At 45.5% G+C, this 108,192-nt stretch overlaps 20 protein-coding genes across 22 annotated transcripts; 12 read left to right on the top strand and 8 right to left on the bottom strand.

Moving 5' to 3' along the window:
• The first annotated feature begins 3,795 nt into the window (after positions 1-3,795).
• On the top strand, positions 3,796-4,965 carry LOC131259041 (keratin, type I cytoskeletal 9-like). Its single transcript, XM_058260454.1, has one exon. The coding sequence runs from the start codon at positions 3,861-3,863 to the stop codon at positions 4,890-4,892; it is 1,032 nt and encodes a 343-aa protein (XP_058116437.1). The 5' UTR covers positions 3,796-3,860; the 3' UTR covers positions 4,893-4,965.
• Positions 4,966-5,012: 47 nt separating this feature from the next.
• Positions 5,013-6,267, top strand: LOC131259372 (keratin, type I cytoskeletal 9-like). Its single transcript, XM_058260852.1, has 2 exons — positions 5,013-5,029; positions 5,556-6,267. The coding sequence occupies exons 1-2, from the start codon at positions 5,013-5,015 to the stop codon at positions 6,265-6,267; spliced, it is 729 nt and encodes a 242-aa protein (XP_058116835.1).
• A 612-nt stretch (positions 6,268-6,879) lies between these two features.
• On the top strand, positions 6,880-9,482 carry LOC131259363 (uncharacterized). The gene is made up of 2 exons (XM_058260841.1): positions 6,880-7,324; positions 8,645-9,482. The coding sequence occupies exons 1-2, from the start codon at positions 6,880-6,882 to the stop codon at positions 9,478-9,480; spliced, it is 1,281 nt and encodes a 426-aa protein (XP_058116824.1). The 3' UTR covers positions 9,481-9,482.
• Positions 9,483-11,805: 2,323 nt separating this feature from the next.
• Positions 11,806-13,907, top strand: LOC131259353 (pupal cuticle protein 36-like). Its single transcript, XM_058260828.1, has 3 exons — positions 11,806-11,815; positions 13,385-13,510; positions 13,588-13,907. Exons 1-3 carry the CDS (start codon positions 11,806-11,808, stop codon positions 13,905-13,907), a joined length of 456 nt encoding a protein of 151 aa, XP_058116811.1.
• A 10,184-nt stretch (positions 13,908-24,091) lies between these two features.
• LOC131259494 (uncharacterized) lies at positions 24,092-24,864 on the top strand. The gene is made up of 2 exons (XM_058260999.1): positions 24,092-24,155; positions 24,251-24,864. Exons 1-2 carry the CDS (start codon positions 24,092-24,094, stop codon positions 24,862-24,864), a joined length of 678 nt encoding a protein of 225 aa, XP_058116982.1.
• A 1,271-nt stretch (positions 24,865-26,135) lies between these two features.
• Positions 26,136-26,638, top strand: LOC131259344 (uncharacterized). The gene is made up of 2 exons (XM_058260816.1): positions 26,136-26,240; positions 26,331-26,638. The coding sequence occupies exons 1-2, from the start codon at positions 26,171-26,173 to the stop codon at positions 26,636-26,638; spliced, it is 378 nt and encodes a 125-aa protein (XP_058116799.1). The 5' UTR covers positions 26,136-26,170.
• Positions 26,639-28,212: 1,574 nt separating this feature from the next.
• LOC131271753 (procollagen-lysine,2-oxoglutarate 5-dioxygenase) lies at positions 28,213-32,606 on the top strand. Of its 2 annotated transcripts, XM_058273278.1 has the most exons (4): positions 28,213-28,470; positions 28,606-28,843; positions 30,109-31,928; positions 32,008-32,606. In XM_058273278.1, the coding sequence occupies exons 2-4, from the start codon at positions 28,750-28,752 to the stop codon at positions 32,290-32,292; spliced, it is 2,199 nt and encodes a 732-aa protein (XP_058129261.1). In that variant the 5' UTR covers positions 28,213-28,470; positions 28,606-28,749; the 3' UTR covers positions 32,293-32,606. The 2 variants fall into 2 exon arrangements, with proteins under 2 accessions (XP_058129261.1, XP_058129262.1); XM_058273279.1 differs by lacking the exon at positions 28,213-28,470 and having other exon boundaries at positions 28,567-28,843.
• Positions 32,607-33,668: 1,062 nt separating this feature from the next.
• LOC131260489 (guanine nucleotide-binding protein subunit beta-2) lies at positions 33,669-35,837 on the top strand. Its single transcript, XM_058262227.1, has 6 exons — positions 33,669-33,859; positions 34,354-34,799; positions 34,875-35,076; positions 35,145-35,274; positions 35,333-35,419; positions 35,493-35,837. Exons 1-6 carry the CDS (start codon positions 33,788-33,790, stop codon positions 35,597-35,599), a joined length of 1,044 nt encoding a protein of 347 aa, XP_058118210.1. The 5' UTR covers positions 33,669-33,787; the 3' UTR covers positions 35,600-35,837.
• On the bottom strand, positions 35,836-38,727 carry LOC131260491 (immunoglobulin domain-containing protein oig-4-like). Its single transcript, XM_058262231.1, has 5 exons — positions 38,623-38,727; positions 36,586-36,733; positions 36,442-36,513; positions 36,221-36,370; positions 35,836-36,148 (listed from the first exon to the last, which is right to left on the bottom strand). The coding sequence occupies exons 2-5, from the start codon at positions 36,721-36,723 to the stop codon at positions 35,990-35,992; spliced, it is 519 nt and encodes a 172-aa protein (XP_058118214.1). The 5' UTR covers positions 36,724-36,733; positions 38,623-38,727; the 3' UTR covers positions 35,836-35,989.
• LOC131260490 (transmembrane emp24 domain-containing protein 5-like) lies at positions 36,905-38,638 on the bottom strand. 2 transcript variants are annotated; one of them, XM_058262230.1, is made up of 3 exons: positions 38,623-38,638; positions 37,975-38,084; positions 36,905-37,911 (listed from the first exon to the last, which is right to left on the bottom strand). In XM_058262230.1, exons 2-3 carry the CDS (start codon positions 37,975-37,977, stop codon positions 37,183-37,185), a joined length of 732 nt encoding a protein of 243 aa, XP_058118213.1. In that variant the 5' UTR covers positions 37,978-38,084; positions 38,623-38,638; the 3' UTR covers positions 36,905-37,182. The 2 variants fall into 2 exon arrangements, with proteins under 2 accessions (XP_058118213.1, XP_058118211.1); XM_058262228.1 differs by lacking the exon at positions 38,623-38,638 and having other exon boundaries at positions 37,975-38,193.
• A 411-nt stretch (positions 38,728-39,138) lies between the features above and the next one.
• Positions 39,139-41,352, bottom strand: LOC131258459 (uncharacterized). Its single transcript, XM_058259785.1, has 6 exons — positions 41,277-41,352; positions 41,087-41,221; positions 40,067-41,023; positions 39,865-40,000; positions 39,464-39,789; positions 39,139-39,405 (listed from the first exon to the last, which is right to left on the bottom strand). Exons 1-6 carry the CDS (start codon positions 41,317-41,319, stop codon positions 39,242-39,244), a joined length of 1,761 nt encoding a protein of 586 aa, XP_058115768.1. The 5' UTR covers positions 41,320-41,352; the 3' UTR covers positions 39,139-39,241.
• Positions 41,353-41,734: 382 nt separating this feature from the next.
• Positions 41,735-43,118, top strand: LOC131261470 (10 kDa heat shock protein, mitochondrial). Its single transcript, XM_058263512.1, has 2 exons — positions 41,735-41,902; positions 42,255-43,118. The coding sequence occupies exons 1-2, from the start codon at positions 41,900-41,902 to the stop codon at positions 42,552-42,554; spliced, it is 303 nt and encodes a 100-aa protein (XP_058119495.1). The 5' UTR covers positions 41,735-41,899; the 3' UTR covers positions 42,555-43,118.
• A 67-nt stretch (positions 43,119-43,185) lies between these two features.
• On the bottom strand, positions 43,186-44,417 carry LOC131258785 (regucalcin-like). Its single transcript, XM_058260164.1, has 3 exons — positions 44,127-44,417; positions 43,495-44,059; positions 43,186-43,427 (listed from the first exon to the last, which is right to left on the bottom strand). The coding sequence occupies exons 1-3, from the start codon at positions 44,284-44,286 to the stop codon at positions 43,235-43,237; spliced, it is 918 nt and encodes a 305-aa protein (XP_058116147.1). The 5' UTR covers positions 44,287-44,417; the 3' UTR covers positions 43,186-43,234.
• A 198-nt stretch (positions 44,418-44,615) lies between these two features.
• Positions 44,616-45,750, bottom strand: LOC131258598 (regucalcin-like). Its single transcript, XM_058259951.1, has 3 exons — positions 45,573-45,750; positions 44,930-45,494; positions 44,616-44,862 (listed from the first exon to the last, which is right to left on the bottom strand). The coding sequence occupies exons 1-3, from the start codon at positions 45,730-45,732 to the stop codon at positions 44,670-44,672; spliced, it is 918 nt and encodes a 305-aa protein (XP_058115934.1). The 5' UTR covers positions 45,733-45,750; the 3' UTR covers positions 44,616-44,669.
• Positions 45,751-47,150: 1,400 nt separating this feature from the next.
• Positions 47,151-51,093, top strand: LOC131271394 (uncharacterized). The gene is made up of 6 exons (XM_058272810.1): positions 47,151-47,703; positions 47,778-48,006; positions 48,098-48,259; positions 48,327-49,922; positions 50,004-50,153; positions 50,218-51,093. Exons 1-6 carry the CDS (start codon positions 47,592-47,594, stop codon positions 50,336-50,338), a joined length of 2,370 nt encoding a protein of 789 aa, XP_058128793.1. The 5' UTR covers positions 47,151-47,591; the 3' UTR covers positions 50,339-51,093.
• Positions 51,094-51,201: 108 nt separating this feature from the next.
• LOC131268180 (G-protein coupled receptor moody) lies at positions 51,202-64,269 on the bottom strand. Its single transcript, XM_058272791.1, has 11 exons — positions 64,237-64,269; positions 62,894-63,134; positions 59,412-59,600; positions 55,081-55,221; positions 54,647-54,823; positions 54,450-54,577; positions 54,211-54,364; positions 53,787-54,127; positions 53,532-53,693; positions 52,635-52,746; positions 51,202-52,036 (listed from the first exon to the last, which is right to left on the bottom strand). Exons 3-11 carry the CDS (start codon positions 59,564-59,566, stop codon positions 51,997-51,999), a joined length of 1,410 nt encoding a protein of 469 aa, XP_058128774.1. The 5' UTR covers positions 59,567-59,600; positions 62,894-63,134; positions 64,237-64,269; the 3' UTR covers positions 51,202-51,996.
• Positions 64,270-67,752: 3,483 nt separating this feature from the next.
• Positions 67,753-69,958, top strand: LOC131259336 (G-protein coupled receptor moody). The gene is made up of 6 exons (XM_058260804.1): positions 67,753-67,834; positions 67,962-68,101; positions 68,400-68,638; positions 68,740-68,888; positions 68,953-69,407; positions 69,482-69,958. Exons 1-6 carry the CDS (start codon positions 67,753-67,755, stop codon positions 69,956-69,958), a joined length of 1,542 nt encoding a protein of 513 aa, XP_058116787.1.
• Positions 69,959-78,033: 8,075 nt separating this feature from the next.
• LOC131261516 (alpha-actinin, sarcomeric) lies at positions 78,034-95,826 on the top strand. The gene is made up of 11 exons (XM_058263572.1): positions 78,034-78,160; positions 78,576-78,995; positions 83,994-84,155; positions 90,334-90,588; positions 90,664-90,817; positions 91,025-91,110; positions 93,198-93,290; positions 93,363-93,892; positions 93,961-94,765; positions 94,837-95,166; positions 95,243-95,826. The coding sequence occupies exons 2-11, from the start codon at positions 78,876-78,878 to the stop codon at positions 95,399-95,401; spliced, it is 2,694 nt and encodes an 897-aa protein (XP_058119555.1). The 5' UTR covers positions 78,034-78,160; positions 78,576-78,875; the 3' UTR covers positions 95,402-95,826.
• Positions 95,827-96,858: 1,032 nt separating this feature from the next.
• Positions 96,859-97,425, bottom strand: LOC131259326 (uncharacterized). The gene is made up of 2 exons (XM_058260794.1): positions 97,114-97,425; positions 96,859-97,019 (listed from the first exon to the last, which is right to left on the bottom strand). Exons 1-2 carry the CDS (start codon positions 97,423-97,425, stop codon positions 96,903-96,905), a joined length of 429 nt encoding a protein of 142 aa, XP_058116777.1. The 3' UTR covers positions 96,859-96,902.
• Positions 97,426-99,278: 1,853 nt separating this feature from the next.
• Positions 99,279-103,793, bottom strand: LOC131272405 (uncharacterized). The gene is made up of 5 exons (XM_058274129.1): positions 103,157-103,793; positions 102,994-103,070; positions 101,671-102,830; positions 101,154-101,598; positions 99,279-100,710 (listed from the first exon to the last, which is right to left on the bottom strand). The coding sequence occupies exons 1-5, from the start codon at positions 103,791-103,793 to the stop codon at positions 99,520-99,522; spliced, it is 3,510 nt and encodes a 1,169-aa protein (XP_058130112.1). The 3' UTR covers positions 99,279-99,519.
• Positions 103,794-108,192: the final 4,399 nt, after the last annotated feature.

Below are 108,192 nucleotides of genomic sequence, written 5' to 3'. Positions count from 1 at the left end.
GTATTTACACTTTCGCCCCAGTAACTATCATCCATACCGGCATCAATCAGCATACACCTGGCCATTTCAACTAAAGACCGATTTTTCCTTTCAGCTACTCCATTTTGTTCAGGAGAATACGGAGCTGTTAACTGTTGCGCAATGCCATTTTGTGCTAGAAATTCTTTAAAGCTTTTTCCTGTGTATTCACCTCCACGATCTGAACGCAATGCTTTTGGTTTCCTTCCAAACTGCGTCTTTACCATTTCAACGTACTCCTTTAGTTTATGCAACGCTTCCGATTTTTCATGTAGCAAATAGATAACTGTATATCTGCTGTAATCATCTATGAATGTGAGCATGTATTTTCTACCTCCTATAGTAGCAGTTCGCATCGGTCCGCAAATGTCCGTATGGACCAACTCTAATACACTCACACTCTTATGCTCAGACACTTTTGGAAATGAGCTTCTTTGCATTTTTCCTCTTAAGCAAACCTCACAGGTGAATGAACATTTACAACCTTTAAGAGTGATTCCAGTTGCTAAATCTGCTAATTTGGGTATAACGCTACAATCTCTATGTCCTAGCCGACGATGCCATGCATGAACACATTCTGCATCGGATGTAACTAATGCAACTGTATTTTCCGCGCTTAGCTTCATAATGAACTGATTTTCACAAAGTGTTGCAACAGCACCAACAAATCCATCCCGATGAATTTGTGCTCCTGATCCGTTGAAAGTAATAGTGTATCCGTTTTGTACAAGACGCTTCACTGATAGCAAATTTGACTTTATATCAGGCACAAATAGTACTTCCTTTAGGATTACGGAATGACGATTTCCTTTACCATCCTTAACTAACAATGTTCCTGATCCTTTACCTTTCGAGCAAGTTTTCATGCCGTTGGCTACCCATACATCTTCTCTTATGGTTTCATTAAGTGTTTCGAAAAAATTACGATCATTCGAAATATGACACGTAGCACCAGAATCCAATATCCACTTATTGAACGATGATGAGTAATCTTTTGTTGTGAACGCCCAGTGCCTTGAATCTTTTCGCTCTTTGTCTTGCAAAACTGTGTTAACATTTTGTTTAACCTCGTTTTTATCCTTCCATCTTTTATACTTTAAGCAGTTGACCTTTTGATGACCCGGTTGCTTACAAAAGAAACATTTGAAAACGCGACCATTTTGTTTTGAGCCTACTTGCAAAATGGCTTCTGTACAATCACTATCACTTCGATTCTTTCGTTTTTGCCATTCGTCCAGTAATTTTCCTTTCACTAAATTCAGTGTTAAATCTTCATCCGGCCTTGCTTCTAAAGCAGTTACGAGTACGTCATACTCTTCCGGTAAACTACTGAATAAGATAGCGATAATCCACTGATCGTCTAGCACTTTTTCCGGTGATAAATCATTAAGCTTCTCGAACAGTTCCGATAGCTTGTTGATGTGATTTTCCATATCGCCGCCCTTTTCCAAACGTGTGCTGCATATTTTCCGCATAACCGACACTTTAGTGGTCATCGTCCTTTTCACATAGAACGCCTCCAATGCTTTCCATGCTTCCGCCGATGAACCTGCTTTCCTTATGTGCACAAGTTGGCTGTCTTCCACAGCGAGCCCAATGTGAGCCATGGCCAGCTCATCTTGCTTCATCCAGACTGGTGTGGAAGGTTCCGGCTTCGCTTCATGCACTACGTTCCAACATCCTTCCTTTACGAGCAGCAGCCGCATCCGAAAACTCCAGTTTTCATAATTTGCTCCATTCAATTTATAGAACGACACTAGTTTTTCTGCCATTATTACACTTTTTTTTTTTTTTTCACGTAATTGAGCTGGGCCGATAACCTGTTGAATGTTCTCGTAGCAGAGCGTAGTTGAAAGAAAAACGTGCTCACTGGATGATGGTTGTGACAAGAAGAAGGATATTTTATTCCACTATCCTTTTGACACTACAGCCTCCGTCGCTACGGCCTCCGTCGCATGTTTACATTACAGCGTTGTATTCTATATTCAACAATTCTTAGAACTGACCTATTATTACATTTGAGCAAAGAATAAACAAATACAATTTTGCTATTTTGCAGAAAACAAACATGATATTTGACTTCAAAAATGGTTGAGATTCCTACCTCGTTGTCTATATAAAAAATAAACAATCTATATATAAATAATAGCTGTTTTTACATATAAGCCATTTTAGATAACCAATTGTGTCACATAAACTAACATGCATGATGATTGTGAGCCGAAAACATGGTACCAAAGAACAGGTTATATTGCTTCAAGTTCGTAGCACGTATTTGCTTTGCTGGATATATACCCGCGGGTGGACAAGAATTCTCGAAGAAGGTGGACATCTGCCTTCCGCGAGTTAATAAAGAATACCCCCACTTCTGCTGTATTTGTTTTTTGTGTTAAATATTCATAAAAAAACGCAGACACCATCACAGCATCAAGGATGTCATTCTTCAGAGACTTTAGTGTCGTTTCTACTTCGAACGATCGTAACATCAAACGAACCGTTTCAGAGAACCGCAGGTTTTGTTCTCAAAATGCAATTAAAACAGTACTTTTTGTTGCTGCTAAGCGCGTTGTTGGTATTTGCTGACTTGGTTCATGGAGCTACTGTCTGGAACTCCCATCGATTGGGTAGAGGTTAGTTTAATGTCCAGGTCTCATTGATTGCGATACCTTATAAAGAATACGGCTCTAAGCGTGTGTTCTATGACAATATTGACAATATTCGTTACATGTTAACATATGCCAAAACCGTTAGTCATTGCGTCCCTTTTTCGATTTTCTAGCACTTCAAGAACGTGAGCAACCGCCAACGTTTACTGTAGTGCAGCCAGAGGTGTTTTTCGTATCCTACGGTGATGGAAGATCTCAAATCGATAGCTCCGTAAAAGTGGTACCTCAAACGGGTCACCAACAAGCTGTTGTCTTTTAGGAAAAGACACAATATCTCTCTCTACTGATCCCTCTCATTTGGCTCAGGTGTATTCATTTTAATGGCATTGATTGTGAAATTCAATATCGCTACTTTTGACAAATAAAATGCATGAACACACATGGTAAGCTAAAGTTCTTAAACCGGATGTTGTGTCGGATACGAAAGAAAATGTATATGAGATGAACATTACTCTGATAACCTTTTCATCGAGTTACTGTAAGATGATTACTTTCTGTTCTTAGTAAGAATATTTCAAATTTCCATTAAAATAAAATCAATTTACAATACTTTGCACTCGACGGTGGAAACATGTGAAACGAATGCAAAGAAATCAACAAAATTTCGAAATCACAACTGCAGTAACAATACGCTCTTACTTCCGATCCCCAACTGGTCCAGGTCATTAGCTGGCGCTGGGACCGGTTTCTAACAACCCGCCTTCCCGGCTTCAACGCACCATCGTCCACCGGGTGACATTCGCCGTCGGTCAGCCAAGTGAAAACAAGTTTCTCCAGACGAGCACCGTAAACAGATGGGCAGTAGATCATCGATCGCGTTTGGGAGGGTTTTTCCCTACGGGGGTCTCCATGCAGATCGAACTCATGACGCCCGAGCAAGGGAATTTCCTTGCCTTGGTCTTGCGGTGGCATTGAACGTGAGGCAAAGCGGACGAAGGGTACACGGTAATGGGACGGCATTATCAGCTGTTTTCGGTCAGTAAGTCAGTCCGTCCCGAAGCTGAGCACTGGACGTATATAAGCATAGAACATACTCTAGACCAGTTAGTCAACGTACTATCGTCTCATCAAGAAGTCTTACAATACACTGCAATTCCCGTGAGACCTTTCGACAACCCGGCAGCTCTATCACTATCGTATCTGTTGTTTGTAAACAATTGTTCCCCACAGTAGAAGATGAAGCAGCTCGTGTGCAGTGTTTTACTATTCGCCTCCAGTGCCCTCGTGGCACATGGCTACCCGACCGATCTCGGAGCGCATGGTGGTAGTGGAAGTGTCAGTGGTAGTTCCGCCGGTAGTTCTTCACAGGCGGGCAGCTTCGGAGCGGGCTTTCCCACTTTGCCAGGGTTCCCTGGTTTCGGTGCTGTTCCATTTTCCTCACCATTGCTAGCGAGTCCGGCACAGGGAGTGGCCGGATGGAGTCCGGAGTCTCATTCCGGAGGGCTAGTAGGAGGCTTCCCTTTTCCCCAAATCGGCAGCAGCTCCTCTAGCTCTGCATCCTCCAGCTCGTTCTCGTCTTCCCACGGTGGCAAGATGACCGGCTCGCAGTCGCATTCGTCCAGCCAGACCGTTGCACATGGCGGTGCGTCCAGTTCCGGAAGCAGTGCTGGCTCACAATCGATCGCCCACGATCATCACGGCGGTGGCAGTGTTAGCGGAAGCTCGGCCGGATCACAGTCGTCTTCGCAGAATCTCCACGGACACCATGGTGGTGCGGTCGGATCGTCTTCCGGGGCGCAGGCACACTCCGTTGGACAGGAACAGCATGGACATCATGGACACGGCGCTGCCGTCGGTAGTTCGGCCGGTGCCCAATCACAGTCGACCTCCGCCGACCACGGTCATCATGGCGCTGGAGTATCGGGCAGCTCGTCCGGCGCACAATCGCAGTCCGTCCAGCAGGCGCACGGCCACCAGGCGTCGGGAAGCTCGGCTGGTGCGCAATCACACTCCGTCAACGAGGCTCACGGTCACGGACATGGACACGCACCGGTGAGCTCTGGAAGCAACGCCGGGGCACAGTCTCAGTCTCAGTCTGCCCATGCACCAGCACACCACGGTCATGAGGGAACGGGTGGACAACATCAGCAGTTCCACCACCGACAGTCCCAGGATGGCGAAGGATTTGGCGTGCGGCTGAGCACGGATGAATCGAAGGATGGAACCGTGAAAAAGACCGCCAGTGAAGCCTGGGTTTGGAAGGACTAAGTTTAGCAACGCGTAGTATTAGTGACGTTTAAATAAGAGTTTTAAACCTAAAATAAATTGAAAACAAAATTGTTTTACATTCAAATTTTACTAAACATCGCCCACTTATTATGAATAGAAATGACTACTATTATGATGTAAGTTATTCAACTTTATATAGGTATTATTTAAGAAATCTCGGTAGAGAGATCTCTGGTGTACCACAATAATGATGCAATTCGTGCAATATACTTCCTCATGGACCTTCTTATTGCTTTTTCGGTAGACATAATCCTAGAATAAACTCCCCAATGTAGAAACAAACGTTAAGAACATGTTATGACAAACTTCTCTTCCTTATCGACTGAGCCGGCCCCGTCAACCAGATTCACGTACACGAATCCTCTTATCGTCTCGACCCAAGCATGAAAACCAAAACGCCGATAACACAAGAACAAATAAAAACAAGACATACTAGAATCTAGCTGTAATCGCAAATGCTTGAGACTATAGGAACGTGTTTCGGAAAGGTTCAGTCTACTTTGTGCATTGTATGGATTTGTTTGTCTAGTGGGTTATTTCATAGCTTTAGTTTTTGACCGACCGACTTCGAGAAATAAGAATGCGCGCCTTGCTTTTGAGTGCCCTTGCAGTGGGTTTTCTTGGTGTTCTGCCTACCGAAAGCTACCCGGTAGCACAAGGACCACAGCAAGCAACCGGAGGTGGTAGTGGTGCTTCCGCTGGAGGTGCCGGCTTCGGATTCCCTGGATTCAATGGCTTTCAAATGCCTGGTTTCGGCGCTGGATTCCCTGGACAGTTTCCCTTCCCTCAAACCGGAGCTGGTTTCGGCCAAGGCTTTCCAACATTCGCGGGATTCCCTGCAATGGGCAACAACTTCGGTACAGTGAGTGGATCCACCTCGAATGCTGGTTCACATGCCGGCAGCGGCGGTGTGTCGTCTGGAAGCAGCGCGACAAGTTCATCTTGGTCCAGCTCCTCCTCGTCAGGCCAGCAACACCAACCACACGGTGGCATCAGTACGGGCAGCTCTGGAACATCCCATGCAGAGCAAGAGCCAGCCCAAGGTCACATTGGCACATCTAGCGGCGCCGGAAGCTCAAGCCAAGGTCAGTCGAATCACGGCGCCGGTCACGGTACCCACAGTGCAAGCGGTGCTGGTGCTCAATCGCAAAGCGCTGGAGGACACGGTACAACCGGTAGCGCCAGTGGCGCCCAAGCCGCGGGATCATCGTTCGGAGAAGGTGGACGCCACACGGAAGCTAATCTGTCCGGTGGAGGAGCTGGTGAAGTTTTCGGTGTGCGCATCAGCACCGACGAATCGGAAGATGGTACAGTGAAGAAAACCCAATCTGGAGCCTGGGTATGGAAATCGTAAACAGCTCGATCTTTATATGCATTGTAAAGTTATGTTCGGTGTGCAATAAATAGTTTTTCATAAATGTCGAACGATTTTGTATCTTAGCGATTCGCAGTCAATCGTGGATTGTTTCGATCTCAACTAGATGCGTAAGAATAACATTGAACTTATCTCTACCCGATTGTTCACATGGTGCATCCTAATCTCACATGGGTCATAATGATGCTTCGTGGATGTGTTAGCGCTAAGTTGATCACATGAAAAATAAATCATTACTGACAAAACACAAACAACATGATGAACGGCGAAAACATGTTACGACAAACGACATTTACTTATGGTTGCGGCTATGGTCAACACTTTTCATTGAGTCTTATCTCTTACGAAACTTGAAAACCCCAAACGATGATAATCGAGACCGCTAACTTTAGCGAATGCGAATAAGCCACGCAAATCAAACGGTAATCGCCAAATAAAAGGCCTTTAGGAACCTTCCGCGGTACAGTTCAGTCTGCCTAGTGAATTGTATACTTTCGTTTGTCCCAAGGAGTAGTTCATAACTCAGTTCATCAGCGAGCCAAGATGCGTGTTTTACTTTTCAGTGCACTTACGGTGGGTCTTCTTGGAATTATGCCCACCGAAAGCCACCCGGTTGCACAAGGACCACAAGGTGGGCCACCCGCTGGAGGTAGCGGTTTCGGATTCCCTGGATTCAACGGCTTTCAAATGCCTGGATTTGGCACTGGATTTTCTGGACAGTTCCCCGGATTCCCTCAACCAGGATCCGGTTTCGGCCAAGGCTTTGCTCCGTTCCCTGTGTTTTACAATCCAGCGCCAGGAGGACAACAACAACAACAACCACAACAACCAGAACCTTCTGTAGGCGGTACAGGTGGTTCTGGACCGACCGCCACGCAGCAGCCCGGACAAGGTCAAATCGGTCAAGAATCTAGCGGCACAGGAAGTCCAAGCCAGAACCAGCCGATCCCTGGTCTATCGCAAGGCTCGGGAGGGCAAGGATTCGGACCTGGCGTTGGCGGGCAACAAACCGGATCATCTGTCGGAGAAGGTGGACGTCAGTTTTAAAATTATTAGGTTTTCCAAAGAGTCGTTTCGGTGAAAAGGACCCAAAGTGAAACAAGGGTATAAAAGACGGAAACATTCCACATTGAACGGTGTATGTAGTGAATTATAAAATAAATTTCTTGTTAGAATTATGTTCCAAGTATCAATTCAATTAAACAATTCAAATGATTGGAAGGGGCGGAAGTTCAATGTTTGGGGCGTTATTCTACCCTTTTTCAGCTCACGCACCACGAAGCTGACCCCGCGCTGAAAACATAATAAAGCAATTTCTGACGTGCCATCAAACGGTCGTGATGGATCGGGGAAATCCATCGACATTCGTACACGGGCTTATTCGTTTCGATTTGCTGTTTTTGCGGCGAGCCGCCAACTCGTACTGTTTGGAACATTACGCTTCGGAAATTTTGGAGTAACTTCATATTCCTCAATAAAACACGTCAGGTTTCAGCATTCGCCGACCCCTGCCGGTGGTTCCGTTCCTCCGTGACCGTTGATTGGAAAAACGCGAAACCAAGAGTCATAATACGATGACTTTTAATTCTCATTCAATCGCCGGCCAATTCATGCCATCCAAACCTGTTGTCCCCGGTCAGGTTGAAGCCTACGCACCACAGAAAAAGGCTTACAACCCGGGAATCGGACGCTCGTCTCTCAATTCTGCACCAATATCGGTTGAATTTAGCTACATGATCAATATGTAATTCCGCTCGTTTCCAACTAAGCCTCCTCCTCCCGGTGGGGGTCGATTCCCTGCGGGAAGTCGTGAAGTTGCGCCGGTTTGGGTTGATCCGGGTATATATAAAAAAAAAACATTTAAAAAACCCACCACCCTGTGCCCTCGGACTATCGATAAGACCGAGAGGAGTTGCTGCGGCGATGACGCCGATGGCATACGGGATCGACGATGCTAAAAAGGCGAGCGCACACGAACGAACGTACGAACGGTACGTTCGATTGCCAGCATCCGCCATGACGGTCGGTTAAAAGCAGGACGCAAACAGTGTAATTGACTCACATCGGATGGAATAAGCTGGTGTACGGAAGTTTTCACGTGAGATTTCAGCTCCCTATAAATAGAGAAGGGGATTCTTCGATTTCGTTAGTGAGAAAACGATCCGAACAACGCCGTTTGAGCCGCAGATAATCGATTTGCAGGGAATTGCCGAGTCCACAGATAAGGACCGTCATCATGTTGGTGCTGCTGTGTTTAACCACGGTGGTACTTTTCGGAGGAGATGTTGGTAAATATACAACCAGATGGTCCACGATGCCGGTCGTTTCTAATACAACCGTTGTTTTTGTTCCGCAGCTGCAAACGGCTTCAACTATAACCAATATCCGCAGGCGCAAGTGAATGCCTGGAGTCAGGCATGCCGAGGTTTCCAGGCTCAGGCTCTGGCCACGCAGGCTGCACAGAATCAGTTCTTCACCAACACCTTCCCGCATATACAGCTCCCTCCCCTGCCGTTCATGGACCTGTGCTCACAGCCCGGATTCAGCAATGTTGGCGCGGCAGCCGGTGCCGGTTCCTTCAGCCACGGTGGAGCTGGAGCTACGGTTGGTGGGACTTCGTTTAACAATCGGTTCGGTGGTGACGATGGTGGATACGGTGGAGGTGTGCAGGGGGTGAGCATTAGCAGCTCATCGAACGGCCTCGGCCAGGGCGGCACTACGGTGACGCACTTCGGAGGTGGTGGCGCCTCGACGAACTACATTCCCCACAATCAGCCACACGGAGGCAACAATGGTGGTGGTTTCTCGACGGCGAACCGCTTCGGTGGAAGTTCCGGCGGGGGAGTTAGCGTTTCTTCAACGTACGGCACGAATGGAGGCGGCGGTGGTGGTGGATTCGTTACGGCCAACCGCTTTGGAGGCGCTTCGGGTGGAGGCGGTGGTGGCACCACGCACTACGTCTCGACCGGAAATGGTGGTGGCTCTGTCAGTTCGTTTGGACCGAATGGTGGAAGCTTTGCCTCGGCCAGCCGATTCGGTGGCTCCAATGGCGGTGGATATGGTGGGGGAGGCGGTTATGGAGGAAACTATGGCGGTGGAAATGGCGTCGCTGTGGGTAGCAGCGTCTCCTCGACCAGCCACGGCAATGGTGGCGGATCGGTGCAGACAAGCGTCTACAAACAACACTACTAAGAACGACAAACAGTACCGAGTCGAGTTGTAGCGGTATAGTCCTTTCTGTACCCGTCTATAGGATCGATTAGATTAGGTCATCTCTAAAAACCACAAATGTTTACATGAGTCAATAAAGTTTGGTAAAAATAATACACAATGTTTACAGACAAAACCGAGATCAAACGTTGCAGAGCTGTCTGTATTGACCGTTCGAGTGCTCGTGTTTGTATTACGCTTTTTTTAAACTATTAAGTAAATTAATGGATGTTTGTTTCACGTTACAGCGAATTTACATGACGTTCGCACACATTTCAACAAAAATACATCGCAAGAAATAAACAAAAATTTACATTTTTTCCCGATCCAACACCCGGGGGCATAGTTTTGCATGTTTATCACCAAATCGATAAGCGAGCATGTAACATTCGGGCCAGGTTAAAATGTCAAATGTCCTCCAAATTATATAAATTCGAGCAGGTAGAACGTCCCTCGGCTCCATTCGCACTGATCAACATGGATGTAGCGGCGAAAACTGGAGTAGAAGCAACATATTCGACGCAAAAGTATACAAACGTGAAGAGAAAAAAAGAGAAGGAAAAGAAGAAGACGAAAAAAAACATCCGAAACGATAATAACAAAACTTGAAACTCGCGCCGAGATGGACACAACGCGAAGCGAATTGTCTGCGGATCGGCACGACGCCAGAACCGGTTCCCGTAAGAGCTACGTGTGTATGTGACTACAGAAGAAGATGAAACCGCGAAGTTGGATCGCGAGCCCCATAAGAAAGGAACTTCGATGAATTTCTGCCAATAATAGTAAAACGAACCTGGCGGCCAAGAAGATGAAATATCGTAAAACGGCAACCCAGGAAGCATCTGCACGAGAGTGAAAAATAAGACCGTCCTGCAAATACAAAGAGGTTATGCTCATAACCGGTCAAGCTGGTGCTTATTTTGTGTGGACTAAAACGATACTCTGCCTCGGTATCAACTGCACCGATATACTAAAAAGGAAATTTGTGGCGATGATAAATGGAACAGTTTTTGTGTTTCGACTACAACAACATTTCAGTATCTCCCAAACGGTCTTGAGAGACACGCGCCTCAATGCCTATTTGTTTGACCGGCGGCGTTGACCAGCTCGCCCGAGATTGCCGGAAAATCCCGGACCACGAAGTGTGCAGTCCGGTTCCATTAGAGCAGTAACCGTGACTTTGTTTACGCTAGTGTTTAGCCCGACGAAGGTTGCAATAAATTGGGCCAACCCGGTTTGAGCTGCAGATTGTCCCGGGGAATCCCCGAAGAAACTAGTTTAACTGTGATGGTCCGTTGCTGGTCCACTCTGACGGTTGTGTGCAGCATCAGCAGCCAAATGAGAATGGTCAGGGATGTTTTTCTAGTTGAATCTCTTCTTACACATATAAAACGTTTCGTTTTTTCTCCCATCGAACCTTTTTTGGAAATTTAATTATCTATACCATTGGGATTTATTAAACCTTCCCGCAGATTTTAATCACTTCCGCGCGTTGAATAAATGACTTCCGGTTATATAACAGGTTTCTTGCGCCACCCGTTCAAGCCAATAACAATGGCAAATACACACACAAATGATCGATATGTTGAATTCGAACATGAAATTAACCACCAGCGCACCTCAGCTTTTTCTCTACGAATCCGGTTTATTTCTTTCCCAGTCAGTTTTGCTTGATAAGGTAATTTCTAATCAAAGGTACTTGAAATGACAAATTTTACAAGTCAATATTAAATAGTATTTAAGATTCCTACTAACAACAAACGACACAACGTGGCCGATGTGGGATGATGAGTGTAATACAACATCCAAAGACTAGCCCCACAACCTTGGCAAAGGTTATGTTTACATACGCCATCGTGATACTCAACGGGGCTAGAAAAATGTGTAAACAGCTGTGACCGGCGTCGACATCATCGGCAATCATGTGCGAGAGAACACCGATGCTTTTTGAACCTCGACCTTGCCTTATGAATGAGACGGGATTTTTTTCATAAAAGGGTTTTCATTTTTTATTCCCTCATGTAGGAAGTAGAGGTTATTGATAAGTAGAATAAAAACACTATTTCAAAACAAATCGTCCGCTACATTAAAGTATTAATTTTGTTTAGCTTTATGCTGCGAGTAGGAAGCAAAATTTATTGAATAGAAGTAAATAAATCTACCAAAATACTATATCAAGAGAGGTTTGAGTCCGCTTTGTTGCAAGATGCATGACTTAGAGGGCATTAGAATAGGGCTCAATAATGTAATAATTGAAACGACAACACTGCGAATAAGAAACAATACCTGGAATTTGTTTTGAGATACATGTATGGATGTACGTGGGTGACAATCGTCACGGGTATTTAAAATTAGGATTAATTTTTCGAATTCATAGTTTTACTCTATAATACATGACTTGTTAAACCCTTCCGTACTCCTTTGCTTATCCAAATAAAAGTCCTAGCGTCGTTTCTAGGAAGAGGTTTTAGGGAACCGTGTTCAGTTGCTGATTATACAACCGTTCACAAAAAAACTCTTTGGCTTGAAAAGCAAACGAACGCTTTCTCCCCAAATGTCTGCGCCGGCCCTATGATGCAGACAAAAAAGGGGAAAAAACCAGCTAGTTTATACCAGTTCTTTTGATTTCCGAAATCGGGCAACTCACCCAAAATAAAAAATTACATCAAAAACAAAATTATGGCGACCGTGTTCGAAGCTTCTGTCCTGTAGCTTTGTGCCTTCTGCAGATTACCATTTTCACCTTCGTTCCCATCCGGTTGACTCCGCAACGCAGTTCGCGGGTCTGCAAACATTTTATCGGCCAGCTCCCAAAAATTCGCGCGATGGGTCACACACATGGGTAAATAAAACTCGGTCTGCACGCGTCGCTTCGGCCTGCCGGATGGATTGGAAATGGGAAAGCGTTGATGTTGGTTTTAACGATTCTTTTTTTTTATTTTAGAAAAAGGGGAAGTCCACCCCGTCCAACATCCGACATCAACCGAAAAGCCGGTTTTTCAAGACCAATGTTGAGATAACAAATTAAATATACTGGAAGGAGGCAGAACAGCGCTGAAGGGAAAAATAAAACTCCATCAAAATCGTTAAACATATTTATTTACGAACGAGCCGCTTCACGGCACATTGTCACCACACTAAATGGCCAATGATCTGCACCGCGACACCCGCCCGCCCCACACTTCCCTCAAAACATTGTTCCCCCTTTTTTTTGTTTGGCACCCACACCAACAGGTAATGATAACAAACAAAATCTCGCGATCTACGCCTGTAAGATCTTACTCGAGCTAAGCATCGTCTTCGAGGAAGAGACCGTGTGTGTGTGTTCGGTGTCTTTGGTATGTGGTCCTTCCGGGAGTTGGGCATGTGCGGGGCGGGAGAGGGGGGGGGGGGGGGGGGATGGAACGATTTTTGGACTAAATTTACATTTGCAACGTTTGCGCGAAGACGACGGCTCGCCAGGGCAAACTGTCCGGAATTGGAACGAGAGGTAAAACGTGTCTGCCATCGTGGGAACGTGGCAAGACAGAGGAAGGACGTCTAGGAGCGCCTGTCGTGTGACAGTGCGTAGCTGTGTGCGTTCGGCTGTGATAGCCGGGTCGCGAGCTTGCGCACGGCGGAAAACTGGTCTTGGGACGATTTGATCGTTTCTTACCCAAAAACGACAAGGCCCCGGAGGAGTTGGTGGCTAGGTTCATCTTCAACCGGTGGTGGTGGTGGTTTTTTTTATGAGGTGGTGGGAGAATCTCGGGGGGTATGCCGAAGAGGACAAGACCGGTGTGCGGGTTGAGTGTGGGGACAGTCTTGATACAATATATAAAGCACGCAGTGTCCCATGGGGACGATATCAGTAACTCCATTCCAGTTCGCCAGTAAGCATCCCCAGTGTTTCTCGCCGTTCTTCTTTTTTGTCGTGTTGTACGTGACCGAACCGAATTCAAGATGAAAGCTATGGTGTGTGCTCTTGCCCTGGCCGCCGTCCTGGCCGTCGCCAACTGTGCCCCGTACGAAAGTGAGTCATCGGTTGTGCTCCGTGTGGCGCCCGGCGATGGGATCGAACGTTCTCTCAACCCTCCCGCTTTTCCACAGTTGCCTACCTGATCCCGGAGGATGCCACGGTGGTGCGTGTCGCCCGCTCGCCCCAGTTCAGCGGTAGCGCGGCCAACGCCGGCGCCCAGTCGTTCAACGCCGGCGGCTTCCCCGGCTTCGGTGGATTCTCCGGCTCGTCGGCCAACGCTGCCTCGCAGTCGTTCTCGCAGGGCGGTGGCCATGGAGGCTTCGGTGGACTGTCTGGCTCGGCTGCCTCGGCCGGCGCCCAATCGTTCTCCGGCGGTGCCGGTGGATTCCCTGGCTTCGGTGGATTCTCCGGATCGGCCGCCAACGCTGGCGCCCAGTCGTTCAGCGGTTAAGTTGAATGCCTCCCCCCCGAATGGTGACTAGGTCCCGATCGCTCGGGTCCGTCGTTTCCTTGACAGAATTCGCACACGGAGAACCAACACGAGCACGAAAAAACCAACTGCAACGCAAACAACATCCGCGTCGCAGTTAAGCGCCGAACAGGAGAGGAAGGAAAAACATAACCTCAACACCTTTTTACTTTACTGACGGCCAGGATTACGTTCTAGAAATCGGTAGTCTGTACAAAATACACTCAGAAACACGCGAGAAACACATAACACGTTGTTGAAAACAGCAAAACAACGATTCATAAATTTAATGTTACGGAAGAAAAAAAACATTGAAATTTCCCATGGCACTCATGAGACTTTGAGGACGTTGTCCGTTCCGAATGGCATTACTTAGCGACGGGACGACAACTGCCACACAATTTACACGTACAACAGTAAGTCAGCAAACTGACGGTGGTTGATTGTGATACGTTTGGATAAATAATAATTTCATTGCTTTATCTTATTTGAAACACAAAAATCACGTGCGTTTTATTATTATTCTCCACCGTTGGTTCTGCCGTGGGTCATCTGAATCGAAAACAATCGGACCATAACCGTTTTGGGTGTTTGATCCGAATGGCGTGAGCTTGATGGCGCTTGCGAGGTATCGTTGATCACATCGCAACAGTCTGGAAGGTGAACATGAAGGTCGCCATCGGGGGTTCGTCGCTTGCTGATCGTCCAAGTCTTTCTCATACCAAAGGTTTGTCGCATACGGAATGACGAAATCTTTCTCACGGCGAAATAAAAAATCTGTTGTTTTTCGGGTAAGTAATGGAACAGACTTTCGGCTGACAAAATTTCAATTTCTGTAACAATATAATCACATCTATTCATAATAGAAAGACTCAGTACATATGCTGTTCAACAACACAATTACAACAATCGCCCTCTTAAATTACAGTTAGAGGTGACGTTGTTATTAGATGGCAATAGCATGGAAAGCGAGCGTAGGGAGGGCGAAAGTGAGATGCACTCTGCTAACGCGTTAGTTTCCCCTATAACGCTATACTGTGTTGCTAAGGATACCAAGGATGCAGGATGGAAGGGGAAATTTTCCTTGCGCTCTGATTTTTGGTAATCGATGGTTACTTTGATTATCGATGATTACTTTGCCGGAAAATAAAACAAAGCAAATCGGAAATCTGCTACACAATTTCATTCATAGTTTGTAATAGACTTTTTTTTCGAAATTTTCGAATTTTTTCGAAAATTGCAGTTACTCATGGGAAAGGTGGTGCTGCAACGTGATGAAAATAACCAACGCAGAATAAAATCAACAATAAAACTACATCCATAAGGTTGAGCCCAGTAAACGGGCCTTTTACCGGGCCCTGCAAACGGGCCGTGTTACCGGGCCACGTAAGCGGGTCCTGTTAACGGGTCGTGTCACCGGGCCATGTAAACGGGTCCTGTAAACGGGTCCTGTAAATGGGCAATGTAACCGGGCCCTGTAAACGGGCCATGTAAACGGGCCGTGTTACCGGGCCCTGTAACCGGGCCGTGTTACCGGGCCCTGTAAACGGGCCGTGTTACTGGGCCCTGTAAACGGGCCATGTTACCGCCGTTTACCGGGCCCTGTAAACGGGCCGTGTTACCGGGCCCTGTAAACGGGCCGTGTTACCGGGCCCTGTAAACGGGCACTGTAGCCGAGTCCTGTAACTGGGTCCTGTAACAGGGCCGTGTAACCGGGCCGTTTTACCTAGTCCACTCTAAAATTGCGCTTAAACGTAACGTTGGCATTAGATAGCAATAGCGAGAAGTGAGCGAGCGATGGGAGGGCGAAAGTGAGATGGACTGTGCTGACGCGTTAGGTTCCCCTTTACAGCGTAGAAATTTCCCCTTAACCGCTAGGCGGTTGCTAAGGGAAACCAAATACCGTATGCGTAAAAATGTTTGCACCACCGTGTACCCCATGTACCGTATGCGTAATACTGTTTGCACCATCTTACTAAAATAGTTTCCGTTTTCTTTGGGCATACAAAAGGAAATGAAACGTTTTCGTGATTTTGAGGACAATTTCGAATCGAACATTGCATTTACTCTTGGGAAAGGTGGCAACGAGATGAAAATAACCAACGCAGAATAAAATTAATCATAAAACTACTTCCATAAGGTTGGGCCCAGTAAACGGGACTTTAACCGGGCCCTGTAAACGGGCCGTATTACCGGGCCCTGCAAACGGGCCGTGTTACCGGACCCTGAAAACGGGCCGTGTTACCAGGCCATGTAACGGTGTCCTGTAAATTGGCCGGGTTACCTGGCTCTGTAAGCGGGTCCTGTAAACGGGTCCTGTAAATGGGCAATGTAACCGGGCCATGTAAAAGGGCCGTGTTACCGGGCCCTGCAAACGGGCCATGTTACCGGGCCCTGTAACCGGGCCGTTTTACCGGGCCCTGTAACCGGGCCATGTAAACGGGACGTGTTACCGGGCCCTGTAACCGGGCCATGTAAACGGGCCCTGTAACTGGGACCTGTAAACGGGCACTGTAACCTGGCCCTGTAAACGGGCCCTGTAACTGGGCCGTGTAACCGGGCCGTTTTACCTAGTCTTATTATAAAAAATCCTTAACGTCACGCTGCAAATCCTAACGCTGCTCCTACTTGGATAAAGTGACGCACTAAAATCGATGCAAAACCACATCTTTGTATGGAAATTCTCTAAACGCTCATCCCATTGCATTGCATTGATCGCCATAGCAATCAGTTTGCTTGGGGAAAATGAAAGGATCGCTATAGCAACCACAGTTGACCTGGGGAAACGTGCTCGATTGGAGAAATGGAAAACTGGTTTTTCAAAATGTTTCTAAATTTTGTAAAATGAAAAGAATAATGACGCCGTTTCCGGGCATTATGCGTTCGATTGATCAGATATATAAAGGAAATACCGGATGAATCTTTCAACATGGTTCCAAAAAATGTGCATCAAATCCGTGTTCAACATGCACGGGCAAGCTCAATTGAATCACTTTGCTGTATCTTTTCTAATACTGGTAATGCACGAACAATTCTTCGAAAGGTTTAAACAAGTTCGAAATGTCACAAAAAAGTAGAAAAATACTTAAAAACAAGTACATATGACAGAAGTGGAATTTTTAATCGCGATCAATTGAACAGGCGTTCACAGTGGCCTAGAACTTCACACGAACGAACGAAAGAATGAAGGTATTGAGTAGACACTTTGAAGCAAATATATTTTTAAATTGATTTGGTTTGTTATGGGACAGTGGGACAACCATTAAGTACCTATGGTTTGGTAAGTACCATTTTGTTAACAACGGGATTCAGAAAATCATCATTCTCACGTGATTTTAAAGTTGAGCATATTTTTCCTTGAAAATACTGTACATACATTTTTTTTCAAACAAAATTAGACACGGTTTTTAAATATGCAATGGCCTGCAGATTATCTTTCTCATACCGGGATTTGGATTTTGCCTCTCTCAGTTTGATACAGGTTCAATCTTTTAACTGGACTGAGGCTTTACCACAACTTTAGTAGATTCTAATGCAAATTCCCCTTTCATCAACATGGGCCCGTGTAACCGGGCCGTTATACCTAGTGTAATAAAAACAATTGTGTGCAATAACTAAATAGTTTGATGGGTCATTTATGGCACCTCGATTCATCTTTCTATGGTATCGTCGGTGATTGCATCAAAATTATAATGCTGAAAATGCGGTAAATGTGACAGGATACAGGCTGGCCCCGGTTTTCGTCGAACTCGGTTTTCGTCGTTAGACACATCGTTCGAAGCTGGTTTATAGTAGCGTGCTTTGTTCTTTGCTCATACGAGTCAATACATTTTGTATGACAGAAGATTCGAACATGGACTCATAAACGAGTGGTGCAGAATTTCCGCTCTTTTGCTCAATCAGAAATATATTTCAATTGCAGTACTGAATGTATTATTGTAAACCTACACGGCATGGACACCCAGGAAGTAAAACGGAGTATAAAACGTTTGATGGCCATTGATTTGATGGCAAGACTCTATCATATCCCCTGCCGAGAATTGAGATGAGGTGTATGTACATCTGATGATCGCACTCTTTCGTTGACACTAAAAATCTCACGTTTGTTTATACTTCACTGATTCCTGAAGCTGAAACGGAAATAGTAGAAACATGATTTCTAAACATCATAACATAATCTTTTAGTTTTTCTTAAATTTAAATACTATTACAATCCCAAGCAAATCTAGTTACACCAAAAACCGGTTTACCACTGAGCAAGTTTATTTCGTTTGCTATGAAGCAGCTTGCGGAAGACTTTTTAAATGATTTTGAGTGGTTGTTGAACAAACGGGGTAAAAACCTTGTTTGTCCAGAAATTATTTTATTTGCAGCGTGTTGGTCAATCTTAACCATAAGCCCCAAGTCAAAAGAAGAAGACGGACGCTCAGGATCTGTCAATGGTTTTAGTTCTTTCTTTTATCGACAAATACTGATTAAGTACATGGAAGGAGGTAAAAAAAAATCATAAAATGAGTGACAACGATTCTTATGATGTTCTTCCTTCCTCTGAGACGAACAATGTATTCTGTGCATTCAAATGAGAAGATGGTTTTTCCGAAAACTTCGAAAAAAGGTAGATCATCCGGTTCTAACAAGGAACTGATTTGTGTGAAAAAACTCGTTAAGCGTTCGTTAAGGGCAAGAAAGAGAAGATGATACAGAAATTATAAAATCATTCTACTACATTCGATTCTAAGAAAATCTGGCCATCTATGAAACCGGTTAAACGTAGAGGAATTTTAACACGTGTTAATCCCGCATCTATACCAGAAGTCCTTTTATTCCTACCAGTTTGCTCAAATATAGGCATTCGTCGATTGACTAAATAAGAAGACGGACGCAAGTTAGCTGTTCTTTAACCGTAAAGTACGTACAGTAAGTGCAAGGTGATCAACATTTTTTTTTAAATGAGTGACGAGGATTGTGAAGAATGTGGGTGCTCGTGAGTATTCCCAGATTCAGATTACACTACACCTTGAATTCTATCGTTCCGATCTGATAATCGCCTTTCTCACTTTGATAGGAACATCTTGTGTTTTTTCGAGTGCGATGATCTGCCGACGTGCAACAAGTGGATGGCGATTACAATCGTGGGGGTATTCTTAATGATCACCGTTGTTGTGGTTTGCTTCTTGTATCTCCATAAATAGAGCAAAGACGTCTGTTAAAGACAGATGGTCTTTAACAGCGCTCTAATTGACGGAATTAAAGGAAAGACAATCAGCTTTCTTTGCCTTATATTTAACAACTTTATTTTACACTAAATCTTCGTATTGTGTTTTCGTTGTGCCAAAAAATCGTCTGGCTTTTCCGTTTTCCGTATTGAAAAAGAGACCGAAGGCGCATCCTTCGATCCTTTTTATATTTCCTAAAAACATCGCCGTCGCGGCGACGTTTCTGTTCGGCTAGCTTCGTTGGACCGAAACGTTTCCAACAACGTCAATTGTTAGTTTAACACATTCGTCCTAAAAATGTGAAGTAAGGTTCAAACAATAAACCGTTCTTCTTTTATACATCCAGGTGTTTACCCATGATTATGTGAATTGAAAAAGAAAATGAACCATTAACCGTTGTTTGTATCACAATGAATGATCGATAATCGATACATCTTTTTCAGTCTTCAGCCATCAACTCCGGGTACAAACTAGATTTGTTTTTAACTCATCACGTTGTTTTATATCTGGATCTTTTTTCAATCGGGAGCAAAAATATTACATCTTACTTTACCTTATCGGTTGTTTAGCTGAATTGATTTTGGGTTACGGGATTCTAGGTAGTTTACGTTACCAAAATACCAGGCCATGGTACCTTGGTCACAGGTGACCCAACAACAGGGATTATAAACTATTAATACTCGTTTCGTTTATTTATACACAAAATCAATTATTCGAATGGTTTCTTTCTTGCGAGGCGAGGGATGCGAGATTCGAAACAACTAACGTCTTATATACCATTGATTTGTACGTTTCTTTGTAATAATTTATGAAACAACACGAGCTGAAGACGTTTATCAAGCGCTAGATAGTGTACCATAGTTAATGAGTGATTTATTTGAATTACTACATGGATCGCTTTCAATCAATAAAACTTGTGCAACAAATACTGGTCATCAATTGACAACAACTACAACATACTCTTTTTTTTATCACACTATGCCGTTGTACATCTGGATTTCTATGTGACAATCTTGCCATAAATATCCAATCAAATGCGATATTATCGCGTCTCGGCGACAGGAAGGGGATAACAGAACACCCCACTACAATCTTGACAAGGCCCGTGGCCAAGCAAGGTCTGAAGACCGAACTGGTTTTGTATTAGCACACGGAAATCCCTTAAAGACGATCTTGCTCTATTTACGAACCTGCTACCGAACTGCAGTCGGAAAAACCATTTCATACGAAGGGCATTGAAGGCAAAAAGATGTTGGCTCGAATTTTAGTGGAGAATAGTGAACTACAATTCATGTAATACGGATATTCTACATTGTTCATACGATTGGATTCAGTTGACTGCTGGGTCAATTTCTGTAATTGTAATTGTGTTCATTTGAAAGGGTATATACCAAAGTATGATAAATAATTAAAAATAGAAATTAATTTAGCAAGTAAAGTTAATAACTTCTCAGCCCAGAATCGACCTTAAAGTGATTTGATGGATTAAGTTGTGATGTGTATACAGTTTTTCAAATGCTCGCAATAGCCAAAAATGAGGCGTCGATCACCGTTATGTAATTTTTCATAAACTTGACCCAAACGATTATTCTTGCGTAGCGTGGGCTCAGCGTGAAAGATACTTCACTTTCATACTTCTTTATCACAGAGCAACAACTGTCAGCAGTAATCGGTCTAAGGAAGAAAGGAGCAAATACGGGGTGCCGTGATGTCGGTCTCACCGTGCCAATGGATTAAAATGCAACATTATGAGTTTAGCTGAATTATGCAATTTAAAAATGTATGAAATGATGGAATATTTTCTTTTAGTTTAGTAAATCTTTGATATAGGATTTCAAGATTTGACAAAGAAACGAGCCAAAACTAATTGAGTGTGAACTGATATCTTGCAAGCGAACCAGCATTCATCAAGTGCAAACAAAATTGTGTTCATTGTTCTTGATGAGGAGACAAAATCTAACACAGCTTCATTTAGGGTTATATTCCACGTTGCTCCCAAATTATCAATGTTGCACATGTGACACTGAACTACATGACGAAAAACATTGCAACAAAAAGGAATATTAAATGTGGGAAACAAATTTAAACAGTTTTCTAGGTACAGATAAAAGAAAATATGTTAGTGAATCGTAAATTTGGTAAATGGTAATTTTTTTAAAGGATTATGGGAAAGTAACGTGTATTGTTGAGGGGTGCATATTCCCTGATCTTACCTTACGTCGATCGTCTTTCGTCGTAATCCCATCAAGTAGGTGTCAGCTGAAATGATGGTTCTGATCTTGTTCTCTTTCCGACAGACAGTGACCGGCAGGAAAAAGTGCCCACTTCGAATTTTGTTGATTTTCGCTCAATATTTTTTTCTCAATCCATTTAAATATACTGAAAGTATTTTTCGTATATTGATTTACATATTTCATATAAGATCCACTAATGAGTAAGCGAAAACAAACGTATTTTGATTTTGAGAAAAAAATAATAAAAAAAAGTATCTAAAAAAACCGTGACAAGAAAAAGTGCCCACTTCAGTCATCCATTATTATACATAAAAATAAGAAATAATAAATGCATTTTGATATTTTATGTGTTCTCTTTCAGCTTTTAGAACCTGCTGAAGGCGCTTTGGCATGCTTTCTACTAGGATTTTTAGTTTTTGGGGATTTTATTCTTCTCAAGCGCGCATTAGAGCTTCAAACTTGTCGTTTTTATTCGATATATCAGTTTTGTCCACCCTGGCATCGAGAACTGCCCACAAATTCTTAATCTCCGGGCTCTGAGGAGGCCATTTCAACAGTTTTGTCCGACAAGACGGGAAGAAAGACTTCGTCTTCTTGGCAGTATGTCGAACTTGGCCCCGCCGGGCTGCGTGGAACTTGCCCACGCCGGGAGAACGAACTTCTCTTCAAGGCCCGTCTGGATCAGTGAAATCTCCAGATTTTGTTGCAGGATGTTTATGTTTATGTTGTAATCTGCAGTTTTAACACCGTTAATGTTCCCAAGGCTCCCCACTCCACTGGACGAAAAACAACACCAGACCACCATATTGCCTCCTTCATGGCATACCTGCAGCATTGCCTTCTTCGATCTGCGCTGTATACGTTCATGCCATCTTCGATTAAAAAGTTCAAATTTTGATTGGTTAGACCACAGAACAGTTTACCAGGATTCCAGAGGCATAGCAGCATGTTCCTCAGCGAGCTTAAGACGCTTGGCCTTATTGGTCATGCTCATATAAAGAAGTTTCCTAGCTAGTCTGCTCTGTAACCCGTATGCAACAAGCCGACGACGGATAGTTCTTTCGAAAGCTGATGAGTGAAGTGTTACCATGACCTCTCTGACAGTTACTTTTGGATTTTTTTGATCTCACGAATGATCTTAGTGTCCATGCGTGCATCTGTTTTGCACATGTCTCCCCTACCAGGGCGATCCGCCTACGTTTAAAATTTCATTGTGATTTTTCCTACCGCTGCCTTGTGGATTTCGTGCTTTGAATGAATTACTTCAATGCAATGTGTCATAAAACATATTTTATGCAAGGTAATTTCTTGTAACACTCAAATTAATGAGATACCAAAACCTGATATTAACAAATTGTATATCTACAACCAAATATGAATTAAACAGGTGATCTTTCATGTATAAATATCAGAAATGGTGCTAACAAACCTAAAAAATATTAAAACGCAATAAATTGGTTAGCCCTCAATGGAAAAGTTTATGCAAAGCTCTAATTTTAAAAGTGGGCACTTTTTCTTGTCACTGTTTTTTTAGATTCTTTTTTTTTATTATTTTTTTCTCAAAATCAAAATATGTTTGTTTTCGCTTACTCATTAGTGGATTTTATGTGAAATATGTAATTCAATATACGAAAAATACTTTCAGTATATTTAAATGGATTGAGAAAAAATTATTGAGCGAAAATCAACAAAATTCGAAGTGGGCACTTTTTCCTGCCGGTCACTGTAAGCCGTCAACAAAGACGCAGAAAGCGGGCTCCCTCGAAAGCCCCTAATCCGTCCATCGGTTGGTTGGTTGGCACAAGCGCAGAAAATCTTCCTGTCCGAGCCCAGAAGGGAACACCAGAATTTTGGTACATCAATCATCGTACGTGACCGAGCGCTCGCCACACAGGTCAGAAGAGGTTCGACCTCCTGTCCCGGTGGAGAATTCAGAAATCCGAATCATTGTGGCCGCACGCCATGGATCGGGCTTTATTTTGGATTCGCTAGGTTGGGAGCAGCCCTCCCATTGCGCGTCCATCATTGCCTACGGCCAGCTCCTCCCTCTCCCTTTCCTACCCTTTTTATTGCGTATTGCTTCGTGTCCAACGACAACGAAGATCTCCACGATGGTCACGGGGACGGGTTTTGAGAACTGGATTTCATCTGACCGGGACGGCTTGGGCAGGAAGCAACGACGTGTGCTCCGCAGTACTACAGCTATTACATGGCTGGAATTAGCTGCTGACTCACCAACTCCTAGCCACTTCCCGCGCGAAGATATGGGGCAAACATCGTTAGCCTCCAAGGAAGGTACCCCAAGGTACAAACGGTCTCGACGATCATCATGATGATGATGGTCTTGAATATCCAAGAGTCCGTCTCTTGTAGTCCCTCCATCGGGTAACACCTCCGCTGCACTCCCTCACCGTTTGGCTGATGGGACTCCTCACAAAGAGGATTTGATTCTCTGTACTTCTGACCCTGCCCCCTTCCTCCCACGCTACCGGTTCTTAGGGCCTTCCCGAAACGGTGGGGGCACTCTGTCGTTGCGTTACAATTGATTGCTGCGTACGATGAGGTTCGACGACGATAATATCCCGGTATAAATACGGCTAGGATGCGCCTAGTGGAGTATCATTGCGCAATCGCAAGCCCAATCGAACCGACGTTCGTGTGTGCTCCGCTTCTTTTTGTTTCGTCGTCTGTTCCGTTCCGTCGTGCTTCGTGCAGAATGAAGGCGTTTGTGGTGTTTGCCGTTGCCATGCTGGCCACCGTTTCCGCTGCCCCGTATCAGCGTAAGTCATTCCTCCCAGAGTGCTTCGGTGCAGAAGAACTCTACCCAGATGAGACTGACCGGAGTGGTTTGGTTTCTGTGATTCTGTCGTTACAGTGATTCTGATCGACGAGGCCGACCTTCCGTTGGTGCGAGTAGTGCGCAACGCTCCGGGTGGTGGACTGAGTGGCAGTGCGGCCAACGCGGGTGCTCAGTCGTTTAACCAGGGCTTCGGAGGTGGCTTCCCTGGACACGGCGGTGGCTTGGGAGGACTGTCCGCTTCGGCGGCAAACGCTGGTGCCCAGTCGTTCACGCAGGGAGGTTCAGGAGGCCACGGTGGATTCCCCGGATTCGGTGGACTGTCCGGATCGGCGGCTAACGCTGGTGCTCAGTCGTTCAACCAGGGCGGCGGTGGCCATGGAGGATTCGGTGGACTTTCCGGCTCAGCTGCCAACGCCGGCACGCAGTCGTTCACGCAAGGTGGTGGTGGTGGCCATGGAGGCTTCGGTGGACTGGCTGGATCGGCGGCTAACGCTGGTGCGCAGTCGTTCACCCAGGGCGGCGGTGGTCACGGAGGACATGGTGGCTTCCCCGGCTTCGGCGGTTTCTCGGGCTCGGCCGCCAACGCAGCCTCTCAGTCGTTCACCCAGGGTGGTGGCCATGGAGGATTCGGTGGTGGACTGGCCGGATCGGCCGCCAACGCTGGCGCTCAGTCGATTGTCGCACACTAAAAATGGGCTAATCCCCGCGAAGATTTCAGCATTTAGTAAGCCAGCGACCGGAGTGACTTCGTTCGAGACAGAGCATACTATCGAGCACAAATGCAAAAAGAAAAATGTTAAAAACACAGTACAAAAGCAAAAAGAACGACAAGCCTTTTCAACAACATGTGTCTGCTCTACAACCGTCGACACACACTCCGGTATTATTTGTGATATTTAATAGCTTCATAAACCGTTCAGAAAACCGACTGACGGAAGTCAGCGAAAAGTTGTTGCAAAAGAAACGATAGCAAGTACACAAAACATAAATATACGATGAAAAAAAAATCAAATCAAATTTTGCCGGTCTTTCACTCCAACGCTACGGTCACGTACGGATGATTGATTGCATTGGTTCGATCGCGAACCAAATGCGGACCAGCGGCTGCTCGAATCTTTCAGTAAATTAAGAGCTCAAGACGTAATCTCTTTCCCGGATGGCCAACTGACCGTAACCGTGACTTTCGAGTGCCCTTTCCCCTCGGCATGTCGTGATGGCTGTGTGTGACCCGCTTTCGTTGCTGCGAGTTTGGCAGTTGGGTCGTCTTTTATCAGCTGATTTAACCCGAGGACTGCTCCAGAATCAGCCGGTAGTAGCTGGAACACTGGCTGAGAGAAGAATAATTCTTTACGGAAACGAAAAACCCGTGCCGATAGATGAAACTCAATCCTTCCTTCAAATGTTCAATTAAGCACACATATGAGCTCGAGCAGACGAGCGAGGTTTTTAAAGAACAGTTTGATAGGAGTTACATCAGCTTTGCGAATTTATCCCTGACACTGAGCTACTTCTGCAAATATCTAGAAGAATGGATTCAGCTACAAATGCTAAAATAAATGGGATAGTGATCATTTGACTTGCGACTTTTGACTAAGGATTTAAACAGTTTCGTGGACCGGAATCGTTCGCTTTTCTTGTGGAACATATTTCAGGAAAATTTGATAAATAAAGTGTGTTTCACGATTCTCGATAACGTGATGCTATGACTCCTGGGGATTTCCTGAATACTATATATGCAACGGGTAAATTCCCAATGTAAAATCCACGACCAAAACATCACACAGGAACTGTGTACATCTGCAGTAACGCAACAGAGGGAGTTTTGTTTTTTTGCAATATCAGTCGGCGAGTGATAACGATGCCGGTAGACAGGCCCATCCTCGAACATTTGACCCCGGTGTGGCAACTATAAAACCGAATCGAAACCTCGCTGAACATACCAGTACGATTGTGGCGCTCTCTTTGAAACCAAACGCAGTTCTAATCATTTCCAAAATGAAGTCCTTCTCGTGTGTGCTGTTGCTGGCAGCCCTTGTGGCCATGGTTGCATCGGCTCCAGTGCAGGGTAAGTGTTTGGTTCCGTAATGATCTATCGGAAGGTGTCCTTTCGGTCTTGCAAGAACTAACATCGGAACATCGATTTTCTCTAATACAGAGGGTGAAAGCCGTGTCGCACGGCAGGTGTCCGGCTCTGCGGCCAACGCCGGTGCGCAGTCCTTCAACCAAGGATTCGGATTCCCGGGACACGGCGGACACGGTGGACACGGTGGATTCACCGGATCGGCCGCTTCGGCAGGTAGCCAGTCGTTCAGTCAGGGTGCAGGCCATGGCTTCGGTGGATTCACCGGTTCGGCCTCCTCCGCCGGTGCTCAGTCGTTCTCGCAGGGTGCTGGTGGCTTCCCGGGCTTCGGTGGCGCAACTGGATCGGCCGCCGGCGCCGGCAGCCAGTCGTTCGGAGGATAAATCGTTCTCGCGGTGTCACATCTGACCGGTTTTCGGTCAACAGTGACCTAGTATTACATGCCCAGACAACAGCCAACGGTGAGCAAGTTACCGTTTGGCATCGCTTTTGATATTGGACCACGCACAACCAGCTTTATCGCCATAAAACCAGCTTCGTTTAAAATGTCTTCCATCAGGGGAAAAAAATAAAAAATTTGTAAAAAACTTCCTTCCTGCGATTGGCAATTTTCTTCACGATGACAACGTAATTACGTAGCTTCGGAAGGGAAACATGTGCGAAGCGACATCTGACCCAACAATAGCCGTGTGAGTGATAAGCGGAATGTAGTATGGGAATGGCACATCATCCGTTGCACAAGAGCTCCGAACGAATTGGTATGAAAAAATCACCCTAGAGAAAAGAACTGTAAAAGGATCCCAAATCTAGTTTGGCTTTCCAAAACGATGTCTCTCCACCTTTTCATCAGCCAGAAAATTAAACAGTTGTATGTTGTCAACCCTACGTTTGCATGAATAAGAAAAGTATTGCATGTAGAAAAAAGTTTCCTTTCTTGATGTAGCATTTCCAAAAGCGATACGTGGGGTCATTAAATTCCAATAAAGGGATAACCTAGCCCTGGGTGTTTACATCATGCGAATAAGTAATCTTCCCAGATTGCACAACCGAATCACAGCACAGGTTGGGTTGACTGCAGTCATATGACTGCATAAGCCAGCCGACTTGCCCCATAATCAGAGTGTCCACTGCAACAATGGAATAATAAAAATAAAGAAACATTGAGTAGGTATGTTGCAACAAAAGATGGTTAAAGCAGTTGTGAATATGCTAGTAGAACAAAAGAAAAGTTAAGTTTTAACAAGTTAACAAGTTAAAGGTGAGCACGTGCATCATCATTCTCGATGTTACTTACACAATTTTAACACATTTTAAAGTTTGTTTGTAATTACAATAAAATAAAAAGAAAGCCTAAATAAATAATATAGAAGATAAACAAGGGGAAAAAAGTTAAATTAGAACATCTCGAAAATAATGGGTAACCATTGCGAATCATATATGTTATCACTGTTGGGAGTGCAATATCTTGAAAGACTACTTTGTTATCACATACAATGGTAACTAAATAATATATACTAATAGGTAAAGATGCTGATAAACAAACAGACAATGTGAACACTCAATTTATGCTAATGATCATTATTCGAATAGGGATTTTTATGCTTCAAATGTTGTGCACAACATCAGGTTGCAAGGAAAGTTGCATGGTAGACTGAATACAAGTTGCTTACTACACAGAGTTTTTTTATCCAATAATATATCAGGATTACCTAAAAGATTCGTTTTTCGTTTCAAGAATTCAACAACGCATTTCAGAACATTTTTTTAAATTTGAACGAAATTTAGAGAATTTTTTTTTTATTATTGCAGAACAATTTTATTTAGAAAAAAAGTTTTTGTAATACGAGTTAGTCTGAAAAATACTGTACTTTTTTGACAGCTCTACATTGCAATGTTTACATACAAATTCGACCGCGACCGACAATCTTCTCCTTTTCTTACACAATTCATCCAACACACGAGTTCGTGCCTCTGGCAAGAACCTTTAGCATATTCTCATCTTCAGCTCTGTGTACCGCCTCGCACTACATTCGTTCCGGAAATAGACATCAACCGAAGTTCATATCAACATCTGGCGTCGCTACCCGATTCATCCCGCATCGTACACTCCGGGAACCGCGATCGTCACGCAAACACACACGCAAACGCTTCATTTTAAAGCACCACAAGCTGGAATCTCTCGATCAATCTGCGCCGGCCGCGAAGAGTGAGGATTGTACGTCGCGGACAAAACCGCCGACTGATGCATTTTTTACTTTGCTACACGACCGCTCGTACCAGCGGTGACTATTTCATTCCGTCATGAACTGTCCACCCGGTCGGTTCTCGCGGTAATTGAAGTGTCGGTTAGATCTTGGCTTTAGAGAATATTGTTTGAAAACGTGTTTCCGGAGTCCAGCATATTGTGTAGGAAGTTCTTGTGAAAATTGTCGAGAACTAAAGAAGTTTGGTCAGGAATTTGACGGTGTACGGAAAAAAGTTAAATAAGTGCAGGATGGTACCATCAATTTGGAGAAGTTCTAGCCGAAGTTGGCTACCAATTTTGGCGATAGTTTCTCTGGTTTGCCTCAGCGCTGCGACGGACGATGGTAAGTAGTTTTGAAATTAGACAAATTCTAACCACTAACCCTCGCGGCCAACAACTTACAAAGATGCGTCGCCGAAGCATCCGTGCCGTGGGGTCAACTGATAAGCGCGGAAGCAGATACGAAGAAGTTGGGGCTCGTGGAACGACAAATACAATCTTGCACAAGCATTTACTCCTGTAACTAACCCGCGTACTTCCGGACCCACGCACCCGGCAGCTGTGGTCGTATTGCTTCTGGAAGAAGATAACTATTTGTGATGCCGGAGCAACCATGGAAAGCAATGCTGTTTTCAGACACACAAAAAATCCTCACACGCGCTTGGTGGAGGAAATCCGTTTTTCTTCTTTTCCCCATTGACCGTTCGGCGGTTCCGCTGCACACCAAGCAAAACAGAGCAGTCACGTAGACCATGCCGCGTCTGACCGATCGTTTTGTGACCCCTCCACGAGGGATGAGATCATATGCACACCAACGCCTACTGCTACAAGGCCCGTTCGAAAGCGTGAAATAATAAACGTACGTCCACATTTCCATCAGCATGCCGCCGCCAGAGGGTTGCCGGTCTTCACATCCCTCGTGTAGCGGTTGCGAGTTGAATTACACACCATATGCACAGTGATGGTATGGCAGGGTTCATTCCCTTCCTCATATTCCTGCGGTTGTGACGGAGATGCAGTACAATGTTTATGCTATGATGTGAAAACCGGCAGCCCCAGAAATACAGCACCAGCTTTCATTAGCTACGTCTGCTCAATGAATTAAGACTGCGTGTATCATTCTACATGGTTTTGCTTGCTCAATGAGGATCGCGATTTCGCGATCGCGATCGCGAGTTGATGTCGGGGCAATTTCGAGATCACTTTTTCTCTAAAAAAAACCAGGAAGCGAATAAGTTTTATAGTTCAGCTCTTTTCAGAACCTTAAGGTACATTATAAAAAATGGTATAATTTTACCATAACGACCACAACTTACTGGTTTGTCTTAATCAGAGTTGGGAAAATTAAATTTGATGTAATTTTTATATTTTACCGCGAAGTTGATGGCTAAATAAGTATGAGTAATGGGAATATAATGTAAATTTGATTTATGGAATATAAATGTGCCTAGATTTTTTAATTTTTTTTTTTTTTTTTTTGGTTTGTCGACCTAGAACTATTATCATTAATTCGGGCTCAACCAAATTATGGATTGTTTTGTGTTTTTTTTTGTGATATGTTGATATATAAGTATCTATATGATTGTTTTTCAATTGATGCTTTTCCAGTAACCGCAAAGGAACCCCTCATTTTTACCGTGGCCAGCAATGAAACGGAAGGATACGTACGCTTCCTCCGGTCGGCGAAACATTACGAGCTGGCGGTAACGACCCTTGGCATGGGTAAACCGTGGCTGGGAGGAAACATGAAATCGGTTGGTGGTGGCTACAAAATAAATCTCCTACGGGAAGCTCTCAAACCGTACCGTGACGAACAGGATCGCGTGGTACTGTTCACCGACAGCTACGACGTGGTGTTCCTTGCCTCGTGGGAACGAATCCTGGAGAAATTTACAAGCTTCGAGGCGTCTATTGTGTTCGGTGCAGAGCCATTCTGCTGGCCGGACGAATCGCTCAAGACTAAGTATCCGCCACTGGAGGGCCGCGGAATGCGCTTTTTGAACTCTGGCTTGTTCATGGGCTACGCTGATAAGGTGTACAAAATGTTGAAAACACCCTCGAAGGATACGGAAGACGACCAGCTGTACTACACCAAGGTGTACTTGGACAAGGAGTTGCGCGAGGAGCTGAACATCAAGCTCGACCATATGGCTTCGTTGTTTCAGAATCTGAATGGGGTCGAGGAGCAGGTAGTACTGTCGCTGGAACCGACGGAGAAGGAAGCCACGCTAGCGAATACCGAGTATAGCACCAAGCCTGCGATCGTGCACGGTAACGGTCCGAGCAAGCTGGCCCTGAATAGCTATGCAAACTATCTTGCCGGTGCCTTCGTCGATGGAGAATGTAAGACGGTACATGAGAACCGCTTGACCCTTCCGGAGGATGCGGCAAAGCTCCCGCTGGTGACGATGGCCCTATTTGTAGAGAAGCCTACCCCATTCTTGGAGGAGTGGTTCGATAGGATCACCAAGCTAAATTATCCTGGCGATCGGTTGGATGTGCTCGTACACTCGAGTGTGGCCTATCATGCGGCAACGGTGAAAGCTTTCCTCGATCGACAGGAGGGACAGTACCGGTCACTGAAAGCGATTCATCCTGCGGACGACTTTACCGAGCCTGCTGCACGAACCCTAGCTGCCAAGCACTGCGAGCAGCGCGGCTGTGACTACCTGTTCGTCGTCGACTCCGAGGGCCACCTGGACAATCCGGATGTACTGCGGGCGCTACTGGAAGCGAATCGAAACGTAATTTCACCGGTCCTCACGCGTCCCGAGAAGATATGGAGCAACTTTTGGGGTGCCCTAAGCAACCAAGGATTTTACGCGCGCTCGAATGACTATATGGACATTGTGTCACGGAAACTGCTCGGCCTGTGGAATGTACCGTTTATTTCGATTGCGTACCTGGTGAAGCGGGCGATCATACCAGACGTTAGCTACGAACTGCAGGAAACCGATCCGGACATGGCCATGTGCTGGCACTTCCGCTCGAAGGGTATCTTCATGCACGTGATCAACGTCGAGCAGTACGGGCATTTGGTAGACACCGAGTACTTCGACATGACCCGTACGCATCCGGACTTTTACCAGCTGTTCAACAACCGACACGACTGGGAGCAGCGCTACCTAGCGGCGGAGTACAAGCAACAGCTGGAGGCCGACTTCGTGCCCAAGCAACCGTGCCCGGACGTGTACTGGCTTGCGATCGGTACCGAGCGATTTTGTGATGATTTACGAGAAATCGTAGAGGCCTTCGGTGAGTGGTCCGATGGTTCGCATTCGGACAAACGACTCCAGGGTGGCTACGAGGCCGTGCCCACGCGCGATATACACATGAACCAGGTTGGGCTGGAGCAAGTTTGGCTGAAGTTTTTGCAACTTTACGTGCGCCCTTTGCAGGAGAAAGTGTTCATAGGGTACTTCCACGATGTAAGTTTCTTGTACTTACGAATTCATAACCATTGCTTCGAGTTAATTTCTGGCTTCTTGTCCAAATTCCTTTTTCTAGCCACCGAGATCACTGATGAACTTTGTCGTACGCTACCGCCCGGATGAGCAACCGTCACTGCGGCCCCATCACGACTCGTCCACCTACACGATCAACATCGCCCTAAACTCGCTCGGTACCGATTACGAAGGCGGCGGCTGTCGCTTCCTGCGGTACAACTGTTCTGTGGTTGAAACACGCAAAGGCTGGATGCTGCTACATCCGGGCCGACTGACGCACTTCCACGAGGGTCTGGTAACGACGAAGGGAACCCGCTATATTATGATTTCTTTTGTGGACCCGTAAGCAGGGAGTAAGAAGATGATCGCAGTGTGACAACGCTGGCTCCATCAAGTGACTCGCCGGCCGTTTGCCCATCTCCTAAACATTCATTCGTTGTGCATTGCAAGCAGGCCATACCCTTTTCCAGTATAATCTTTTCTAGGCGGAAGAGAGCAGCATTGACTGTAGGTATTGTATAGCGTTAAGGAAGTGTGTTCATTATGTGTCTGTTTTGTTTTTGGATATTTAGCTGTGCCATGAGATTTATTTTTTTTCTCTCATCCTCTATGGAGTCAAGTGTCGATCAAACTAGGTTACAGAATAAATAAATATAATCATTTCTATTGGTATTTTGTTGCTCAACTGTTCTGAAAGAATCATCATAAAATGTTGTGAGGCTGGAAAAAATAGCTTTAGGTAATTGACAACCATATATCTTCGATTCCCTAGCTTTAAAAAAAACAACAGATCGTGTTCACAAAGTGAAGAAAAAATAGACAAATCAATTGGCATTTTCTTCATTGATTGCATAAATACATTTTTACATTATTTTAGAACATCATAAGCGTTAAAAATTGACCAATATTACATTAAACTCTAAGCAATTCCTTTTTAATAAAACTACACTTTTAATATGTAAATGCTTTGGTTATTCATATGTTATATTTTTCTTTAAATTCTCTGCTGCTTCTAAAATATTGATCGAAACGTACCATCATGGTTACAACCTTCATTGCCTTGATGAAGGATATCTGCTCGTCTGTAACTAACTCCCCGAGCCAACACTACTCCAACGTCGGTTGCGTAATGCTCCCACAGGAATGCCCTCCCACCAGCAGCTTCCTTCAGTCTCCAGACAAAACAGGATTGGTGGGAAAACGTGTCGCCTTTGCCTTTACATACATTGGCTCCGAGTAAAGTGGACGGAAATAGCTGCGTTCGAAAAATCTCATTTCTACTATGAGAATATTGACCATGTTTTCATGTTGATTCGAAAAAATGTGTCAAACATGTGTGCCCAAGGTGGTCGACTAAACCCATGGGCTATGGGCCCCAGTTACAGCCGTTCCTTGCCATTGCCGTTGGTCGAAACCTATCAAATGCATCTTCCCAGAGTGAATGCGCCAGTAGGACACAGCCGAAGGAAACCGTCGAACTAATCCTTCACAATGCACGGATACACACGCAACTATAGTATTGGCGCTGGCCGATGTGGTCTACACAGCGCGAAAACACCGAACGCGGTCCAGGTGGAGAAAGCCGGACCGATGAAATTCAATTAGTGTATAGTCGCGTTTACGTGCCCCCTCAGGGGCCAGTCCGACTCGCGACCGTTTATTGGCGGTTGGCACTGGCCAGGAAAGTTAGTTCTCGTTGGTACATCGCTGAGGGTAGTAGCCTAGAAGCAAAACGGGGCCTCACACCGGCGCGTAAAGATCGTGAAAAACTGCATGTGCTAAGTGTTGTAAGTGGTGCGAGGAACGTGTGCAACTGATCGGTGCAGTTCAAGTTCATCATCATGCCACCCAAAGATGATCCAGAGGTTTCGGCATTGAAGAAGGAAATCAATGATATGATAGCCAAGTTCCAGGTACTCCACACTCCAGATACGGTTATTCGTCACAACGGTTTAAAGATGATCAGAAGATCGATTCGTTCAAGTTTGAGGAAATTGCATTTAAAAATTTATGAGTTTTTTTTTTTTTGCTTTGCCTATACTGTGAGAGGAACATTCTTTTTATTTGCACAGAGATAGGAAATAGATGAAGTTAGTACAGATTGAACACCGTAAATATAAAGACTTTAAAAGCCTGAGAGAAACATTATGCAATTTCATAAGTTCCGATCTACTTTGCTTGATTGGTAAGGAAATGAGTGTATCTTAGTTTTTTTTTTTTAATTAGAGCTCGCTTTATTCAATTAGTCTCGAATAGTTTCTCTTTCTCTCTGTGATTCGATACTGGATAACTGACAACACGTGCACCTTGGCTAGAAACTGAATCGTACTGTCAATCTAATTAGTACCAGCCAAGGTTGAACTTTTTGGAGCAAAAAAATGTAACCAATTTTCTTCGCCCTAAACAGGAGGAACAGAAAAAGGCGGCCGACTGCACGCTGTTCGAGAAATGCGCTGACCTAGGTGACGCCCCGAAGGTACGCATCAGCACGAAAAAGTTCCTCAAGGGTCACATCAACAAGGTGAACTCGGTGCACTTTGCCGGCGACTCGCGTCACTGCGTGACCGGCTCGCTCGACGGCAAGCTGATCATATGGGACACGTGGACCGGCAACAAGGTGCAGGTCATCCCGCTCCGGTCGGCCTGGGTGATGAGCGTAGCGTACGCCGACTCCGGGAACTTCGTAGCCTGCGGCGGCATGGACAACATGTGCACCGTGTACGATCTGAACAATCGTGACGCGCAGGGTAACGCGAAGATCGTCCGCGAGCTGATGGGATACGAGGGCTTCCTGAGTTCGTGCCGCTTCCTGGACGATACTCACATTCTCACCGGTTCGGGTGATATGAAAATGTAATACCACTTATTCACACCCCCGCAGAGTGGCCTGGTAGAGTGACGACGAGTCTCGTTCTTTCGTTGGCACAGATGCATCTGGGATCTGCAGGTCGGTAAGAAGACGTCGGAATTCGATGCTCACGCTGGCGATGTCGTCTCTATCTCGATGAGCCCGGACAAAAACACCTACGTTACCGGTTCGGTAGATCGCACCTGTAAGCTGTGGGACGTCCGAGAGGACTCCCCTAAACAGACATTCTTCGGACATGAGGCGGACGTGAACAGTGTTTGCGTATGTTCGCTATCCTACCAGGATGGGGTTTTGTTCACTATCGTTATAGCCTTCTGTTTCCCTTTCAGTACCATCCGAGTGGATTCGGTTTTGCTACAGGATCGGAGGATAAGACGGCGCGCTTGTTCGACTTCCGATCGGACCAACAGATCGGACACTACGTGCCACCGAACAAAAACAGTGGTTTCACATCATGCGGTAAGATTTCGCACATCATTTTAGAGAACCCATATCGAATTTATTTACAATCTTGCAGCACTGTCGCTGAGTGGCCGATACATACTTTGTGGTTCGGACGATAACAACATTCACATTTGGGATACGATGAAAGGACAACACAATGGTAAGCTGGCAACTCGATTAAGACGATAGCAGGATCAAATATACTCAGCGTCTACTATCGTCTTCCCGTACAGGTACTCTGAGTGGCCACGAAAATCGTATAACTTCGCTCAGCATGGCACCGAACGGAATGGCGCTGGCTTCTTGCAGCTGGGATCAACACGTTCGCATTTGGGTTTAGATGAGATGAACATTTCAAAATATGCCCCCGAGTATTCTATTTGGCTCCGAAAAAAGTGATCTTGTTCGAGTTCCACAGAAGGACACCCAATCAGCGACGATTTCATACCAGAATTTCTTCCTTCCAACATTATGGCTCGTTTAAGACGTTCGACCTACCGTGTTATTCTTGTAAACTTATCTAATGGCCACGAAACACGTTATCGAAAATACACAGCTTGCTCTGTTATAAATATGTATACACGATTTAGGGTATTATTTATTCTACAATCAGCCGAAATTGTTAACTTTACTTGTTCCCACGCATAAAAGTATGATAAAAAAAATCATACATCACGTGAAACTCAAACGGTCACTATGAAGGATAATAAAGGTGCCAATGGGTAGTAATCTAATCGAAAGCGATAGAAAAATCGGTCTTAAAACTTCGCCGATCGATCGAGTACATGTTATCGGCTGTACACTCGTACACACCAGCGTCCATCTGGGTGGCCGGATCGATTTCAATCTTCGATTTTACCTTGTCCTTTCCAATGTTCCACTCGTGGACCTACAAAATCGATATACGTTTAGTAAAACCACATATAAGAAAAAATAAACGAGCAATCGCGCGACTACTTACATGCAGGTACAGGTGGCTGAAAATCTCGACGCCATCCTTGAACCAGGTTATCGTTGGCCGCGGTGTACCACGTGCTACGCATAGAAAAGCAATTTTGTGCCCAAGTACGTATTCATAGTCGAAGTGTGAGGCGAGGGTAATTTTTGCGCCCTAAAAGTTATCCACAAGAGTATGCAACGCAAGTTAGTTCTTGACAAGGGAAAAAATATTGGTTTTCTTACATTGTTGTTGTTGTAGTACTGATCTGACTCTGGATCACGGTATTTGCCAGTTATTGGGAGACCAATTTGCATCTGAAAACAAAGAAAAATTATCAGTTTTAGATGGCGCATACCCTAGTAAATGTATCTTTCGTACGACCTTACCCTGGATTTGGTACGACCTCTGGCACGACCACGTCTGGCTGCAGCGTCATCAATTGCGATGGACACCAGAATGAGAATCATGAGGCAGACACATGCTGAAGTATTTGCTGACTGACTTTTGCGATACATTTTTACCATTTCTCGAACCCTTAAAGAGAGGAAACATAGTAAATAATAAAGCTTGAGGCGTGTTTCATGAATGAACAGACATTTACCTTCTTTCTATACATCGAAAGATGTTTTATGATATAAAATATGATACAATTTTCGATTAACAATTGTCTCTTCCTCTTTCTTTCATCTTAAAGAAAACTAGGAATTTAATAAAATTACTATTTTCTATTTCGATAAATGGCATATGAAGTAAAACGATCTCACTATTGCCCGTTCGAGTTCATGGCACAGTGTTAGGTTCGGTTCTTTCTCTTAAACAAGAACATTGTTTTTGTGCTCGATGTTTCTGATTATCACTATTCGCGCATGTCGTGTATTCGAGAGTCAATCATTGTGGAGCGACAAGTTGATACTTTGGTATGGTAAGCAAAACCTTGCTTGAGTATTAAAGCGCACAAAAGGCCCACCAGTGGCGGACGCTCGTTATAGCTTAGTGAGCAGCTTGTACGCCCGGGAATCGTTGTTGAACAACGATTTCACCATAAACACCTGCAGCATGCCGACGCCGATCATAACCAGTATCTGGAAAAACGACCACACGTTCACTTTGAAGTAATTTTCCTCGGCTACATTACGATCGCGGGCCTCGTGCGAACGCAGTACGTCCTGCAGCTGGCGCGCCTTGGTGAGGTGATTGCGTACACGCTTGATCGCATCCTCCATATCCTGCACCTTCATCTCGTAGAACTCTTCCGGCGTAAGGCCCTCGAGGAGATCGATATCCGCCCACCCTGCGTCCTCCTGTTCGCCCTCCCGCTCGATAATGAGCTCGAAGAACACCGTCTTGCTGTTGGCCCGGCTAAAGCCATTGTCGAAACAAAACTTGTACTCCCCATCGTACGGCACCGGGAACCGGTGAATGTTGTCAGACTTTTTGTAATCGGCAAAAATCGTCCGGCCCGTCAGTTCAGCCAGCTCGAAGCTAATGTCTAGATCGCCATGACCACCGTCGATCACTTGATACTCGATGTCGATTATTTGCCCGGCTTTGGCTTCCTCGAAGAAACAATCCACCTTCCCCGGTGCGACACTGATGGTCATTTCTTTTTGTAGTGCCGCAACGGGTACCAATAGTTGTTGGCAGAGACAAAGGAATACTGCCGGGAACACGGCCGATGCGAGCGGAACTTTAAGATGTTTTCCAAATAGTCCCTAAAAAGTTTTGCATACGATAAATCTTCCCCGAAACAAACAACCATTCCTTTGTTTACTAACCATGGTCAAAATGGGAGTCGATGTACAGCTTCTAACTAAACAAACACTCAAACGCCGGATTCAAAAATCTATATCGCACTTTAAATATATAGCCACTTTTTCAGACGATTCTAATAAAACAAGGTGGCTTGGTTATTCTATTTTACGCTACGGAACACTTTTTTTCGTTTCTCGCAAACTGTCATCGGAAGTGGTTCTTTCATGCGTTCTAGCTACTCTTGCATCCTGCCTTCCACTAGCTCTTCAACCCCTTTCACAAGCAAAACACAGAACTGTCAAACCGTCGGAACCGCAATCACAACCTCACTTTTGGTAACGAAATTTGAACCCCAACACGCGCCGAGATTCGATGGGCATCAAGGACACGATTTAACGAACGATTTAAATTGAGCTGATGGTTGGGAATTTAAAAAAAAAAAACAGCCAAAGCCCAACACTTGAAAAGCTGCTCAATTTTGTGTATATTGTGAATTATATCCTGATTTAGAAAAAACATCCCAAATCATGAATTTAATAAATTGTTTAAAAAAAAGTTACTGCTATTTAGCGATGGAACACATATATAGTATATTCATAATAGTAGAACATTGTTCACTCCAGTCCTTGTTTCAAGTAAGTTGCTAACAAAATTGAAATAATATTCAATACCTTTCACCACATAAACACAAACGATGACTTTATCTGTTCCCAAAATCGGTTTTGAACGTAGTCCTCAGAATGGTCAACTGCAGAAATTGTGGATATCCAGCGCGTCCAACAGTTGTCTGTAAACTAAACGAACGGACACAAGAATTCTAGACCCTTAAGGCAGAAATGTTACGTTTCTGTTCAAACTTTCCACTCTACTCGCTCCATGGTCGATAACAAATTGAATCAGTGTGGGATTATTTTCATTCCATTATCCAATTGACGGTAATCGAATGCGCCACAACCAGTGTTTGGTGCCGGCGTCAACCTAAAAATCGTCGGCGTAGTGCTACTCGCAGCCATATATTACGGGCTAGTGCACTGGCGAACGATCCCGACTCTCTGCGATCAAGCGCGATCTCATTGAGGTAGGAATCGATTTGGTTTATTTTAGACCGGATGATAAGGAACACGCGTGTTAAATCGATTCTTAACTGAAATAGAATGACCTCACATAATCGTGGCGATATATAAGCTTGGGGAAATTCGTTTATTAAACTCTTCCTTATCGTTTACAACTTGCCGAAATAAATATCCCAATTCATTACAAAAAAAAAAAAAATCTAAAAGCCACCAAAAACTAAAGTTTTTGTAAAAGTTTGTTTACAACTGGTAAACCTCGACAAACTATTGCACACCTAATCCTTTGTGGTAACTGCGCGTAAAGTCTACAATCGCCCATCAGTTTTAACAGGTTGGAATGACTTTTGATTGTAAATCTTCTTGAAGACGGTTTATTAAATTCTAAAAAAAAAGACCATTAGTGGATAGTGGACACACACAAAACAACTTTTTAACTTACGCAATTTTCCCGCTTTCAATGCTACTGCATCAATAGTAGAGATGTCCCGGCTAGCATACTTTGGATTTACTGTAGGAATCCAATTGCCAACGAGCACCATTGAGTAGATGTCGGTAAAAAGATCCGTTAAAACCCATAGAGCACCGATGACCGCGGGACACCTGGCGGCATTATAGTACTGGTGTGTCCCGGTCATCTCCGTGAACAGGCCGTTCGAATAGAGCCGAACTGAAGCACAGCCAAAGAGAAATGTGACACAGTTTATATCACACTGCAGTAACGATTCTCCGTTTACAAACTGTAACCCACTACCGTGTCCGTTGTAGCTAAAAGTAAGGGGAAAAAACAATAACCGTTAAGCTACTTAAGAGTTTTGTACAAATCTACAATTGGCATCTTACATTACAACATCCGACCGGTTCAGCATATCACTATACTCAGCCTCGGTTGGTGGTTGATCGACGAGCAGCTGAAATTCAGGATACCATTCTTTGTAAAACAATTGCAAGCGAGCGCTCATTTTTTCCAGGTTTTTGTCTGTAATTTACAGATAATCAGATCCGATGTTTGTTATATATTTTAATGTTTCAATAGAGCACATACCTGGGTTGATAATTGCATAACATTTTTTTGCATTTATTGTAAGGTAACCATTCTGGATCCGTTTTTGATGCACACGATATAGCTCCATCAATACCCTGAAGCTTGAGAAACGACAAATCTCGCTAGTTGGATGTATCATCTCCCATGGCATGCTGTCGAGTAGCTCATCCACCACGACCAGCACCGGAAGAGAGTCGATTCTATCCGAAACGTTGATGAATTTACGTTTCTTGAAATCGACAAGGAATTTGTACAGTGCAACACACCGAGCGTTATCCAAATTGAGCTGCTCGCTGCTGCATAATTCGTAGATATGAATATCCTGTAATAGATCCAATCTTCGGGCCACCAGTGACACCAATCGCTGCACAATGTGCCCTATCCGATGTTCGATGCAAAACTCCTCTACTTGATTGTAAACATCTGCCTCAAGCTGAAGCATTGCCGGCGTACGAAACTTCCCTACGAAAAGGTTTGACCAAGGTCCCAGCCAGTCGCGGACTCGTTCTACAGCCAAGCTTATCAGCTGCTCTACTGCCTCGAGCCTATCGGATTGTGACTCGCTCGATGTTGTAGTCGCTGTCGATTCGTTGTTAGTGATTGCGATTCGTACCTCGGTCGGTATCGATGAGATATGTTCGAAGATATTGGGATATTTGCAGCTGGTATCGTCGGCTGGCGGGTCTAGCACCAGGAGGATCGGCTCTGCCCTTTTCCCTTCCATAGGGTCACTACAACGGTATATGGTCAGCCAGATGCGCGTTGGTTCTTTTAGTTGTTCCTCGTGCGTTAGGCAGGGGGCTAGAGGCGTGAACTCTTTGGAAACTTGCATCACGGTCCACTCGTCGGGTAGTTCGAGGCATTGTTTACAAAGTTCGGCGTACCCAGATTTTGCAGACCGTAATTCACCGCACGGCTTTGAAATGTCACAATCGCTAACCTGTTTTATGATATCAACTAAAGTGTACAATATAAATAAGGGATAAATACATCGTTACCCAATAAAAGGCCTCTCAATACCTAGATTAGTGCAGCGACGCGAACTCTCAGAATATTTCTGGCGTTTTGATTCACCAAGCGCAAGAGTTTGAAAAAAAATTGCCGAGCGATGGTCAGCGACGGCGAATGCGCTTTGAGCTCGCAGTTTACAGTCGACTGGAAAGTAACAATAGTTTATTATCACAGTAAACGTCTCAGCTAGTCTACTTACGATTTACGAGTCCGGTGTTGTGTTTAATTTGTAGCGCGTCCATTGCGAAGCCCACTATTATTGATGTGCTACGAAACCACCGTAAACAAACTTGAATGAGAAGGCAAGCAACAGTCAACGACTATTTGGAATTTTAAAGGATGCTTCTCTTTCTGTTTTTTGACACAAGGACACTTTTAGTTTATGATACTTTCTCAACTACTCCACCGCGTCGAGCAGGTCGGTCTGCTATTTCATATTTTTAATCGCAGGGGAGTAAATTCATTTTATTCTTCTTTATGAAAACTACTACTCTCATTATTTTTCACATTGCTCGTCAGATGATGCAAATTAGGTTTACTTCCAGGCAAGAATTTGCGACGATTACGAGCACTATTTCTAGAATAATCTCGACAGAAATCAAGGATTCGAGCAGTTTTGTGCCGCCCTTGGCGTTTCAGTCAATTCCATGAACCACTGTCAATTTGGTCCTCGTGCTGATCGGAGGTTATCTGTAGAGATTTTGCAAGTTGCCGGTGATTTGCGGCTAATAATTGAAGCTGTACGATAATCTGGTGTGACTGCAGATTATTTGTGTAACTCAAGAGCTACGGCAGCATTTCAACTAGTATCATCACAGTAAAATGGTAAGTGAATTTGGTTGAGTAGAACTTGCCTGCGAACGCGGCCTGTTCCAGAGGAAACTACGCTGGAGTTAGTTGTTTTATTGCAACAAGATATTATCGATTGCTGTGTCTATATATTGTACACTTTTGCCTTAGAACATCGTTATTAATTTTATAAGAAAGATTTGTATATGCTTCAGCACTAGAATAGTGCGTTCGTTACTGGAAGTTTCGTGTGGCTGTGTGGTCGGGTTTGGCTTACGTAATCTCATCTCCTGTCAGACTCGAAGCACATCTTCCGGCCCAGATAGTTTTGTTGTTCTTTTAATACTTGATAGCAATATTTAACCATGTTTTTTTTCTACTAATCTAGGCCACCAAGCGTCTATTGCCCCTTTTGGACCGTGTGCTGATTCAGCGTGCGGAAGCGCTTACCAAAACGAAGGGTGGAATCGTCATCCCGGAGAAAGCCCAGTCGAAGGTGCTCGAGGGAACAGTGGTGGCCGTTGGACCCGGTGCCCGCAATACCCAGACCGGTGAACATGTGCCATTGGGGGTGAAGGTTGGCGAGAAGGTTCTGCTGCCAGAGTACGGTGGCACCAAGGTGGAGCTGGGTGACAGCAAAGAGTACCACCTCTTCCGGGAAGCGGATATTCTGGCGAAGGTCGAATAAGATTCGGCTGGGACCACCGTCTCGGTGTGTGTGCTGCAGGACAAACCGCATCTCCCACATGCTTGCGCGCGCTTACAAGGAGTAAAGAGGAAAAACAACAGACCCAGTGACTAATCGAGATTGTCCGTTAATGCTCGTGCGCGTTAAGCGTGCGATGCAAAGCGGCCTTCAACCAAAAAGGACGAGGATGGAGAGGAAATCTACCGGTTGTTAAGACAAAAGTTCAAGATGTTCGATCGTTCGTTATGACCTAGCAACAGGTGATGGCAAAGTTGAGGTCTCTGAGATGTTTCCCCGATCGGATCGTGTCATGGACCACCAAAGACATCGAAAATTTCTTTGCTGCTCCTGCTACACGATCCGATCCTGATGGACCATCCACCACTTTCCCGTTCGTTCGAATGCTTCCTTTGGTTTTCAAGTTCAATTTGCTAGGACACTTGTTGACTAAACGCTGCAGGCGTGGAACGGTGAAATGACGGGGAAAACGTCGAGTTAGGGATGAGTGAAACGTGTATGATTTCTACAACCCTTAATAAAGTAGAGGACTATTCGAATACCGTATTCGGCTGAGTTATGGTTTCTAAAGAAATTGGAGATTATGATACGGAATCTAGTTCAAACTATTTATTTCATACATATGTCATGCTAGCGTACTGAAATGATTCTAAGTGAAAAATTTACAGAATCATCTTATGCATTGGCTTCCCCTTTACCTGTAGCCCAGTAATATTGAACAAAGCTCCAGCAGGAGCTGGTTTATCTACATAAAATGCAGACGTGACAAACAACTCGTCCAGTAAAGGGCCACCGAAAGCTACGGAAGTGATCCTTTCGACTGGCAGTTTGAATTCTTGCGAAACCTTTTGGGTGCTGTAATTTAAAAAAAGGGAAAAAAAGTGTCACAAAATAAGCAAACAAATTCGACAAATCTACTTACATTTTATCCACCTTCAGAACCTGCCAGCCACCCCAGGTGGCTACGTAAAGGTTACCGTCGACGTCAGAAGTCATACCATCGGGAACGTAACCTGGAGCAGTACCGTTGAGTCGAAAGTCGACGAACACGGTCTCGTTCTTCAAATCACCTTCCCCGTCAACATCGAACGACTTCACCTCCAGCGTTGGTGAGTCAATGTAGTACATCCGCAACGGATTGGTCGGTTCGTCCCAAGTGATACCGTTCGAAATGCCAATGTTAGCCTTCAGTGGCACCATTGTGCCATTGTCATAGCGGTAGAATTGTCCTTCACTCTGGGTAAATGCATCGCCAAATGCTCCGCGCAGCATCGTGCCGGTATACAGACGACCGGACGGATCGACCTTTCCATCGTTGAAACGAACATTGCGGTGGGACTCGCCCAGATCAGCAAGCGTCCTAACGTGACTGGCTTGTTCCGATCGACCGTCCCAGTGGATCAACAACACCCGATTGCTTTCGCCGATGACAAAGTGCTCCGGCTTTCCAGCGACGAGCACAATGAACGAAATAGTTACAGCGCCATCTGATCGTGTATACGTTGATAGTATAGTTGTAAGTCCTATTAAAGCATAATATGCTATTATAATTACCCAGTTTGGCGCTGTACGTGCGCTTTTCCTTGTAATCGTAACGCAGAATGGTGGGTGTTAAAATATCCACATAGTAGAGGCTCTGGGTATCGATATCCCAAACTGGTCCCTCACCCAACTTCGCTAGGGGACTTGGTAGCTGGGTCACCTGGTACGCCATTAAACCGTTTTTTAACAGGTTTGTACGGTGAAATAATAGAAATCAACTATATTATATAACAACGAATAATTTGCAGTTAACTGAAACACCTAAAAACTAGAAAAACACAAATAATCCACGACGCAACGTGACCAACTCTATAGGACAGACGACTCCAAATTGAATCTGATTGAATGAATTGACATGCTGCGATAAGAACTAACCAACCCACTAGCATGCCTTTGTTTGATGCTCAAGGTTGAGCTTATCAAACGATAGGGTTTCTAAATTTAATCTGTAGTGGTTTTAAATTTGAGACATAATTTAGTTTGCTTAACGCTACTCGGTACTTGGTTTATTTCACATTAAAGTTATGATCGTGTTTTATAATGACTGTGCCTGGTTTATAAAACCATCTTGTGCATAGGTTTTCCCTTTACACCCAGACCTGTAACTTTAAACAAGGCTCCAGCGGGAGCTGGTTTATCGCCTTGCAGCGAGGAAGTGACAAACAACTCGTCCAGCAGAGGACCGCCAAATGCTACGGACGTAACTTGTTCAGCTGGTATTTTGATTTCCTGTAGAACTTTCCGAGTCCTGCAAGAAAAAACAGACAGAAAATGATTATAAATCATAAAACAGACAGACTCTATTATAAACTTACTTCTTATCAACCTTCAGCACCTTCCAGCCACCCCAGGTGGCTACGTATAAGTTACCGTTGGCATCGGAAGTCATACCATCGGGTACGTAACCTGGAGCAGTACCGTTGACTCGTAAGTCGAAAAACACGGTCTCGTTCTTCAAATCACCTTCCCCGTCAACATCGAACGCCTTCACCTCTAGCGTTGGTGAGTCAATGTAGTACATCCGCAACGGATTGGTCGGTTCGTCCCATGTTAGCCCGTTCGAGATGCTAACATTTCTCTTCAGTGGCACCATTGTGCCATTGTCGTAGCGAAAGAATTGTCCGTCTTTCTGGATATTTGGATCACCAACCGATTCTAGTAGCATCGTGCCGGCATACAGACGACCCGACGGATCAACCTTTCCATCGTTGAAACGTACATGGCTTTGTGTTGTTCCTAGATCAGCAAGCGTGCTAATGTGGCTGGCTTTTTCCGACCGGCCATCCCAGTGGATCAACATAACTCGGTGGTTTTCGCCGATCACAAAATGATCAGGTTTCCCAGCAACGAGCACAAGAAACGAGATTGAATCTGCGCCATCTGATTAACATGTTTAGAAAATGTATGTAAATGCACTATTCCCATTTCTGTAACATTAAAATATTTTATTATAGTTACCCAGTTTAGCGCTGTACGTTCGGTTTTCCTTATAATCGTAACGCAGAACGGCGGGAGTGGAGATGTCCACATAGTAGAGGCTCTGGGTATCGATATCCCAAACTGGTCCCTCACCCAACTTCGCTAGGGGACTTGGTAGCTGGGTCACCTGATAAGCCATCGTAACTGTTTCCTGTTCGGAGTTACGTTCCAACAGAATGAAAGCATAATGAATATAAACATAAACGCAAATGACCTTTAATTCTTATTGAAAATTAAATTAAACTTTAATTTTTAATAAATTTTTTTAATAAACTTTAACACACCAATGAAGTTTCTTTCACTGAACTGTATGCACATTTGGATTTCGTCAAACTATAACCATGGGCACGAAACATTGCCTTCGCACTTACCTCTAGCGGCTGTCCTTGAGCAAATGCATGGAATGCACCACACCACAGCAAAACAAAGAATGCACTGAATTGCATAGAGCTCATGATTGGCGTGCACTTGAAGCGACGGTTACGCGATCGAGTGATCGTAGTTTGAATTCTAGTTAACTGCATTGTATAAAGAGCCCACGACCAAATTTAAACACTAATAGTCTGAAAATTTTGAAAAGTTTATCTTCGTTAAACGAAGTTGTCTTGAGCGTGCTTCGCTATCGAATGATTTCGGATGAATGGCCCCTTAGTCACTTCTAGCCGCGATCAAGGCCACGCGATGTGTGATCGTTTCCCACCGATTTTTTGTATTGAAACCTTCACCTCTGAATTCCGTTACTTCCTATTTTAATTGTATCTTGGTTAATGCATCCATCACCTCTAATTCTCTCTCCAAGTCATATTTTGTAAAGCAGCTAGAGCAATTCAGCTAAGCTGGACGCACTTTATTTTTTAAGATAAATGTTACTAAATCAGGGCAAACGATTATATACAAGCAGGCAAACCAGTTTTAAAATGAGACATACACTTTTTTGTGATAAGGAAAAACAAATTTCCATCATATTTACCTGTTTTAAAATAAGAGAATTAGATTTCGGTCTGAACCAAATAATTACACCGCAAAAGTAAGTTCTACCCACAGAGCGAATGATCTTTATGTGATTATAGGAAACTAGATTACTTAAAATTTTACAATTCTAAATTTTTTTAATATTAACAGACTTAAATTGAAAATGAATTGTACTGGTCGGATAAAACCAATCAATCCAGCTCTGACCTCACACCTCTACGAGTCGAAATGAGTTTTTGATGACAGTTTCCATATGACATCTGTCATTTGAGAATGCTGGTAATAGTAGGGTTGGGTATAGGTTGTGATTCCTTTTGCTCCAATCCACAGTAAAGTAGTACTGCTATATATTTCTTCCTTTCTCAAAATAAGAAGATTTCAGAAGCATTTAAGTAATATTAATTATAAAACTAAAAATATTTGCCTAGTAAAAATAGTTTCTTTTAGCATTTGATCTACCGTTGATCCGAAAAGAGAGAGTTGTTTGAAAATGAATCTAACTTCGAGCACACACCTCCAACCCGTTAAGCATTCGTTGCATTGATGAAGCAGGAATGTTTCTAGGATAACAACAAATACGTGATCGATTTGCTTTGCATCGTTTTTATCTGCAAGGTTTTGAATCACATTTGTAGTGTCGAATATCGCCGTGCTTATGGACTTGTCGGTCGTGAGGACGGTACCATGTTGTGCATTTTGTGTCCATCCGTTCGTGCGGGGGCAGAAATCTACTGGAGAATGTAGCGATTTCTAGTGCAAAACTCGCACTTTCCCGGACCCTTTTTTACCCTTGTACCAAATTTCTGCGCGCAAAAAAGGAGCAGTTGTACTTCGGTTGTCGGATGAACGAGAAATTATTGCGATTATATAATTTACTGTGTGCTCGCATCGTCCTTCCAGTGCTTTCCTCGCAGTCGTTTATAACCGTCCACCGAAACACGTAATCTTATCGTTTCGAGTCCCCGTGAGTCTCTCAAACTATCGTATGAATCGGGTGCATCAGCTGTGCTACTTCGACGCGGCACGATGGAACAATTTTCACACGATCTGACTCTGGCGCTCGAGGAAACATCCCGTACCAACTCCAGCAAGGTTCGATGGGGTGTACGGCGGCGAACCCGATCCACAGGAAATCTTCGTAAGTGCGAAACGATTGTAAATTAATTTCGCACGGTTGGCTACTATTGGACACTATTTCTATCGTTTCTGCAGCCTGTGCTCCCCAGCCTACCGAGGATAGTTCAAGCAGCCCAACGGATCCACCGGTCCACAATGTGGTGATGAACCAGGCCGACTCGCCCTGTCTCAGTGGCAGCAACAATCTCATCCAGAGTGACTCAGATGATCGACATTCCGTGGCGTTCGCGTTCAAGCTACGCCAAACACCACTCGGGGGAAATTTCGAGTCGGATTCGCTAAATGAAAACTTCAGTCCTGCCAGGTAGGAGCAAAGATAAATTTGAAGCTGAATAGTAGCGCGCAGTAATGTTGTGGAACGAACATTCACTAAACAATTTCCTCAATCTCACCAGACCCAACATGCGACGAAAGCGAAAGTATAAACGTATGGCCGTCGAGTACGAAACCACACCTTCAACGCCGCACATCAGTGGAAGCGGCAGTGCCATTTTTCCCGTAGCTGGAACGGTGAAGAAGCGCGTCTTCAAGCATTCAGCATGCCCAGACAGCTTTCGGTGCGTTTACGCCCAAACGGGTGACTTTCCTTACCATTACCAAGCCTAATTTCATCTTCTTCCTTAGGAGTACCATGTTTTTCTGTGGTAAACGTAAACGAGGACAGCGAGACCGTGGTGGCTTGGATTACGATTTTTGCAAGCAACATTCCAGTAGTGTACCGCGCCAGCGGGAATTCTTCGGCCCGAAAGTGGCTTCCTACAGTGAGTACAAGAGTCGCAACCGGGCGGCCTCCTTTTCCGCTAGCATGATGAAGTGCGAACGCATCCTGCCGCTGAACAAGACCGTCGTTTCGAAAATCGAACGCATATCGGCCGACCGCGATCGAGAACGATTGGCCCTGTTGGAGGTTTCGCGTTCAGCCGGACCAATCCCTTCACTTCCGGTAGCCGTACCGGGGGCTGGAGAGTTCAATTTCTCCATTCCTTTGCAACTCCGACCGGGAGAGACACCGGGAAATACCCTTCCGTCGGGATCGATGTTGCTTGGTGGTGGGTCGCCAGTTGTTGGTCCTCTCGGAATCCGGGGTCAGTCGTCGGGTGAAACTCATCAAGACAATGTGGGCCTACAGCAGTTTCTGCCGTTGGGTGGGAATGGAAGCAGTATCACAAACATAGCATTAAATCAACCAATGACGTCTGCAGCGACAGGAGCAGCACCCCAGTTACCTGAAGGCCGTATAAACCCCCTTCAGCAGCTTGCAGCATCTGCTGCATCGTTGGCGACGATCGGAAGACCAACACCGAGTGGACTAGGGCCAACGCCGGCGATACCGATGGCTCGGCAAACATCGTCCGATCTTCTTAAGCCATTGGTCATGCAGCCTTTCGGTCGAGCAGGTCTGGATGGCCAGCTGCCGTTTCATCCGGCACTCAGGCCCTTGATGGCGCTTGCCACAACTTCTGCCGAACCGATGCCATCGAAAGCAACAGGAAGTGCTTACCCGAAGGAAAAGCATCGACATCGTAAGTCGAAGTACATTCGCAAGAAGCAAATGCTTATGATGTCGTGCCCGGAAGGGCAGAGTCAGCTGATGGACTGCGGTGGGCAAGTGAACGACTTCCTTAGCTCCAGTTCACTCAGCTCAAGTGACTCGGAGGCGGTTCTGGCGAACGAAACCGATCACGAGGGTGACGACGAACTAACGGATTGGCCTGGAAACGAGGCCATGATCACGTTCGCCTCAAAGCATGACTTTCGCAAGGCGTACCACGGCACCCGGTCGACGGTGGGTGCTACGTCCTCTTCTACGCTCGGACGGCCAGTGCTACCCTTGATTATTGGACAGGACGACCAGGATCTTCCGGACGACGATACGCTCATGTCGTCCGATGAGTTGCTACCGACGAATACCTCCACGACGATCCCTCCAACGATGGCCGGTGGCGTTCCGTTGGGTATATCGACGGTAAACCAACGACCGCTCCAGGAGGCCCCCGCGATGACGGGTGATCATAGCATTTTCAATACACTCGACCCGAGTCTGTCGGTCGCGCCCGAAATTCCCGGCATGCCACATTCGGCCCCCTTTCTAGTCAACAACGTTGGACCGGGGATGCCGCTAGCCAATGAGATCCGCGAGATACGCGCCGGTTGTCGAAGGATTCGTGAGGAACGACCCGGATTTTCCATCATCTCGAGCGTCAACGAACTACTGTCGCGGTTAGTCATTCCCAACACTTATCTGCCGGGTGGATGTTCTAACAATATATTATTTCCTTCTCGTTTCGAATATGCTTTTAGATTCCTTCAGGACGACCAGCAACGTGAACTCACACTACACGATGTCGATGAGGCCGAGCATGATAAACTGCAAGATCTGTGCAAGTTATACTCGTTAAACGCACAACAGATCGGAGACAGTGGTGGCGTATTGGTGTTGAGCAAAACCAGGTAGATGAGACCAGCGCTTGTCCGTTAAATTTCCCGCTAAAACGTGTTGTGTTTCCTTTCACAGCAATACGATGCAATCGGTCCGAATCGATCAGTCTAACCTGCCGAAACGATTGGGTGACTTCAAACGGCGCTGCTACGGTACCGCGGATACGCTGCAATTCCACGATGGCACTGCAAGCTAAATTTTCTATCCGATCATATCCTCACAATCGCTCTGGGGGATGATGTTTGTTTTCCACTTATGAGTTTTATATTTGTTATTTTTTTTTTATCAATTGTGTTTTTTTGTTTTCACTTTGTTTAGCTAGTAGGCCTTAAGTTGAGCCATGTTTCTATCATTTTTGATCGATAGTGGATCGAAAGTGGGTCGGCAGTTTAGACGATCGACGAATGTAAAATGTTTTTAAAAATAATAAGGTTAAAACTTGGGTCATATTGCGCCCGAAAATAAGGTCACATAATACATGTTTTCGTACACGACCCGACGCGGTTGAATGAATACCTACGGACGGTGTATTTGATCGTTCGGGACATCAAACAAAGTAGCCTAATTTCAGTGCCGGTTGCCTTCCATTCTCGTACTTATTTAATGCGAGATGGGGCAAGTGAGGGAATTTTGAAGATAAGACGCCAAGATGTACAGTTTATGTATTTCTGATTAGTTTTAAGCAAAATCTACTAAAACTCAGACACACCTACACACACACATCAAGTAGGTATTAGGGGAGATGAGATGATATTATAAATTTGATTTCTGCCCACAATTCTGCTGCTCTTGCCTAGTGAAAGACATCCGCTTCTGCACGTTATGGAATAGCATTTGTTAACGAACGATATTCTTATAATATTCCTGGTAGTGCCGGGCAGGGCAGCGAGGAAACCGAGAAAGGTATGTGGGCACAAGAATGCAATGTTTTCTAAAGCAACAAGACAAAGGTATGAATAAAGCAGAACACTCTTATGCAATAAAATAAACAGCTTCGGGTGGGTTGAATTTAGTTCGAACAAGGATGACAACTTTACCTTTCGGATTGTTAATGACACTTATGATTTCTTCTGTTTTATTAAAACCAAGCCCTAACTGGACAATCGTTTCCATTCTACTTAATCGTAACAGCTGTCTTTATTCACTTCGTTTTCATTTGTACAGTATAGAGAGTGTATAGGCTGAGGAAGATAACCACTAGGGGAAAGTAGTCTCTGTAAAACGAGTGCCCGAACAGTACGTTGAATAATTTAATCTTATCTAGTAATTGTAAAAAGTAACTGAATAGTCCATAGGCCACAGGAACGCGACCACAGTTTCGTCCGTCAGTTGTATCCTGTGTTTGTTTGATCTTTGGAGCCCTTTCCATTCGTTTTACTTCCTAAGGCTATTCGACCAGTGCTGCTGCAACGCGGAGGCGAATTCGAGTGTCCTGTAGCAAACAAAAAACAACCCCCCTCCCCTGTAAAATGTTTCTTTGAGTTTAATTCGCGTTGCAGACGGTTAAAACTAAACTAGTTTGGCATCGTGAATGTTTTGACACGGACTGTGTGCGATAGAGGAGTTCGATACACGGTCGCAAGCCGTTTGGTATATGGCGTGGTTTCCGTCTATGGCCACCGGGGTTTTCCCCCTGCGTTCAAGCGTTCAGTTTTCTCGTCCGTTTGGTGAGTTTGGTCCTCGATCCATTTTGGTGTATGCTTATTTGACTGTATGTGTCGCTTTCTTGCATCTGTGGGATCCTTCTTCTTGTAACGTAAGGAATAGCGGATTTTATTCAACCGCTTGCCGCTACCACGTTGTTAACCACTGGTCATACTTTTCAGTTCGTCCACGTTGTTGCGTGCGGTCTAGCTATCTTGAATGGCGACTAAATGTTGCGGGTGTGGCGAATCTGTAAGAAAAGGAAGCCAGATTGTAGTGTATTGATTGGATTTTTTTAGTTGTTGCTCACTACAGGCAAAAGCTTTCAATTGATAAGGCGGGTTCAAGCAAAGCACTATGAATTTAGTAAAAAGGTGCTATATCAAACCAATTATATGAGAATTATGTAAGGATTTCTGAGTTTGTAAAATCAATTTCTTATAAAAGTTGTTGGGAAAACATGTTTTCAAATCGATTAATGGTACAAAATGCAATCAAAACTAAAATCATAGGATGTCTCTATACTAAAATATGTGCAAACGTGAGCATATGAGAATGCAATGAAATCTGGATGTTTCAACTAATGCGTGATGCTAATGCGAATGATAAGCTGCGAGTATCCAAATATTTTGCCGAGAAATGGGACAGAATTCGGGTCGTAACCAGAAGTAACTAGCATTTATCTGACACTACTAGAAAGATAGAAAACGACCGTTATCAACGACCGAAGAAGACAGAACATTCCGAAAGATGCAAGTACCAAGCAAAAAGAAAGTATAGAATTATGAGTTGCTGCTGCCATCGTTGATGCTGATGGTTGGTTAAGTTTTCGCCGGTCCTCCGATTACCTTGGCGCAGTCGGTTGGATTGGGGAAGGTACGGCGACTCTGGTTCGGCTATTGAGACTTGGGACACCATGGTACGACTGTGGTTGTAGCTGTACCCTGTGTCTTTCCATTTCTCTAAATAAAATGTACAGAAGCATAAACGAAAACGGGATCTAAGTGAGGATGTCTTGAGGGAGAAGTCCTAAGCTATGTGCGCTAGCTGATCCGGTATCGATGGACCGGGACGTATTGGATCAACTTTAATGTCTTTGAGAGATTGTTTCAACGTGCATTGCACGTAATTCCGTGTTGACACGTTCTTCACCGATTGAAAGCGTTATGCACGCCTTCGGAGCATTTTCCTAGCGCCAACAAGACAAGACAGGGCGACAGACACGATGACCCCTTCGAAGGTCGATCAATACGGAGGGCGATTCATTGACACGTTGACTTCAGCTATCCACCCTCCGCGTGCTCACCGAGGTTCTATCGGTGACGAGATAATTGAGCAATAAAACTGTCTTCCTAATGGAACAATGTAGAACTTTTTGTACCGACTACCACGGAACTCGGGTAAAGTAAGACCCGGTTGGTAATCAACTGAGCAAAACGGGTGGGCATGAAGGACGATGGGTGATACAGACGATAGTGCCTGGAGACTTTTTTCTCTCTAGGGCATGTAAAGCAAATGCAGTTGCACGCTGTGTCCTTCAATTGATCGTCGATCATGGCATTAAAAATTGTGAATAAATAAAACATTATTCATAGCCATTGCAAAAGGAGCAATAAACATTTCCTGGTAGAATGCTGAATGAATTTCTTCTTAATGACATTTAAAAAAAAAACTTCTCGTGACAAACAGCAGCTAGCCGCATGACAGCAACCATATCTCCGCGATAAATTTTTAAATTCTCTTACCTCCGACGCTGCTACCACCGTGCGTGAATCCCAGCAGACGACCCGGCTTGCAGAAGAGCAATATCTTGTACGCCTGCCTGTACTGTTTGTTCATGATCACGTAGATGATCGGGTTGATGCACGCGGACAGGTACAGCATAATGTAGCCGATGATGTGCAGCACTGTTACCGGGTACGAATGGGACACGGAGAATTGGCAAAGATTAGACCAAAAAGGATTACATAAGGAGCTTACACCCGCTCGCCCCCACTTACCCGGCACCGACACATTCTTATCGACGATCTTCGATATCGTGATCGGCAGGTAGCACATAACGAACGACAGGAAGATTGCCAGGACCATCTTGGTGATGCGCCATTCGTTGCGTTTCGCCTTCGCGTCCCGGGTGTCGTTGGCGGAGGTAGTGGTGGTGGTGGTACCAGCCCGACCACCTGCTACCTTCACCGCCGAGGAGCTGGCCGTGTAGCTGATGGAGTTGTTGTTGGCCGAGCTGGAGCTGGCGGACGATAGCGGGGCGGCCGGATCGACCGCCGATCGCAGGTTGTTCGGAATGCTGCATTGCGATTTGGAATGATTTTTCATACGCTTTTCCGACCTAGCAATGGTTGGGAAACGGAACCAATTATAGGAAGGCTGCTCCGAGTAGCTCAAGTATATTTCGTCTGAATTGGCACTTACGCGTGAACGACCCAGAAAATACGACTGTAGCATATTATGATGATGATGCATGGAATGAGGAAGGCAATGATGAACATTGCCGTTTTGCTGCTCCGCCCATGTTCGTCCGGCAGAATAGAGCACGTCCCAAGCTGCTTGTTGTAGCCGAACCTTCCTGAAAAACGGAGAACAAATCCCTCGTAATTACCAACCGTCTATGGGACGAGCTGAGGGATCTAGGATCTTCGTCCACTCCTTACCCCACACCCCGAATAGCGTTGGCAGCTGGAAGCCATAGGAAAACAACCAACAGGTGACGATCATTACGGCGATCCAGGTGGTTTTGTACACCTTCGCATAAATGTTGTAGTGTGCGATCATGATGTACCTGTTCCGGAAAGTTGTCAAAACATTTTTCAGCTTGAGAGTTCGTCGATTTCCAAGTCAAACGGCTTACCTATTGATGGTGATCATCGTGATGCAGAGCAACGATACGCCGACGCTGCCATACTGGATGAAGGTTATCAGCGTGCACCACAGGCTTTGTTCGCCGTGCAACAACGTCCCGCGAATAAATCGAATTGCGTTAAACGGCAGCACAATCAGACAGAAACTGCAATCGGCGATGCATAAGCTACCAGAAGTAGTTAAAAGGGATAAAAAATTAGAGCAAAATAGTATCGTCAACGATTTGGAAAAAAAGAGCTTAGAATTGGAACGTGACTTCTGGAGATAGAAGAGTATACGCCCTTTCTGCAAAAGTACTACGAGCGTCCATGGTGAATTACTATCTCTGATATATTCTATGGTTTTTATTTTCCACGTCGACATTCTTTAACGGAAACGGGCAGCGTTCTAGTCGGGCTGGGTTGGGTGTCACGTACTACTTACCTCACGATGAAGATTGCCGCCACGTTCCGCATTTTGGGGTACTTTAAGAGCGCTACGATGGTCAGCAGGTTGCCGACGATGCCCGTTATCATGATGAGTATTGTGGCCGTGGCAGCGAACGTGAGGAGTGCCCGGGAAAACCTAGTAACGGAGGGTCGAACCATAAATTGTTTAAACAAATAAAGTTTGTATGGCTTATTATCGTTAAATATCCCATCCAGTTTAAGTCTTCCTATCCCCTTCAGCTCTCATGTTTCAATAAAAAATTAGGTTAGATTCTAGAAGTTGAAAAGCCGTATGGAGTTTGAATGTAAGTTGACATGAGTAAATGGATAGCCTGACATAGCTCTTCCATGTCAGGAAGTTCGATGAGGGAAGATAAGCTACTCGCTTGAGTAGTGAAGACCTACACATACATCCGGGAATTTCCGAATGCCAAGGATCATATGGCAGCCGGCGGAGAGCCGACCCACCGAAAATCGTTCCCATCGAGACCCGGGAAACACGACACCGAATCAATAAACGATTGTTTTATTTACTCCCTTCAAGACGGCCGCAGTCTAAAGCAGTCCAAATTGACATGAACCACAAACATACAAACTTAGCGTGTCCAACGGCTGGGACTGACGAGAGTACGCTAAAGAACCACGTGGTGAAGCGCGGGTGATCCTCCGGGAGGATCGTAGCGAATGGGTTACGCTGTCGGCTCGAATCCACACATACCATCCATTGATCGGTTGTAGGGAGAAGAACAAGAAACAGGGATGCGTCTCGAAGTAACGGACTAAGGCGGTGGTAGGTCGGGTTTATTTATAAACAGAAAACTCGCGTCCAACGTACTCGCGATCAAGCCCAAGGAGTGTTGGTGGGCGGAAGGAAATGAAAATTGTGGGAGGTATTATGTACAGGCGGGCGTACAATGTGTTTCTCAGACGGTTTGGCTTGTGCTGCAGTTTATGCTGCGGACGGATGGACGATGTCGAGGGAAGACACTTGCATTTCCAGGATGATGAGTTGTCCATATTTTGCAGTTTTTCTCGTGTCTAACGAAAGGGAAATCGAGATGATGGGTTGGAGGACAACGGAAACTTATAAACTACAAATTATGTCAAAACAACTTGATCCGGATTGTGTAGAAAAATAAAACGGAGTTTATTTTCGGTAAAACTTGATTTTTTAGGCGCGCTAGGCAGCCCATAGTTAATTTGAAGAACGCGCGGGGGTTTTCTCGTAGCAAACATTGGCCAATCAGATACTAATTGATGAAAAGTAATTCGGAATTCAAATAGGAGAAATATGAAATTAGCTATCGATTTAGAGCCACAATATTCGAACTGAATCTTGAACATGGATGGAATTGTTTGATACATAAGTTGAATTTTACAAACGACAATAACCATAAACTCGCACACGGTTCTTTCTTATTTATGAATAATAACCTGGTGGACCCTGGTGTTCAAACAGATCTTTTCTACGGGAGAAATGTCATTGTCAAGCAAAGCTCTTTGCAGAGGCCGGAAGTTTCCTAACATGGATCAAATTAGATCCGACCGCATGGCATATCCGATTACCCATGCCACCGTTGCACATTTCAGCGTGCCCCGTGGACGGAGGCTGATAGTTACTTGCCGTTTTGTTTTCCAGCCGGATGTAACCGCATCCGAACCGACGTTTCAGCTTGAGAAGAACTGCACACTCCCGCATACATGCTGCCGAGTGCGAAACGTTTATACGGCCACTTGCTTTCCAAATGACGCAGACTCGCTGAACGGAACTAATCTCTTGCTTTCCTCACCTTTATGGGCGAGGGCCGAGGTTACTCCGTCTGCCCCTTTTTGTCATCCCTAGTCGTGAGAGCTAGAGTCGATTCTGAGTAGTCTTGTTATGGCATCATCAGTATTTTTGTACGCTTGAGGTAGCCAACATTTGTAAAGCCCCTTTCACTAGTTCATAGATTAAATTAAGTTAAACCGGCCCTCAAATGAAAACTTTTTTTTTTTTAACAAAACGTTCACAACACTTTGGGTGACAGGATCGACTGTATCGAAATGCAATCGAAAACTGACTAATTTCAAAAATGATGCTCTACGAAGTCCTTTATACTGATGCCACTGCAACGCTTTTGATTGTTGTGTCAGATAGTAAGGAAAGAATATTATTAGTCTTTGTTATCCACGAAATGCTTCGGTTATCACAGAATGTTACTTTTAGTTCCATTTACCATACCATTTACCACCTCCGATTAAAAGAGATAAGGATGAGTATACAAACAAAGTTTAACTACATCAAATCAGATTCTTGTTAGCGTCAACAACGTAAATTCAAAATCCGCGTCAATTCAGAAACCCGCAATACCACAAGGAACACACTCCAAACTAAGAGCTATGATCGGCAAACGGTGACGACGCCGTGGCCACGCTGTGAGTCACCTTCGGCCTGTAGGCTTTCGGTAAGAGATCACTTCAGCGTGATCGCGGAGAAGGAAATTCCGTGTGTTTGCCGTGTATGGTGGTGCGGTGAAGTTTGTCATCGCCGAGTTCCGCTGAAAACTGTACACAATCATCTGTATGATGATTAAGCAACGTGAGACTATCATCCGGTCGTCTAGCGCCAATCGGCAATTAACAAGCGCTTGGTGTTTTCGGTGCTTTTTCCGATTAGTTTCTTATGTACATTTGGCTGTTACATTTGTGGTTTGTTTGTTTGTTTGAGTTACGCAGCAAAAACATTTAATTGCCGTGTATCAAACCAATTGTGGTGCGAGGACTTTTTTATTGCTTTATAGCATTTCAGCACACTTAAACACAAATCATTTCACAAAGTCCATTGTTTTTTGTACCCGCTAATCGCGACTAGATTGAAGTTGTGTTTGGGTAGAAAATAATCTCCACCAAAGTTTCACCAACGTCGTAAGCAATCGTTACAATGAATTAATTATTATGCAAATGTACTACTGGCTCGTTCTCTCTCTCGGATATTGGCAGCGTTAATTCGAACGATGATATTAATATTCGCCCAACTTAGCATCCAATATATGCACTACACCTAATTGGACGTGGGAGACCAAAGTAGAACTCATACTGGTTGCACAAACGGTCCGAGGCCATGCTGACGTTGTAGGAAGAGTTAAAAAGTGAGGTTATAGGGCAAACCAGGGCAAGTATCGTAAACGGCCGTTCGTCCCCTTCGGGGTGGGAAGCCTGTCCTCCCACCATACACTCTCGTAAGTTAATTCGTCAATTCGGTTCAATGAGTGGCCTCCCCTTGTCGAGGCGCTGCATTGCATCGTTGGAAATTGGCGGGTCCCCTGCCTATATTAGCTGAGTTTAAAATGGACCGTTTTTGTTTTTGTTTTCTATTAGCCACAAAACTGTACCGCGCCGGGGCCAGTGGTTAGCATGGATTTGTACAACCACATCACATACACCGGGCCGGCCGCCGGAGCACAGGAAGTTCCATAAAGTTCCGCGCGCTATTCCCCTCCGTACGGATTTGTGCACAAAGTTTCATTGCTTATTTCCTTTTTTAATTCGGGACTCTCGATCGCACCGTGACGACGACGATGATGATGACGATGATGATCACGCACGTACACACGTACCACGAAGGGTGTTTTTAATGTTTAGGGTTTTTTTGTGTGTTCCGTATGCCTCATTTTATTTATTTTACCCATAAAGAATTGCCTTTCGTATGGGGTACCGTTTTCCCTTCTAGGTTTTTTTTTGCGGCGCCCCCAAAAGGTGTTTGCGTCGACGTGATTTTCCCGTTTTGGTACGCACATCAGACACGAGGGTTATTATGTATGTTGCAATATTATCTTTTCCGCTTGGTTTAGTTCTGCATTTTTTTCAAACAGGACCGCGGATGCTCGGCTAGATTCTAGACGTAAACAGTAAGTTACATCTGCAAGCGATTGGTTGTAGAATACATTCCTTGCTTAATATTTATCAATTTTGTTGAGCCATTTGTGTTTAATATTGTACTATGCTTCTTGGTCCCATAATGGTCTAATTATTTTTGTTTCATTTTGAATTGAAATGACAACATTTTAGAGAATGACTTATTTACACCTAAGTTAGTAGCGTGAACAATATTATTGTTAATATTTTCATAGCTAAATATGCACCATGTAGTATGCTATGTATTATGGTCGAAAAAGGATTTTAAAAACACACCGCAATCGCGGCAAAACTGGAACACCACTGTCGTGACCGATTTCCGTTCGCTAGCGAGCAATAAACTCGTCACTTTTGGCACTTTCCGATGCGTGCGGTTTCCATCAAAAGTTCCCCAAGACTCTTTCCGTCAGGCCGCGGCCATCGGCTACCTACCGGCTGGTTTCGTCCGGGAAGGTGCTGTACGCATCCTCCAAGCCATCGTCACCGACCGCCCCGGATGACGTTGGCAGAACGGAAGTAGCGTTTGGCCAGCCCCGTCCCTCGTCGACCGACGTCCCCGTGAGCGTTCCGTTGATGAGTTCGTTCATGGCTTCGCAAGTTTGGCGGCACTACGACTGGATGCTGAAAGGGGAAGAAAAGAGAGAGAGAGAAAAAAGAAGCCAAAGCAGCATTAGAAAGTGCAGTATCGGGAAATGGAAAATGCGGAAAACATGTGGTTGCTCATCAGCTTTTTTCTTTTGTTTTCGAAAAAAGGGAAGATGAGGAAAACGTATAGTCCAAATAAACAAATCCCAACACTGGAAACTCTGCGGCTAAGGGTGAATGAATGTGGGTTTGTTTTTCTCCTGTCCGCTCCTATGAACGTGCCGGGTTTTGGAGTGTATTTCCAGTACACATTTTCCGGAATCTGCCGGTTCCGAAGTGTAACTCGTCTGCGGAAGGCAAATGACCAGAACAATGTTTTATCGAGTGTAATTTCGTTTCTGTTTTACAACAAACACAATTTTACAAGAAGAAAATTATGCGTATCATAAACTCAATAGATAACATTGTAAAAACATTTGTTAAAGTTAATTTGGATTTTTTTTTATTGAAGTTACCAATTTTATGGGTAGACCAATTTAACCAATAAATGAAAATCATCTTCCAAACGTACCACTGTCATATATATGTCCCGATTAACCTGGACAAAGAAAACTTCAAATCGTTTGAAACTTATCAACAAACTTGTAATATTTCGCTCGCATTTCGCGTAATCAGTAGAGCCCGTGGTTTTTACACATTGAAAAAGGCTCGTTCTTTGCCGGCGTTCTCCATAAAGCGTACCGCTGCACGTAGTGAAACAGGCATACAAATGGGGCGATAAGAAAGCGAAAGGCGTGTGTGACAACTGCTGCACCACAAAGCATGTGCATTTGTGCAATGGGGCAGTGCAGTAGCCTTATCGAGCATATAGATACGAAAGACACGCGGTGATGCAACGGGTCGCAGCGGGAGATTGGACCTTTCTTTTAATGTACATTGTTTAATTTATTGGACAGCTCAGTGACGCGTTTTCCAGAGGACACAGTGTCTTGCCTCTGCCACAATGGGTGTTTGTCTTGACGGAAAAGGAGAAAAACTATGCAGAATGGTAAACAATCTATCTTTGTTGGAATGGAACTTAATGTACTCCTAATATTCATGATCCAAAACCACCACTCATGGTCGTTCGAGTACTACAAAATAGCAATACACTTGTTGAGGAGCAACATTCGTCAGTAAACTTTTCCAAGCAACAAGCAGGAGTTCAAAGATTAGCTCAACTGTAGCCACAGTGGCATTTCTTTGTTCTGAAAGTCCCTTTGGAAGTCGCAGGGCTTCGTCAAGGCAATATTCAGTTAACACATATTAAATTATCGGACACCCAGTCCCTGTGCTGGTGGCTTATAATGAAACAGAAAGTGAACGTAGCTTTGAAGGAGTGGAGAGCCATTCATGTCTTGTCTACCCTGACCGTGTACGGTACCGTGGAACATCAATGTAAGATACTCTTAATATCCAACATCAATATAAAACAGTAACACGGGTAACGGGAAACGGGGAAACAATACATATAACGCCCGCCTGATTCCTAGTGGTCGATAAGAGATCTCCGGTCGGAGTCGGACTATCAGCAAGACGTTCGTAAAGGCGCGTTTTTTCTTTGACTCGCCAGTTGACTGTTGGGTGTATCGAGATCGCTAGCTGACTCCTTTGGCCCCTTTGCCACAGTAGGTCCGCCAAACATTCGATCAACGAAATTAAATGCAATTAACACCAATTAAAAAAAGGTCACCAATGACTGCAGCAATGCGCGCAATGCGCAGTGGCCGCTGAAATGGGTGTATCCAGTAATTTCAAACCCAAGAGTAAAAATGGACTCCCATCGATCGAGCCGGATGGAAGTCGGGAGAAGCGACGCCGAAACACATCATAAACGGTAATTTTCAGATGTCGACTGATCTCTCGAGTGAGCATTATTACTTTTATTTCTGAAAATTTTATTGGCTTAGTTTTAAGGCTGACTTTCGAACAAGTTTCATTTAGAAATAGAAAGAGACCCTTTTTTCTGACACACAACAAAACAGAGTTCTCTATGACAAGGCGGTACCGTTAATGTGCCGTCTCTTTACTTGGTGACTCATATATCAGACAAAGTGCCATTTTCTCAAGGTGCATTTGGCACGTCTTTAAGGCAAACACCCGGTCCGTGTGGTGGTTGTGCGAGCTTTACGGCCTTCACATTGTACACGAAGTAATCGATGAGTCAAACGGATGAATTCCCTACCATACGACTCATGTCAAGCGTCACTTCGTTTCAAACAATTGTATGTGCCACACACAGTTGTCGTATCTGCAATAGGTTATTGACGGAAGCGCACTTAAAAACACATAAGTGTACGCAGAAAAAACACACTTTTTGGAGTTGTGTCACGTAATATAAAGAACTGAATTCAAATAATGATAGATCAGCTTTTAAAACATCTCCTCCTGCGACCTGTTTACAGGCATTCGATGACGCAGCCAACACTCGTTTGCGTTTCAATAACCACGTGGTGAAACCTGGTGTTTTGGTGGCGTTGACTTTCGGTACCGATTTCTAACAAACCCAGCGTACCAAGGGGTTTTTGGTGCAATTAATCGTGCAGTGGAACCCATAAAAAGTGAAAAGAAATAAAAACAATATACCAATGAATCAGTGCTTTCCGATCACTGCTCGACCGGGTAAGATGCTCACATATTTAATTTTCTTTACGCTTCAACTACCATCGGTGCGCATTTCTTGATGGAAGGGTTTTACTATCAACTTCCACCCCTTGGGCTAAGTGTCCTTTGGAGTAAAAAAGGCCAAGGGAATAGAAAATAAAAAAAAAGGTCAAGGGTCGCTGGGGGAAACAAAACCAAAACGGTCGTGAGTTTATGCTTGCCGCGCAAAGTCGCGTAACATGAAAAGTGTAGATAAGGAAGAGCGAGTTTTAATTACCTTGTCAATACACCGTTAACGTTTTTGATGGTGCTTTGCGGGTTAATTAAATTACTTTGGAATACAAATCTAAGTTCTAATTTCTTATTAGTGTCTTCTTCTTCTTGGCGTAACGACCTCTTGGTCATGCCTGCCCATTAAGGGCTTACGAGACTTGTTTCCCTGTTGTCGTACGTGGATAGTCAGTCCTCTCGTACAGGGGAGGGTCCGGTCTCGGTTGGGATTCGAACCCACGCCTTCGAGGTGGTGAGCACAGGCGCTCATGGGCCGATTTTCTAACCGGCGCTACCGCTCGGCTGTCGCGGACCCCCAAATTAGTGTATTTTTACATTTATTTCCAAAAGTCGTTCTTTAAAAAGTTGCATAACATTTTTCAAATCTAGTAAGTATTGCAAGAGATGAAACTTACCCTTCTTAGAAATATAACAAACAACAATCGGGACAACAACTCTATTACACTACAGGATGCAACTGTTACTCATTACCAACACCGTTGGTGGTTCCGCTGGATTGCTCTAGTGTTGGTAATAATTTATTTTTCGTCACGTTCAATCTCAAACGATGTGATAAAGCAATCTTTATCATTGCATTGATAGTAGAGAATTCCTTCACTTTACATTACACTTTTATGATTGACCGAAGAATTTGATCTAGAGGTTTAAAAATGTTAAGGCCACTGCAATTTTAGCATAACCAAAGGACAGTCGTTGCTGTAATGCCACTGTTTTTCTTCTGGCCGAGCCACGCACGAACAAACAGTTAACTCACGTGCGCACACTTTGATTGCTGTTGTATTTTGCGCCCTTTTTTCGCCCGGCGACTTTTATTGTTTTCCACTCTTCCCTTCCTTTATGTGCGATCGTTTCCGGTCGTGTAACCACCACCACCACTACATCCACCACGTGTGTCTTCTGACCGTGGCTTAGTTTGCACCGTCTTCTTCTCCAGTGCTGGCTAACTTTTGCAGCAGCATTTGGCCAACCTTGAGGCAGGTAAAGTACACCACGGTTAGCACGATCAGACGATAGCTGAAGACACTCATTGCGCCGTCGAAGGGCAGTTGCGTATAGCAAAAAGCAGGACTCTTGCCAAAAAAAAAACAAACAGCTAATGAATGCTAAACCCTACAGGACCAACAATCAATCCATCGTATCCGTTCTAGAACACACCTTATCTATCGCTTCGTCGTTTGTCGTTTGTCAAATTTTTCAAACTCACACACAAAAGCCCCCGGGGCAAACGAACTTCACTCGAGACGATAACAAATCGACCATCGACGGGACAGATTGTAGAGCAGAGTGAGGCTTTTTATTCCAAAACCCTCGTGAACTGCCTTTTTTAACCGATCAAATATTTGTCTTGTCAACGCGCATACACAACAGCCACATGTGCACGACGACGATGACGACGGCGGCTCCGCAAGCACTCAAACCGTAACGATCACTGTTTAAATCTTGGCCTCCGGGGGTTTGCGGGCCGTTCGATTTCTTATCACCTATCGGGCCCGAATCGGTCGCCTGGCGCAATTATACACACACTGCACGGAAACATACACGCTGCTCCCGGGGCCGGCAGACAACTTCTTGTGAAAATATAAACAACGAGCACGAAAAAAAAATTATGAAACCATCCGCGTGCTCTCGACTCCTTATCGTTGTCGTCGCACTGATTGCGACTGCCACTACCCCACCACCGCACTGTTGCTCACTCGTCACCGCAATGGTCGCTCTAATGCCGGTTCATCTATCTCACCTCTAATGCAAACCCCGAACGTTTGTCCGACCGTTCACGTCGGCCGCTGGAAGGCAACTAATCATAACGCGGTCATGATTCAGGCCGCAGACTGCGCGCTGCGCTTTCGGCCGCCGGCATTGCGCGGTTCGGTCCGTAGAGCGATGTTCACGGTCGCCATCGAGAGCCGGCAATTGCATACCGCACCCGCGGGTTTCACCGCTTCCAGGATGCGACCACCACCAACCGTCTCCCTCTGCGAATTCCCACTTCCCTTAACAGCCTCGGATGATCACATGTGCTGGAGACAAGAAAAAAAAGAGTAAATCACAACATACCGCGCGGGCAAAGCCTGCGCACACACACATACATAAAAGCATTTGAAGGGCTAGGCGCACCTTTCTTCCTTGGTTGGGGGTTCACACACATTCCTTCGATTCCGTACACGCTGAACAGGGCGAATATCAAGATGCTCTCTCCCTTGATCCTTTTTGGGAAAAAGCTGTACCCCTAGAGGAGCAACGTTAAGAAGGAACAGGAGTATCGTCAAAAACGATAGAAAGCGAACTCGAGAGAAGGAATCCGAGGGCAAGATGGAAAATGCAGGCGTAAATATGGGAGCACATTATGGGTTTTCCTTCCCTTCAACATGCTACCTCTGGTTGCCTGTGCGTATTATGAGTATGAGCTGGACATATTTGGAAGCTAAAGGATTTTAACTGTATAAGCGGAATGATTCAAGATCCGATAAGACCGTCCATGAAACTCAAATAAAGTAAAATGAAACAACATACACCCTTTGGGCAGGGCAACTTACAGCAGTACCTAGTAAAGCGCTGCAAGTTTTCTGAGTTTAAATTACGCACATCTCTCGGATTGTACTTTAACGCTATAATTACATTATGTTATACTAAACAATACTTTTTTTTTACTTTTTTACTAATAGCGTGCGCAGCGAGCGGACTGCGCTAGGTCTACCGAAAAAGGGAGTTTGTTATAAATTTGTGAAATAAGGGGGGCCCGTGGGCCCCCCTCATACCGCACCCCTAGGTTGATGGCGTAGCCGAATTTTGATACACTCATGTAAGTAATGCATGAGGGAGTTTATGTTGTACATCCTTTCCAGTATAATCATCATCTTTAATTTAACGAGAATTCAATTCAAACGGTTCACACAACGGCATTTGTTTCACCAATTGCATACCTTTAAGGTGCATCCGCTCACAAATGGTGTAGCCACAACAGCGATTTCGGCTGGGGGGGCTTCATTTGGGATTTTACCATCGATACTACTGCAATCCATCCATTTATGATCCGTAAAGTCGATTCGTCCTAGACATAAGGGTTAAGCAAAAGGACAATGCCCCTGTTCTATATGCAATCTAATTTACATGTGTGTTCAATGTGGGATACAAGCGCCTAAGGATATGCAATTTACACGACATGGTTGCACGTCGGTTACATTTTTGAAATGCGTCGATGTCGTTCGTATGGTTTGATGTTACAGTCAAACCTCTTTCTTGTGAGTTTCGAGTGTCGGATAGGTTTTCAAATATTTGAAATACTCAATAAAAACGGGGTTTAATGAAGTAGTTGACAGTGCATCGAGGGGTGCTGAAAACTACATAATATTTTGTATGATATTTAAACACATGCTGCTCGTTTTGATTTGAACATCGACTCATTGATCAAAGCATTGATTGCTAAAATAACATGCAGTAGTTATGCATCTACTATGAACAAGAATCCAACATTAAACACAAACACACACGAATGCATCGTTGGGCCACTCTCTGGACTAGGTTCTTCCCAGGATTCGCACAGTGCGGCAACAAAAAGGCACCACTCGAAACTTCAACTTAATTATCTAACCAGTTCCACACCTTCGGCACGCTTCCCTTTCCTTTTGCGCGAGGATCTACGTCCGTTTGGCCATTAAACAAAACAAGGAATTTCCTTTTCGTCCAGCCGTTTTGCGTCCCCAGCTGTCCGATGCCATCCGCCCCTCCTACTCCAATCAGCAACCCTCACACGTCTCTTCCACCATTGAAAACCACCACCTGCCCACCCACCAACGCGTACGCTACCATCGTTCCGGAGCGAAGTGTTTCTTCATCCTACGGCCGGCTAAATTAGTTTACATTACAAAATAAAGTAAACAATGGAACTGCATGCGTGCGTGTGCGTGTACCTGTGTGGGTGTACCGTGGTCGCATGTGTGTATGCTTGTTTGTACGTGTGCCCTATTTTAGTAGCATCCATTTACCAGGTCAGCCTTGCCGGACCGAGACGGACACAGGGCGGTCAGTGCGTTGTTGCGCTGCATTTGTCGGAGTGCGCGCCGTCGAGAATCCGGGCACGGTATTCTGAGCTGCGGTTCCAGTATCGCTGCTCCTTCGGTCACACAGCGAACCACCGTTTGGAGCGTTCGCCAGTGGCAAACCGGACCGCGATCCGATACGAACGATCCCGGGCGAGCGCAGCGTTCCACGCGGCTACTCGAAGGAGCTTCCGACTCGCGTTCTCGCGTTTAAATTGTATTTCATCTCGGCCGGACAAGATTTCGGCCCATTTTCATTTCGGACCTTTTTTTCTTCTTCGTTTCGGTTTGTTTGGTGTTTATGTGCCGTTTTGTGTGTAGCAGAAAAATTTGGGAAAATAATCACCCCTGCAAAAGAAAGAAAAAAAGAAAGGAAGGAAAAAACATAAACCGCGCTGTAACCAACCCCGCGACCGGACCGTTGTGCGCATAAATTGATTCTATTTTTATATGCACACTGTTTGGCTATTTGTTGCCGTTGTTGCCGTTTTTCTCACACAACTCCCACCGGCATCTCATCCCTTCGTTTCCTTCCAGCAGCCGGCCAGTGTAGTAGCATCAAGTATCCCGGTCGGTCGATCCCTTCGTCGGTTCGTACTCCAACGTGGCGAACGGTGCTCTGCCCCCTTCTCCCCACGCCTTAGTGCACCCTTTCTTTCTCTCAACCCATTCTGGAGTACTGTAAATACCGTACCTCCTTGCTGCTCCCGGTCACTTGAAATAAGGCAGGAGAGCGGTTACGGGAGCCCTGATACAACCCGTCACTGCGGGACGCCGGAAGGGTAGCGGACATGGAACGGTCGCTGATGAGAATGTGGTGTGCCGCGACCGGTGGGCCAACAACGTTGTCAGACTCAATTCGTCTATACACACCGCCAATCGAACCAATTGGACGGTGTTAGCTCAATCCGGAGGTCATGTGTTTGTGTGGAGTTAAATCAAGCGATTAGAGTCCAGAATTATTTAGTGCGAAAAAAGACCTACTCAAAAGCCATCAATCTAAGTGAAGGGTAGGTTTTCGAAGATATGTCCTGTTAGTGATATAACTTCTGCAAACAATTGCTCAAGAAAACACGTGCACCGAAAGCATGGCGTTTGCAAGCCTCTGAAGCATCATAGTAAGCCTGTCGATTTTTTACTTGCACTAATAATTTCAGTACCGTTTGAACCGCTAGGAAACGAGGTTGGTTGGACAAGGATACGCTGAAGTTCCGAAGATGGATCTGTTCGAAACGGGAGAGAATAGTGTCGAGACCAACCCTCATAGTTATCCACACCATCATAATCTCACCAACAATGGTAAAACACCTGTCCGTTTGTGTATGTCCATTTGATTGCGTGTTTGTGTGTGTATGTGTGCTTATGTTTGTGGGTAAGGTGATAAATGCATCCTTCCCTTTCCACCATGTGTTCCTTTGATCAACAGGATCCATCAACGGCATACCACTCTACACCGGATACCCCCGCCTGCTTCTCAACATTGCAACGATGACGTGCATTGCGTACATGGTGGTTGGAGTCCCGGGCAACCTGCTGACAATAGTGGCCTTGGTAAAGAGTAAGAAAGTACGTACTAGCGGAGAAGATCGCACCGTGGATTGAGGAGGCGGTGAAAGATTGTTTAGAAGCCGTTATCCGTTAAGGAACTGCCCGGGAAGTGTTATAAACCAGATGTAGTCACTTAAATCAGGCCAGTGATATGAAATATTCCAAAGGGCTTCGTACCCGCAATCACCACCAGCCAAGTGCTGAGTAAAAGTAGAAACAATTAGATAGCATCGAGTTTACGGCAATAATAGAGAATCGACTAGATGTTTAGCATGGAGAGTTCCAAAACAAGCTCAACCGTTTTTCCTTCCTCTAGACGCGCAACGCAACGGCCGTTTTCATTATGAATTTATCGTTTTCCGATCTGCTGTTCTGCTGCTTCAACCTGCCGCTGGCTGCGAGCACCTTCTGGCACCAGGCCTGGCTGTACGGCGATCTCTTCTGCCGGCTGCTACCGATGATGCGGTATGGTCTGTTGGCCGTCTCGTTGTTTACCATACTGGCTATCACGATCAATCGTTACATTATGATCGGCCATCAGCGGTTATATCAAAGGTACGTATCGAGTTTCGAACTCGAAATATAAAAATCTTTAGACGGTTGCCAGCCGTACGGAGAGTTTCCTGAACTTTCTCTTTTCTGATCCTTTTTCGTAGAATATATCGTACGAGACATCTATGCCTGATGGTTGCCTTTACGTGGATCCTAGGATTTGGCTCACTGCTACCGACCTGGCATGAGAAATGGGGTAAATTCGGGCTGGATGTCGTCATTCACTCTTGTTCCATACTGCCGGACAGTCAACGTAAGCAGCTGAAGCTAGCGCGGGATCCAGTGATCCAGTTCTAATCAATTTTCCTCCTTTACAGGCCATTCCCCGAAGCAGTTTCTGTTTCTAATCGCCTTTGCCCTGCCCTGTCTATGTATAATTATTTGCTACGCACGAATATTCTACATCGTTCGAAGTACCGCCCTGCGTACCAAAGACCAACCAGGCGAGCATGGTGAGGATAGTTTAGAGGACGTATCGAGCGTCGTAAGCAATCAACATTTACCGGATGTTCCGGGAGCCGTCGCAGGGTGCGCATATGTGTCGCCGAAAAAAGATAGCAGAGCTGGGTCACTGACGAACGAATGCTCGAATCCATCACCTCTGTCTTGCAGCAACTTTAGTCAACACTTGGATTGGCATTTTATCGATTCAAGTACAGATAATGAGATATTTTACGATGGAACCGTAAGGGAGGTGACTCAAAAGGAGACTTCGAGCATTGCAACACAACGGGCCACATTTATCGATCGAGGAGATTGTAACATATCAATGGTGATAATAGCTTCATTTGAACTTCACTTTTCATAGCAATGGCAATGTAACGCTTATTTCATACTTTGTTTTAGGATCCTCCTCAAACTAGTGGCAATATGGCAGAAAGTACTATCAAACCACGCAATCAGAGATACGCCAATGCTTCAGGACCGGGCGTAAGACGGAATGCGAGTAATGCTGCAAACGCAAGAAAGCGCAAAAAACATATCAACACCTCCGGAGCCTCAATCATGAGCGCAGGCAAAATGTCCGCCAAGGACCGCAAGCTGCTGCAGATGATTCTGGTGATATTCCTTGCCTTTCTGGTGTGCTACCTACCGATCACGATGGTGAAGTTGTTCCGTCCCAACATGCAGGTGTTGAATGTAGTATCCTACCTGCTGATCTATTTAACGACTTGCATCAATCCTATTATCTACGTCGTTATGTCCAGAGAATATCGTCGCGCGTATTCTGATCTTGTGCTGTGCCGGACGTTTGGGATTACGAAAACTACATGTAAACAGCAGAAAGCTGCCAACGCGCTCCGGTTTGCTCCGAAACGTTAGTCGAATTCAGCTAACAGTTTACTTTTTAGGAACTACTATATAATTTCAACGCTGCAAACTTAGAAGTAGAAAGTATGCACAATACACTAGTGGTTCGAAAACTGTTACTTTTACCCAAATTTAAATCATCGCGTCATAAGATAGTTAACATTTTATGTAAACAATCTAGTCATCGCTGTAAGTGGTGATGAAGAGGAAAAAATACTTACCATAGTTATGATATCAGTATTCGACAACAACTCTAGTCAAAAGACGTCTATCGAACCAAATGTTTAGATACCAGCGGTGCTACTCAGGGCCATGCTTTCGAAAGATTAAAATTTACATTATTTCATCACAAGGAAGGTGTTGTTTATTTATTAACTCAGATGTATCATAAGATAGAATCCACCAACGTTCTATTCATACGATTAAGCACTTTGCTTCATGACGCACTGATTTGGAATCCAACAAGGAAGAAATGTTAATTTCGATCATTACCGTTAACAATTAACGATTTCACTTTGAATTGTCTCACTATAGTGATAGCACGTATAACAGTGGCTATGATTCTCACGTAGTATAACAGATTTAAAAAATATGGTTTCATTAAGCTTTTCGCATAGTAAAAGCTACAATATGTATTTTGTGGGGCATAACTGGAGATATGTTTTTGATGTGGTCAATACTATGGAGAATATTTCCAATAAATCATTTGATCAGTTTAATTTATGAAGAAATGTTATAAAATACGATAGATTAAATAAAGCCAAGGTGGCTTCAGTGAAGTAATACAGCATAGCTTTGTAAGAATAATCTTATTGAGGCATGACAGCTGTCAAAACCTAGGTTATTTTATTTTTTTTCCTCACAATTAAATTTCTCAAAACTAGAAAAGACGGAAAAATCTTTTGTTAGACAAAGGTGTGTGTTTTGAAAAGACCTTTTATTGAAGGGCTGAACACTCTGCGCCCACAGAAACTGATCTGTAAATATACGCGTTTTTTAGAAGTGAAATAGCGTTGAAAAGTGACTGGATTGTATGCTTCCAAGACACTATCCGTCCGTCGTGCGTGCGTCGTTTGCGTCAATTGTTATTGTGCTTATTGTGTTATCGTACGTTGGCCGGTAAGGACTCCCGATCTGTTAGTGGTAAAGTGAAGTTCGTCGCGTATTATTGTCGTGAGTCACTTGAAGAACCGTGCTCCGCGAGCTTGATGCGCAACGGGGGTCTGTGGGTCGAAGTGGTTTTGCGAAGTCGGAGTCGTCTGATAGGCCTACCGTGGGGTAGGGGGAAGCGGTTTGCGAGGGGACACGAAACCGGGCACCGCGCTGCAGTTAACCGTTGCAGCAAAATTGCAGTCAGCAGCACAAATGGAGGAGAAAAAAAAGATAAAAACGCTGCAAAGAGAAATTTCGCACATCGACCTCTTTATTCGCGCGATCGAAATGATGCCGCGGTTTGTTCTGTACAGAAAAAAATGCGTGCTTGATCAACATTGTGTCTGTGTGTTGCATTTATTCTTCGTCTGGAATTGCTTTGTTTTTGGCATATCCCCCCGCCAAACAAACGCTGCCCGTTTCCCTAATTGCCCAGACAGGCGGCGTCGCATATTTTGTTTTGAAAATGCCTACGCAACGAAACCGACAACACAAACATCGTCAACGCAGATGTCGGGTGGCAAATTATAAATAAAATGAAAAAGCACCACTATTTCAAGCGCCACCACAAGAAATTCTGCCAACTTTGATGCAAAGGAAGCGCGAATGTTCTGGCGAAAATTTTCGCGACCGCGTTTTGCATTTTGATCGAGGTTGACGCCATTTGCTGATGCCATATCGGTCATTTGTTCCTGCGCGTTCTAGCGACGTGCCACGACTACCCGGTATGGATTGTTTTGATAGAAATACGCAAATTTTTGCACGACACTCTTCTGCTGTGGGGGTTTTTAAGGCCACTTTCCCCTACCCATTCCAAGCCGTCTAACGGTTCACTGAATTGGTTCAGCTGCAAGTTTATAAATTAAATCAACAAAGAAAGAGAAAAAGATTGGAATCACACACATTGGGACTGGGTTGGCTGCATCTCGATACGACGATCTCCCACCTCAACTAGTCGATCCTGTTAGCTTTACATTCCGTGTCGTTTCTTCCGGTACCGGTTTATCACTCCGCTAGACGTACGCGACAGGTTTCAGGTTCGTCGTTCTTCATAGCGGTCGTATTTCCCCTTTCTAATGCTTTCTCCCTTCTCCTCCACCCACTGCCTTCGCCGTGTTTATCCTGCTACCCAATGGGGCGAAAATCCCGTGGGATAGGGGTTCGATGGGGTGCTATGTGCAATGTGTTTTCTTACAGTTTTGTTCAAACCCCAAACCCCACGCATAACTCGATGCCAAAGGATTGCCATCGTTTCTGACTTTCCAATCCACAACAAAATATTTACCTTTTGGCCACAAAGTACATGAACCACCTTGCAATGGACATGGTATTTTTGAAGAAACAAATAGTTAGCTAGTTGAAATGTTCCTAGAATATGACACAGAGTAGTAGTAAAGGTGCTTTTGAATTCGATTCGTGAATATTTTTTATTCTAATTGTTGGAAGAGGAGTGTTATTTAAACTCATTCAAAATGTTTTTTATACACTTTTCTCGTCACGCACTTAACATTCATCTCGCCGGTTGTCCATAGGACCGCGTTGGAAAAACCAAGTGCAGGATGGGTGGGCGGATGGACGATTTGCCTTGAAAAAGACCCCTTGCCTTGTTCGCCCAGCGGATAGCTTTCGGTGCCAGATTGTTTAGTTGGTGGTTGTTTTTATTTTTGTTTGGTTTGGGCGTAGTTTTTTTCGGCTCCCCCTACTGTTGCTCAACATTTTTCATTCGCGGTCGTTTGCTTGCGTACATACATACGTTGATGATGCGCGGGTCCCGCAACCGTGTCCTATAAATAATCCCATAAAGTATCCACCGTGAGAAGATGTTCTATTTTTGCGAACCAGTAAAGAAAGAAATCAGTGCCTAAAAATAGTGCATTAAAAGTGGTGTGCTAGGGTTGCCGGCGTTGGGGAGCGTTTTTGGGGATTTTTCGTCCCTCCCCAATCTAGAGTTCCATAGCATGAATTCATAATTTTTCAACCGTCCAAAAAGTCGGATTTGGGGGAAGGTAAGGTAGGACGACACATCTGTCCGAACATCAACGGCTGTGCTCTCAACTGTAGAGGGTACTGTTATGTGATCATTTATGTTTGGAGAAATTTAATCCACTTCGATCAGCGTGATCGATGACAGGATTTGCGAAGGACACAGAAAAAAAGGAACGCTTCAAAATGGACACATCTAGGCACTTGCTCCGTCCATGATTCCACCAACCCGGTACGGTGGGACAAAATTATGACAAGAACCGTTGGAGGACACACGCCTCACGATAGCGACCGACTGATCATTTCGAGATCTATTTTTATCTGTCCCAATCCATATGTCCATCGGGTGTGGCACCACATACTACCTCTGCTCGGCGTTGCAGCTTTGCCTTAACCGTTGCTTAATCTTGCCGACCACGGCCCAACCAACACCACTATCAGCCCGTTGGCAAATAGTTGGCAGTGCGAAACACATCGCCGGTCGCACATGTCCTCGAAAAGTGGCCCAGATAAAAATAAAGAAAAAGGGAGAGAAAAATATGTATGAAAACACATTTCAGAAAAAGTATATTTTTACACCGGTTCTGATTTGCTGTTTTGTTTTGTTTTTGTGTGTTTGTAATTTTTCTGCCAAAGGGAACCGTTTTTCCGTTCGCGATATTTTCTCTCACGGACTCGCTGACGGAGAAAATGTTCGAGCCAGAAGCGTCCTACGTTTCCAAGACATTGAGGGTCATCAATGGGCGACTAGGGGGCGTACGGTATCGCTTCAGCGATCCTTGAGCAAGTGACCTCAAATGAAGCCGTTGATTAGTCATACACTTGCCATGTTACACAGTGTGTTATTTCTTCTTTGTATGTTATCGGAATTTAGAATGCAGCTGACGGCGGAAAACAAAAAGAATTATATCCGATCCAGTCATACCTTTTCCCCGTCAACAGGCGGAATGTCAAGTGGCCCTTACACACGAACGGATTGGGTGGTCTTATCTAATCCTTCGGTTGGCTAATTTCTTAATAATGCAGCGCAATAAACAACATTACGAACGATGCAATCTGTGTAGTCGTAAGTGTGTTTGGCGTTCTCCGAACACGAAATGCTTGGCGCTTGGCACCGTATTCAGCTTGAACGAGTTTCCGTTTCCGGTGAATGAATCATTTGCATATGAACTTGTATTCAAATATGAGCCACACGATGGTTTTGCACTTGACATACGATTTATGGTCATTATCTTATGGGCATTTGCGTCCAGGTTGAGATTTTATCTCCTCCAAAAGGTGTCGATCAGGTTGTACGCTTCATGTCAAGAAGATAATCAATATTCTTTCGAAGCTCCATGTCCCGCAGATCAATGCATTTGATCAATGCAATGCACACTTCGATCTTATGATGTTTTTTCCATTTCATGTTCTAATTTTTGTTTTCGTTTCTTTTGCATGTTCTAGTGTGCTTAACTGATAACACATGTTCACTGTTCCTGCCAACAGTAGTTCTTCGAGTTGTTCCATTCCTCACTTTGATGCATTAATTAATCTCACTATAACAATCCCCACCGTACGTCTCTAATTATGATCCCAAACACACCATCACAGGCGTATGAAAGCTGGGCACGATCGCGATTCGTACCGCACTTTCGTTGGCAAATCAAAATTCCCTCATTTCCTACAAAACAACATCCTTCGCGCGGCCGGCATCGCTAATTAGCGCAATTCATTCAATTATCTTTTGCAGCACACCGCGCGTCGGCGGGAGATTACGTGTTCGATTCCCGTGGCAAAAGGAGGCGGAAGGCAAAACGTGAGAAATCCATTAGACGTTGGGTCGGATTCCGACTGAACATGCCCAACCGAACGTCGATGAATTTTTGCTCGAGCGTAGTCGATTGAACGATTGTGTGCTGGCAAAAAAAAAAATCAAACGCACAAGGAAGGGCAGCAGATAGTTCCCGAAATGTGCACGGGACTCGTGGAACACGGGCTGGAGGCAGCATCTCCTATGAACAATTGATAGGGATTATACGCGTCATCGATTTCGGTGCGCGTATGTTTGGAAATGCGTGTGGAAAAACAAATAGCTGTGGCAGCGAAGTGGAACAACGCACGTTTGTGCTGAGGTTTGGATTTGCAATGTGTGCTCGTGTGTATTCAATGCGAGTGCAAAACGATCAACGTTTTACAGTAAAATGTAGGAAACACTGACATTATTTTCTAGCATTGGAGTATAGAATCCATAAAATGCTTTACTTGCGGCGACACGCATGATCGAACAGAAGTAGTTGAATTTTGGCAAATAAAAATATCCGGTACAATGTAGCATTTACTTGCTAAGCAAGTGCTAGTCGCTACATCCGCGTCTTAGGCTAAAAATGCTCGGTATAAAACAGCTTACGATCGCTCGCGTAACTCATCCAACCCCTATTTACCATTAATCTACCTCAGTTAATGCACTAAACACTTTAATTCGAGGCTTAAACATGGAAGTATATTTTTATACCGAATATGTAAGCCGTATACTAACAATCCTGCAACGGTCGTGGATAAGTCGACCGCTGTATATTACAGTTCGGTTGACTTTAAGTGAGAATCCTATTCGGTGGTTATGTCCCGAACTGACTCTTTCTTTCCAGATGACTGTGCTTTCATGCTGACATTAATTATCTAGCAACGTACCGCCAAACTCATGTACAACCAGCACGCGACCGGACCGATTGTCATTGGACGGTTGGACAACTTTCCGAGTGATGCATCAAATAGAACAGTAAGCGTTTGCGGCGCTTGGATTTAAACAACCCCTCCGACCAGCGATCCTCGGCTCGCGCGACCCGGCTCCAAGGATCTTCTTTTTCGCCCACCCGCACAAAAATAGCTCACCCACAGTCGGTGGGTTCGTGCGTGCGTGCGTACGTACATCGGCGCCGCATTGGTCCGCGCGTTCTTGTGCATTTGCCCCAGAGAGAAGGGTAGCGGACCGCGTTGCTTGGTGCAGACGAACATGCTGCTCCATTAAGTGTGCGTTATTTGATCTGCATGTCGTTTTGAATGCCCCGCTAATTGGTGTGCCGGAACGTTCCGCGCCCGAACCGAAGCTGCCAACCAGGTGACAAACGTGTTTGTTTGAACATTGGCCTTTGTATACCACTCAGCAGTTTTGTCCCCCCCCCCCCCCTCCCTCCCTCTTCTTTTTTTCTCCCCAATGTTTGTTGGTTGTTGTTTGCCCGCATAAGAAAACAGCCCAACATTCCTTCGCCGGACGCGTACGCCATCAAAATCATGCGTTTGCAGTATTTATTTTTCGTCTGTTTGTTCAATGATTAAACTAGGCTACGCTTCCGATGCGATGGGTGCGTAATGCTGCGGTTTTTACGGCGGTTATTGCATATCGGAATCCAGTCATCGCCGGTGATAGGGGGGCTTCTTTATCTTGCTTCGCTTGTGCGTTTCTTTCGCCATTCCGATCTTCCGGTATGGTTGGAAGTTTAATCAATCGAAGGTGCAGCGGTGCACGTGGTTTTTGCCTTTTCCCCCTACCGCGTCTGCACCACTCGATCGCGTTGTTGTCTTCTACTAACGATCTGTACAGCGCCTTGGCTTCTATTCGTAACGCGCCCGCGCGAGTCAGTTCCGTTCGATCGTTCGTACGTTGCTGTTGGTCCGTGTTTCCGACACGTGAAGGTAGAACGTTCTTGGCGCGGTCGGGTTGTGTGTGTGTGTGTGTGTACTGCGTCAAGCTTATCTGTCCACCGTGTTAGGTGAACTGTGTTTCTTTTTCCAGATTGTAAGAAGTGAATTTCCCTTAACTATTGCGCAAGGACAGAACGCAAGGGAAAGGATGGAAAGAGGAGGTTACGGACCGTCCGGAGTGGATTTGAGTGGTGGTGTGCATCAATGCTTTGGAGCGTGTAGTTTGTGGCCAGTGGAGGACCCGATGACTCGCTACCGGGCATCGCCAGTGCGTATGCGCACCATCAGCGGCAAACGGGAAAAAAAAGCCAACGCTAAAACCCCCGACCCGAACGGAACCTGTTCGTCCGCTCGGCGGCCAACGGAACGCGACCGCGGGCCTTAGTTTTGGGTTTGCCACCAACGCGATCGGTCCGAACGCGAACGAAAATCATCTTCATATCCTCCCCCAGCTTAACGCACCGTAAAGTGTCCTTTCCGAGTTTGGGAAGCTGCTGCTTCATAGGATAAAATAGATTAAGTTCACAGATAAATTGTGCCGATTCATTGGAAGATGGCATCCTAGTGACTAACCGGTGACTTTTCAGGCAATCGTGCCCAAGAGTTCGCCATTTTTTGGGTACTACAGACTAGACCAATGCTTGATCAAATATCCTTAAATCGTTATTTACGTTGACAAACCGTTTAAAGTGAATTGGTAACCAAGAGTATGAGGTGTATATATAGAAAATCTGATTTTCTTCTGATAGATGAGACCGTGTATGCAACTTTCCTTTTGCAAGGCTCTGAGTTTCTTTTCGTTGGCGGGTCAACACAAATCAGGTGGTCGTTCTTTTAGTGTTTCGAAACATATTTATTTCTGGTTTACCATATTGGAAAACAGTTGTGTACGTTTAGTATTACATTGTCCAGATTTTGTTCGTGGATTCAGTCCCTTAATTTGTGCTAAAGGTTTTCGGGCCGTGTTACATAATAAGCAAACTGGCAACACCCATTAAAGTGATCTAAAAAAATATGGTCTATCGAAGCTGTTTCATTCTATATATCTAACCGATTTTATCGGTTAATTCTGGTGTAATACTTGAGGTTTTAATCCATTGCTTAGTCCTTTTATCGATAAATGGACTTCGGTAATTGTAATTCCTGAAACTGTGGTGATCGCCGAGGAACGATTGGACTGTGCGAAAAATGGTGTGCTACAGCTTCGGCCAACTACTACTGATCGCGACCACCGGTACCAGGACGAACCGAGATCCGAGATGTTACGTATTCATGCGAAACGCGCGCGAGAAGATCGCAGCTGCGATCGGATGCTGCGGATAGTGATTGTTCCGTTGTCGTGCGCTCGCGCGCCTGCGCCCCAAAATTCTCTGACACTTCTCGGTGAACATTGCGGCGGTATGTTGTTGCTCGTTGGCGAGGAGAGGGGTTTTCCGAGGTAGAAAAAAGGAAAACGACGTGCCCCACCCCGTTAAAAAAACATACGGAGCGTTATACACCGTCCATCGGTTCTGTCAGGATCTCCGCCTGCCGTTCGTCGAACGGTGTCAGGAGGTCCCGAGAGAACCATAGAGAGACTGATGTGATGTGTATGTGTGTGTGTGTGTGTGTGTGTGTGTGTGTGTGTGTGTGTGTGTGTGTGAGAGAGAGAGAGAGAGAGAGAGTGAGAGAAAGAGAGAGAGGGAGAGAGTCAGAGAGATGGGGAAAATCATCGGGAAAATGATCACGTGAGAGACAGAGAGAAGATATCGGGAGTTTCAGTTGAGTGTTCAGTGAACAATTTTGTTTTTGTCTCCCCATTTTCACACCCAAGGCCCAATAGGTTAAAGGAAAATCCTCGGCTTGCGAGCGGAGGATCGAGTTTTCTCTAGACCAAACGGAAGAGAGAAAAAGAGAGAAGTAGAGAGCGGGTGAAAGTGTGTGGAAAAGTCCGAGGTGGCCCTAGTGTTGTCTAGTTCAGTTGGCTAGTGTGCACGATAGCGAGTGCCAGTGCTTGTCGGACGACGGACGTGTGTGCGGCGTGTGCCATATAGCGAGCGAGCGAGCAAGCGAGCGAGCGGAGTGATCCAGCCCGAGGAAGAAAACAGGAATCCCCAGCGATACCCCAACCGAAATGATGGAGAACGGCGGATACGTCGGCCAGTACGGCGACGACGGGGGGTACATGGAGCAGGAGGAGGAATGGGAGCGGGAGGGACTCCTCGATCCGGCCTGGGAGAAGCAGCAGAAAAAGGTGAGTGGGGCGGAAAGGTGTCCTATGGTCGCCGAACGCGAGGATCGTTCGCGTGGGGCGATCAGCAGGGGATGAGCCCTTCAGTTCAGGGTCAACCTCCTCAGGTGTTGATGGCGATCATCAGCGTGATGACGTCGGGCTCTGGTGGTGACGGTGATAGTTGATGACGCAAAGAGGGTAGCAGAAATCCTAGAGTCCCGCCAACATTCGCAACATCGCGAATGAATCGTCATACGTCGTCTTCTGGGAACGCGCTGCGTCATCGAATAAGCAAATTCCGGAGACTCCACGCTGGATATGCGGATGCAACTCCTCAACATTCCGACACAGGCACACACCTGCCGCTGAACGTCCGTTCCGCCGTGCGGTTCGTGCAGGGTGAAAAGCTGCGATCCACGGCTATTTCTGCCAACAACACTTTCACGAATGTGTGATGTAACGCACACATTCCTCCACCCCGATGTCCGTCCGCTCGTGCTTCATCTCCGAGGTCCGTGACATTGTTGCGCTTCGCGTTCTGTGCGTTTGGGCCTTGCGTATCTGGGCTTGTGATTTTGACTTGGCGGAGGACACCCGCAACCTGATGAATTCCGAGTAGACTCGATCCAAGGTTGTGTGCTACAAAAGCGAAACGTTCATCCATTGTTTCTTTGTTTGCTTCTGCAATATTGTTGATCTGGGATGGTTCAGTTAGATGATTCTACTGCTAGATCCTCTATCCAAACCTCAATCTTTATATCGCAGTTGAAGTTCTGAGATTTCCCCAAATTTCTTGAAGTACCTAGGGAGATGCACACAAAGAGCTGCCTTCTCCTATACGGCTTGTTTGTGCCCCCGTCACGTTCTTGTGTTGGAATTCAAACTTTACAAGAATAAAGGTCCAATTCAACATCAAAACAAATGTCTTTCAACCTAGACACGCACGGTGGACATTTTATTTCAAGACTCTCTAATCCCAACATCGGTGGAGGAGCAAAGATTGAATTCTGCCCGGTAAAGTAGACATGCCATAGACTTCGGAAGAGGCGACTGTCAAATGATCATAAATCAATCGGAACGTGCGTACCACCGGGCAGTGGGCAATATATTTATGACTTTCTGTTTTTTTTTTTTTTTGAAGAGAAGGAACTGGATAAACACCGTCCAAACGAAGCGATGGTGGCGGTGCGTTGCAGTCTAAACGATCGATTGGGAATGGCCTCGTCCATTTCCCCGTTTGCCGCGGGCGGAACACCACTTCACGGTACACGTTCTTGTCACTGCTACCGCTGCTTGCTCCACTTCGGTCGGTTTCGGAAGGACCGCGATCTATTTTCGAAAGCGCCGTTAACATTAGAGCTGCGTGTTGAGGGGCTGCGAATCGCGGCTTCTTCCCGTACGATCGCCGTGCGTTGCGTGCGCCGTTGACTGCCTTTTCTTTTTGTTTTGTAGTAAGCAAAAAAACACAACCCGCCTCTTTCCTATCTCCCCCCGCCGCCCCCCCGGGTCGTGACGTGCCATTTTCCTTCCTTTCGCGTCCTGCCGCCGAGACGAAGGTTCGCTCCTTGGGGTGGGGTATTTTTTTTTTTTACTTTTCGGGGGCGAACAGATTTTTCTTGGCCACCGTTTTAAAACGAAAGAAAAAGTTTTGTTATGTGTACGCAAGCGCAAGAATGGCGCCATCCCGTAGGTTACAGTACCAGAGTTGAAAAGTACTGTGCGCCTCCATCAGTATCAGGTTTTGGTGTACTTTGAGTTGTTTGAGATTTTTAGGTTTTAGAAAATTGTTTTATAAAAACAAACATGTTGGCCAAGGCGAATTACTGCTTAGAAGAATCTCATAGTTCAATCTAGATTTTTGATTCGTCTATTTGGAAATAAACCATGAAGTCCTGAATTAAGAGCTCTAAGTACTTTTGTTAAATTCCGTTCAATATATATTTCAAAAATATTGTTTAATTTTTCCATCTCTAATAGCAAATACAGACCAAATATTGGCTCGAGTATCGATTATTTGCGATCAGTTTGCTTATTTGCTGGGAGATAAGCGCGACCAGGTCTCAGATACTGAACCTTATACGTTTTATCGGAAACGGGCGTGCCCGGCGCGGAATGTAGATGCACTTTTTGGCAAATACTTTGGTGCAAATATTGCAATTGCACTGGTGGTCGGTACATTCTTCCGTCGCCGCCGGGTGGATGGTAACGCTTGCCGACGATGCTGCGGGGCTTTACCCTGCTCTCGCGCCGTGTGATCGCTGGCATTAGTGCCGTCTCGTGGTTGTTTGGCCCGCTCGAGAGAGGGGGGCAATTAAATTCGGCCCCCGTCGAAGCAGAAGAAGGGCTCAATTTACTGCACGGTGCAGACCGTGGCATCTCGCGGTCGTGTCTCGCCATCGATGCCATCGCGAAAATGCGAGGGTCTTATCGTGCGCGGGTGAAGTATAATTAGGGGTCAGCGGGGGTTGAAGATTGGGAGCTGATGTATGCTGGCGCCTCGCTGGTGTTTGACGCCATTTAACCTCTTTTCTCTTGAGAGTATTGTTGTGCTTTTCTTCTTTCTGTATAAACTATCGGAATCGATCAACATTTCGTGCGACAGGCGGGGGTTTTGTCTGTTCTCTCTCTCTCTTTCTCACTCCATATTCTTGACTTCATGGCTGGATGGTGGTAAGTGAAGTAATCGTTCACGAGAATTGGATAACGGGTTACGAAGCGACAACGACGACGACGGTGACGACTACTTAAACCGTTCCTAGACGCACCCCGTTCCCCGAGGACGGAAGCGGGCGCACTTGCAACATCCAATGGTGGGACACGCGGGGCAGAGAAGTGTGTGAGTGTGCCTTGTGGCGGGGTGGGGTGAGTTTTACCACCCCTGAGAAAATGTGGTTAAGGACAACTAAAATTAGACTATGAAGCAGCACAACACCGAGCGTAGGCCAGAGGAAGGCGTGAGCAAGGCGGGCAAGTAAAGCAAAAGAAAAAAAAAAAGGAAAAAACCCAAACCAAGAGATCAACATGCGAAGGAAAATATCACGCACGAATACACTGCAAGTTGTTGAACTGTGGTTGACGATCATTCGCCCGACTTCGGCCTAATGGAAGGATTTTGTAGGAAAGCACCTTGTTCGACATTAGCCTGAGGGTAGGAACATGCATTGTTTGGCTCGCGTACCATATCTCTCTGCTAGGCGAGGGCTAGATTATGATATGTGCAATAGAATGTGGGCAACAATTATCCCCCCTTTGGGATTTCTTCCAGTCTCTTAACGAGAGCGAGAGACACGGTGACAGTTAGTATTTCAAGGAGCGATTTTTCCTCTTCACTATGCGCATGGGGCTTGTCGGTGGTTGAGCATTAATTTCCTACTGGTAGGTAGCTTCGCTCACGCTTAAGGTAGCGTAGCTGCGCAGGCGCTGGTGCGTCCTTTTGCGTGCTATTTGCGTACTCTGCACACACCGTAGCTCGTGGTGGCTAAAAATATCCACCAATATACATATCCACTAGTCGCCCGATGGCGGCGAGATCGTGTGTGAGGGTGTGCTCTTCTTGTAGCCACGAGACCCAGCGGTTCCCCTATGTGCTGTCCTGCCAAGCATTTTGCAGCATAAGAAGACACAGTATTACCCAGACAGCTTCATACTTTTACTCTGCCGTACGAAGGATTGGTAGAGTTTCTTGCGATTTGTCAGGCGGGAACAGAATGAGAAAAGGGAAAGAGATCGAAGGGATACTGTGTGCGTACGGAACACATTTTGACATTGGGGAATCCAAAATCACCACCTGTCCGACCTGGATATGAGATTGACTTAAGCGTAGACATTTTTCACAGTCACAAAGATCTTATACCTATTACTAAGGTTCTCCTGTGTCCAGACTCTTTAAGTTTTGTAATTAGTAGGCATGGAGATGACGGTTTCAATTTGCTTGCAAACAGTCGCTCCACACTCCCCAACATCATTCCCCATTACACAACGGTCATTGGAAGTGATCGTTCGGTGCTTCTGAAAAATAGAAAGCAAAAGCGCTCCGTCCAGGTTGTTGCACGCTGTACCGGCACAACATCTCCGGGGTGTGAGATTTTCGTACGTATTTTTAGCACTTTTTCCACGGACAAACCACCCCATTTTGGAGCGCTTTGGTGGAGCACGCGATGGGCGATGATGAGCCGAACGGTTGCGGAATCCCCGAGCGGTTTGGGGCATCATCGTCGTCGGCTTGCGTCGGCGCTTCGGATTGACCCTGCACGGAAGCCGGCCGCTGGATTGGAGGCTGCTGTGAAAATTTAGGTGGGTGTTAACGGATATTTGGGGATTCGTTTTCCACCCACCCCCCCACCCTCTCGGGATCAGCAGAAGCGCCGGGTGGTGTATGGAAAACGGACTCGCCCATGAACGCAAGACCAACGGAGGGAAGGCGGGAAAATTACAATCCCAGAAAATGTTCGACGTCCATACGGCGCGCGACCAGCGTTTCATGGTGGGGCAAAGCATGCGTTCAGTATTTATAGAACCGACAAGTTTTCAAAACGAACTTGGACCACGGAGAACCCCCCGTGTCCGAGGGGTGGAATGGGCCCCCGGGTGGTGGGGACAGGCGAAAAATATGCCGTAATTTTTCGGCCATCTCGCACGCCAGATTTTCCCATTGCCATCTCTCATCTCGCGCGCTGTCGTCGCCACCGTGTTTCGGTCGTCCTCGATTTCCGCTCGCTAGCGGAACCTGCTTGTTGGTTTCTGCTTGGTGGTCGCCTTACCTTTTGGGGGGCCTTTGGGAGAAGCGACGAACTGGTCATCACCCGATCCGATGTAGCCCACAAACGATACCAAGAGCGAAGCATTTATGAAGAAGTGATAGAAGTATGAACAATTAGCAATGGAAAATATCTTAATCTATGCAGGAAATTAACCGCAAACAAGTGTTGGTCCTAATTAAAACTTGCTTTTCAGTACAATGTGTTTTCTCTAACAACTATTCTCATCCCATTTCTCCTCTTTCTCCCTCTCTCGATGCAGACCTTCACCGCCTGGTGCAACAGCCATCTGCGCAAAGCCGGTACCTCGATCGACAACATCGAGGATGATTTTCGTAACGGACTCAAACTCATGCTCCTGCTGGAGGTCATCTCCGGAGAAACCCTGCCAAAGCCCGACCGCGGCAAGATGCGTTTCCATAAGGTAGGTGAACAGTATGCCGGAGGACCAGAATGCACTGATCCGAAACGACAGGCCACCCATTTGTTCTACGCTATATGATTTACGACACCGGGAGGATCTGTAATGCATCTTCGGCTGGCTTTGCGTCGGGGCCGTTAATAAATAACTGTCGTCGGTGATAAATGTCCCGCCGTTGCGTAGGGCTTCGCCGAAAAAAGTGTATTTTAAGCCGCCCTGAGACGCAACTGTCCGGTAGGTGCTTAGGCCGATTTATCAAACAAACCTGAGTGGATGCGAAGTGTTACGATGGCGCAGTTTTCGCAACGTCTGTATGAAAAATTACTTTCACAAAATTCTTTTCATGTAGCGGGACTGCACTGTTAACCTTTACATCTGATTGTGATAAAGGAAAAACTGTAGAGCAAACAACAAGTAAACAGTTTGACGTCAATATATTTGAATGTCATAGTCCGAATGTAAAAAAAAACCTACCGTTGTGTTGGAGCTCACGTTCGATTGAGATCTACAGTCAGCAGGTTATCAACATTGAACGTGAATATTTATTACTGCAAGCCAGGCAATCACCCAATGAGGTTATCTGGTGTTAATGTGCAACAAATTGGTCCAATATCTCTTACGATGGTGCGGTTCAACTGCTGGTTCGTCGTTTTGATTGATTACCGAACCACCCGTCATTCGCTTATCATCCATTTCTGTGGAAGCAAGTGAATCAGACCTGGCAAGGCAAAGGAGATACTGCTTGTATCGCACGACAGGAGAGCTCCTTGGTGTGAATCGGTGCTGCCTGTTCCTACGTCATCCATGTCACGCGTGTGTGTGTACGTGTGGAAGAGTACGTAAGGGTTTTCCCTAAGCTACCTTGACAGCACCTTAGACTTCAGCTAGAATCGCAGCTGAACTAGCAAACCGATTGACAGGTGAACAGGGCGGCCAAGGTCGTCGTTCAACTGGGCGGTGTTTCAGTTCAGCCGGGTGAACATGTGGCCCTTGCGAGAGATCTGTGGCCGGGTTTCACCGTCGTCGGATTCACCTTCGCTCACTTCGGGGAGGTTCAGAACCGATGGGCGGGGTGTGTGTTGTGTGCCCACGCGCACATGGCGAAAGCTGTGTGGACAGCTGACGACGGTGTGCGACCAAGCACAGACACTCGCACACACGAGTCTAATGGACCGAAGGTGTTGCTTATTTGGGCCATGGCACCATCCATCCCACCTGCAACCCATTTCTCGCTATGTTCGAGTACGAGAGATGGGGCAACAGGGACAACTCCCCCATTTTGGATCCTTGCGATCGTGCACAGCATAAAGGTAGCACAGCGGCAGCGGACAGGTACGGTCAATGTTATAATCTAATAAATCATTCGTGTCTTGGAATGCATCCAAAAGTGGCCCGACGAGGGAATGGGGGCCAAATGGGAAAATTACTACGAACAAATATTTCCCCCCCCCCGGCGCACTTCCATCCCATGCTCTGGGATTCGAATTCAAGGGTTTCCAACTGGCTACCTCTGCTGGATGCTGCTTGGCACGTGCTACTGAAAGGCGCCAGAAAGCGGAGGTGGTAGGACATTTTTGTTCAATGAAACTTTCGTTACCTGACTCATTAGCGCACGGTTGACAGATTTTAGGACCACACACAGCAACAAACACCTTCAAGAACGCGCACCACTTGTTGCTCCCCTTGCTTTGGCAGATTTTATTTGGCAGCTTCTGATTGAAACGGAAGGTCTTTCCTTTTGGTCGTTTTTCGCGTTTTTTTACTGGTGCCAAGGATGACAAAAATATTTAGGCTGTAGAACGAGGGGGAAAATAACAGGCGATGTTTTTCTGGCATGATTTCATTGCATTTAAAAATAATTTGAATAATTTCGTAGTAAATAATAACATTTGAAGTTAAAAAAACACATTACTAGTAATTTTGATTTGAAGGGCAAATCGAGTTGAGTGATTTTTCCGATAAAATCAGACTTATTTTGACGATGAACTCGGCGACTGATTCATCGGCGTAAGCTATTTATCGAATAAAATCAATCCAATTGATAAAAATTAAATATGATTCTGCATTATATATTAAATAATCGTAAATGTAAGGTTTTCGGGGTGATGCTTTAGGGTGACTCCACTACTTGGATGAGGTGATGCACCAAAAGTGATGCAAAACCTTACTTTTGTATGGGACCACACCAAACGCTCATCCCATTGCATTGCACTGATTGCCTTAGCAACAGGCTCGCTTGAGGGGAAATCAAAGGATCGCTATAGAAACCACACACCTCTTGAGGAGAAATGGAAGGATCGCTATAGCAATCATTTTTACTAAGTAAACTATCTCGCCTGGGGAAATCTACTGACCTGGGAGGAGAGGGTGAACCGGTTTACCGAAACGGTTTAAAAATTTGTAAATGGAAAAGAATACCATTACGCAGCTCCAGTCACGAGATTTATGAATGGCGTTAAATTGAACATGCGTTCCAGGGTTACACCATATCAGAAATATATTTTTTAACATGAGTTTAAGAAAATTTACTCGCATGGTTTTTCTCGCTGCTTGAAACAAAAAACAGGAAAAAATAACAAAGAAAAATTTCCATTAAAATGTGGAACAGGACATTAGCAGATACGCGAAACGCACGGTGTTACGTACAGGTTGAAACAAAAACAAGCAAAGCATACGCACAAAACAAAACCCATATAAACACAGCTGCACACAAATTACAAATAACGTGCTGTAGGTAAGTGGTCTTTTTCGAGTTTACGTAATATGCGATCAATTTCTGCATTTCCTGAGACACACCTAACAACAGAAACATAATTCACAGTGGCCTGGAACTTCACACAATAACGAAAGGTGATTTTGGTAGACATTTTGAAGCAAATGTAGTTTTTCTACTTAAGTTAGTTGTCTTTGCTTTTCAGTTCATAAGATTTGATTGTTACCATTTAATGAACAACGGCATGTAGCAAACCATTGGCGAATATCATATGTCTAGCAGGATTTTAAAGATGACCAAGTTTTTCCTTGAATTTTCTGTACAAACATTTTTTCAACCTTAATTAGGAACGGTATTTAAACATGCAATGGTCTGACTGTGCACACTTAATTTTAAACTGCAATGGTCTGATACTTATACGTAGTAAGATAATCGTACTTATACTGCAACATTTTTAACATGTACGAAATCAGTAGGAATCGAAAACGTATCCTTCATTGAAAGTAGGATATGTTATCAGATAAGCCGGGCAAGATAAATGAAGAAGAGTGTCCTCTTCCAAACGAAAACAAAACCATTGGCGTTTCTCACTCTTTGTATGTTATTCTATGTTTAAAACAACCCCTTTGAACAATTGGAACAACGGGCAAAGGAGATATTTTAATTTGATAGATAATGGAGTTTTAAATTATGCGAAATCTAAAAATTTCTTTTGCAATAAACCTATATTACCCGGGCACCGTATTTAGTAGGTAGAAAAGCCGGGACCGACTCATTATTCAATTATTGATGCTTGGAAAATGACGGGTATTGTCCCTGTAATTTTTCTTTGACTAGAATTGGCTTGATGATAGTTAAGAAATTATTATACCCCGTCAATGTAAAACACATTCCTCAAGTAAAGCCTTTAGTGACCAAAAGTACCTTTTCTGGCCCGTTAAATATTTCATTATCTTTCAGCCATGAGCATGTCATAAGTCAGCCGCTGAGCCAATATCATATCAGAATAACCGGGATTTGGATTAGCCTCTCACAGTTTGATAGAGCGGCTGAAACTTCAACCCGGGCTGAGTCTTTTAATACAAAAGGATAATATTATTTATTATTAATTCACTTGAGTTAAATACAAATTCTCTCCAAAATATTGGCCCGTCTAACCGGGCTAAGAATTTTAAGAATAAAATCGGGGATTTATTCTCAATTATTGGGCCATGGTCATGTCATAAGCCCACCATTGGGCTAATAGCATACCAGAAAACCCTGCAGAAGTATTACCCACTCTCAGTATGATACAACTTGAATCTTCTAACCGGGATGAAGCTTTGAGTAAAACAACGTTTTTCTTGGATCTATCGCAATTTTACTAGATTTTGATGCCACTTCTTTCATCAACATGGGCCCGTGTAACCGGGCCTTTTTACCTAGTATTCTAAAATCTTTTTTCACTCACTTTAGAGTTATCCCATTCCGTGAATCGTAAAATGGTGTTGTGTATCATTTAAATTATAAGTCTTAAACGGTTTAATTTCATAATTCTTATTTATCTTCTGAGTGCAATTACAGTTCATTGGAAAAATATTAAAATAAAAATCAATAAAATTTCATTGTATTCCTCTATGAATTTCCTCCTCTCGGCTTATGAAGGTCGAACTACGATAAATATCAATTGTTTATTTTAAATTAAAAATGCATGCTTTCTTATGGCATACCTTTTTATAAACGAATCCTACAAGGTTTTATTTTTGATACGAACCAATTTTATAGATCTTGGGTTATGATATAATTGATCAAGTACATAATTATGTCAGGATGTGTATATGACTTGTAATTAACATGTTCGGAGAATAAAGAAACTGTGATTTTGATTAATTTCCGCCATCCTAAGATCATGTTATGGGTTATGGGAACCTTATGTTTTGATGTTTATACCACGATAAATATAACCTTATGATTCGTCAAACTACATTTTAATTTGACCTGACGGCCGTTCAACCCCCGCCCGGTCGTCTCCGACACCAAGCTCCCTGCCTAGACGCGCGTGGTGAGACAGCATCAACCGTCCTGTGCACCATTGATGAAAAGTGAGCACCGTTTCTGGCGGCGGCCCTACCAGAGCACGACGACCGAAGAAGCGCGAAATGCTGCGCCGTGCTGGCAAGCAGCGAATATTTTAAGACTTCTGAATCATCCACCTGTTTTGTTGGCTTAATAATGAGATGGTGGGACCGGTTGGATGGGCGGCAACACAAACAGCCACAGCGGAACGGGGTCGGGAAACGACCGGACGACCTGGTATTATGCTTTCCCGATGGCCGATCACTTTCTTTCCCTTCCGTTGCGGACGGCAATAAAGACGGCGTGTGGGGTGTCTTTGGGGGGGTTCGTTGGGTGAGACATTTTTGGGTTCTGATTTCATCGCGCGAAAGAATCGCCAATGTAAACGGACCGACGGCACATTCTCCCAATGAACACAATGTTTGTGTGTGTATGTGTGTGTGTGTATGTGTGTGTGTGTGTCTGTGTGCCCTGTGCGTGAAGGGTAGTAATCGGTTTGCGCGGGAACAAATGCGCATGAACCACTTTCCGGCGGCTGGCCTCAGGAGAGACCGGTGGCAAACCCGATATCCCTGGTGATGGTTTTCCCTCTCTCTGGGGCGTCACGTCGAGCTGTCGCGCATTCCAACGCAACCCCGTTGGACCGCCATAGGTAGACATTCAATCTTATCGTGTTGCCCTTTCGTCGGTTTACCGCAATGCTGCGCCAACGCCGGTTCCGGCAAGTTTGCAGCCGATCGGCGGTGTTTGGGAGGTGGCACACAAAATCGGCGGGCGAAGGCCCGTGAGCCTAGCTTTGACAGTCTTGCTTGCTGCACAACAAAATGGAAGCTCCTGTGATGCTTCGATCGCCGGGTTTCAACCGCAAATGCCAGCGCACATCCTTAACGTCTAGCGTGTAATGCAATCCCAATAAATATGCCCGGTCACGGGAGCGAAGGAACCGATCGCGTTTCGTAACTCCCGAGGTGTCTCAAAACTTACGAATCCACACGCTGCACCACAACAGTTGCATCAATGCCTGCGCCAAAGTTAGGCAATCTGGCACGATCCGGTTTCGTAATCGATGCTATTTTTGTCCCGCCACTATTGCGATCGACAAGGAAAACCTGGGTTCGATTTATTGAACCCCGCTCTCGGTGACCGGGGGGGAAGGTGAAACATGCGGTGTACGCGTTGATTATTGTTATTGGAAATTGATCCGGGAAATGGCTATTTTGTTTCCTCCGAAAATCATCTACATTCCCGACTGATCACGTAAATAATTAGGTAATATTTTGTGGATTTAAACCGGAAAAGTAGAATGATATAGGATTTGAAGTAAACTTCTTAAACCTGTTTCAATTTGGCGCTTCATAAATCTGATTTGAAGATTAATGTTTCTTAATGCATTTTCCCTTTTGCCCTTCGCAGATCGCCAACGTCAACAAGGCACTGGACTTTATCGCGTCGAAGGGCGTGAAGCTGGTGTCGATCGGTGCGGAGGAAATCGTCGACGGCAACCTGAAGATGACCCTCGGTATGATCTGGACCATCATCCTGCGATTCGCCATCCAGGACATCTCGGTGGAGGAGATGACCGCCAAGGAGGGTCTGCTGCTTTGGTGCCAGCGTAAGACCGCCCCGTACAAGAACGTCAACGTGCAGAACTTCCACCTTAGCTTCAAGGTATGGATGATACTATTTCATCGAGTGTGCTAGACGGGTATTTATTTCTCCCTTTTCTCGCCTTTCACTCAACAGGATGGTCTTGCCTTCTGCGCCCTTATCCATCGCCATAGACCCGATCTGATCGATTACTCCAAACTGTCGAAGGACAATCCGCTGGAGAATCTCAACACGGCGTTCGATGTCGCTGAGAAGTATCTCGACATTCCACGAATGCTTGACCCCGACGGTAAGTTGCACGGTCGAAGATGATCTGCTGGCCAATGTCTGCGCCGGGAATGGTTACATTCTGCGGTCCCGTACGATTGACAGTGACATGTGTCACAAAGCATTTCTAGTGGGCCGACCACTACTAGCCCAACCATAACCGTTTAATGTTCCGCTGGTGATGGTGATAATACATATGTGGTATTTCTTTGCCTACGCCATTATCTAGATCTGATCAACACGCCGAAGCCAGATGAGCGTGCCATCATGACGTACGTGTCGTGCTACTACCACGCCTTCCAGGGAGCACAGCAGGTTGGATACGAATGCTTCAAGCCATACCGATTAGTGCCTGCTAAGCGTTGTTGTTGGCCTACCGCCTAAAAGAGTAACCCAAAAGCGTGCGGTCTTGATGTTTTTCCCGTTGTATGCGTCTTTTGTCTCGTCTAACGAATGGTTCTCCTGTTGCGAATTTCGTGTTTGTTCGAGTTTGTATGATGTTTCCTAAAAACTACTAACCCGTTATCGTGATCGGTTTTGTCCGGGAAAAGTAGACCATATGGTACAACCTGATGGCGCCGGTGGTGTTGTTGCTGCTATCTGCTTAGATTGTGTAACACTTGCGGAGAGGTGTTGCTACGACGCAAGTGAACCTACTGACCAATTTCCGTCGAACCATACATCTTTTTAGACCACCTTGACACACAGAACAAGCTAGAAAATGTGAGCTACAAAAATCAAGCACAATAAGCCTCTCTTCTAAAAACGATACTTCTCAGACGTCAGCATGACACATCTTTCCTCCGAAAACTGACAGACATTCTACACCTTCGTAACAATCACTCATCAATGGGATGCTTTACGGGCGTCATTGCAAAAAAGCGCGCGTGGAGGCAACAACACCACTAGAATCGGCAACGGTTGTTGCTCGTAGCGTCAAGCCGTTGTTTGCGGTCCATCGGGGTTTTTTTTTCTCTCGTCTTGTTTGTTCCTCCGGGCTTAAGTCTATTTTTACAGGTCATCTGAAGGAAAAACTGCGTCCGCCGATTGCCGACCGATTGGTGGAAGCTGTTGAATAACTTAACCACAAATTTGAACCCGAATTGTTTGTTATTTCAGATTGTTCATTCAGTGCTAACCATAGTCATAAGCGAGAAATGTGTTTTAATCTTACTACCAGTAACCGAACCTACTTACCACTCGACTGCGTTGGGTAGGGAATTGCGTTTGTTACATGCCCTAGTTCCAGCCATTGTTTTTAAGTGTTCTTGTTGTAAACCGTTGTTGTGAGTGTATTTTTTCTTTTTCTCTTTTTTTTCTTTTTTTTTCTTTCTCTCCTATTGCTTTCACCCGCGCGCGCGCTGTGCCTTGTCTCATTGTCTGCCAACAATTACACTCGCACACACATAAAAAATATATTTAAAAAAACACGAAATCAACAAACGCCACGACACACACCTGCGCGACACCCTCATACGACAAATCTAGACTTACAAAACACCGCCATGCCCGATGAACGCGCCGTTATGACATACGTTTCATCTTACTACCATTGCTTCAGCGGGGCCCAAAAGGTCTGTTGTTACTATTTCTTAAACTGCAATATTTGTTTTAAGACACACATTTTTTCCATCATATACTAGCGCCAGCGTACGGCTCAGCTATTTTTTTATGTGTTTTGAGATGTTTTTTTAAAGTTTCGATTGTGCTTTTTGATTCAATTTATTTTGTTGTCAAAAGATATTTTGTTTTATGGTTTATGTTTTTGCTAAAAGCACATTTTTATAACGCTTGATAGGGGTTTCTGTATATGTTGTTAAGTAAATGTGTTATAATTTTGTCAATTTTATTACAGATTTGTCCCTGCCTCGGGCAATAAGTTTGTTTGTGTTGTTTTCTTCTTTGATGGAATATACTTAACAAACTGCAGGGCTTTTTGTGTTACTGTTTATATAGTAATAGTATTTTAAGGACTAGAGCGCACATTTAAATTTTCCGGATAAAGCCAAATTGTCACAAGAAAAATTTAATGTTCAATTTTCATATGGTTGAATAGAACTTTTCTAGTTTATAGGATTTATTAAACACAGCACTTTGGAAAAGTTAGATAGAACATGATAACTTGAGGTGTTTAATTACAAATGATTTCAAAATCCTTATGTGTTCAACCAATTTTACCATCTCTCGGTGTAAAGCTAATGTAAATCCTTAAGTTTGTATTGATAATGTTGGCAACAACACGCGCTATGATTTGTAAAATAGTTCCACCGTGGAAAAACTGTACGCTATGATCAGGAAACTTTTTAGAGAAATTTCAAATTACGTAAATTAGCTATTGCGTAAAAGATGTTGTTTGGGAATTCTAATCGCGGTTTTAATTTCTTTCGATACGATAACTCTAGGCTGAGACCGCTGCCAACCGTATCTGCAAGGTGCTGAAGGTCAACCAGGAGAATGAACGACTCATGGAGGAGTACGAGCGATTGGCCAGCGATGTAAGTATTTTGCATCGTGCGACGTCCATAGTCGATGGTGTGATGAACTGGGATCCTGTTTTATTTTACTAGCTTTTGGAATGGATCCGCCGTACGATGCCGTGGCTCAACTCGAGACAATCGGACAGCACGCTAGCCGGCGTGCAGAAGAAGCTGGAGGAGTACAGAACGTACCGCCGCAAGCACAAGCCGCCACGCGTTGAGCAGAAGGCGAAGTTGGAGACGAACTTCAACACGCTGCAGACTAAGCTGCGTCTGTCGAATCGCCCGGCGTACATGCCGACCGAGGGCAAGATGGTGTCGGACATCACCAACGCCTGGAAGGGCCTCGAGCACGCCGAGAAGTCGTTCGAAGAGTGGCTGCTGGCCGAAACGATGCGCCTGGAGCGCCTGGAACATCTGGCGCAGAAGTTCAAGCACAAGGCCGACACGCACGAGGACTGGACCAAGGGCAAGGAGGAGATGCTGCAGTCGCAGGACTTCCGCAACTGCAAGCTGAACGAGCTGAAGGCGCTGAAGAAGAAGCACGAAGCGTTCGAGTCGGATTTGGCCGCACACCAGGATCGCGTCGAGCAGATTGCGGCGATCGCGCAGGAGCTGAAGTGAGTAGAATCTTCAGTGGCCATCGCGTAGCTGTGGTTTTAACGATCGGTATCCATTTTGTTTACAGCACTCTGGAGTATCACGATTGCGCTTCGGTGAATGCTCGCTGTCAGCGCATCTGCGACCAGTGGGATCGCCTGGGCGTGCTTACCCAGCGCCGCTGCCAGGGACTGGATGAGGCCGAGCGCATCCTTGAGAAAATCGATCTGCTGCACCTGGAGTTTGCCAAGCGTGCGGCACCGTTCAACAACTGGCTCGATGGAGCCCGCGAGGATCTCGTGGACATGTTCATCGTGCACACGATGGAGGAGATCCAGGGCCTGATCCAGGCCCACGATCAGTTCAAGGCAACGCTCGGCGAGGCGGACAAGGAGTTCAATGTCATCATCGGGCTGGTGCGTGACGCCGAAGCGATCGTTAAGCAGGAACAGGTGCCCGGTGGTCTGGTTAACCCCTACACCACCCTGTCGGCCGATCTGATCAGCCGGAAGTGGTCGGAGGTGCGAGCCCTGGTGCCGCAGCGCGACCAGACGCTGGCGAACGAACTGCGCAAGCAGCAGAACAACGAGATGCTGCGTCGCCAGTTCGCCGAGAAGGCGAACGCCGTCGGACCGTGGATCGAGCGGCAGATGGACGCCGTGACGGCCATCGGTATGGGCATCTCGGGCTCGCTCGAGGAGCAGCTGCACCGTCTGAAGGAGTACGAGCAGGCGGTGTACGCGTACAAGCCCAGCATCGAGGAGCTGGAGAAGATCCACCAGTCCGTCCAGGAGTCGATGATCTTCGAGAACCGTTACACGCACTACACGATGGAGACGCTCCGCGTTGGCTGGGAACAGCTGCTGACGTCGATCAACAGAAATATCAACGAGGTAAGAGATCCGTTACCATGGTTACGAGGTAAACACCTGGTTAAATTATTTTTCAAATTTTTCCTCTCTAGGTGGAGAATCAGATTCTGACCCGCGACTCGAAGGGTATTACACAGGAGCAGCTGACCGAGTTCCGCTCGAGCTTCAACCACTTCGACAAGAACCGAACTGGCCGGCTGGCGCCGGAGGAGTTCAAATCGTGCCTGGTTTCGCTCGGCTACTCGATCGGCAAGGACAAGCAGGGCGACATGGACTTCCAGCGCATCCTGGCCGTGGTCGACCCGAACTCATCCGGTTATGTGCAGTTCGATGCGTTCCTCGACTTCATGACGCGAGAAAGCACCGACACCGATACGGCGGAACAGGTTATCGACTCGTTCAGAATTTTGGCATCCGACAGGGTAAGTAGTAGCCACCACAGAGTAAGGTTTACCACCGAGACTTGTGTTTAATCGACCTCCCTTCTCCCTCCATCAGCCTTACATTCTTCCCGATGAGCTGCGCCGTGAGCTGCCACCGGATCAGGCGGAATACTGCATCCAAAGAATGCCACCGTACAAGGGCCCGAACGCCATCCCCGGAGCACTGGACTACATGTCCTTCAGTACGGCGCTGTACGGTGAGAGTGACCTCTAAAAGTCGATGCCGTCGACGAGGTTGATGACCGCACGACACGCGTTTGCGGTGGCGCACTAGCGCCGGGACTGGCAGCTGCAACAACATTACTATACTGACGACATGATACGTTGCGATACGTTACGAATGCATGTCCCTGCCGGGGCCAACAACGGTTGATTCACCTCCTGTTTTTATTGCCGTTTTTTTTTTAATTATTATTATTTCTAACGTCATTACGAGAGATGTTCCGCAAGGATGTTGATGGAAAGCAACCAATCCCCAAAAAGAAAAAAAAAAAACAATTCGCCATTATCACGCAGCCATTATTCGGGGCGCAGGGTCGGTCGCTACCGGTTGGCGTGGATTTGTGTTTAGGATCTTTTTAATTTTTCATTTTACCTTCGTTTTGTTTGGTGGTAGTAAAAGAAAGATCATCCTCGCGATAGAGAGAGAGAGTCAATAAAATCGAAAGAAAGAATGATCGAGTGTGGGAGAAATGGCGAGTGAGCGCGGCCAAATCGAGCAAAGTCATACAAGATACAGATATGGAATGAAAAGGAGGGGGGAATAGTGCACTTAAGGAACAAACTGGCAACGGGAGCTGCGAAGAACACCACTATATGGAGACAATCGGAACAGGGGGAGAAAAAATGAGAACAAAAACAACAAGCAGTGCGCGAACCCTAATCACCCGACGAAGAGATAATGAATGAGAAACCATTTTATTTTATTGCATATTTATTACGATTATGATTACGATTATTACTATTATTATTATTATTTTCTTTTTTCTTCAACAAGATGATGATAATGATGATAGTGATGACGAGAGAGGGATAGGGAAGGAGAGATCGATGGGTGATCGTCGACAAACAAACAAGAAGAAGAAACAAAAAACATCAATTGATGAATTCTTTGGAACTCTTATTTATATAATAAAAAGAAACACACAAAAAAAGGACAAAGAACAACACAAAAATATACAAAAAAAAACAACAACAACAACTAAACCTTACAACACAATTCTAACAAACCAAAGTGTGCAACAGTTTTCCTCTTTCATTATGATTTGGTTATTTCTCCTTTTGGCTTGGCTAGGGGTAGGGGGAGAAAAGGGATCTAGGGTTGTGGTCCACTTTGTATGCTTGTTCTGGATATTCAGATACTTTTAACCTGTTTAAAAAGGAGCTTCTCATTTATTTCTTTTATTTTAAAGGGCCGCTTTCACGAATTACCTTTAGTGATCGATTACAAAACGCATGTTTTTCATTACTATCTGATGTTTCTAACACAGTAAAAACACGGTTTTATTCAATGGTTCGTCTTGCTTCACTTTTTACTTCTCTATGTACAATTTAGCTCAACTACAAAATATTCAACAAGCATTAAATAGGACTACGGGATCTTATCTACAATATGAATCGCACGGTCCGACTGCGGCCACTGGCGAAAGTAACAGTTACACATAAAAAGAAAAAAAAAACAATACTAAACAGCCAAGACCTAGCTGAGGTTCTTGCTAACGGCTTGGTTCTTTGCTTGCTCCCACCGCCGGCAGCAAACTGTCGAGGGACGTGAGCTTTAGATCCCGATAGAAGTCGCCGTAGTATTTGCAGGCCGTTTTACATCCCGAGTACTGTAATGAGACGTAGCAAAGAACGAGAAGGTTGATTAGTAACACGATTATATTCCCAGCGGCGTATTATTTGGATGTTGCTTATGGTACTTACGCAAATCACATCGCTGCACATCAGGTTCCTCACGATACGTTTTTCCTCGTGGAGGATCTTGCAGTAGTCCCAGCACATGAAACAATTCGGCCGATCGGTACACTCGTCTGTCACGATGATGTTGTTGATCTCGTCCTGCAGATGCATCGCAAGGCAGATGGCACGACACTGGCGTACCGGTTCTGCCATCGGTGCATTGAAGTCACTGATCCGGTGCACGATACGGCCCGCCGTAAGACTCATGGTACAGCAGAGAAACACGGTAATACGGAGGATAAACGGAGCGAGTTTGATTGCGTTGTACTGCATCATTTTCGATGCTCTGCTTCTTTTCGAGTTGCTGTCTTTGATCGTCTAGCACGCACTAATGCTTTAAAACGGCTGGGTTCGAAACTTTGGTCAGCCTTCCTCACCGAATACTATGCTGCGGTAGCCTTTCTCCTCTCTAGTCATGCACACACTGCAACCGTCAGGACACGAATGAGCTTTCAGAAGTGCTGGCACGTTCCTTTCTAATGGCTGCCCTGGGTCAAGTCAAGGTACATCTCTTACCGCAATGGCCCGCATGAAGCACCATTTAGGGTACACCCTGGCCAGTGGTTAGCCGTTTTTATAATGCCCTCGAAAGGGTTGTTGGGTGTACGCGTCATTCATTCATAAAACGAGCGTCGTGAGGGTAGATCCGGGCAGCCATTTGGGAAAAATACCGGAAACATTTGGCCATCCCTCTTTCGAGGCACTGTACTACTGGGGGCCTTTGGTGCGAGCAGGTAGGAAGGATCGGTCTACCAGGGGTAGAGGACTGGGCACCATCAGCAGCAGTAGGGTCCATAAGAGTTCGGCACATTTTTTGCATCAACCTGAGCCGACCGAGCGAAAGAGACCAGTGAATGATTTTCCCATCGGCAAAACCGGCCGGAAATCGATGTGCTGTATGGGAAAAGTACTTTAGGAAGTGTTCCCCGAGTGCCGGTGCTGAAGGATCTCCTATCCACTTACCCTTTACTGTCAATCGGAAATGCGAGAATGAAAAGCGGATATGCTACGGACGGAAACAAAACAGGAAGTTCAAAAGAACTCTCAAGGAAGGCATGGCGACAGATTGTAGCTCTTGTTTCTACGAACAGATGGACGTGGAACAGAAAATGGCGGAAATGGTGCAAAGAAATAAGATTGTCTGTTGTTTATTATGAAACAGAAGAGATCGAAGGACTGTACAAGGACTTTTGAAAATGCTTAATGTTTATTGGCGAAAGTACCGACTCTAGGCACGTGTTGTTTGGTTTTTCCAACTCTTTCCTTGTGTATATCGTCAAATGTTGAAGCAATTGTAAGATTTTCCACATTTTTGTTCATTATTTGACTGGAAAAATATGCCTATTCATTCGCTGTCCTTCGGTTAGTTGGTCCTTGATGACTGTGTAGTTTAGGCGCTACAGTCCACCAGTATACTGAACATTACCAATGGTAGTCCGCACATTTTCATGGTGAAAAAAAAAAATATTGTCGTCAATTGACTACCCCGAGCCGAGAAGGCGTCCAGTAATAGATAGTCACGGGTACATCTACCATAAAAAAGAACGCATAAATGGGCAAGTCAATGAACGTTGTGCTGGTATTTCCCGTTCATTGATGAATGCTGGACGTGTCGAACCGTCCTCACCGGGACCCGCACCGATCCGCCCTCCCTGTCACCATCCTTTGCTTGACCCAAAGGTAAGTGTTGGGTCCTCCAGCTGTCCATTGTGACGACAATGACGACGACGACGACAACGCCTTCCTGTGGTCGCATTATCGTTTTTCAAAACATAAACAAAAATCCCCGCAAACCCCCCGTAAAACTGGCCCGTGGCGGGAAGGGGCAGGTAGTCTTGGTAAAGGTGGTGGCCCCGCAATCGTTTGTGGTTTGTGGTCGCAGTGAAGAGATCCCTGCGCCCATCCTAGCGCCATTTTATACCCTGCGGGAAAAACGGACGTTACCTATTGTTGTTCGTGGTACCACCACCGTATATATTTTTTTAAGTCTGTCTGTCTTATGTTATTTTTTTAACCACACCGGCGAGCGAGAGCGAAGAAGCGGGGCTAACGCGAGGTCTGGGGGAAGCTTTTTAACTTCCTGTCCCTTCGGGATGCATTTATGAATGAAAGATCGTCGAAGATTTCAGGGGTTGTAACAACGGTTATGATTTATTTCGGTGCAATACTATTCCGAAGCCAAAAGTATGGCTAGCTAGGCTCCCATCCTACTTTACAGCTTGACTACTTGATACTTTCGCTCCACTAGAAACTACCAACACGATCATTTCCCCATCCATATACATAGAGGTTAAAGTTCTTGGAACACTTTCTACGCCTAATTTAATAAAATAAGAAATAACGAAATCTTAGCCTGATGTCCGCATCGCTTCAAAGCTTCAGCAGGACGTTGTCGGTCTTGGAGAAGGCCGTCCACTCCTTGCGGCGTGTGTTATCGTAGGCGTAGTGCAAAGGCAACGTTGACTGCGTGCCGGTCACGACCAGCTCCACCTTCTGCTGCTCCTTGTGGAGCGCGCTGTTTAAAGATGTGTAGTAGGCCACGTTCTGCGCGGCCAGTATGGCGGAAAAGTGGTTTCGCACGTGCGCGTTCAGATCGGACTCGGCATCGAAAGCGTTATCACAGTACTCGCACAGGAAGATGGACCGCAGCGGTGGCTGATCGGTGCCGATGCTCGCCGTGTCCACGCTCCTGCGTGGTTCCTGTTGCTTGGTTCGTTTCGACCGTTTCGGTGAGGTCACTGGCGGTTCTTCCGAGGCCGGCTCGACGCACCAGACCTCCGACCCGTCCGCGCCTTCGTGCATCGCGAGCCGGGGCTTCGGATAGTCCTTGCTTTCGGCGAGGAAAATTTGCAAATTTTCAGTATTTTTGTTGTACGCAGCGGAGTGTACCTCCCGATGGCGGTTCGGTTCGTCAGCCTGCGGGGTGTAGGTGCAGAGTGGGCACGCCGTTCCCCTGCCACTCGCATGGCGATCCTCGTGCTCCACCACGTGGCAGCGATCGAAGAATCGTGCCGGACACTTGGAGCAGTAGAACATGACGGTCGGGACCGGATCGAGCAAGGTCGTGGGAGCAATGTTGTACGAACCCTCCCGCTGCTGCTGGCCGTTGCTGATGTGCGCCTCCAGATGCTCCGTCAGCTGCTCGACGGATTCCGCGTGGAACTGGCACGATACGCAGTTCAGCTGGTCGCCGGGAACGGCCGGGGCTACCGTGCCGCTGCTTACCAGCACGGTCGAGCTGTCGCCCACTAAGCTTACCAAGTCGGCCGGATCCTTGTCGAAGATTTCCACGATCGGTTCGAGCGTGCTGCCCACGGGGTAGCCCAGTTCCTCGTAGTTGAAGGGTGCGAGGGGTGGTGGAGCGATCGGTGCGGAACCCGCAAGCGACTCGCTTGAAGCGGTGTTGGAAAGCTGGCCGTCCTCCACGACGTAGATAGAGTTTTGAATCTGTTTCGTGTGCCTTTGGGCTTGGCCACCGCCTTCTCCGTCCGATGGGTCGTCTCTTTCTGAATTTATGTGTTCAATCAAAACATTCCCGTTGTGCTTCAGCCGGCAATGTCTCTGTCAGAATGACAACGGAAAACGGAATGAAGCAGAAAAACGTAAATGGCCTGCCGCTGTCAAAAGTTCACGTCGGTAAAGTAAGTGTTTTAGATGCAAAACAGTTATAAAGCATGAAAAAATGAGTTTAAGTGTTATTTGAAAGTCCGAATCGCTGTGTTTGAACTTTAGTATTACTAGTTGATAAACAAACGCAATCCATAACCATTAGTGAACGTAGTCATTCAATGCAACACACCAGTAAACAGTTGTCTATGGAATTTATAAGGTTAGTACATCAATAACATTTGCTTGTTTAACTCATGCAGAAATCATGTCAATACCATTTTTAACATATTCAAGTAAGTCTGGAGGTGTAAACAGTTGTAGTCATGCAACAGATTTTGGTTGCTTTTCCAATGACAAAGGAAAAAAACATGTACGATGGTAAAAGGAAAGTGTACCTGAATAACATGTTTCCAGTTAGAAACCTGGTGGCAATGGCCACAGCGGTACGGTGCGTTATGGCGCCACGTGGGCACCGGCATCCGCTGCGAGCCACCTTCACCACCTTCACCCGGTCCCTGCGCTTCCGCCGGGTTGGTACGGTCACCAGCACCGCTAGTGGTTAGTAGTGGAGTCCCGTTAGTAGAGCTTTCGCCGCTAGGGTTAGCTGCACTTTTGCTAAGGCTACCGAGCGCCGCCGGGGTCGGCGGCACCGGCGTGGGGCCGGAAACAATGTTCACTGGCGTACAATTTCTTGGCTGCGGTGGCGTGTTACTTTCGATCGGTGCTGGTGGCGGTGCCCCATTTGCGTCGGTTTCGCTTACATCGTCCTGCAGCTGCACGAACGTCTGCCCGGCGTGTGCGGACGTCGCGTGCAGTAGCAGTTCCTCGGTAGATGAAGTCCTGCAATAGAGCGAAAGGTCGTTGGGATGTAAGTAAATTTGACGCGCGCTGGGTGGACTGTTGGACGCATACCTGAGCCCACAAAGGTGACATTTCAAGTGAAAGTCTCCGTGCTGCTTCGGGTCATTGCCGCTCGGTACCTCGTCGCCTATTTGTTTGGTGAGCAGCGTCTTGTAGCCGGGAATGTTGGCAAACGCCTTCAGATCGATATTGTACGTGCTGCAGGCCGCTATCAGATCCGAGATCGTGTTCTCGGCGGTCGGCTTGGGGTACGTCACCGGCTCCTTCACGCTATTGTCCGCAATCTGCATTAGCGTGATGTACTTGTTGTATTTCGTGTAGTTCCTGCGGCCCGTCTCATCGTTCATCAGGACACCCGCATTCTTGTGGCTCGGATCACGGATCGTCTTGAGCCGGATGTGCTTGGTGATGTCCCAGCGCCAGTTGGAGCGGTACGAACAGAGTGAACACTCGAACGGCTTCTTGTTCAGGTGGCCCACGATGTGCACGTGAAAGCGCGAAGCCGTCGAGGCCCAGAACGAACAGTGTGGACACTTGAACACCTTCTTCGTCACCGTGTTCGGAGCGTTCGCATCGTTGGTCGGTAGCTTGCTGGTGACCTCGCCGTACCCGGGTGCCGTTTCGATGCCGCAATAGGTTTCCGTCCGGCTCTCCAGTATCTCGACATCATCGTCTTCGGTCGGGTGGGTCGACTGTTTCCCGTCCTGTTCGCTGACCTGCCCACTGGCCGCACTATCTGACCCACCGTAGCTCAGCTCCAGCAGACTTTTCCACACCTCGTTCGACGCACTGTCGCCCGTTTCACTTTGCGGAAACAAATTCTGCTGCGTTTCATCGATTGACTTCTGCAGCAACGACGTGAAAAGATCCTCCTTGTGGGCTGCATCGATGTGGTTTGCCAAATCGGACGTCGTTGCGTAGGACAGCTCACAGAAGGTACATTTCATTTGTGAGTCTAGAACTATCGGCATCTGGTTGGTCATTGCGTTGCTGGACGATTGCTGGCATTCCGAGGTGGAATTTTCCTGCGGCATCAGCAACGACATTGGAACCGGCTTGAGAAGGTCCTTTTCTGACCTGACGGCAACTGTTGGCGGTGAGGCGAGCGGTATGAGGTTGGGGATAGGTCTTGGCCTTTTTCTGGGCGTCAGTTCGTTTTCTTCCATCGATCGTCTTACGTTCTTGCCTGGTTCTCCGAACTGGATAGTATCCTGGAAACATAATTTTTATTCAAATAACAGAAACAATATAATAATGATAAAAGTAATGTCAAAATTAAACTGATGACTATTGCCAAATTCGATTATTTTTTGTAAACATATGTTATGAAGTGTAAAACGATTTTTAAATATTTTGGTATGGAAATTATCCTACCATGTCGGATGTGTTGACAGCGTTGTGCAAATGATCCATTTCAATTTTTAAGGCGTTCCGTACAAGCTCGGCGTTAGCTACAAACAAACGAAACCCCGTAATACACGGTAGCATATTAGTTGGGGAACACGTGCTGACATTGGCCTGTGGGCAAGGTAATTACCGGCAATTGACGAGTTCCACGAGTTTGCTAACTGCTTCAAAAGTTTTTGTAAGTCGGACGCAACAAGTTGCTGGCCGTATTGGGTATTCCACTCGCTTGGCGCTAGCTGGCCAAAGAAAGCATTTACCGTCGTCAGCAGGTCCACGTTATCTTTGCCCTCTCTGGAGAATTCCTCACGCTTAACAGTGGTCCGACTGGCAGGTTCCACGATACCGTGCACCATCCGCATGTGGCGCACCAGCTTCTGATGGTGTTTCGATGCGTACAGGCATCGTTGGCACTCGTTGATGCTAATCTTCTCGCCGTGCGTATCGCGTAGGTGCGTCAGATAGCGTCGAGGATTCTGCGTAGCGTAGGCGCAACTAGGGCACGAGTAGTTACGCTTCACTTTGCACTGGGGCAGCTGTTCGCGCCCACCGTTTCGGTTCCAGCCGTTTCGCTGCCTCGACAAGGTTTTCACCACTAGGTCACTGGACGGTAGGAGTGTTTCGCTGTCGACTGCCTGCTGCTGCGACGGTTCGATTTTCACCTCAGTCTTGATGGTTCGTTCACCGAGTACTTCCTGCTCCTGGCCGCTAACCACTTGTCGCACGATTAGTTTGTCCCCGGAGCGTCGCACCATGGATGGTACGTCCATGCTTGGGTTCGCGTGTACGACGGAGGCGAAAGGGTTTCCTGCAAGATGGGTAGTAAAAAGCAGGCAACGATTAGGTAATGTGAGGATGAGCGAAATTTGCAAACAACACCGCACACCAGCACGTGCACCGATGCCAACGACGCCTACCATGTTCGGCAACGTAGTAGCCCGTTTTTTCACTACACACAATTAAAAGGCGTTATTCAAAAATAAAACCAGATGACCCATTCTCGACGAAAGCCAACGAATATTTACACGGGGCTCTTGTTTTTGCTCATCGCAACAGAACTTGGCTGGTCTCGGTATTTCTGTACACGAATGACATTTTAAACGCATGCGCCTCTGTACCAGGTTACAGGGTTAGTAACGATGCCAGTAATACCGCAACTAAACAAGCCCTCGTCAGCTGATGGAGTTTGACAGTCCCCCAATGATAACGGCGATAATAATGATTTTAAAATGTTCCACAAATTCGTACACGTGCACGTGAGCGGTTGGACCGTATCGTTGTGTATCGGTGAGGATGTGTTGAGCATCCAACTAATAAAGTATAATGTCAAACGGGTGCTACTTTGACGCCGAATGTAAATGGAATCCCACCGTTCTTGAGAGCCGTTGCTAATAAACTTCTGAAGCGAGTGTATTGCAGCAGAAGGACGCAGCGTCTAGTCGCATTAAGATCACAACTAGATGCGAAGGCCAACCAGACTTGGTTCTTGATTGGCTCCACCAGTCACGTGTCATCGAGTCTAGATTCTCGTCGAATGCTCGCTCGCACGTTTAATGTGTTTTTTTTTCTTTTTCGTTTCGTTGCACATGATCTGCATCAGATGTGCCCCAGCACGCTTTGTACAGTTCCTGCTCCAGAATATCGGTAGAATCTAAACGGATGAACTACTGGCCCGGTTGATGTGTCGCCATCGTGCCCATGGTGTGACTGTAGTGTGTTAGTTATGCTACGGAATCAAACATTTTTTAAATACAGACCATGTGTGCGCGCTCCTTCAAACTGCTGCGCTCCGTTGTGTGACAGTGTGTGGCGAAACCGCTGTGGGGAGCGTAAAGAAAGTGTGCCCCGTTCTAATCGCGCAAACAACCCCAAACAAGAGTCTTGCACAACAACTAGCTCCCTTTTATCAGCGCGTTTTTCTGCTGATAAGCTGCGCACCGTAACCGAGTCCCGAGAGGTGCTGTAATCTTTCCTCCGCAGCGCCCTATACTACACTGGAAGGTCTTCGTGAGCCCGAACGTTTGTGCAAATGAACTGAACGTCGTTCACCGACACACGGTTGTGGGGCTGCAGATGGTTTGTGTACCGATGATGGGTCTAAAAATAGGGAACAACCAATTCACTTCATTTAGAATGATTGCCACAGCAACGATCCGCTGCTGCTGGTTGTGCTGCGCTGCTACTGCTGCTGTTGCTGGCCTTGGTTGTGCAGATACAGTCTTAGATCGATCCAGCACCAAAGAGATCGCGATCGTGACGAGTTAGTCCCGAAGAGCAGCGACTTACTGAAGCAAAAAATGTGTGCCTCTCTGGAGCAGCGACAGTCAGTTCGTCTGAAATCGCTGATTGATGCAGATTACTTCTTCTACGCAGCATTCGAAGACAGCGGTAGCGCGATCGAGCTGTGGACGTATACCAACTCACTTCTGGCGCACAGCGTTTGGCTCCATACAATCCGTCTCCGTGTTCGCGTTCTAATGCACTGAATCTTCTCCAGCAACTCGACGGGACATGGATACTGCAATTGCCTGCAGTACTGAGGAGAAGCTGGTGGAAAAGAGCAGAAAAGCCCCCACCCGTCACTGTACGAGCACAATTACACACATGCATGCATCAGTGAAGTGCGCGAGTGATACTACAATGCCGCGGGTTGCTGCCGGTCGCGCACATTATTATCGCTGTTAGATTTGTTTGGACCACCTCCGCCTTTCTCGTTCTGTCCCCTTCTTCTCACCCGGTTGTATGATGCATTTGCGGTGATATTCGCGATACACACTCACACACCGCTGCAGCGCTGACCTTAGCCCAAGTGCACTGTTGCGACATGTGCGCGGTTGGATCAATGATGAATGCTGTAGGCGCACAAGCTACAGCTAAAGTCTGCTTATTGAGCACAAGAACGTTGCTCACAGTTGGCGTTGGTATGATCACTTGCAGCATGTGGTGGATTCTAGGTTGATTCGAGCAGCTCTTGGGTGGGGTTGCTTTGATCATAGGCGTGACGGCGAACGAAGAAGATGCTGTGCGTTGCACGATTCGAGCAGTTGGGTGAATATGATTTACTCGCGGGAAAATGTGGGGAATTTCCTTGCCAGCAAACGGGGTTTCTAGAGTACCCACGTGCTTCCGTTATTCTTGGCGCTTGGAAGTCAACCATATGCGAAACCCTGACGGAGTAACAATAAAAAAAGTGTATGAAAACCAATTCGGAAATTGCACAAAAACTCATAACAATCCTGCAGTCCGATATAACACAACTCAGGACACCTGAAACTTTGTCCTACCTAAAGTTCCTCTAAATCTTTTCAAAAATCCTATCTCAAAGAAAGTGAATTACATTTATTTTACCACAACATATGTATTAGTACAGGCTGGCCCCGGTTTTCGTCAGCCTCGGTTTTCGTCGTTTGACAAATCGTTCGAAGCTGGTGTATAGTAGCGTGCTTTGTTCTTTACTCATATGATTCAAGGCTTTTTTATGACAGAAGATCCAAACATGGACTCATAAACAAGTGGTACAGGTTTTCTGCTTCAAACTACTTTGCTCAATCAAAAATATCTTCCAATTGAAGCACTGAATGTATTATTGTAAACCTATACGGAACTACATTATTGTAAACCTACATGGAAACCAAAGAAGTAAAACGGAATATAAAACGGTTGGTGGCCATTGATTTGATGATAAAATACACACACTTTGTTAAAGTTTCAAGAACACCTTCATATCAACCACTAAAAATTCAGACGAGAATAATGTACACATCCAACGTTTGCTTTGTGTCAGTCAAGTCTTGAGTAGGTATTATAAACGTAAGAACTGTAGTCCGCTAGCCTCGGTTTACGTCGCTGTCAAAGTCCCGTTTGGTGACGAAAACCGGGGCCATCCTGTATACTAAATTTCTCATGAAAAATTGAGATCAAACACTAGGCCCGGATAAGATGTCGTTTTCTCTTTTCTCAATCGATCAAAAGCAAGAGATATTTTCTTCAGTTTTAATATCTCTCAACATAAAGCCTTTGGAAGCAACATCAGGCGCAAACTCCAAACACATGTTGATTAAGTCATTAGAAAATATGTTGAACGAGACCGACCGGCAACGCGAATCCCACGATCATCGTGTCGGCATGGTCTGCGCTCTTACATCTTTCGCAGACTTTCAAACTTTGCAACGGAACCCTTGTCACGCCGATTCGGATAATCAATGAGCCAAGATTCATTGCCGGGCAGTTTAATTTAATTTAGCAAGAAAAAGGGCAAACCCTGCGCGCTCAAAGAAAAAAGCAAAATCCCTTGGAGGATTAACAAGACGCAAGAATGGGAGCTCTTTTTTTTCTCTCTTCCTAGCGCCGGTGACAAAGGAATGAACGAAAAGAAAACCGCATCACACAAACCAAGAGCCACCACTACCTTTCCTCCCGATCACCTCTCCAGCCATTCCTTTCCTTTGGCATCAATCTCATTTACACTTGTTTATTATTTTCATCGAACCGTGCGCTCTGTTATTAAATATAATAAATCACGAAAGATCAGGTGATTTGAAGTGTTTCCGCGGCTTGAGATCGGGTTGGCAGCGGGGTATATCGTCTTTTTGCTTCCAATGATGTCCCCTTTGGGTCTTCCGCCCCTTAAGCTGCGCCTTCTTGAACATAAAATATATGCTGCTAACCCTTTTGCAGCATTAGCGAACAAATGTTTTTTGCCTTCTCGCGTTTCGTTTGTTTTCGTTCGCCGAACGGATTTCTTCATTTGGCCACGCGGAAATTTTCATTCATTCCTTTCGGTGTTCCTTCTTTTTTTTTGTACGGTTGGTGCCCTAACAGTTGGTTTGGACTTAATGTTTGACCAAATGTTGCCAAAGCCCAAATGTTCTTTTTATTATCTTATCGTTTTCAACGATCCTATTTGCGGTAGTGTGGGTTTTTACGGGTTTTATTTTTATACCCATTGATTTTCTTGTGGCACTGTTAAATTACTGTTCACACTAACAGACAATGCGTTGCTGATGCCTTCAATCGACTTTATTGCAAGAAATATCGCTTAATCTGCTAGCATGGAAACGCAGAAGTCATTTTTATTATCATCCCATTATTAAGGTAGATGTTTAAAAAGAACTAGTAAGCCCTTAATGGGCATTAAATTACAATATACTTTGGCCCCATGGAGTAGTA

This window comes from Anopheles coustani, chromosome 3 (genome assembly GCF_943734705.1).
Source record: "Anopheles coustani chromosome 3, idAnoCousDA_361_x.2, whole genome shotgun sequence".
NCBI classification, from domain to species: Eukaryota; Metazoa; Arthropoda; class Insecta; order Diptera; family Culicidae; genus Anopheles; species Anopheles coustani.
Note: the sequence above shows the minus strand (reverse complement) of the source record. Positions and strands in the feature narration are given on the sequence as shown.

What these genes read in the sequence shown, in the direction of transcription:
- LOC131259041 (XM_058260454.1), top strand. Translation starts at nt 3,861, where the DNA reads ATGAAGCAGCTCGTGTGCAGTGTTTTACTATTCGCCTCCAGTGCCCTC.
- LOC131271753 (XM_058273278.1), top strand. Translation starts at nt 28,750, where the DNA reads ATGGTACCATCAATTTGGAGAAGTTCTAGCCGAAGTTGGCTACCAATT. An exon ending in CAGCGCTGCGACGGACGATG is followed by an intron (nt 28,844 to 30,108) that starts GTAAGTAGTTTT and finishes ATGCTTTTCCAG; the next exon opens with TAACCGCAAAGGAACCCCTC. An exon ending in TCATAGGGTACTTCCACGAT is followed by an intron (nt 31,929 to 32,007) that starts GTAAGTTTCTTG and finishes TCCTTTTTCTAG; the next exon opens with CCACCGAGATCACTGATGAA.
- LOC131259353 (XM_058260828.1), top strand. An exon ending in CAACTGTGCCCCGTACGAAA is followed by an intron (nt 13,511 to 13,587) that starts GTGAGTCATCGG and finishes GCTTTTCCACAG; the next exon opens with TTGCCTACCTGATCCCGGAG.
- LOC131260489 (XM_058262227.1), top strand. Translation starts at nt 33,788, where the DNA reads ATGCCACCCAAAGATGATCCAGAGGTTTCGGCATTGAAGAAGGAAATC. An exon ending in ATATGATAGCCAAGTTCCAG is followed by an intron (nt 33,860 to 34,353) that starts GTACTCCACACT and finishes CGCCCTAAACAG; the next exon opens with GAGGAACAGAAAAAGGCGGC. An exon ending in GATGAAAGGACAACACAATG is followed by an intron (nt 35,420 to 35,492) that starts GTAAGCTGGCAA and finishes CTTCCCGTACAG; the next exon opens with GTACTCTGAGTGGCCACGAA.
- LOC131268180 (XM_058272791.1), bottom strand. Translation starts at nt 59,566, where the DNA reads ATGAACGAACTCATCAACGGAACGCTCACGGGGACGTCGGTCGACGAG. An exon ending in TAAGAATGTGTCGGTGCCGG is followed by an intron (nt 53,694 to 53,786) that starts GTAAGTGGGGGC and finishes ACCCGGTAACAG; the next exon opens with TGCTGCACATCATCGGCTAC. An exon ending in ATCCAACCGACTGCGCCAAG is followed by an intron (nt 52,037 to 52,634) that starts GTAATCGGAGGA and finishes CTTTTCTTACAG; the next exon opens with ATTCGCCACACCCGCAACAT.
- LOC131258785 (XM_058260164.1), bottom strand. Translation starts at nt 44,286, where the DNA reads ATGGCGTACCAGGTGACCCAGCTACCAAGTCCCCTAGCGAAGTTGGGT. An exon ending in CACGTACAGCGCCAAACTGG is followed by an intron (nt 44,060 to 44,126) that starts GTAATTATAATA and finishes ATACACGATCAG; the next exon opens with ATGGCGCTGTAACTATTTCG. An exon ending in GTTCTGAAGGTGGATAAAAT is followed by an intron (nt 43,428 to 43,494) that starts GTAAGTAGATTT and finishes TTTAAATTACAG; the next exon opens with CACCCAAAAGGTTTCGCAAG.
- LOC131259326 (XM_058260794.1), bottom strand. Translation starts at nt 97,425, where the DNA reads ATGATGCAGTACAACGCAATCAAACTCGCTCCGTTTATCCTCCGTATT. An exon ending in TGTGCAGCGATGTGATTTGC is followed by an intron (nt 97,020 to 97,113) that starts GTAAGTACCATA and finishes GTCTCATTACAG; the next exon opens with TACTCGGGATGTAAAACGGC.
- LOC131258598 (XM_058259951.1), bottom strand. Translation starts at nt 45,732, where the DNA reads ATGGCTTATCAGGTGACCCAGCTACCAAGTCCCCTAGCGAAGTTGGGT. An exon ending in AACGTACAGCGCTAAACTGG is followed by an intron (nt 45,495 to 45,572) that starts GTAACTATAATA and finishes CATGTTAATCAG; the next exon opens with ATGGCGCAGATTCAATCTCG. An exon ending in GTGCTGAAGGTTGATAAGAA is followed by an intron (nt 44,863 to 44,929) that starts GTAAGTTTATAA and finishes TTTTTCTTGCAG; the next exon opens with GACTCGGAAAGTTCTACAGG.
- LOC131259363 (XM_058260841.1), top strand. Translation starts at nt 6,880, where the DNA reads ATGCCCACCGAAAGCCACCCGGTTGCACAAGGACCACAAGGTGGGCCA. An exon ending in ATCTGTCGGAGAAGGTGGAC is followed by an intron (nt 7,325 to 8,644) that starts GTCAGTTTTAAA and finishes TTTGTTCCGCAG; the next exon opens with CTGCAAACGGCTTCAACTAT.
- LOC131259336 (XM_058260804.1), top strand. Translation starts at nt 67,753, where the DNA reads ATGGATCTGTTCGAAACGGGAGAGAATAGTGTCGAGACCAACCCTCAT. An exon ending in CCTTGGTAAAGAGTAAGAAA is followed by an intron (nt 68,102 to 68,399) that starts GTACGTACTAGC and finishes TCCTTCCTCTAG; the next exon opens with ACGCGCAACGCAACGGCCGT. An exon ending in GAGATTGTAACATATCAATG is followed by an intron (nt 69,408 to 69,481) that starts GTGATAATAGCT and finishes ACTTTGTTTTAG; the next exon opens with GATCCTCCTCAAACTAGTGG.
- LOC131259494 (XM_058260999.1), top strand. Translation starts at nt 24,092, where the DNA reads ATGAAGGCGTTTGTGGTGTTTGCCGTTGCCATGCTGGCCACCGTTTCC. An exon ending in TTCCGCTGCCCCGTATCAGC is followed by an intron (nt 24,156 to 24,250) that starts GTAAGTCATTCC and finishes CTGTCGTTACAG; the next exon opens with TGATTCTGATCGACGAGGCC.
- LOC131258459 (XM_058259785.1), bottom strand. Translation starts at nt 41,319, where the DNA reads ATGGACGCGCTACAAATTAAACACAACACCGGACTCGTAAATC. An exon ending in GCGTCGCTGCACTAATCTAG is followed by an intron (nt 41,024 to 41,086) that starts GTATTGAGAGGC and finishes TGTACACTTTAG; the next exon opens with TTGATATCATAAAACAGGTT. An exon ending in ATTGAAAGCGGGAAAATTGC is followed by an intron (nt 39,406 to 39,463) that starts GTAAGTTAAAAA and finishes CTTTTTTTTTAG; the next exon opens with AATTTAATAAACCGTCTTCA.
- LOC131259344 (XM_058260816.1), top strand. Translation starts at nt 26,171, where the DNA reads ATGAAGTCCTTCTCGTGTGTGCTGTTGCTGGCAGCCCTTGTGGCCATG. An exon ending in TGCATCGGCTCCAGTGCAGG is followed by an intron (nt 26,241 to 26,330) that starts GTAAGTGTTTGG and finishes TCTCTAATACAG; the next exon opens with AGGGTGAAAGCCGTGTCGCA.
- LOC131271394 (XM_058272810.1), top strand. Translation starts at nt 47,592, where the DNA reads ATGGAACAATTTTCACACGATCTGACTCTGGCGCTCGAGGAAACATCC. An exon ending in GTCAACGAACTACTGTCGCG is followed by an intron (nt 49,923 to 50,003) that starts GTTAGTCATTCC and finishes ATATGCTTTTAG; the next exon opens with ATTCCTTCAGGACGACCAGC. An exon ending in TTGGTGTTGAGCAAAACCAG is followed by an intron (nt 50,154 to 50,217) that starts GTAGATGAGACC and finishes TTCCTTTCACAG; the next exon opens with CAATACGATGCAATCGGTCC.
- LOC131261516 (XM_058263572.1), top strand. Translation starts at nt 78,876, where the DNA reads ATGATGGAGAACGGCGGATACGTCGGCCAGTACGGCGACGACGGGGGG. An exon ending in CCTTCCAGGGAGCACAGCAG is followed by an intron (nt 91,111 to 93,197) that starts GTTGGATACGAA and finishes CGATAACTCTAG; the next exon opens with GCTGAGACCGCTGCCAACCG. An exon ending in GAATTTTGGCATCCGACAGG is followed by an intron (nt 95,167 to 95,242) that starts GTAAGTAGTAGC and finishes TCCCTCCATCAG; the next exon opens with CCTTACATTCTTCCCGATGA.
- LOC131260491 (XM_058262231.1), bottom strand. Translation starts at nt 36,723, where the DNA reads ATGGTAAAAATGTATCGCAAAAGTCAGTCAGCAAATACTTCAGCATGT. An exon ending in GAGGTCGTACCAAATCCAGG is followed by an intron (nt 36,514 to 36,585) that starts GTAAGGTCGTAC and finishes CTTTGTTTTCAG; the next exon opens with ATGCAAATTGGTCTCCCAAT. An exon ending in TCAGCCACCTGTACCTGCAT is followed by an intron (nt 36,149 to 36,220) that starts GTAAGTAGTCGC and finishes TCGATTTTGTAG; the next exon opens with GTCCACGAGTGGAACATTGG.
- LOC131272405 (XM_058274129.1), bottom strand. Translation starts at nt 103,793, where the DNA reads ATGGACGTACCATCCATGGTGCGACGCTCCGGGGACAAACTAATCGTG. An exon ending in GTGGAACTCGTCAATTGCCG is followed by an intron (nt 103,071 to 103,156) that starts GTAATTACCTTG and finishes GTTTGTTTGTAG; the next exon opens with CTAACGCCGAGCTTGTACGG. An exon ending in ACTGGAAACATGTTATTCAG is followed by an intron (nt 100,711 to 101,153) that starts GTACACTTTCCT and finishes TCATTCTGACAG; the next exon opens with AGACATTGCCGGCTGAAGCA.